Below are 144179 nucleotides of genomic sequence, written 5' to 3'. Positions count from 1 at the left end.
ATGGAAAGAAAAATTTCCATTTATATGTTGAAATAAGGGTTGCATAGTTTTAACTTAAAAATATTTAATTACTGTTCAGTAATATATTAGTACTCAGTTATTCCTATTAAATGATACAAGTATAGAAGACTAGAAAAGCTAAATATATTTCTGTATATTATATGATTTTATAAACAAATACTTTGAAATTAGTCATACAATGCCAGAAATGGAATGGTAAAGAGTCTGGCTCACTTGAGATTTTGCCTTTCAAAAAGTATAACAGGGAGAACCAATTACAAAACGAGAACAGTCACTTGCTTTCTATTATGATAAACGTTCTAGACATCTGGAGGTGAAATCTGTTGCTCATGCTAGAGAGTTGGTTCTTCTTTCCCTGCCCCATTCTGCACATTATCTAACAAAGTTCAATGGTGAATATGACTTTTCTTCCTTGCAAAGAATATGTGAAGTCCTTCTGTGCTGCCTAGACTCTCTGAAGTAAACCTTAGAGTCTAGAAGCATTATAGGTCATGTATTATATTACAAACTTATGTATCTTACTAGTTCTGACAGCAACATCCTCAGATACAGCAGGCATAGTTCTTTTGCTGTTATCTAGTTGTTTTCTGGGTTCCCCCCCCTTTTTAAATTAGACAATTGAAAATTCAAAACAAGGCGATGGAAAGGCATAAGACAATATGCATTGTGACCTGTCTTAGTGCTCCATGAGTAAGAGCCTACAAATGAATGGCCTTTAGGATAGCCACTCCTCACAGAGATAATAGTTTTGAACCTGTCAATTTACCTGTCAATTTTGTACTTATAGGTAGATACAGTTCACCTAGTTTATGATCTCCTAAAGTTTGGGAAGAAATGGGTTTTATAATCCTAAATTGATTTATTATTCTGTCACTAAAACTACAATGAAATCAACGTGTGAAGTCCAAATTCCCCAACCTTCTCCTGTTTTTAGTGCCCTGTCAGGTTATCAGTGGTTACTGCATAAGATTTACAGAACTTCTTAGCCCTGGACCTGGCCAGTGACTGTTTCCTTGGCATTGGTGGTCAACTCTTGAAGGTAGCAAATGTTTTTTGGCTCAAGTGATTTGCCCAAGCCATTTCTCTTTTGTTCATTTCATCTTTTGCAACAAGCTTAGCAACAATGCTAAATCAGGATTTATTAACGTCTTCTTGGACAAGCACCAGCAGGACCATGGAACATGCCATTTAGACACACCTCTCCAGCTTCTCTCTACACCCTGCATGTTGGTTTCATCCACTGTATGTAAAATATGTATATTTTCTAAATAAATACATTTTTCAAAGTTGTGTTAAAATAAGGAAATAACATTCTTAATTTGAGAATTGAGTTAGCTGTTTTATTATACAATTGCAATGTTCTCATTTATATGCAAAATTTTGTCCAAGTTTCATTCAGTACTATGGGAAAAAAGTTATTAAAAATAACTCAGTGGGCTGGGGTTGTGGCTCAGTGCTAGAGCACTTGCCTCACATTTGTGAGGCACTGGGTTTTATTCTCAGCACCACATATAAATAAATGAAGAAAATAAAGGTCCATCTACAACTAAAAAAATATTTTAAAAATTCAGTGGTGGTAACTATGAACATTAAAAAATGGCAATATTATTTTTCAATTATATTGGTTTCATTAAAAGTAAATGATAAATAAGAGACTGGAAATCAGAAGACCTGAGATGTAATCTATTTTTTTTAATTAGTTGTTCAAAACAATACAATGATCTTGACATATCATACATTTGATTCAAATAGGGTATGAATTCTCATTTTTCCACGTGTACAGATTGCAGGATCACATTGGTTATACATCCATGTGTATACATACAGCAATCCTAGTGTCAGTTGTATTCTGCTGCCCTCCCTATCTCCCCTCCCCTCCCATCCCTATTGTCTACCCATACTACTGTGACACTTATCTCTCTCTTTTTTTCCCCTTCCCTTCGCCCTCACACCATCGTATATGTATTTTGTGAACCCATGAGGGTCCCCTTCCATCTTCCGTGCATTTCTCCTTCTCCCTCCCTTTCCCTCCCTCCTCTTTTCCTTATTTCGTGGTAATCTTCTCCTCATGCTCTTCCTTCCTACTCTGTTTTGAGTCACCTCCCTTATATCAGCGAAGACATTCGGCATTTGTTTTTTAGGGATTGGCTAACTTCGCTTACATAATTTGCTCTAGTGCCATCCATTTCCCTGCAAATGCCATGATTTTGTTATTATTTACTGCTGAGTAATATTCCATTGTGTATAAATGCTGTGGTGGATTACATTTATTGATTTCCGTATATTGAACCAGCCTTGCATCCCAGGGATAAATCCTACTTGATCATGGTGCACAATTTTTTTAATATATTTTTGTATCCGATTTGCCAGAATTTTATTGAGGATTTTTGCATCTATGTTCATTAGAGATATTGGTCTGTAGTTTTCTTTCTTTGAAGTGTCTTTATCTGGTTTAGGAATCAGGGTGATGTTGGCCTCTTAGAAAGAATTTAGAAGTACTCCCTCTTTTTCTATTTCGCAAAATAGCTTGAGAAGTATTGGTATTAGTTCTTCTTTAAAGGTATTGTAAAACTCTGCGGTATACCCATCCGGTCCTGGGCTTTTCTTGGTTGGTATTCTTTTGATGGCTTCTTCTATTTCCTCAATTGATATTGGTCTGTTTAAGTTGTGTATATCCTCTTGACTCAATCTGGGCATATCATATGACTTAAGAAATTTATCAATGCCTTCACTATCTTCTATTTTATTGGAATATAAGGTTTCAAAATAATTTCTAATTATCTTCTGTATTTCTGTAGTGTCTGTTGTGATATTGCCTTTTTCATCCTGTATGCTAGTAATTTGAGTTCTCTCTCTTCTTCTCTTTGTTAGCATGGCTAAGGGTCTGTTGATCTTATTTATTTTTTCAAAGAACCAACTTTTAGTTTTGTCAATTTTTTCAATTGTTTCTTTTACTTCAATTTCATTGATTTCAGCTCTGATTTTAATTATTTCTTGCCTTCTACTGCATTTGCTGTTGTTTTGCTCTTCTTTTTAAGGGCTTTGAGATGAAGTGTGAGATCATTTATTTGTTGGTTTTTCCTTTTTTTGAGGAATGAGCTCCAAGCAATGAATTTCCCTCTTAGAACAGCTTTCATTGTGTCCCATAGATTCTGATATGTTGTGTCTGTGTTTTTATTTATCTCAATAAATTTTTTAATTTCCTCCTTGATGTCATCTGTAACCCATTGATCGTTCAGTAACATATTGTTCATTCTCCAAGTGATGTAGGGTTTTTCCCTTCTTCTTTTATTATTGATTTCCGTTTCATTCCATTATGATCAGATAAGATGCATGGTATTATCTCTACTCCTTTGTAATTGCTAAGAGTTGCCCTATGGCATAATATATGGTCTATTTTTGAGAAGGATCCATATGCTGCTGAGAAAAAAGTATATCCACTTGTTGATGGTTGATATATCCTATATATGTCGGTTAAGTCTAGGTTATTAATTGTGTTATTGAGTTCTATAGTTTCTTTATTCAACTTTTGTTTGGAAGATCTGTCCAGTGGTGAGAAAGGTGTATTGAAGTCACCTGTAATTATTGTGTTGTGGTCAATTTGTCCCTTGAACTTGAGGAGGGTTTGTTTTATGAACGTAGCAGCACCATTGTTTGGGGCATATAAATTGATAATTGTTATGTCTTGTTGGTGAATGGTTCCTTTTAACAGTATATAATGTTCATAACCCACTTCTATCTAATGTATGAAATATGATATGTCAAGAGCTTTGTAATGTTGTGAACAACCAATTAAAAAAAACAGTATATGATGTCCTTTTTTATCCCTTTTGATTAATTTTGGCTTGAAGTCGATTTTATTTGATATGAGTATAGCCACCCCTGCTTGCTTCCGAGGCCCATGTGCGTGGTATGATTTTTCCCAGCCTTTCACCCTCAGCCTGTGTGTGTCTTTTCCTATCAGATGAGTCTCCTGAAGGCAGTATATTGTTGGATTTGCTTTTTTAATCCAGGTTGCTAGCCTATGTCGTTTAATTGGTAAGTTTAAGCCATTAACATTTAGGGTTACTATTGATATATGGTTTGTACTTCCAGTCATGTCTGTTTATTCATTTAATTATTTTTAAGATTTGGTTTGTTTTTCCTCTTTGTTTAGTTTTTCATATCCCCCCCCCTTTACTGAGGTACTGCCCACTATTGTTTTTTGTTGTTGTTTTTCATTTCCTCTTCATGTAGTGTTTTGCCCAAAATGCTTTGCAGTGCTGGTTTTCTGGCTGCGAATTCTTTTAACTTTTGTTTATCATGGAAGATTTTTATTTTATTGTCAAACCTGAAGCTTAGTTTTGCTGGATACAAAACTCTTGGTTCGCACCCATTATCTTTTAGTGTTTGGAAAACGTTGTTCCAAGAGATGTAATCTTAAACATTTAGATGATACTTAAGTATTATTTAGGTAATATCTTTTTATCTTGTTTTTCATTAGTTAAAATACAAAAAAAAATGAAGAGGACAGAAAACTAGAATAGGAAATAAGTGCATTCCTACTCTAAAATAAGACACTAAGATTTTGAAAGCATTTTAAAATGGTGTTCACTGTATAAAATGTATAAATACAAGGGTTTATTTAAGACAAATGTTATTGAAGGTAAAGGTAGAGTGAGTGTCATTGTAAGTTTCTTGAATTGCCTTATACTAAATGAATACTCGAAATCTAGTGGAATGAAAATTAAATTTTGCCTAAACTAAATGATTAAAGTTTCCATCCAAATTATTATTGGGGTCATCACTGATTAGCTGTTGGATTTTGCAAGTTAACATCCTGAGTTAATTTCTTCATTCTGTAGAAGGAAGTTTACAATGTTTAAGAATAAATGAAAAATAAAGTTCTGATACATAAGAATCATACAGCTAGTAGAACTCTTATTTAAAATCTCAAAATTTGGGGATTATGAGCTTCTGTTGAAATTCACTCACATTTTACCTCAAGGACATGATCTGCTTGTCCTTACTTTGTCTTTCCCTTCTAGAAAGTATTAAAATGGCAGAGAGTTTGTCTGTTTCATTTATTACTGTATCTTAAGCACTGAGAATACTGCTTAACAAATAGTTGGTGCCAAAATCATTGAATTAATTGGTGAACAACACCATTACCAAGCCTTTAACTGCACTACAATAACTAATCACAACTAATTATTTTTGTAATTTAAAGTGTTTTTAAATATCAGTTGATAATCTGGGTGTTTCATTAACCTTGTAGTCCTCTCACAAAATGGCAGATGGTCCTTTTCTCAGAGTTGCTATTGGCATTTACACCCAACATAGATCTTCCCTGAATCTTTCAAAATGGATTCTTTGCTTATTAGCTATATCCTAACTATATGTTATATTGGGGGACTTGCCTTGTGAATCTCAAAAAATCTTTAAAAAGTAAGGGAATTTTATGAAGTTCTGAGTTCAGATTTCCCTGTGGGTTCTTCTCCACTTCTGATGGGACTACATATTTCTTTTGACTATAAAGATTTCATATTGCATTTGACTCTAAAGATCTGGGTGGTGTTCTTGTGTCCCACAATATAGAAAAATAACAAATTTTCTGAAATGTTTACATATATGGGTCATTGATTTATCTTTCTACCTAAAATGAATGTAGGCAAAGTAAGATGTAGGCTCACAATGTCAAATGTTCACAAAAGGCAGGGAAATATAGTAAATGATGAAAAAGTAGAGGTACCTAGAATCAGATTTAACAATTATAATCATATTCTTTTTAATATTCTGGTTTAAGCATATAATTTAATAAATGTATGATATTGGAGATTAAATTTCCTGATATAAAATTCAAATATCCAATGTATAAGTAGGTGTTTTGATTTTATTTTTCCTCTATAATTCATTATTTTTTTATTTTTCAACCAGAGAAATGTGACATCTTTCTTCTACACCATCTGGGAGCAACATTAATTTTATTTATATAAATAGTGCAAAAGTTTTCCATAGATATGGTTCTTCTAAAACAGATTCTTTGCTCAATATCCTTTTTTGTATATTTGAAATATCAGCCCAACTAATTTATAGAATTTAGATCAATGTTTGTTTTTAAAAGTATACTTCAGTATACTACCCTTTTTTAATAAAAAGGAAAATTGAGCTAAATTTGTTCATTTTCAAGGATTTTGAAATCAAATAACTTAAGAATTTGCTAGACTATTCCCCAAAGGATATGTTTTAAAGTCTTGGTCTTTATGTTGGTGATTTTGGCACATGGTAGAACCTTTAAGAAATTTGGTCCAGTAAAAGGAAGTTAGGGCATTGAGTTCATGCCCTTGAAGGGTCTATTTGGATTCCAGCCCCTTTCTCTCTTTGCTTCCCAGCTACCGTGAGGTGAGCAACCTCCTCCATCACATGCTGTTACAATGATGTACTGTGCTGCCACAGGCTCAAGCTACCATGAAATAAAATCTCTGAAACCATGAGCCTTCATTAAGTTGATATGCTGAGGTATTTTGTTACATTACAGAAAGCTAGCACAGAATTCAGTTCTTAGCTCCATAAGGGTAATCCTCAGTTAAATTTATGAAAAATGACTTGTGTATATTAAAGTAAGCCATATTTTTCCTGGTTGAGTTTCCCAAAGTTATAGTTTAGCTAGAAATTACAGGAGTAAAATGATTGACTCATTTATGTAACTAGTTTAAAAGTATATGAGGTTAACCAAAGTTGCAATCTTTTAAATAATCTTTACTAATGAGATCAGTTGATACTTCCTTTATGTTATATAAACCAGTTTCTTACAATCATCCTCTCCAAAAATCTCATACCACATGGGTTGTGCATACAATTCGAGTAAAGAAATCACTGACAATTGTCTGTGGTTCAAACCATCATAGCACATCTAATTCATAATATAAATTACCACATTCATGACATGCTTTTTTTCAATAAAATGTGACTTATTGAATCATAAGAGTCACATGTCGTATGACTTGTGCAAACTGCCACTGTGAATTTACATTTTGTAAAACAAGTGTAATGTTAGCATTGCCTTACTGAAGTGCCTTCTGCAGTCTACTTTATAGGAACTTCACTTATCACACAAAAATCATTTCCTGATATGTCCATTACTGGCACAGTGTTCAAAAATTATTCAAACAAATCCTTTTGTATCCCACAAATGACTAATACCTAATTGGGTGGTGTTTATATCCTTTATATCTGTACTCTCATTGGCTGAAAAAAAGCTACAAATAATTTAACCAATTCATGCAACTTTGTAATATGAATCCCTTTACCCCAACTTTAACATACTAGGAAATATTGTACATAGTTAAATTTCTATTTGCAAACATTAATTTATGTTCAGGACACAATTTCCACCTTCTTATAAACCCATCATTAGCAAAAGGTTTTCATGCCAAGAAAAAAAAATTCACTTAATGTATTTTACTATCATTTTCTGTGTTTTTGTGGGGAAAAATACTAGCATTCCTGTCCTTATTTTTAGTTTATTAAGATTGTCATTAAAGTAAGTTTGTCATTACATGTGTTTGCTATTCTGGTCAGTATTCTTATCTGTTTCATAATAGTTTCTTAAGTCATGTATATTTAGTACAGTGTGCACTAATAGTTGGGGCACAGTAGTAGTCACATAAGGAATAGTTTCCACTTTCATGACATATTCTTCTCTTGGAACACTTGGCTTTGCCAGTTTTTCATTTTCTCATTTTTTATTAATTTTAAATTTGTTTTAGTTAGTTATACATAACAGAATGTATTTTACACTATGATATACATAGATGGGATATAATTTTTCATTTTTTCTGAGTATACATATTGTAGAATCATATTGGTCAAGGAGTCACCCTATATATAAAGTAATAATGTCTGTTTCATTCTACTATCTTTCCTATCTCCACATTCCCCCCTCCACTCCCTGCACTTCCCTCTACCTAATCTAAGGTAACACTGTTCTTCCATAGTGTCTTCACCTTATTGTGAAGTAGCATTTGCATATTAGAGAAAATATTCAGCCTTTGGTTTTTTGGGATTGGTTTATTTTGCTAAGCATGATATTCTCCAACTCCATCCATTTACTGGCAAATGCCATAATTTCATTCTTCTTTAAAGCTGAGTAATATTCCATTGAGTATATATACCACATTTTCTTTATTCATTCATCTATTTATTCATTCATCTATTCTGTACCTAGGTTGGTTCCATCGTTTAGCTGTTATGAATTGAGCTGCTGTAACCATTGATGTGGCTGCATTACTGTAGTATGCTGATTTTAAGCCCTTTGGGTATAAACTGAGGAGTAGGATAGCTGGGTCAAATGGTAGTTCCATTCCAAGTTTTCTGAGGAATCTCCATACTGTTTTCAATAATGGTTGCACCAATTTGCATTCCCACCAGCAATGTATGAGTGTACCTTTTTCCCCACATCCTTGCCAACATTTATTGTTGCCTGGATTTTTGATGATTGCCATTCTGACAGGCGTGAGATGAAATCTTAGTTTTGATTTGCATTTGTCTATTTGCTAGAGATTTTTAATGCTTTTTCATATATTTATTGATCGATTCTATTTCTTCTGTGAAATACCTGTTCAGTTCCTTAACCCATTTATTGATTTGGTTGTTTGTTTTTTTGGTGTTAAGTTTTTTGAGTTCTTTATATATCCTAGAGATTAATGCTTTATCAGAGGTACATATGGTAAAGATTTTCTCCCAGTCTGTAGACTCTCTCCTCATGTTATTGATTGTTTCCTTTTCTGAGAAGAAGCTTTTTTAATTTGAATCCATCCTATTTATTGATTCTTGATTTTACTTCTTGTGCTTTAGGAGTCTTGTTAATGAAGTCAGATTCTAGGACTACATGGTGAAGATTTGGGCCTATTTTTTCTTCTGTTAGGCTCAGGGTCTCTGTTCTAGTGCCTAAGACATTTATCCATTTTGAGATGATTTTTGTGCAGGGTGAGAGATAGAGGTTTAATTTCATTTTGCTACATATGAATTTCCAGTTTTGCCAGCACCATTTGTTGAGTAAGCTATCTTTTCTCCAGAGAATGTTTTTGGAACTTTTGTCTAGTATGACATAACTATATTTATGTGGGTTTGTCTCTGTGTCCTCTATTCTGTACCATTGGTCTACAGTCTATTTTGGTGCCGATACCATGGCATTTTTGTAACTATAGCTCTGCAGTATAGTTTAAGGTCTAGTATTGTGATGCCTCCTGTTTCACTTTTCTTGCTAAGGATTGCTTTAGCTATTCTGTGTCTCTTATTTTTCCAAATAAATTTAATGATTGCTTTTTCTATTTCTATGAAGTATGTCATTGAGATTTTAATGGAAATTGCATTAAATCTATATAACACTTTTGGTAGTATGGCTGTTTTGACAATATTAATTCTACCTGTCCAGGAGCATGGAAGGTCTTTCCATCTTCTGAGGTTTTCTTTAATTTCTTTCTTTAGTATTCTGTAGTTGTCATGGTGCAGGTCTTTCACCTCTTTTTTTAGATTGATTCCCAGGTGGGTTTTTTTTTTTTTTTTTGAGCCTATTATGAATGTGGTAGTTTTCCTAATTTTTCTTTCAATGGATTCATCGCTGATATATAGGAATGTGTTTGATTTATGGATGTTAATTTTATATCCTACTGCTTTACTGAATTCATTTATTAGTTCTAGACGTTTTCTGGTGGAATTTTTTTGATTTTCTAGATATAGAATCATGCCATCAACAAATAGTGATAATTTGAGTTCTTCTTTACCTATTTGTATCCCTTTAATTTCTTTCTTTTGTCTAATTGCTCAGGCTAGAGTTTCAAGGATGATATTGAACAGAAGTAGTAAAAGAGGACATCCTTGTCTTGTTTCAGTTTTTAAGGGGAATGCTTTCAATTTTTCTCATTTAGAATGATGCTGGCCTTGGGTTTAGTATATATAGCTTTTAAAATGTTGAGGTATATTCCTACTATCCTAGTTTTTCTAGTGTTTTGAACATTAAGGTGTGCTGTATTTTATCAAATACTTTTTCTGCATTGATTGAGATGATCACATGATTCTTGTTTTTAAGTCTATTAATATGATGAATTATGTTTATTGATTTCTGTATGTTGAAACAACCCTGAATCCCTGGGATGAACTCCACTTGATCATGGTGCACTATCTTTTTAATATGTTTTTGTATGCAATTTGCCAGAATTTTTTTGAGAATTTTTGCATCTATGTTCATCAGGGATATTAGTCTGAAGTTTTCTTTCCTTGATGTGTCTTTGTCTGGTTTTAGTATCAGGGTGATATTAGCCTTGTAGAATCAGTTTGGAAGGTTCCTTCCTTTTATATTTCATGGAATACTCTGTGGTCCTGGGCTTTTCTTGGTTAGTAGGCTGTTGACGGTGTTTTCTATTTCATTACTTAAAATTGAGTTGTTTAAATCGTGTATGATTTCCTCAGTTTAGGTAGGTTATATGTCTCTGGAAAATTTTCGATGTCTTTGATATTTTCTATTTTATTGGAATATAAATTTTCAAAATAGTTTCTAATTATCTTCTGTATTTCAGACATGTATGTTGTGATATTTCCTTCTTCATCTTATATTTTAGTAATTTGAATTTTCTCTTGAACATCTATTTTATTTATTTTTGCAAAGAACCCACTTTTTGTTTTGTCAATTTTTCAATCGTTTGTTTTGAGTTCATTGATTTCAGCTCTGATTTTAATTGTTTTCTGTCTTCTACTCCTTTGATGTTAATTTATTCTTATTTTTCTAGGGCTTTGAGATGGAGTGTTAGGTCATTTATCTATCTCTTTACCTTTTTTTTTTTTTTTTTTTTTTAGTAAATGTGCTCAATGCAATTAACTTTCCTCTTTGTCCCAGAGATTTTGATATTTGTATCAGTGTTCTCATTTACCTCTAAGAATTTCTTTATTTCATTTTTTATTTCTTCTACTATCCATTCATCATTCAATAGTCTATTATTTAGTCTCCATTTGTTACCATAGCTTGTATTTTTTATTTTGCTAACAAATAAGAGAGAGGAAGAATACAAACAAAAGAAAAAATTAATGACATAAGAATAATGACATAAGAATACAACAAAAATGCAAAGCACCACTCATTGTCCTCCACACATTGATGCATAAAAAACATACTGTTCCAAATATGGTAGAGATATTAGTAAATTAAAAAATAAATTAAGATAAATCTTGCTGGAAAGTTGAACTATCTTTGTCAGTGTTCAACAGTTTATCGGCCCTGTTTCTGACGTCTCTTGGGATCACCAAACCCAGATCAGCCCCCGCAAACCCAGTCACTATCCCACCAATCTAGTCAGATACCTCAGGCTCACCATGCTGCAGTCCCAAGATCTCAATGCTGCTCCTACTTGCAGGGAGACCACCAGGGATACACTCATGGAAAGGAGCAACCCCGAGATGCAGCAGCAAGACAAGGGCCACCAGCACTCTCAGCAGGAAGACCCTAGGATCCTCTAAACCCCCAGGCACTCCCACACTGTACCTATAGGTCCCGGCTGGAGTCCCTAGACAGAAGCTCTTGCGGTGATAAACCTGCTGGCACCTGGGCTCCAGGCCCTGGCTTCTGTCCCAAAATGGGTGCAACCCGAGCAACCAAAACTGGAGCCTTCCCCCACAGCAGTCTTTAGGCTGTGGTAGCAGCAGTAGTGGTGGTGGTTGTTGGCAGTAGGCAGCGGGGTCAGCAGGAGCAGCAGCTATAATTGCAGCTGTGCGGGCAGCGTCATCAAGCAATTTCTGGGGTGAGCAGCTGTGTCCACCTCAATTGCATCCAAGGCAGTGGTGTTTTCTGTGGCAGCAGCAGGTGTTTGCAGTTGCAGAGGCAGCAGCACCCAGAAGGAATACCTTCAGGCAACCTCAGACTGGCAGCAGTGGAATCAGAGGCAGCAGTGTTGGTGGTAGTGGTGCAGGCAGCAGTTGATTGACAGGAGACTTCCAATTCAGCAGCAGTGATTACAGAGGTAGTGTCAGAAGTAGCATCGGAGGTAGCCAAGGCCTTGCCCAGAAAAGAGACCTCATGGCATGGCAGTGGCGTCTGCTTCATTTTCTCATTTTTTAAACTTTATTTTATTTATTTGTTTGTTTATTTATTTATTTATTTTTATGTGGTGCTGAGGGTTGAACCCAGGGCCTTCATGTATGAGGCAAGGGCTCTACCACTGAGTCATAACCCCAAGCCCCTCATTTTCTCAGTTTTAATGAAGAGAAAAACAGTAGTATGGTGCTATGATAAATGCCAACCCTCAACATTAGGGAGACATTAGATAGTGGTGGCGGTTGTGATAAACCTAAAAATGCTTGCCCAATAGCAGTGGCTTTTGTGAATTAGGATTTAGTTCGTCTGAAAACCAAAAATAGAATAGCTTAAATAAAAACTAAGCAAATTTCTTCTGATAGAGTACAGAAAGGCAGTCTTCTCAGCTGGTATGCTCATTCAAAAATCATCAGGAACCTATGTTCTTTCTATCTTTTGCACCGTCTATTAGTAGTGTCCCTTGTGATGATTGCTCTAGCCATTTATCCACATTCTAGATAGAAAGAAAAGGGAAAAGGAAGGCATAGTCCTTCTCTCTCGTTGGCCAGATCTTCTGGTCACACCTCACACAAAAGGAAGCTCAGTCTTATGCACTCAGCCAAAAAATGGGAGTTCAATTACTGTTCACACAAACACTCCAAATACTTAGGAACAACTAACAGTCTATGCCTGATAACATTTGTATTATCAGGGAATAGTAGGGAAATTTGTAGTTATATCAGAGTAGACAGAAAAGTAGAATATTAGATAAGGACAAAAAGTAATGGAGACAGATGGGAGATTGTAAAAGATCCTAGAGGCCTTTGAAAAGACTGGTTTATTCTCTGAAATGTGATATGCTGTAGGGTTTTGAACAGAATGACATGAGATTCTGGTCACTGTATTGATACAGATGCTATTGTAATAATGAAGGTGAAGTTAAGAAAACTAGTCTATTAAGAAAGAAATCCAAAGTTGCCAGGTCTTATCTAGCAAATATCAAAGACAGATGGAAGGAAGACCTATCCATTTCTTGATTTATGCAAAGTAAAATTTAAATCCTTTATTGAGAGCACAACCTTACCAGTCAAGGCATGCTCACTATTGTAACAGATAAACTAAAAAAATCAGAGGCTTAATGTAATATAAATCTGTCCATAATTCACACAAGATCCTTCTCCAAATGCTAATCTGAGACTAATTTAATACTAATTTAATACCTTCCATCTTGTGGCTCCACCACATTCAGCATACAGGTTTCTTTCAGGTTGATGCAGGGAAAAGAGCTTAAAGGACCTTACTTGGTATTCACTTGATAAACAAACCAGGCCTGCAAGTGCCAAGCAACACTTTGCTCAAATTCCACTGGGCAAACTTCAGTCACAACATTTAAAGTGTAAGAAAGGCTGGGAAGTGGAGTATACCCAGGAGAAAAAGGAAACAGATGTCATGAATAGTTTGCCATCATAAGCTCAAGCTATGAATGGGCATACCCTTCGTTTCTACCCATGGCTGTCACCAAAACAGTCTGGGTCCCCTTTGTTCAATATATCAAGAGCTAATTCCTTTATGGATTAGCAGTTATAAAGAACTGCCTACTTGTATGCCCACTGTTGTTTTCACTTACCTGCGGAAATACTCCTGAAGCCTTCTGAACAGATTTTATTCTTTGACATCAGCCTAGAAGAAAGAAGATGAAACAAGTGAGCTGTAACTGAATGACTAACAAATTTTGCTTTTGGAGATTATAAATCACACCTCCTCTATCCTCATTTCCTAGAGTGTTTTATCTGTACAATTGCTTTATCATTTAGAAATAGATAGGAAACTCATTTTAAATGTATTAAAATGATTATGCAAAATCAAGAACAACAGGTGAATGATAATGCCTTTTAAATTGTATCCATGTTCAGAGTCAGCTCCTGATGATCTGTGCCAAAGAAACAGAAATGTGGCCAACATAAAGCAATTTATAATTTCCTTTCTTTGTTTAGGAATGCAGTCAACTAGCATATATACTCCCATCTCCACTAAGTCTGATTTTCAGAGCAGGCCTCCATTGTCACTTGTGCCAAATGATCTATAAACACTGATTAACTGAATACAGATTACACCCAGAAGACACATCATTAGGAAACTATACCTTGAATTATAACAGTTTAAAATGTGCACTTCAATCTAAGGCTGCTTTTTTTTTTAATACTGAGAACTGACATTAGGATTGCTTTGCCATGGAGCTACATTCTCAGACCTTTTTTATTTATTTTTTTTACTTTGCACTAAGTTGCGTAGGGCCTGTAATCCTGGACTTGAAGTCCAACTGCTTCAGCCTCCTGAATCACCAGGATTACAGGTATGTGCCACTCTACCCAACCAAAGCCTCCATTCTTTCTACAAGTAAAGACAATTTGACTAATTTGATGTTTTTGTTCACAATTATAGTTCACACATATTGTTTAATGAACAATAACCCCTGGTGCCTCTTTCAGCTTACAGTAGCAGTGCTTTGATTCTAAATGTGTCCTTTTTTTCTTTTCCTTTTTTTTATTGGTTGTTCACAACATTACAAACCTCTTGATATATCATATTTCATACATTAGATTGAAGTGGGTTATGAACCCCCAATTTTTTTAAATCAGTATGTTGAAAGCTATTCAGCAATGTGATAACAGTAGGAGGTGGAGCATCTAAGAGGTGATTAGATCATGAGTGCTGGAGAGCTGGCTGCTTTCCACCAGGCAAGGACACAGAAGGTGCTGTCTAAAGACCAGGAATAGAGCTTCACCAGACACCTAATCTGCTGGAAACGGGGCCCTGGACTTCTCAGCCTCCAGAACTATAAGAAATAAATTTCTGTCATTTCTAAGCTGCCCAGTTTATGACATTTTGTTATAGCAGCTCAAACGGACTAAGATAAGTAGTTTTTTGGAAATATCTACAAACCACAAAAATATTAAAAGTATCATATAATATATAGAATCCAATGGACAAATCTAATACCTTTACAAAATTTTATGTGATAGCCTATTAATAAAATTATCCATAAGTTTCTTTTACCCCAAATTGATATCTTTTCTCCACAATGTGATTATTCAAGGGAGTAATCTTCCAAACAGGTTATTTCTTCAATAGCAGGTGTATCTAGAGGAAAAGTGGATATATAATGTTAAAAAAAAAAAAGACGAAACTGATCAAGATTCATTCCTTTGGTTATTTCATAGCCATCCAATATAGGGCTAGACCATTATTGGAATAGCTAAAAATCTGTATTTTTTAACATTTATCCTCAGAGATTTATTAAAATCAGTCAACTTTGGGAAATACTGACCTAATGCAAATGAAACTCTAAGAAGATAGAGTATCTGTTTGCTAGATTATTATGTGAATCTATGAGATACACTGGATATCAATCAGCTATCATTACATAGGATCTTATCATAAGTGGAAAAAAAAGTATATCATAAGTGGAAAAAAAAAGACTTGGAGCAATATACAATGCAGAAAACATAGTATATGGTCATAAATTACAAAACATCATGAGAGCTAAATAATGTTTTAAAGTATAAATATTTGACCATGCATAGTGGTGCATACCTGTAATCCCAGAAGCATGGGAGGCTGATGCAAGAGAATCGTGAATTCAAAGCCAGCCTCAGCAACTTAGTAAGGTCCTTAGCAACTCAGTGAGACCCTTGTCTCTAAATAAAATACAAAATAGGGCTGGGGATGTAGCTCAGAGGCTGAGTGCTCTTGAGTTCAATTCCCAGTAAAAAAAAATAAAATAGATAAATAAATAAATAAATTTAAAAAGTGCAATTATGATCTTCCTCTGATAATATCAAAGCTATAATTATATATTTTAAAAATTCATATGAAGACATTTTTGAGCATTTAAATAAGTTCAGACAAGTACTTCCCACCATTTTTCTAAGTTCCTTTACACCATCTACACACTCATCTACTATGTGTAGGCTACTATCTTAGGGACCCAGGATGCAAAAAAGATGTTAGACAAAATCTCTGACCAGCTGAACTCAGTGGTACACACCTGTAATCCCAGTGACTACAGAGGCTGAGGCAGGAAGATCACAAGTTTGAGGCCAGTCTCAGCAATTAACAAGGTCCTAAGCAATTTAGTAAGATCCTGTCTCAAATAAAAAGGTCTGGGAATGTGGCTCAGTGGTAAAGTAGCCCTGGGTTAAATCCACAGTAACCCCCTCAAAAACCAAACAACAACATAAAAGAAAATTGTCCACAAGGGTTTATAATTTAGTTGGATAGTCAATGATAAATATCAGAACATACAAGTTACATCTAAGATGTCTTCCAAAGTGCAGTTCCCTCAACAACTATATCAGAATTATATTGGATATACACCCACAGGAATAGCATCCTAATTAGAATAAGTTGTACTCTGTATATAACATGCCCAAATATACTCTATTGTCATGTATATCTAAAAAGAACACATTTTTAAAAGGAATTATATTGGATATGTTAAGATATAAATTCCTTGGCTCACTCCAAACCTACCAAGTCAGCGTCTTTGAACATATATTTCTAGGAGCCCTCGTTTTAACATCCCAGTGATTCTGACTAAAGTTTGAGAATCAGTGACAAAAGTAAATCCATAAGAGACAGACATAGAGTAAGAAGTAGCTGGTAAGGACTCAGTCTTCTCTCAAAGAATGGAAACTATTAAAAAGAAATAAAATGGTAATTATTCACATGGTTATCATCATCTCAAGAGAAATCAAACTCAAGACATAACTGCTAAAAAGAGAGTTCAGTAAAGACAAAGGATACACTACATAAAAATTAGAAACATTTTAATATTTGTAATTATAAAATGTAACCTTAAAAATACATATACAATTGATAGCAGTAGAAATAATTATGAGGTTCCTAAGAATAATCTTAATAAAATATGAGAAATATACAGAGAAAATTTAAATTTTATTGAAGAAGACAATTTACATAAATATAGAAGTAATGTGTTTATTATAAAAAAGTGGCAAATTATCCCTAGATGACTTTATTTTATTATTATTATTATTTATTTTTTTGATACTGAGGATGGAACTCAGAGGCAGTTAATCACCAAGCCACATCCCTGGCCCTTTTTTTTTTTTTAGCTGTAGTTGAACACAATACCTTTATTTATTTTTATGTGGTGCTGAGGATCGAACCCAGGGTGCGTACATGCTAGGTGAGTGTTCTGCCGATGAGCCACAACCCCAGCCCATCCCTGGCCCTTTTTATTTTTTATTTTGAGACAGGGTCTTGCTCAGTTGCTGAGGCTGGCCTCAAACTTCTGATCTTCCTGCGTCACTGGGATTACAGGCATGTTTCCAGGCATGCCCAGCTCTTAGATAACTTTAAGGCAATTCAAATCAAAATTCTACCTTAGTTTTATGTAGAAAAAAGGAAATAAAACTGGTTTGTAAAAAAGTTGTATGTAGAAGGCCTTATGCTATATAGCTCAGCGGTACAGCACTTGCTTAGAATGTGCCACATCCTGAGTTTTATCCCCAGGACTGCAACATCAAAAAATCAAAAAGAAAGAAAAAGTAGGTAGAAGCTGGGCATGCTGGTGCACACCTGTGATCTCAGCAACTTGGTAGGCTGAGGTAAAAGGATCACAAGTTCAAAGCCAGTCTCAGCAATTTAGTGAGACCCTGTCTCAAAAAATAAAAGGGGCTGGGGATGTAACTCAGTGTTAAAGAGCCACTGGGTTCAATCCCTAGTAGTAAATTATTTTAATTAAATAAATAAATTAATAAACTGTACATAGAATAGTAAAAGAGAATGGAAACTCAAGACAAGAAAAACAGAGAAAGGGATGAATTCAAGAGGTTAGACACAGAAGCACTTGTGTGGGGATCTTTTTGTTTTTTAGTTGCTTTTTTAACCATAATGGAATTTTTCTTTCTTTTTATTTTCTTTGTTCTTGAAAGAGGAGGGACACCTGAAACTCATCACAGCAAAGGGCCAACTCCCCTATGACCTTCATTGAGGCCTCTCAGAATTTGACAGAAAATAAACAGAGGATAGAAATAGTTTACTGAAATGCAAATACAAATGACTTTTAAGCATACAAGACAGCAACTAATCTCACCATTATGTTTTATTATAATGCATCAATAAAATGTGGAAAAAAGCATATAGGACAGATGTTCAGTCTCATTTACTTTAAGGTGAATGCAAATGGAAGCTACTGAAACATTCTGTATTTATTAAGATGACAAACATTCAAACACTTGATAACACACTTTGTTGGTAAGGCTTTTGGGGGAAAATGACACTTTTGAATATTGTTGGCAGAAGTGTAAATTAATGCAACTCTATATGGAAGGCACTTTTTTGCAATAGCTATCAAAAATCACAAATTTCCTGTGAACAAACAGATATCAGTGTGCAAAGTTATCCATTGTAGCACTGTGTCTAGTTAAGAGTTTGAATACTAGAATCTAATAGCCTGGTTTTCAATCCCAGTTCTAATGCTAGCATTGTGTCCTTGGGTAAATTATAAAATCATCTGTGCCTCAATTCCTTTATCAGCAAAATGGAGGCAAAAATATCATCCACCTCTTTGAGTTGGAGGGAGAATTAAATGAGTTAATCTTTGTAAGCAGTATTTACGAAAGTACCTGGCCCTTCGATGCCTGTTTTAGCTATTGTTTTTAACATCAAAAGACTGTAATGTAAATATTTACCAACAGGGAACTGATTAAATAATATGGCATATTTATACGATATAGACGTAAAAGATTAATAAATATAGTTTTTATGAAAGTACTTCTAAGATATATTTAGTGGGGGAAAAAGCGAGGAATATGGGCAATATGTAAAGCATTATAGTATTTGTTTGGGAGTTTTGTTTGTTTGTTTGTTTCATTTTATTTTATTTGGTACTAGGGTGTGAACCCAGGGGCACTTTATCACTGAGCTACATCCCCAGAACTTTTAGTTTTTGAGTCAGGGTCTCACTAAATTGCTCAGGCTGGCCTCAAACTTGTGATTCTCCTGTCTCAGTCTCAGGGGTTTCTGGGAGTATAGGCATGTGCCATGAGCCATACATATTCTATTTGTATGAAAAAAAGAGAAAGAGAGAGACTAGCAGAATATGTTGTTTTATATATGCATTACAGAAAACTCTGGAAGGATATTGGAAAGGCCTGATAGGACAAAAGACAGAAGGGAGATTTTTCACTATATACATTTTTATATGAAAGGCATGTGCATATATTACCTGTTTAAAAACTATATATACCCCCACTCCCCCACACACACACACACAGAGTAGGGATTTAACCCAGGAGCACTTTACCACTGAACCACATTCCCAGCTCCTCCTCTTTTTAATTTTTATTATTATTTTTAAATTATGAGACTGGGCTGGCCTCAAACTTGGGGTCCTCCTGTCTCAACCTCCAGAGTTTCTAGGATTATAGAGGCCTGTGTCACCATGCCCAGCTAAAAACAATATTTTTAAAACAGTTTAGATGCACTAAAGATCTGTATATCAGAGAATCTACAAAGTCTGAAAACATCAAATGTCAAGGATTTATGGAAATATGGGCTAGTATATATTGTAGTGGAAGTGTAAATCGATATTATTAAGAAAGCAAGGCAGTTAGTGTTTTGGACTAAATGTCAGTCCTCCGCAAATTCATTTAGTTTACTGAAATGCAAATACAAATGACTTTTGGTGGCCTTTTAGAGATAATTAGGCTGAGATTAGGTCAGGAAAGTAAACCTCACTTCCTGTCAAATGAAGAGACATAAGAAGAGGAATAAAGGGCCATGGGAAGACACAGTGAGAAAACAGCTATCTGTAAGCCAAGAAAAGTGTTCTATCCAAAATTTGACCATGGAAGCACCCTAACCTTGGATTTCCAGCACCCAGAACTATAAGAAAATAAATGTGTATTGTTTAAGTCACCTAGTATATGGCATTTTGTTGTAGTATCCAAGCTGAGTCTGGGGCCTTAGTCATAAGCAGTAGAAAATAACTCTGGTTGGTTGTTTTTAAACAGAAAAGGAGCTTAGTGAAAAAAATATTAATATGATTACAGAATCTCCAGAAGGGCTGGGTAACAACCTTGGGAACTTAGGAGAAAATGGACTCTGTGTTGACAAACCAGAGCAAGCTTTAATGCCACTAAACTAGTTTGGGGAGCCATCTCTACCACAGGAAAACACAGCTTTTTTTCTCTCTTTTTTAATTAATTTTTAAAAAAATAAATGACAGTGGAATGCATTACAATTCTTATTACACATATATAGGACAATTTTTCATACCTCTGGTTGTATATAAAGTATGTTGACTCCAATTCGTGTCTTCATACGTGTACTTTGGATAATGATGTTTATCATATTCCACCATCCTTACTAACCCCCTACACCCTCCTTTTCCCTCCCACCCCTCTGCCCTATCTAGAGTTCATCTATTCCTCCCATGCTCCCCCTCCCTACCCCACTATGAACCAGCCTCCTTATATCATAGAAAACATTCAGCATTTGGTTTTTGGGGATTGGCTAATTTCACTTAGCATTATTTTCTCCAATGCCATCATTTACCTGCAAAAGCCATGATTTTATTCTCTTTTATTGCTGAGTAAAATTACATTGTGTATATGTGTATATATGCCACATTTTTTTTTATCCATTCATCTACTGAAGGGCATCTAGGTTGGCTCCAAAGTTTAACTATTGTGAATTGTGCTGCTATAAACATTAAGGTAGCTGTGTCCCTGAAGTATGCTGTTTTTTTTTAAAGAGATAGTGAGAGAGGAGAGAGAGAGAGAGAGAGAGAGAGAGAGAGAATTTTTAATATTTATTTTTTAGTTCTTGGCGGACACAACATCTTTGTTGGTATGTGGTGCTGAGGCTCGAACTCGGGTCGCACGCATGCCAGGCGAGCGCGCTACCGCTTGAGCCACATCCCCAGCCCCTAGTATGCTGTTTTTAAGTCCTTTGGATATAGTCCAAGTAGAGTCATAGCTGGGTCAAATGGTGGTTCCATTCCCAGATTTCCAAGAAATCTCCATACTGCTTTCCATATTGGCTCCAATTTGCAGCCCCGCCAGCAGTATATGAGTGTACCTTCCCCACCCCCCATCCTCTCCAACACTTACTGTTGTTTGTCTTCATAATAGCTGCCATTCTGACTGGAGTGAGATGATATCTTAGAGTAGTTTTGATTTGCATTTCTCTAATTGCTAGAGATGATGAACATTTTTTAATATATTTGTTGATTGATTGTAAATCCTCTTCTGAGAAGTGTCTGTTCAGGTCCCTGGCCCATTTATTGATTGGGTTATTTGGTGGGTTTTTGTTTTGTTTTGTTTTGTTTGTGCTTAGCATTTTGAGTTCTTTATATACCCTGGGGTTTGTGCTCTATCTGATGTGTGAGGGGTAAAAATTTGCCCACAGGATGTAGGCTCTCTGTTCACCTCACAGATTGTTTCTTTTGCTGAGAAGAAACTTTTTAGTTTGAATCCATCTCATTTATTGATTCTTGGTTTTAATTCTTGCGCTATAGGAGTCTTATTAAAGGAAGTTGGGGCTTAATCCCATATGATGACGATTAGGGACTACTTTTCCTCTATTAGACACAATGTCTCTGGTTTAATTCCTAGGCCCTTGACCCACTTTGTGTTGAGTTTTGTGCATGGTGAGAGATAGGGGTTTAATTTCATTTTGTTGCATATGGATTTCCAGTTTTCCCATCATCATTTGTTGAAGATGATATCTTTTCTCCAATGCATGTTTTTGGCACCTTTGCCTAATATAAGATAATTGTAATTTTGTGGATTAGTCTCCATGTCCTCTATTCTGTACCATTGGTCTACCAGTCTGTTTTGGTGCCAATACCATGTTGTTTTTGTTACTATTGTTCTGTAGTATAAAGATCTGGTATAGCAATGCAACCTGCTTCACTCTTCTTGCTAAAGATTGCTTTAGCTATTCTGGGTCTCTTATTTTTCCAGATGAATTTCATGATTGCTTTTTCTATTTATATGAGGAATGCCTTTGGGAATTTGATCAGAATTCCATTAAATCCATACAGTGCTTTTGGTAGTATAGTCATTTTGATAATATTAATTATGCCTATCCAAGAGCAAGGTAGATCTTTCCGTCTTCTAAGGTCTTCTTTAATTTCTTTCTTTAGGGTTCTGTAGTTTTCATTGTATAGATCTTCCACTTCTTTCGTTAAGTTGATTCCCAAGGTTTTTTTTTTTTTCTGAGGTTACTGTAAATGGGGTAGTTTTTCTCATTTCCTTCTCAGAGGATTTGTCACTGATATACAGAAATGCCTTTGATTTATGGGTGTTGGTTTTATATCCTGCTGCTTTGTTGAATTTATTTACTAGTTCTAGAAGTTTTCTGGTGGAGCTTTTTGGGTCTTCCAGGTATAGAATCATGTAATCAGTGAATAGTGCTAATTTAAGTTCTTCTTTTCCTATACATATCCCTTTAATTTAATTGCTCTGGCCAGTGTTTCAAGAACTATGTTGACTAGAAGTGGTGAAAGAGGGCATCCTTGTCTTGTTCCAGTTTTTAGAGGGAATGCCTTTAATTTTTCTCCATTTAGAATGGTATTTGCCTGAGGCTTAGCATAGATAGCCTTTATGATGTTGAGACATGTTCCTGTTATCCCTAGTTTTTCTAGTGTTTTCAATATGTAAAGGTGCTGTATTTTGTCAAATGCTTTTTCTGCATCTATTGAGATGATCATAGGATTCTTTTTTTTAAGAGAGAGAGAGAGAGAGAGAGAGAGAGAGAGAGAGAGAGTTTTTTAATATTTATTTGTTAGTTTTCAGCGGACACAACATCTTTGTTTGTATGTGGTGCTGAGGATTGAACCTGGACCACACGCATGCCAGGCGAATGCGCTACCGCTTGAGCCACATCCCAACCCCGATCATAGGATTCTTAGAGAATTTCTACATCTATGTTCATAAGAAATATTGGTCTAAAATTTTCTTTCTTTGATGTGTCTTTGCCTGGTTTGGGGATCAGGGTGATATTGGCCTCGGAATGAATTTGGAAGTGCTCCCTCTTTTTCTATTTCCTGAAATAAATTGAAGAGTATTAGTATTAGTTCTTCTTTAAAGGTCTTTCTTGTAGAACTCTGTTGTGTATCCATCTGGTCCTGAGCTTTTCTTGGTTGGTAAGCTTCTGATGGCATCTTCTATTTCCTCACCTGATATTGGTCTGTTTAAATTGTATACATCTTCCTGATTCAATCTGGGCAAATCATATGACTTAAGAAATCTTTTGATGTCTTCAATGTCTTCTATTTTATTAGAGTATAAATTTTCAAAATAATTTCTATTTGTCCTCTGTATTTCTATAGTGTCTGTTGTCTGTTGTACCTTTTACATCATGTATTCTGATAATTTGAGTTTTCTCTCTCTTTCTCTTTGTTAGTATAGCTAAGGGTCTATCAATTTTATTTATTTTTTCAAAGAACCAACTTTTTGTTTTGTCAATTTTTTCAATTGTTTTGATTTCATTGATTTCAGCTCTAATTTTAATTATTTCTTGCCTTCTTCTGCTTTTGCTGCTGATTTGTTCTTCTTTTTCTAGAGCTTTGAGATGTAATGTGAGGTCATTTATTAGTTGACTTTTTCTTCTTTTAAGGAATGAAATCCATGCAATGAACTTTCCTCTTAGTACTGCTTTATAGTGTCCCAGAGATTTTGATAGGTTGTGTCTATGTTCTCATTTACCTCTAAGAATCTTTTAATCTCCTCCTTGATGTCTTCTGCAACCCATTTTTATTCAGTAGCATATTTTTTGGTCTCCAGGTGTTAGAGAATTTTTTATTTTTTATTTTGTCATTGATATCCAGTTTCATTCCATTATGGTCTGATAAAATGCATGGTAGTATCTCTACTTTTTTGTATTTGCTAAGAGTTGCTTTATGGCATATTATATGGTCTATTTTAAGAAGGATCCGTGGCAAACACAACTTCTTTATGGCACTAGCTTCAACTTCAGAATCATGGTTGGGGAATGGGAGTGGAGGGCTGTCTACCTGAGTAGAATTCAGCCACAACCATGTTCTTTGGCTTCCAAAATGTTTGGCAAAGAAAATAGCACACATTTGTATCTTCTGTAATGAGAGATGAGTTTTGCCATCCACTGCCTTATAAATAGGAACTTCTTCAAACAGAGTAAGAAGACTCAGATACAGGGCAGCTGAAAAATAATAAATGTCCCTGTAAGAGGACAATCTGTTTTATGATGAGCAATTTTACTTCTAAGTATAAACCCAATAAATTTTTCTATATGTATACAAAAATTTATTACCTATATTCATTGTCTCTAAAAAGATAAAACTGGAAATAACTCCATTTTGTTCATTAGCAGGAAAATGGATAAATGGTTTAGTCATGCAATAGAATATGGGATAGTAATTAAATCAATGAAAAAGAACTATGGGTATCCATAGGAAAAAATCTTTACAAAGATTGAAAACAACGTTGCAAAATACAGTATGCTACTAATTATATAAAAATGCAACCATATGCAAAATTCCAGTGTATATTGAGATAGACTTATGTGTCATGAAAGTATGAAAACATGCATGGAAAATGTAGATGACTTTGAGGGAATGAAAGAGATTAAGGTAGTTTGGAACTTTAGCTGTCATATTTCTTAAAAAAAAAAGCCAAATTTAGAAAACATTAGTAGTTGCACGGTGAACAATATCATTGTTTTAGACCTAACTAAAGACAGCTATTAATGCAAACTCCCTTTTCCCCCAATAAGTGCCTGTAACTCTTAAGTTCCCTCCTGTTACTTATGAGTGAATGTGTTTTTCTAGATTTAAGGCCAAATTCTCTTAACTGTGCACTAAATCCAGCCCCACTCACCTACTCAAGTTGTCCTCTTTTCAACATCATCAGCTTTTCTTTCTCTACCAAATTTTCCCCAAATACAAACATAGTATAAAAGTCACATCTTTAGCTGGGCGTGGTGGCACACACCTGTAATCCCAGCAGCTTGGGAGGCTAAGGCAACGAATTCAAAGCCAGCCTGAGCAAAAGCAAGGTGCTAAGCACTAAGTGAGACCCTGTCTCTAAATAAAATACAAAATAGGTCAGGGGATGTGGCTCAGTGTTTGAATGCCCACAAAGGAGGAGGGTACAAGGAATTTCTTATTTCCTATTTCTTACCATTTCCTATTTTCCCCTTTTTTTAAAAAAAAATTTAGTTATAGATGGACACAATACTTTTATTTTTTAAAAAAAATATGTTGCTGAGGATTGAACCCAGTGCCTCACATGCCAGATGACTGCACTACCACTGAGCCATAACCTCAGCCCCCCTATTTCCCCTTTTTACCATTAGCTCATTCCTTTGCTTCTTTTTACCACAAAATCCTTAGAACTATCTAAACTTCTCTTCTCCAGTTTCTCTCTTCCAATTTATTCTTGAAACTCATTCCACTCAGGTTTTCACTCCATTTCTCCAAAACTACTCAAGGGCAACCAATGAAATTCATATTGTTAAATCAGTTGTCACTTTCTAGTCCTCTGCTTTTGATACATTTGACATAGGTGATCACTTCCTTCACCTTGTAACACTTTGGTCTTTTGTTGTGATAAGAGTCTGGATTATTGTTCATTTTGAATTATTCATTCTATTTACCCTTCTTCTGTGGGCTGAATATATTTCCTACTCCACTGATATTGGACTGGGCTAAGTGACTTACTCTAGTCAATGGAATATAAGCCAACATGATGTGAACAGAGGCCTTCAATATACTCTGGGATGTCCATATATGAATACATGACCAGTGTAATTCCACATTATATACAAACACAAGAATGGGAAGTTATACTCTATGTATTACTCCATTTATGTATAATATGTCAAAATATATACTCTACCATCATGTATAACTAAAAACCATACAAATAAAAATTTTAAAATATATGTTCTGGGCTTTACATTGGCTTTTGTACTTCGGTTATCTATTTACTATTGGATGCTACCTTTTCATTCTGGGCTCCAAAAGGAGCACACATGGAACAGACTGAAATTCAACCTACAACCTAAAGCTGGACCACTCAGTTGAGCACAGCCCAGAACAGCTGAACAAACCCACAGACCTGTGGGCATGAGAACAAATATATGGTGATAGGTGACTGAGCTCTGGTGTTATTTGTTATGCAGCATTATTTCAGCATCACCCACTTAGGCATCCACCTTCTGAGACAAAATCACTCTCCTGATTTTCCTCCAGTTTCACTGATTGTTTCTCCTCATTATTCCTGACCATTTACTGCTAACATACCCCCAGGACCCAACTTTCAAACCTCTTCCTTTTCCTTATTCTTGATCCTCTTAACCACTTTCATGTCTTTAAATATTATCCAGTTGACAACTCCCAAATGTCTATTGCCAGCCTGGGCCTCTTTCTTGAATTTCAGAATGGTATAACCAACTGCCTACTTGACATGCCTACTTGAATATCTAATAGGATTCTCACATTAGATCAGTCTCCTGCAAAATCTCAGCTCCTTTCAACTTTTTTTCTCTTTTAGTAAATGCCAAATTGCTCCTTCCATGTGCCTTAGGCAAATGCCCTGGAGTCATTCTTGATTCCCCACATCACATCCCATCAGATTCCTGAAAAATTCTGTTGATTCTACCTTCATAATATATTTTAAAAATCTGATCCTTTCGTGACTACCAACCTGGTTCATGCAAACTTTATCTCTTATCTGCAATGAACAAGAGGCTCCTACTCATCTCCTTGCTTCTGCTGTTCCTCTCCTCTCCTTACTCATAATCCATTTTCAAAAATGTTGCCAGAAACACTCCTTTTGAAATGTCAGTCTGATGATGTCATTTTTTGGCTTGATTCCTTCATCTTTAACCTTATTTATTTTTACTATCCTCACTCACTATAATTCAGCCACTGGCCTCCTTGCCATTCTGTGAACTTGAATGTCTCAGGCAAGCTCATTTCCATTGATTGCTGGTCCCACTGATTGGAATGTTGTTGCCTAGACTGATACACATGCTTGCCTGTCTCTTCAAAGTCTTGACTCAAAAATCTCCTTTCATTGAGGCCTTTCCTAACCATTTTAACATTGCAACTCCCCACCTCCCATAGTCCCTAAAACCTTTCCTTCTTTATATCTATTTATAGCACTTATTAAAACCTGAACACTACCTATTTTTACTTGGTTATTCATTAATGTCATGAATTGTCATTCACAACTAGAATAAATGTTCAGTCCCTGAGAATAGGGAATGTTTTTGTTTCTTTTGTTGTCTGTTGAATCATCAGATCCTGAAATATAGAAGCACTCAAATATTTTCTGAATGAATCTATTGAACCTTCTGCATGTTTAAAATATCATATAGATAGATGTAGACCACAGGCAAGTGTAATTAAATAATTGTCTTTAATTCCCAAAGGATTCTCCAAATCTACTTAATGATCTATTTGCAATAGGATAGAGAAGTTTATCCAAAAGGAAGGATAAACTTTTTTAAATAGTTTCTTTGGCTTTAGGATTCTCTGAAATTTGAGCTTTCATGATTTTTGGCTTTCCTCTCAATGGCTACTAAGTGAGCCCTAAAAGTTTTAAATAAAACATTAAAACCTTATTCACGAGGAAAATGTGTTTCTGTCCCATTGATTGTTAATCTCCCTACCCACCATCCTAATTGTCCTGAATCTTTTTTAAAAATCCTGATTACATGTTGAGAATTCAAAGGACAACGCGATAGCCCATCTTAGCGAGATGCTTGGATCAGGACAGCCACTCTCAGGTTATTTGGGGGTTTCTGGGTGACTGATCAATTCTAGCTCTTGTTTTTGCCTTTTCAGCAAGCACTTTGTCTAGACTTCTATTTGCCCTTCCCAGCCATTGACAATGATGCCATGATTCCAATCCTAACAACTGTTAACACGTTCATAACCAGACTCAAGATAAAAATAAATATTTTAAAACTTACTTACCAGGCAGGTGAGATTAAAAAATAAATAAATCAAGTGCATATACATGGGTCTGACATTCCCTATCCACTCTGCTTCCCAATCCAACAGGCGGATAAGGAGAAAAGAGTATGTGAGACTGTTTTTGGAAGCAGTTGCTATTACTAAAAAAAAAAAAGCTACTATATACAATCTGCTCTTCATTGCTCTAATACCCTTCTCTACCCTCAAATATTTGCAGAAATTCACTAGTTTCTTAATAATAAGCAGGGGGTAAAGCTGGCCCAAATCAGGTCTGTTTTTTTTTTTTGGGGGGGGGGTAGCGGTGGATCCTTGGTCTGGCTTCCGTTTTAGATGTGAACCAATATTCTGAATTTCAACTAGAGCTCCCCATTTTTCCTCTGCCTCCAGACTCTCCCTCAGGCAAATTTTTCCTCATTTCAGATTTTCCTACAACACATTCCCAGACGAGTCATGCATGACGACAGTTTTCACACCATTTATGTTCAGCTTTGGGATGACCCTAGGTGATGGCATTTGTGCTCAGGAAGAAATGGAATTAGTACAAAGACCAGAATTGATAATCCCAGAGTGGTCAGGAGTTCCTGGTCCGGCCTGGGGAACTAGGGAGTCTGGCGCCGCGTGCCTCGGCGGCGGCTCCCAGGAAAACCAACCGGCTCCTCCTCCCGCCCCTCCGCCCGCACCTGGAGGCGGTGGCGGTGGCGGCGGCAGCCGGAGGGCGGGCGAGGGGCGGCGCTGCGCCGCGTGACGCGGCGGGGTGGGAGCACGGGCAGGTGACACCCGGAGGCCTCCTCCCTCTTATAGCCTAGTCGGCGGCCGGGGCAGCAGAGGCCGCTGTGAGGAGCTCCGCGCTCTAGCCGCCGCCCTCCGTCGCCCTCGCTCCCGGCGCGGTGAGTGCGAGGCTGTGGGAGCAGAGGGCTGGGGCTAAACTTTTCTGAGGCGCGAAGAATAGCTTCGGGAGAAGGAAGGAGCCGTGGGGAAAGGTGCTGGGAGCAGCCGATGGAGGAACTTAGGCACAGCGCACGAGGATTGGGAGCCGGGTTCGGGGCGCTCGGGACGCCCGGCCAGGCCCTCTTTGGGCTTGGGGAGGCTCTTCCGAAGTTCTTTCCTTACAGCCTGGGCTTGCGGAGGCCGAAGGACCTTGGCCAGAGCGCGGTGCCGCCGCGCTCACCTGAGCCTTTCTGGGTAGTCCCCTGTCGTCCAGCATCCCAAAGGGAAGGTCGCGGTCAGGGAGCGCGCGGCGGAGCGGAGCTGGGACGGTGGGTCCCAAGCTGCTAAGCCCTGCTGTGCCGGGAGGGAGGGACCGAGGTGCTCGTGGGTGGGACTGGGAGAGACGAGGATCTTCTCGACCTTGGCGGCCGAGGTCACTTTTCCGGTTTTGGCATCTGGCCTCATCAGCCATCCCCCAAAAATCCCCGCGCCCATTTCTTTCTGCTTCCTTCCCCTCTTGGGCGCTTTTGTGTTCTCGCGGCCATGAACTCTGGGCGCTGCTCTTGGAAAGGGGCGCTGTTTCTTTGGCTCTCGGAGCAGCATCCTGTCCCAGTGGCTGCTGCTGGCCAGGGAGGGAGGATGAGTACAGAGCTGTGGAACAGGTCGTTCGGGAGATGGAAGAAGAAAGCCCGTCTTTTTATCATTGGAGGTGTAGCTGGTTGGGAAATGGGTCTTTCCCTCTTATTAACCAGTCAGCGCTGATTCAAACTTACCAGATGCGGAGAGAGCGCCTTTTGGAGCTCCCTGGGGAATGCGAAACAGGAAAGATCGGGGTTCTGTCCCTATCTAGCTCCCTGTATGGTTGGGCAAACAGATCCCACACCAACTGAGGAATAGTTTTAGCGATCGAGTTCCTCGCTACTGTTGTTTCCCTTCTGGGTGAGAATGCCCCTCGGAAAACATTTTCACTTAACCCTGTGCTTTCAGGTTACCCTTTATCACACCCCTCCCCTTTATTGCTTAATTGCTCTAAAGGAGTCATAGATACTGTGGGTGCTTCCGCCTTACCGCACACTTGCTTATTAATTCCCTTAATTTGTAGCTTCTGCTCCTACATAAATTGTTCTCCCCAAGGTCACCGAGGACTAAATAAAATCCACCCCCACTCCATAGCAGACATTTATCAAGTGCTTGTGTGCCCTGCACTGATCTAAGTAGGAGCGTTAATGCTGTTATCTTCAACTGTCCTGTAAATTACATGATATTGTTCTCATTTTGTTAATGAGGAAATTGAGGGGCAAAGAGTCTACACCTATAAGAGCAGTAGTGACTCCAGCTTTTTTTCCTTCTTGTATGCCTTTGCATTGGCTTAGGTCCCCTCACTCTAGTTCGTTCTCTCTCTCTCTCTCTCTCCTGAGACTTGAATCCAGGGCCTGGAGCTTACTAAGTGTGCACTATTCCACAGAACTACATTCCTAGCCTTCTTAAAATATACATTTCATGAAACTTCACTTTCTGTCACCTCTACTTATTCACAGGATTCGTGTGCTCTGGTGTGTCTTCTTCCGTTTTAGTGCAGTAACTCTTGGTGTGTATTTGGACTTGCCCTGCTTCTCCCCAGAGCTTCTCTAGAGGATGATTTATGTCAGCCCCACCATTATCCTAGTCACCTAGGTGCAAAACTGAGCAGTCCTGTCTCATGTCACCTCCTAATCATGAAATTACATTTATTTAGCTTTATATGGTCACTTCTAGCTTTCAGCAGTCTCAACTTCCATCCCCATTCCATCCTTTCCTCACCAGATTCCCTCTTACCCATCTCGAATACTCATTTATCACTTACTATATACCAGTTTCTACTATGGTCCTCTTCTTTGGTAGGTGCTCCCTTTTCACAAGAAGGTCATAAACAACTAAGGACATTACATCTTCAGATCTTACACTTTGTAGTTACTTGATAAATATTTGTAGAATCTGATACAATATGAATTCAGTTGGCATAGTTGGAGATAATGATGGTAGAAATTAAGCCTGGTTTTATAGGATGATAAGGAGCTAGCATTGGTAGACATGGGGGGAGATTTCAGACAGTGTAAAGGAAGGGGAAAGACACCTATGTGACCAGCATTGCTACAGCTGGCACCCAATTATCCTAACTAAATATTATAATTAGAGGTGCCATGAAGTAGGACCAAATAGCATGGAACCAGGAAGCTTTCCTTAAAAAAACAAAATATAAAACTAAATATGAAACCACAGTATTTTTTAATAAAATACTTTTTATTGAAGAATATAGCACAAGCATAAAAGTGCATAAAACACAAATGAGCAAGTTAACTTGATAGCAGTAAAATGCCCTTTTGTGGAAGAAGATATTATAGTTGGGTGAAGCTGCAGTCAGGTCAAATAGGAATCTTTTCACAAAGCCTGTGTTAGATGATGTAGGCCTGAACTAAGCTCAAGCAGCATTGCCAAGAAAGAATTGGCTATTTGAGGGGAAGTTTGAGGTGGGGAGTAAAAAGACTACACGATGGTGCAAAAATGGTGAGACTGGGGAGACTTCTAACCTGCTGAGCATAATTCTTTTTTTTTAAATTATTATTAGTTTTTTTTTTTTAGAAAGAGAGAGAGAGATAGAATTTTAATATTTATTTATTTTTTAGTTTTCGGTGGACACAACATCTTTGTTTTTTTGTATGTGTTGCTGAAGATCGAACCCGGGCCGGCCGCACGCATGCCAGGCAAGCGCGCTACCACTTGAGCCACATCCCCAGCCCCTGCTGAGCATAATTCTACCACCAGGAATAGTATGCCTTTTTGCTTTTGTCTGTCTCTCTTTTTCCTATCAGTGTTTTTCTACATTATATTCCATATACAATTTTAGTATTCTGTGTTTTCATGTGACAGACAACATTTTTCATCTTCATCTCACATAATTTTTGACTCTTATTATTGCATTATATTCCAGTAATTATAATTTTCTTTAATTAACCAATACTCCATTGTTGGACAGGTAGATTAGCAAGAAATTATAAACAACCTAAATTATGGTAATTCTTATCTTTTAAGATATATCATTTTGTTAATTGGGGGTTGCTTCTTTAAAGTAGTGTTCCAGAAATGGACTTGCTTTGTCAACAAGTGTGGCATATTTTATGGTTCTTAATATACATTGTCAGATTTTTGAAAGTAATTACAAAAAGTAGGTTGGATACATTGTACCTACCTTTCCTCTCTAGGAAATAATTCAGTTCAATATGAATAGTACTTTTTTTGTGTGTTGGTTTCCTAGGGCTGCTGTAACAAAGAACCACAAAAAGGGTGGCTTGAAACAACAGAAATTTATTGCCTTACAGTTCTGGAGGCTCTAAGGCTAAATTCAGAATGTCCTCATTGTTGATTCCTTCCAGGAGCTCTGCGGGAGAATCTGTTCCATGCCTTTCTCAAGCTTCTGGTACAACAGCAGTCCTTGGTTTGTAGAGGCCATTAATCCCTGCCTCTGTCTTCACATGGCTCTGTGAAGACATCTTCTTGTAATTACACTGATTATAGTGGATTCAGGGTTCACCCAATTTCAGTCTGACCTCATCTTAACTAATTGCATCTGCGAAGATTCTATTTCCAATTAATATTGTCACATTCTGAGGACTTCATCATAATTTTTTTGGGGGGGACACAATTCAAGCTGTAATATAATAGCTTGTGGAACGCAGTGGAATGTGCATTAAAGCAAGTCCCTATCCTTAATAATTTTTGGTTAAGTTGAGAATGTAGAACTTTTCCTGACTTAATTGTTTATTCTCCGTGATTTGCCTCTTGGGCAAACATCAGTTTTAGGCTAGGGAAGGCTGATAATTGACCAAATAATTTTAGAACCATTGTAAATGTGATAGAATATAAAACTGAGAAATTACTTGGAATTTTAATAATGCAAATCATATAGTATGTAAAAACATGCGATAAAAATACATTTTTAGAGAGAAATATATGTTCCTGTGATTCATTCATTTTAAAAAATATATTTATTTTGGCTGTAGTTGGATACCTTCATTTTATTTATTTATTTTATGTGGTTCTGAGGATCGAACCCAGCACCCTGCACACTGAGCCGCAACCCCAGCCATGTGATTTATTCATTTTTGACCATTCAAAAGTTGTGGAAAAGTTGAAAACTCATGTAAATTGGGCAGTTTATAAGACTGGTCTTTAAAAAAAAAAAACACAAAACTTTCCATTACTCTCTTTAACAAATTTAGATATATTTAAAGCATATATTTTTACTTTGGCAAGTAAATTATCATTTCTGTAAATGATAGAAGTAGACATAGCATCTTACATATTTCTTGACTATTATTCAAATGAATTAATTTTTATATAATTTACAAGTTTTCCAGCTTAAGACTAATGAGTCATTCTGGAGAAGTAGCCACTCAGGCTATAAACACTCAGTAGCTCAGTTTCTGATCATTTGTAATACAAGACAAAATTTAAGAGTTTCAGAAGTTGCACACTCAAATATTTGAGCGTCAGCTTTGTGTCAAGTACAGAGGCTGGCAGGTCTGTGAATTAGAGGGAGGCAAACAATTACAGGAAAGAGTAATAGACTGTATTATGGTATACACAAACAGGGCACTGGGGAGGCAGAACAGAGGCAGGCAGAACAGGTAGCTTCCCTGAGCTTCAAGGAGGAAGAGTGGGGAGTTGGGTAGCTGAGAAATGAGGTGAGGAACAGGAAATAAATCCAGGCAGAGAATATAGGCATGATCAGAGAATCAGAAATATCTCAATGTGACTACGGAAGAGGGTGTGAGATGGAGTTGCCTAGGCATGCAAGGCCAGGTGTATTGAGAACCTTGTTTGACCTACTAAAGATTTTGGATTTTATCTTTAAGTCTGTGGGGGAAGCATTGGAGACTTGTAAAGGAAGGGACCATTTAAGATGTGTATTTTTACACATCTGGTGTTTGCTGCTTTATCTTTGTGAAACCTCTTTCAATACAGGCTCTATCTCATTTCTCTAACTGATCTGGAAAGGACAGCAACCTTCATTGTTCATTTAGATATCTTGTTTAAGCATGTGAATTTTGGAATAGAAAATAAACTGTCTTTTATGTGTATAGGATGCTTAAGTCTACATTTAAATTTTAAATCTCTTATTGACTATTAGAAGGTAGAAATTTTTGGCATTTTTTAAGGCACCAGTAACAGTTGCAGTGAAGCCCTTTACCTGCATTCTCTCATGAACAGTCTGAAGTCAGCAAGGTTGGCACCACAGTCCTCCTCACCTATCTGGGGATGGAAAGGAGGAAAAATTAGGAAAGGTGCTTGGGCTACACTGGGAGAAGCACACAGCCAGAACTTTAGTCCAGGTCTAATTATGAGGTTTGGGCTCTTCTGACTCTGGATATTAATTCTGTGGGTTGATATAAGAGTGCACATAGGAGGTGCTAGAGCTGTAATCTTGTATGATAGTTTTGTAAGGAAATAAGAGCAATCATAAAAATAAACCTGACTTAGACTTTATAGGATCAGTGGTACTAATGTAAAATCTAGAAAATCTGTCTAATAATCCTTAACCTAAACATAGTCCCTAGTTCTACTTCCTTTCTGTTACAAGTTTCTGTGGTTTATTCTAAGCGCATTTATGATTTGTTTGTTTGTTAGAGTTAAATGACATAATAAGCACAGAACAAAAATAAAGGGTGCCTGCTACTTAAGGGTGACTTATTTTAAGTCTGTCCAGGAGCTTTTCAGCCCCATGTCTTACTTGTCTTTATGGTGCCTTCTCTAGGCAGACTATTGCTGGGTCCAGTGGACCAAAAAGATTAATATCTAGGAAAAAAACCTAAAAAACAAGTGTTGACCTCACATTTTAATCCCTCTGCTGCTTAACAATTAAATAAAGGCACATAAGGATACCTTCATCTTTCATCTTCTAACAGGTGTGAGTTTAACTTGAAAGAAGGAAAGTATAAATGACTTTCTTAGGAATTAAAAGGCCAAGTACTGATTATTCAGAGTGAGTTCCTGAGCAAATGTGGAATGGAATTTAAAAATCCAGTTGTGAGAACCCCTATTTCTTGTTCCAAGAAAAAAAAATGAAATATAACATTAAATATTTAATAAAATATTTAACAATAAATGTAGTACATGTGGCTGGGCATGGTAGTGCATGCCTACATACGAAAGTTTGAAAACAGCCAAAGCAACTTAGCAAAGCCCTAAGCGTAAAGGGCTGGGATATGGCTCAGTAGTAAAGAGCCTCTGGGTTCAATCTCTAATACCCCCCGCCAAAGTAGTACATGTTTAATTGATAGTTCTATAGGTTAAAAAAATAGTTTGATGTTGGCAATTTGCATGTGGTTTGTCCTAATCATAACACAGTCCTATAACCAATTGAGCTGATGATACTATACTATTCATTTTCTCATAAAGCAGAGTGGGTGGTACCCAGGCATTATTAATACTGGCTTCTAGTAGCCTTCACTCTGCCCCAGCTGGGTGATTATTGCAAACCTGTTGGTGCCAGTTGTGCTTGTTATTGTGATAATTTAGATAAGTTGTATAAAGTTATGAAACTTAAGTGCAAGAGGAAAGAGTATTATTGTTTCTGTGAAGGGCAAGTTGAATTTTTTGAAAAGTTGCCATAAATGTGAGTCACAAAAAAGTAGTTGAGAAAACTGTAAAGATCAGAAAGAATATTATAAAAACTTGAAAGATAATATCCTGAACTTGCCTTAAAGTTAGATTTTTGTTTTGTTTTTGTTATTATGTTTTGGTCCACTTAGAAAATTAACACTGGAAATCATAAAAAATAAAGTATTGGTGTGATTTATACCAGAAAAATATTGGCAACAAGCTCTTCCTTGAACATACTTAGAACTACTTTGGAAAACTGGGGAATTAATGCATATTTGTATATTTTAAGGTAAAAAAATGTTTATGGCATGTAAATATTTTTTTTTATTTTTCACTATGAACCTTTTTTTTTGTAGACAACCAACAGAACCAGTCTGCTATTAGTCTGACTGTAGTTGTTTATGGTTTAATATAGTAAGTAGCCAGAACCTTTGCTTCTGGAGTCAGTCTCTGTGTACCTACAGCAATAAAGACAAAGCTAAACTTTGCCACTGAGGATGTAATTCACCTAAGTAAATATAGTTTTTCTTTGTTTAGCACACCATGATCATGGTCCATAATAAACTCTTACTTCTTATTTTAAATTGGGTTTTTGGAATCTATATAACATTTAAATTCATTTTAATAATACAAGCCAATATGTAGAACTTGTAGCTGATTCCTACCTGCCTTAAATAGCTTACATAAAAATTGGAAGCAAAATATGTACTATAGCATTAGCCAGAGTCTATTAAACTTGATAAATTTCGTAGTGCTATTAAGCTGACAAGTTGAATTGGGCAGGGCAGCACTAATTCAACTTTCTAATAATAATTATGAAAGTATAGTCATTCTTTTATAAAGCATTAATAAGTTAATGAATGAAGATTAAATTTACAAGAAAATAAGTACATTTGATTATAATACTATATATTCAGCACTGGCAATATACCAAACATTATGCTAAATTCTACATGTGCCTTATCTCTTTTAGTCTTCACAAAAGCCCTCTGAGAAGGAGGATATTATTCCCTTTTTATAAACAAGGAAACCTGGGGTTCAGCCCTACTAGGGCATGTCTCAGAATTATCCCATTCAAGAGGCTAAGAAGTAATAAGAAGTAAAGTCTTTGCTAGGACATGAGCATATATACAATTTTTAAAAGAAATCCTAAAATGTTTTGAGCTGCAAAGGACCTTAGAGGTCATTTAGGCCAACTTCTTTTACAAGTGAGGACATGGCGGCTCAATAAGGTCAAGTCATTTGGCCAAGGCCACAGGTCTTCTTGGCACCCTCGTCCCAGCTGGATCTGCGGTGCTTTTCTAACATGGGATCTTTTTCTCCTTGTTAGCCTTAATTCTGAATATGACTTTATACCTATGAATTTACACTAAATTATTCCATGGTATTCTTGTCTACAAGCAGCAGCATTTACTACTCCTATAGACTTTACTGTAGAAGGTGGGCAGGCAAAGATTCTGCTTCCCTGGTAGGAAAGGAAGCTAAAACAATGCAGTGTGTGATGTGTCTCGCCCTGAGGCTCACATGTTATCAGACTTAATCCTGAACCAAGGCTGAGATGGTTATAGAGGGAAAAAAAAACAAACGTGTTATTTTAGCAAAAAAAAAAAAAAGGATTAAGCTGTCCAGCCCAAACCATGGGCTTTCTCCTCATCTAACACTCCTCTTTTATTTTTCTCATGTTTGTCCTTAGTTCCGAGTTCATCCCCTTTTGATGACTGCCCAAGTATCTCATGGAGTATCATTTGTGAGATTGGGTAGGGGTAAGGTCAGTAGAGAATTAATGATCCTTGCTTTGCTGTTCACTTCCTAAAAACATTTGTCAACCCCAACCTTTGGTCTTTAGCATTTCATCAGTGGACAGATCAAGGGTGGGTTGCTAGCTATCTCTTTCACAACAGGTAAGTGAGTGTCACTACTCCATCCTTATAGCAACCCTGTATGATGTGTGCTCTCAACTCAGTTTTAGAGACCAAAATCTGAGGCTCCAAGGAATTTAAATTATTTTTTTACATTGTCATCTGAGTGGCAGTGGGCAGACCAGTCAGACAGGTATTCTGACTATAATACATCCTAGTATTTATTACATGTGACCTTAAAGTCTATTTTCTCATCTTTAGAAAAAAAAATGTTGGAAGGTTTATGTGCTTATGAAGTAGAAGACTATAAAGTTTGTATATGATCATCTGTAATTTACATTCCAATTTTTTTTCCAAAAAGACTTGAATGCTCACAATAAATAATATTAAGATCCAATCATAGAAGGGCGGGGGGAACCTAAGTCATGCAGTTGTGATAGATGGAGCACCACATTTTAACTGTTAGTTGGGAGCTCATATTGAAAAGTTCCCCACAGCTCTAATGGTTTGGTTTTTGCTTGCTTCTTTTCCCTTGATATCCAGTAAAAGAAATTTATCAATATGTTTTTATAAAAGGGATCTTGAATTGCTTTTTGAATAACATTTTCAATAACAGTTTTGTCAAGGTACAAAGATATTCTTCAAATGAATATTAATGTTGTTTTGTTTACTTTTTGATGCTGGAGATCAAACCTAGGACCTCATGAATGCTGGGCAAGTGCTACATCACTGAGCCCCAGCACAAAATTGTTTTTTGACCACTGACTTAAGATGATAATGAAGGTAAATTTTGGAAAGAATTACAACAAAATCTCTAACACTATGTTAATAAGGTCTAGGTTCTCCTAATGATGCATAAGAACAACTCTAGCACTATATAGAGCAGAGCCTCTTTAACATAAAGTTGATTTGTAGATGGACTTGAGAAGATACATAAATTCTCTAAACATCAAATTTGTCTATTCATGTAATCTCTGAGATGGTATCCCATGGTACTATAGTCTCAAGGTTTAAATGCCATTGACTTAAGAAATGCATGAAATAATATATGTAAACTGATTAATAAAATTGAACTTACTATGAACACATAAAATAATAAGCTTTAATGTTAATGTTGAAATTGGGCAGATAATGATGACATGAACCAACTGTGTAGACTTTATCCATGTTAAGGGCACAATTAGAACAAACAACTTGAAAAAAGTGTCTCCTGTAGTATGCATGGTAGCTTTGTTTTCTGTTGTTCAGTTTTCTAAGGAAGAAAGGTTTCTGTTTTTTAAGTGTTAAATCAGTATTTACTGGCTATTGTTCAAAACACTGTAGATATAAAAATCCAAAAATTATCTCTATATTTCATGCCCACAACCAAATTAGCAGCCATCATGTCAGCTATGTCTGCAAAATATTTCCTGAATTCATCTACTTCAATAAGCTCCTAATCCCACTGACTTCCTATAATCAATTATCTACCAAGCAACCAAGTGAATTTTTAAAAACCTAAGTCAGATCATGTGACTATTGTGCTTAAAAGCCTCTGATAAGAGTTTCAGTTTTGCAAGCAAAGAGTTCCAGAGATGGATGGTAGTGATGGTCACACAAAAATATGATTATATTTCTACCACTGAACTGGACCCTTAAAAATGATTGATGATTGTAAACTCAAAGTTATGTGACTGTTAGTATAATTTTAAAATTTGAAAACTAGTGATTCTCAAAAAAAAAAGCTTTTTGCACTAGAATAAAACCTAGACTGAGGTCAGAAGACACTGCATGCCCATCTCTCAGAACCATCCTGTCACTCTTCTTATGCTCTTTTTTCTGTTCCTCTGATGCACTGTTTGTTCCCACCTTGGAGACTTGGCCTTTGCTGTTGTCTCCCTGAAGACCACAAGCCCTCCTATCTTCTTCAGTGTCCTCCTCCTTTCTTGTTATGTGGTACCGAGGATCGAACCCAGTGCTTCACAGTGCTAGTCTTGCGCTCTACCACTGAGCCACAAGCCCAGCCCCTCCTCCTCCTTTCTGACCAGCCTCTGCTATGTTAGTCCTCTTCCTTGGTTGCCCCTTCACATCTCTGTCATGTTACATTTTCTTCATAATTTTTTCCACTAGTTCTCTTATTTGTGTGTGTATCTTTGCTTACTAGTGTGTCTTCCTATAAAAATATAAACCCCACAATAACAGGGATCTTGCTATATCCCTAGGGTCAAGAAGGTGCTTGGCACATAGTAGGCTTCAAATATTTGTTGAATAAGCAAACAGAGACCTGGTCCCTTCCCCTAAGGACTTTACAGTTCCTGATACCCAGTGCCTGTAGCCTTGAGCTGTGCCTGTGAGCAAGGACTTTAAAACCCTCTTGGCTGGCCCTCACAAAGAATAGGCAACTAGTTTTGCTCAAAATAAAGTGATGTAGTGAGGAGGAGGAAAGAATGATGTTCAGGGCAAAGAGTCAAAACACATTTATTGTTTCCTCCCATGTAAGGATGGGGAGAAACTTTTCCTTTCTTCTCTCTCCCTACCTATCCATAAGAAATACAAGAGAAAACTAATCTATAGCTATATATCAGTTGCTGGGCATGAACCCTTCCTAAATCATGCATCAGATGAATATAGTGTAAGATATCATGTATCACATTCCCAGAAACACCTGATTCCTCTGGACCATCTGCTCTTAGAGAACCCATTATGAGTACTCAGTAGTATGAGTCAATAGAGCTGCCTTGCCAAAATGAGACTAGAATCTTACCAGTCTTTCCATCACTCCAGAATCATCTTCCCCAGCCTGCCTTTCCCCAGTGACAGTTGAAACTCACCCTTTATATCCTGTTGCTACCCCACAGATAGTTTTTGTGGACATCTGGGCTTTTGTGTTCATGTTTTCATTAATATTTTTTATAGTTCATAGAAATAGAAGAATTTATAGACTGAGGTTTACTATGCTTGACATGAAAAAAAAATCATACTTCCAGGTACTGATTATTTTCTGGCTATAATAGATGCTAATTTTTAAAATATAGAAAATGTAACAAAAAATTCTAAAAATTTATAAGAGAGAGCATGTTGCCCACAATCCTACCAACTAGAATTAATAGTTCCATACATATTGGAAAATTGCTGTGTAGTGTTGTGTAGGCATTTTTGAAAAGGATGTTGAATTTCTTTCTTTCTTTCTTTCTTTCTTTCTTTCTTTCTTTCTTTCTTTCTTTCTGTGCTGGGGATTGAAACCAAGGCCTCATGCATGCAAGGCAAGACTCTACTGACTAAACTGTATCCCCAGTGCTCTTGTGTCTCACTATGGCTACCCTGACTAGTCTCAAACTCATGGGTGCTCAAATGATCCTCCCCACCTTAGCTCCCCCTCCCTGATGCATCTGGGATTATTGGCATTGTCACCACGCTCACTGGCCCCTCAAGTTTTTCTTGAGAATTAAAATTGATAAATAATTTAGATGAAGTTTAAGAACCATCTCCTAGTATGTTTTGGGGTTTTTTTTCCTAGAAAAACAAAACAAAACAAAAATCCTTTATAACAAAGTATTTTCAACATGGAAATTTTATGTTTTTTTTAAAAAACATTTTAAAATGTTGGAAATGTCTAAGCATTTGGGAAATTACAATGGTATAATGAACTGGATGTATCTACCACCCAGATCATGGCTAACCTTGTTTTATCTGTAATTATTTCAGTATAGCTCTAAAAGATAAGGACTTTAAAAAAATACAATGTCATCCTCACACCTAAGAAGTTAAAATAATCCCCAAATTTCGTCAATATTCAATCAACATGAACATTTAAAGAATAAACATTGTTCAGGTTATGAATAAAAGGGCAATAGTGTAAAATTATTGGCTAATGAGATGATATGCAGTCTACTTTAAAAATTAATAGGATGAATAATCACAGAGAAAAGAGAAACAGTAGGAGAAATTTACTTAGATAAATTTACTTAGATAAATATGAATGTGTTATTAGGTAATGTGTCAGTTTATATTTTATTAACTTTGGTATTTCTTTATTCTCAATGTTTATATTTAAAATGCAGCATCAACCTACTTCTGCATTACTTTTTAAAAACCTTTTATATTTTGGGGATTGGTACAGGGAAGAAGTGTGAACTGGGTACATAAAAGTCAGTAGTTTATGACGTTCTCTTAAGGTCCCATACTATGATATATTTAATACATTTTTTTAAAGCTACAAATACCTCTCCTGAAATAGAGTGAAAATGAAATAATATTAGGCATATGTTTTCTTAAATTAATAAAGCAGAGCTAGTCTATTTGTTCTTAGGGTTTCAACAATATAATTTTTTGATCTTAAAGGTAGTGTTAAATTTTAAAGGAAAAATGCAAAATCCTCAAAGTCTCTGAATAATTTATTCCTATTACAATTCATGTAGGGTATAACAGGGAGAATTCAGGGAATGGCAAGAAACTTTACTCAGCTAGAAGACCTGTTTATCAGGAATATGAAGGGCACAGGTAAGGGGTAAAAGGAGTCAAGTTAATGTAGCCTATGATCAGGAAATCCAGTTTGGTTCAAGACTCCATTACAGAAGGCTGGATAGTTCTGAAAAGAGCAAGAACTTGGTCAGAGGTGCTTTGAGCAGGGTGATTCAGATTGCTAGCTTGTCACACTGTTAGTGGAAGGAAACTAGAGGTATAAATGGGGGAAGTTGCCCCCTTGGTGCAGCACAGAGCCTAGAAAGGGGTGTGCCTGTGGATCGAATGGAATGGGATGGTGGAGGATGGATGTGATTGAAAGTCAGGAGCCAACGTTTGGAGCTGGGAACATGGGAGGATTGTGGGTTAAAATAGGTCTCAACAAAACTTGGTCAGAGGAGTGTTTTGGTTGAGATTATAGACATCCCTTTGTTTCTATTCCTTGTGAATCATTGCCGCTCAAGTGATCAAATTACATGCTCATGTGTAGAATTTGAGACTTAACCACAGTGGCCACTTCTGGGCAATTCTTTTATGATGAAGCCTTTAAAGGTCTAGAAATTGTTGAGATATTTCAAACACCATATCGCTGAGACTTGCAATAGTGTACAGGGCAGAATAAATATTTCATAAATATTTCATATTTCTTGCTTGCCCATTTGCACTTCCCACAATAACCCTGGGAGAAAATCTGCCGCAGTCTGGCTGGGCATAATTCAGGAGCCACTTGTCAAAAGAAACGAACTTTATTTTTAGAACTACACACGCCAAACAAAACAGCTCCTCAGGAAAAAACCCTCAGAGCCCAACTGCCACCACTGGCTTCCCACAAGCCTCTTACTGCAACACCAGCCTCCCACCTCCCACAATTCTCCTGCTCTTGAAGCCGATTGGCTGGGTTGCGTGGGCGGAGCCAAAGAAGTCCCCCAATGAGCAGCTCCGTGGTCTGAAAGGGTAGGGAAACAGCCCAATGAGCATCAGTGCAGAGGAGGCAATCAGCTAGATGTTGCTGGGGCCGCTGTGAGCCAATCATCAGCCGGCAGCTGGAAGTTTGCTGGGGCCCCTTTGGCTGTGGCTCTCAACAAAAATCCATAGCATATGAGTATCTTCTGTAAAATCATCTAAAAGAGAATGTCTTTCTGTATTTACCTAGAAAGACATTTGCAAATATTTGCCATGATCACTTTTAAAGGGCAATCATTATTTTAATCTTATGTTAACTGCAGGTTCTCTTTGTTAATGTTGAGCTTTTGTCTGAAGGGGTCATGGTTGGAGAGGCCTATACTGAGGAAGGTTAAACTAAACTACATCTTATGCAGATAAATTGTGGAGGGAAATGTGTGTTCCTAAGTTGTTGCTTCTGGCAAGATAAAAAGTGATGGGATTTGAGTGAAGTTGTCAGGATTTGCTGATAGATTTGATGTCAGGGTGAGAGAAGGAGGCTCTCTCCAATCCTCAAAGGAATTACATGTCTGAGCAAACTGGCCAGAATCCCCTATCTCCATTGCCATTCAGATCCAACTCTTCCTTTTCACTTCCATGGAAAAAATGAAATAAAACTCTGCTTTCTTGAATAAAACTCTCACTCTTGGGCTTTGCTCCCTCTGCCGTTCTTAACCCTCTGTCATTCTCTGCTTCCTGCCCACATGTGTTGTGGACATCTCTCCATCCCCATGCCTGCTAGTGCTCTGGGAGACTTCAGAATCCTTTAAGACGCCACTTTGTGAGCAGCCTTAAATACAGTTCCTTAAATAAAGTCTTATATGATCTGACTTTCACAACCTCTGTGGCACTGTACCCATCTGCTTTGGTGGCCTATCTCTAGGCCTTATTACCTGAAAGTGTGCCAAGAATGTATAATGAGCCCTAACGTCCCATCTTTAAGCCACAGCCACTAGCTTCAGCTTTTATACCCCGCCCCTCTCCACTTTCTCAGTGATCTTTGCTTTCCCTTGAACTTTTTATCTTTATTAGTCTCACTTCCATGCCTATCTGGCAAAGCTATGACTCCAAATTAATCCTATAGTCATCCTTTGCATGTATACCCGGAAGCGGAACTGTTTGTGGAAAACTGGGTAAAGAGGTGAATCGATTAATTCACGGTTTCTAGTCTTCATAAACCTTGACCAACATTATTTAATTAGCTCACTCAGTGACTCTCAACCTTGGCTGCACAATAGAATCCTCTAGGCACTTAAAACAAAAAAATCCCACTGCCCAGGCCAATTAGATCTGAAATTATGAGGATAGGACTCAATCTTCAGTCTTTCTTCATGATCTTCACTGACTCTAATATGCAACCAGGATTGAGAACCACTATTTGAAAGTTGTCTTTGAGGAATTTTTATTTTCCGTTTCTCTCAGAAGCTATCTTTTCTTTCACTACTCTCTAAAAATCACCTATCTAACTCCAGTTTATAACCTCAGCAATTGATCTCACCTTCTTCTTGGCTAGAAAAATGGAAGCTTTTGTTGGTGAATCCCCTTTAATTTTTTTGTCTCCAACTAATTATCTATGCATTTAATTTAGGCCCAGATTGTGCCAGACTTTGTGCTACGCATTAGGCATAGAATGGTGCACAGGACAAATACAGTCCATGCCCTCCTGGCTCTTGCAGTGAGCTCAATGCCCTCCTGGCTGCCCACAGCCAGGTCAATTAGGTAATTACACCACAGGTGAGTGCTGCTAAAGGTTGCAGGAAGGGCCACAGTTCAGACTTGGGGAAGAAATCCTACTCCCTTAACAAATCTATCACACTCTTTTTTCTCTTTTAACTTCTTGGAGGAGGAGGGGTCATCCCTGCCCCAGTGGAGAAAGAGGTCACCTTGCTTTCCATCCTCTCCCATATTTTCCTGACTTTCATTGGTTGTTCTTCCTTGTTTCTCTGTATTGGTTCTTTCCTTCACCATAAAAACAGTTGAAGTGTTGCCACCTTGACAATGATAAAGATAATTTTGAGCATCCTTCCTCACTTCTGGCCTTCATAACTAGGAGTCTTGCAATAGGCCTATTAGGGCCTTCTGTTACTCATTTGCCTTTTTATTTTTACTTCTACCTCATCACTAAGCCTTAGTTTTCCCTTCTGAAAGCCAGGGGCTTCCTGGATGGATTAGTTCAGTGGAGACCATTCATCCCTGTCACACTGGGCCTTCTGATGCATTTGTCTTCATTGCTTCAAAATTTCCCCACTTCTGTTATTGTAATTCCATACATATTCCATTTTTTTGTATCTTTTTGACTCTCTTTTTCATCTTTGTGAGATTCTTCCCTCAGCTTACCCCTTACATTATAGGATTCTCCAAGGTTCTCCTTAGACCACTGTTTTTCTCATTCATCCATTATTGTGGTTTTCATCACCCTCTAGATGTGAAAGTTTCTAAAAGCTTTATCTTCAGCCTTTCTGTTCCTCCAGTGTCTCTTGGGACATCTCCACCTGAATGTCCCATAGGTTTGTCACAACAGGATTTACTAATCACCTTCTCCTTAAACCTCTTTGTCTTCCTGTATTCCTTATCTCATCTGGTGGCACCACCATGCACATAGTCACTCAGACCAAACCAGAAACTTCAGTCTTGCTCTGCTGTTCTTACCTAATCAATCACCAAGCTCTTTGCATTGCCTCATAGAGGTTTCTCCACTTTGTGTCTACCACCACTACATGTCACCAAACTATCTGTACACTTGTTGAAGCCTCAGTCTTTCCCATTAGAAAAGGGAAAAGCTTTTTAAATTGTATATGCATACAATAAAATTCTAGTTGATCTCCCTGCTCTTAGGCTCCCCACCCCCTGTCATATTCATCCTTCACATAGCTGATTTGCCTACAGTTAAGGCTTGCAGAATAATGCCAACTTGGGAGTGACAGTGTGGTAGGACTCTGGTGAACTGTCTGGTTGAGTTCCTTTACAAACTGAGCTTCTGCATAGCATTTCACCTTTGAAAAGCTTCACATTGCTTGTGCAACATCTTTTCACACTGCTCATTTGTATCTCCAGTGACTTTGCCCCAAAGCACCCACTTCCTACCATTCACCAAGAAGTAGTTCATATCTCATTGATTCCACAAAGACTTCTTAATATTCACATCTTTATTAATTTTCTCAGTGCTATTTATTGAATATCTGTGTTGGCCCAGGCAGCAAACAACATTCCCAAAAGGCATAAGATGTAAGCCCCACCTGAGATTATTAGAGTTGTGTTTCTCAATCTGTCCGTGATTGGTGGATTGATTGTGTTTGCTCTGTTATGGATGAATAATTGAGCCTTATGCTCAGATGAGAATGAACAGGTTGCCTGAATGGCTCAGCTGAAAGGCAAACCAAAAGTCTGTTAGAGGAGGGTAAAATCTTAGAAAGTAAGATATGATTAACAGGCAGGTGGACAAGGCTTTTTGGTCATGAGGAAAAGTGAAGTATAGATAGAGAGGGAAAGTGGAGTCTGCTGGAACCACAAAGACAGATGACAGTGGGAACAGAGTGGAGGAGGATTGCAAAAAGGCAAGAGATGAGGCCATAGAGTCAGACGGGGTTGAGGTCATTCAGTTGGCTAATACTTTGAGAATGAGATGCATTTCAGATTCTTCCAAAGTACTGAGACTAGAAGATACCCAGGAATGTTTTTTTCCCTGAAAGAGCTTAAAAGGATGCTAATGGTAATCAAGGAGTTAGACTTTACTGTAGGCGATTTTCAAAAAATTTTGAGGAAGAGCATAGCATGGTCACCTTGATCCTTGGAAAGATGGCCCTGGTGGCATTGTGGAAAAATGGAAGACTGGAAAGTTAGTTGAGAGGTCATTACCGTACCAGGTGAGTGATGATAAGGGTCAGGAAGTAGTAATCAGTGGTTGGGAAAGGAAGTAAGGACGAAGGAAATAAAAAGGTACTTTTAGGAGAAATTCTATTAAGGTGGCATAAACCATATGGTCTTGAGGGTCAGTGGAGCTTAGGGATTTGTGAATTGTGATAGGGTTCAGTTAGTTGGGAGAGATCATAATAGAAGAGGAAGGGTTAGGAGATGTGAGAAGTCAGAGTCTGAAGATGTCACACCATTTAGGGGCCTCCTCTCTGAATTCCTGTAGTACTTGTGCTAATCTCTATCATACACTTACTTGTTCAATGGATTTATGTGCTTGTGAACTTCTCCTCTTCCTTCTTTTACTTCTCTCTCTCTCTCTCTCTCTGTGTGTGTGTGTGTGTGTGTGTGTGTGTGCTATGTGTATGTGTACATGCGTGCATGCATGTATGTGTGTATACCTAGGGATTGAACCCACGGGTGCTGTTACCACCAAACTACATCCTTATCCCTTTTTATTTTTTATTTTGATAAGGGTATAATTTGCCCAGCCTGGGCTCGAACTTGCAATCCCCCTGCCTCAGCCTCACAAGTAGCTGGTATTATAGGTGTGCACTACCATGCTTATGAGCTTCTTGAGAATGTGTGCCTGTTTTTCCACCCAAACACTTTTCACAGGCCTAGAATGTGCAATAGGCTCAACAAATTGTTCTTAAACTAAACAGAAAGATAGTGTGCTAGTTTTCTCTTGCACCACAAACTTAGTTAATTAAAACAACACAGACTTATTAACTATGGGTTAGAAGTCCAGGTTGGAATGGTTGGTTTCTCTACCATTTCAAAAGGCCAAAATCAAGGTATTGGCTGATTGGGCTTTTACTAGGAGGTTCTGGGAGGAAAACATTTCCAAACTCACTTAGGTCGTGAGCAGAATTAAGCTCCTGGTGGTTACATTGCTAGGGTTCTTGTTTTCCTTTTTGTCCTTAGTTTTTCGGGACTTTGAAAGTGGGCCCCTAGTATGATGCATTGAATCCTCATGCTTTAAAACTATCTCCTTTTTCCAACCAAAGACAATTCTCTGCTTCTAAGAACTCGTGATTGCACGGTGTCCACCAGTATAATCTCTGTTTTAAGGTCTATAACCTTAAATACATCAATAGAGTCTATTTTGCTGTGTAACAGTCACAGGCTCAAGGGATTTGGTCACGGACATATTTACAGTGGACATTATTTTGTCTACCACAATAGTAATTATGTACCCAGTCATGCAGGGATTATGACCATGGTTCTTAAACACATATACATTCTAGTGTCTCTCATTTGTGCAGGGAAATACAAAGAGATAAGGTTTACCTAGTGTCAGAAAGAAATGGGAACAGAAAAATGTCACAAACCCTTCAGCTTCCCCTCTTTCTTATGATCATCAGTACAGTTAGCCATCCCCTTTGTGTATCTATCCCTCTAAACCATCCATTCAACTAGTCATTCATTCATTCATGAACATTTGAGTACCAATTTTAAGTCTATGCAAGATTGAGAAATGAAGATGAAAATATGCTGCAAGAATGAATAACATCTCATTTCTCTCAGCTTATTTTCAATGTATTGAGGTCTACATCAAATTTTCTTAAATCCATGCTGTCTGTTGATGAGTTTGGCTTGTGTTGGTGATTTTTTCTTCTCTGCTTAGGGAATAATCTTTTTGGTATACTGTAGCTTTAAGCTCTGACCCAAGTGCTCAGTAAAGATATGTAATTTTGGTAATTACTGCCTAGCTCACTTCCTTCTGTGTGTATTTGGAGATCATTAATAAATAAATATTATTGTCTTAATTTTTAACTTTATTCAAATAAGTAAACAATTTATCAATTGCTTATTATTCTTTCCACAGCTATTCTGTGCACATACAAGGAAGCAGTTGTCTTGTATCTGGCATTAATTATATATATTTAGAGAATATTCCATAGCAAAATAGATGCTTTGCTACTCTATTCCTGTTTATAACTCCATTCCTTTTTATAACTCCACTCCTTTTTATGGCATGTCATTCCATGGTATGAATATACCAGTGTATTTACAAGTCTCATATTGGTGGACATTTGGATAGTTTTTACTTCCTGTGCTATTAAAATACTGTCATAGTAGAAAGTATCTTGTGCACATACTTCACACAAGTATAAATATACATATAGAATGTCTGTGCTGTAGTAGACACTGCCAAATCCTTCCCACAGAGCTTGTACCATCCACATTCCCACCAGCAGTTTGTGAGAGTGGCTTTCCCTCAACTCGGCCAACAAAGTTTATCATCAAACTTGATGCAGTTGACCAATCTGATATGTTAAAATGGCATTTCAATTTAAATTTGCACTTATCATATTAATAAATAATATTGGGCATCCTTTTGTGTGCAATATTGTTTAGAGTCATTGGTATCTATTTTTCTATAAACTATTCATTATCTTTTGTCCCTTTTTCTATTGAGTTGGGTTTTTTTCTTTTTGATTTGTTGTTAGTCTTTATATATTAGAAAAAGTAGTTTTGAGAATATTAAAGAAATATGGTTTTCTTTCAGTTTGACAATCTTTTTATTTTTAGTTTTTAATTGTACATGGATTTAATACCTTTATTTAATTTATTTATATGTGGTATTGAGATTGAGCCCAGTGCCTCCCTCATGCTAGGCAAGCACTCTACCACTGAGCCATAACCCCAGCCCTCAGTTTGGTAATCTTTTGACTTTCTTAAGTTCGTTTTTTCTCAGCACTGATGATCAAACCCAGGCCCTCACACATGCTAGGCAAATGCTCTACCACTGAGCTACATCCCCAGTGCTTTACTTAAGCTTTTCATATACACATTTAATATTAGATGGTTATATTTAGTTAATTTTTACATTTATGCCTTCTATGTTTTGTGTTATGGTTGGAAAGGCCTTCCTCATTCCAATATTATGAAAGAATTATGTAATGTTTCACCAACTATTTTAACTTTTTATTTTTGAAGTAAATATAGATTCACAGGCAGTTACAATGTTAATACAGAGAGATCCTGTACCCTTCACTCAGTTTTCTCCAAACATCAGGTACTTTCATAATTTCGTTTTATACTTTTAAATTATTGATCCACCTGAAATTTACTTTGTATGAGATAATGGATTCCAACTTATTTTTTTCAATTGGTTACTTATTGTCCTAACATTACTTATTAAATAATCCATATTTTCCTCAGCCATTTTAAGTGCACATGTATAAATCACATACTAAATTCCTATACATGCTGGTTAGTTTCTTAAATATTTAAGCTATCACAGTTGAGATAGAACATGCCATGTCATTGCTAATGTTTCTTTTTCCAAGAGACTCATGTGCAAATGGCCAGTGTTAGCCTCATTTCAAAATCCTGTTATGATATGGTGTAATTTGGCATATTTTTCTAGAATTGACTTTGTGGTATTATAGGTTGTGTTGAGATACAAGTGAATAAATGTTCCTTGCCCTCCAGAAGTTAGCTTAGCTTATTGATCCCATTTTATTAAGGTAAGCCTTTGAACTATGCACTGCTTAAGATTAATCATGCAATTAATTCTCATGAGGAATGTATATTATCCCCATTTGTAGTTAGAAAATTGAGACTCAGAAAAATGAAGGTTTCTCAGATCTTAGATCCTAGAGCAAGTTGGCAGAGTTCAGACTCGGGTTCTGGTCTTGTAACTTGTTTTTATCCCTTATCATTCCAGAACATGCCTCAGATCTGCCCAAGATGTCTTTTCACTCCATTGAACTGAGACAATAACTACCATAACTTTTGGTCTATTGCATAACTCCCCTGTTCCATCTCTACTTTAGCAAACCTAAAGGATCACACTATTTTCATTTAATTTAATTTTAAAATAAGCCTTATTGTGTAGATTTGAGATTTACAACATAATGTCTATTTTAAGTTCTTATCAAAGGAAGGGCTAAGCAAAGACAGTTGACTTCTACAGTGTTTTTCAGACGTCACTCTGAATAATGCAAAAGAAAAAATAAACTACTCATCTGCTTATTTAGTTGTCTGAATTTAAGGGGTAGATTTAGATCCTTCTTAAATTCTTTCCCAGCTGTTTGATTTTAGATCTGATTTTTATCTTGTTAGTATTTTCAATAATTTTATTTTTCCCTATAGAAGTGAGGGAACAAAAGCATTTAAAGAATGACAAGTATTTTCATGTGGGTTAGAGGAAAAACATGCTAGAAATTCATGAATCCAATCAAAAATTGTATTTGTTAGTGGAAGTCATGTAGGTTGATTATTGTATAATGTAACACTAGTCTTGGATTCAGTTCATCAGCTGAATTACATCAGCTTCCTGGCCTATCTTTAGAGGCCACCACTTAAAATTCCATAGGTGCTTTGTATTTGAGTCTATCAATTCACATACTCATAGTTTCCTATTACTATAGTGTAATCTATGTGATGTTTTTCATGGGATGGGAATTTTAGGATTTATAAATGTGGGGGAGGAGGAGAGAGCCTTCAGTTCTGCATTTTATGCTTACTAGTCAGAATTGCCCTGTAGCAGGATAAGATCTTCCAGAAGATTTTGCTTGCTTCTCTTAGAGAATATATCTTGTATGGGGTCTGTGTGGACAGCCCTTAAACTGGACAGTTTGGATACTTAAAGACATAAGTTGTTTAGTACGTTTCCTGGGAAGGAGTATGTTCTTAGGATCTGGTGAGTTAATGTAAGACCAGTCACACTCAAGAAACTGATCCATAAACTTGAATTCCAAGTCATTCATTCAAAATTGTCATATGTGTAAACAAAGCCATGATCAAGCAAAGGTGGGTCATTCTTCTCAGGAGATTCAGGTCTAGATGAGAAGGTTGCTTGATAAAATTAAAGCAGAGTGTTTGACCTGTTTTTCTCTTGAGATGATTCTCTTAAAAAAAACAAAAAACTTCACTCACAATACCTTCTAAGGCAGTGCTGATAAACCCTGGTGAGTACCTTACCAGCTATGTTTTGAAGACTTTGAGTTCATATTTACAGTTTTACAGTTCATATTCAGTTTTATATCACCTTCCCTAATTCCCACAGGACTGTCAGAACCTACTAAAGCCTATGTACCACATAATTATTTTTTAATGCATTACTTTTTTTTTTTCAGAGCTGGGGATCAAACCCAGGGCCTTATGCATGCTAGGCAAGTGCTATAACACTGAATTCCATTCCCAGTCCCATAATTTTTAAATTATTTATTGTTCATATGAAGGGTAGCACCTCATCATTATGAGCAGGTTGGCTGGCTTTCATTCCCAGTTCATAGGATGTATAGACCTGTCCCATAAAGACCTTTCACTCTGTGTTAACTTTCAGTCTGTGAATGTGGTGATTGACTTCTAGATTTTGTCCTTGAATTCAGAGATTCGTCTACTTGGGAACCTGAAATTTCCATTCCCTAGTCTGCTTTTTTTTAAAAAAAAAAAAAAAAGCAAAAAACAATATGTCTTTAGTTGTTGATAGACCTTTATTTTATTCACTTATTTATGTATGGTGCTGAGAATTGAACCCAGTGCCTCACACATACTAGGCAAGCATTCTGCCACTGAGCCACAACCTAGCCCCCTGAGTCCGCTTTTATTTTTTCCTGTGACTTTCTACATGGTAGACTAGCACTATTAGTAATAATGTGAATCACAAGCCATTTCAGGCTTAAAGGTTCGTGTGATTATCATTAAATAATCAGAGGCTGCTCAGCTAGATTATATTAACCTCTTTTATTGCCCAAGTTCACTGGGGTATGGCTGGGTTGTCATCCTAGTGCTTCCTTATCCTCTGAGTGGTCTGCTCAGACCTGAGAAGACTTTCTTGGCTTCTACCCCTTTTGGCCCCATTTTGTTGCTAAAGCATCCTGAACTTATGGTTATTGTAGAGCATGCACTGTGTATTCTGTTTACTTGGCTGTGAGCTCCAAGAAAGCAAACACTCTGTCTAGTTCACTTTTTAAAAACAGCTGTAATTGAGATACAATTCATGTACCATACAACTAACCCATTTAAAGCGTACAGTTCAGTAAGCTTTAGTACGTTCAAGGAGTTGTACAAACATCACCTCAATCAATTTTAGAAGATTTTTATCTCCCCAAGAAAAAATTCAATACCCACTAGCAGTCTTCTCACTCCACTCCCACCCCCAGCTCTCCACGCCTCGGCAACCTCCAGTCTTCTTTCTGTCTCTCTGGATTTGCCTGTTCTTAACATTTTGTATATGTGGTCTTTCATGACTCACTTTTTACTAAGCATAATATTTCAAAGTCTGTCTATGTGAAATTATCTCATGAATCCATACTTCATTCTTTTTTATTGCTGACTAATATTTCACTCTATGGATATCACATATTTATTGGCTCATTATTTGTGGGCATTTGGATTGTTTCCACTTTTTGACTTTTGTGAATAATGCTGCTATGACCATTCACATCCAAGTTTTTGTGTGGACTTGTGTTTTCAGTTTTCTTGGATATATCTAGGAGAATTGCTGGGTTAAATGTTAATTCTGTTTGATCCTGTGAGGAACTACCAAACTGTTTTCCACACTGGATATGATCATTTTTAAATCCTATCAGACATGTGTGAATATTCCAACTTTTCTGTGTCCTTGTCAATGCTTGTTATCATCTGTCTCTTTAATTTTAGCCGCCCTGGTCTGTAGTGGTTGTCTGGCTCACTTTAGAATCTCCATCACAGGGCCTACCATGGTATTAATAAGTGTTGATTGATTGGCCAAGCCTGTTTCCCTTCTTGTTATTCATGTCACCCTCCGCAATGGGAAGCTGCATGCTGTGGTGGAGGAAGGTGAACTCAAGTTCTGTTGAACTTTCAGCACCTGCTCAGTAACTTAATAGCTGTGTGATCTGGAGCAAGTTACCTCACTTCTCTGAGCTGCAGTTTCTTTATCTGTAAAATTAAGATAATGATATGTGTTTTATCTGGTTGCTCAGAGGATTGAGTGTAATAATGTGAATGGAGCATCTAGCACAGTGCCCAACCCAGGGCCTTCATTAACTGAGTGCTATTGTTATTCTCTTGGAAAACTTGGGCAGCAACTCTACTCCCTTGCCTCAGGAAATAGGGGCAGCAGTTGATTTTGGGAGAGGTTGCAAGGTCAGCTCCCTTTCCTTCTTTAGGAAAGCTCCCTGCAAATCTCCTCACGGAATCTGTTACCACCTCTTCCATTTTTGAGCAATATTCCAATGTGGCTGTTGAGGCTGAGGGGGAGACCTGTCATCTGTGGTTCTACGGCTGCTTTCTGATTTCTCCTTAAGCTTTGACTGACCTCTTTCATAGATTTGGTCATTTCTAGTAACTCATTATTAAAATTTTACTCTTTTCCTAACCACCAACTTAAAAAACTTTAATCAAGACAACGTTTTAATTGCATAAATCCCCAGTAATGAGGATTCTAGGTTGACACAGGTGGATTTGGGCTATGGAGAAACATCTTTCTGACTTGACAGAAAACTTATTTAGCTGAGCTCTTTCCTGTCGTCTGTCGTCTTGCCTTTGAACTTCTTGGATAATTTATGAAAGCAGAGGAACTGCTTTCATCTGTGGCACACAGTGGCAACGTTCCCATGGCAGGAAGTGTTTGTTCTTACAAATCTTATACATAGCGGTCACAAGGGAGGCCTTAATATCTTGCTTTACTTATTTGTGCATTTTTGTAATTTCATGATTGTTTCAGTGTTTTTACCTGAGAGCTAAGCAGCTTGGAGAAAAGGCTGAGACATACTTGCCCTGGGACCCTCATTACTCAGCCCTGATCTACCTGCCTGTCTGGTTGTAGCTGCCGCTTCTCCTTTTTACAAATTGTCAGATACTGTAACAGAATCTATAGCCTGGAGTCCCCCAAAGCCCTATTTCTGTTGATAGCAAAAATGTGATGGGAACAAAACCATTGGTGGCATTTGAGGTTGGAAGGGAGAACAAGCAGAAGGTGAGAAATAGCTTACTGAAGGAGGGAAAGAATTTAGAGAGTGATGGGAAGTAAATTGAATGTGGAGAGTGGAGTCAGATAACAGAGGCAAGAACTCAGGACTTGATGAGATTTCTAATAGGGGGCTATTGTTGGTTCTTGAGACGGGAGAAAAGATGATCAAAGTAGTATTTTATGATTATTTTTTTCTTATTATGAGATTAGCCCTAAGCGTGAATTTAAGGGATATATATATATATATATATATATATATAATCAATTTGATTTATATCAAATCAAAGGTCAACATATCTCATGTAAGCTTGATTTAGGTTATAATCCTACATTTTGTTTGGAATCACAAATTGATTTATATATTATTATATTATTATATATACATAATCAAGGCCAAGTGACTGTAGCATAGGTATGGAGTGTGGTCATGGCTGTTGGTTGTGAGGATGGAGGGGAAAGCTTCCGTCTAAGCATGAGCACTCAGGCTGGAGATGGAAGAGTACAGTCAAAGATGATTCCAGTGCTTTGGATCAAAAAAAAAAAAAAAAGTGAAGGCATTAAGACCTGTAGAAATGGCAGTGAAAGAGGCCCACTGGTTAAAGACAGAAGTTGGGCAAGATGAGCTCCTTTAGGGATTAGTACAGTTTCCTGTGACCATGGAATGTCCAAGTTATGATATTTATTGACAGTTGAAAATACTGGACTCCAGCATGAGTAAAAGGTTGAGGCTTAGAGTGTAGATTGGGGGTCATTACTGTAGTATTAGAAATGAGTAGATAAAGAGGGAAAAAAGTCCCGAGATTCCAAGGAGACCCTCCCTGCCAGTGCAAGAATTAAAAAAAAAAGCAGCAGCCAACAGCCCAGGAAGGACTGAAGGATGGAAGGGCATGAGGCCACTCAGAAGAGTGCTATGTTCTGAAAGCCAAGGCCAGAGACTGAGCAAGGAAGTAGAGGTCAGCAATGTGGGGCTGCAGGAAAATCAGGGTAGATAAGAACTCAGGAGAGAAGCCTTTGGGCCTAGAAAGAAGGAGGTCCCTAACCTTTGCATAGAGCTCCAGTGAGAGAGATACCTTTAATCAAGCAAGATGGTTATCTGAGGACATTGACACCTTCCATGGCATCCCTTAGAGATGCTGTGGTCTAGAGTCCTCTCTGTGCTGAATCCCAAATACCAAATGTGCCTAAGAACAATCCCTCGCCCTTATTTCATTACCATCTGCCTATTCTTTCTTTATTTTTTTTTCTAATTAAGTTTAGCAGCTTATCTGATCTGATTTGGAGAGGAGCTTGTCACTATGGTCACTGATTGAATGTTTTCTTATTCCAACATACATTTTCTGATGAAAATTAAATACATATTGAACAGTAAGTTTGGTTCTCTATTATCAAATGTATCAGCAAGGATCCCTGTATTACTTTGTATATTTTTCTTTCCCCTCAAGATTTTATTATTTATATATTTCTCTCTCTTTTTTTCTTTTTCTAGGACTTGTTATACATTAAGATTAAGACAAGATAAATAGAAAATTATTCTTAGTAGAAAATAGAGCAGTGCTGGTTTTCTAGTAAAGGTAGTATAGCTGTCATGACTTGGGGAAGGGATTTCAGAGGGTTCCTGAAAGAATTTGCATTGGTATAACCTGAAAACCATCTAAGAGTTCTATAAGTGATGTTAGATGAGAAATAGAAGGTCAACATACCTTATGTAAGCTTGATTTAGGGTTATAATCCTACATTTTATTTGGAATCACAAATTCTACACTTCAGATGACAAATTTGAAGAAATCCAATAAATATTGCTCTTGTCGTCTGTGGGATAAAAGTGAGAGTAAAGGTAAAACCTTTTGTAGTTTAAATGGTGTGACTTAGTGGTCAGACTGCATTTTTATATAATGATTGACTATCTGAGATAAGAAACTCTAAAAGAAAAAAGTTCTAGATAACAAAAGATTAGTGTTTTTATCCTTTAACTATGTGGATATCAGACATTTGGAAATTTGTTGGGTGATAGTATCTCCTCTGGTAAGCTATTCTGAAAATATGCTATTAGGCTTTAATTACTCTGGAGAGTCTGTAATTTATGCCAAAAATTTTTAATAGCATTTAGTTCACTTTAAATTTTTTTAGACGTAGCTGGGCACAATAGTGCATACCTGTCATCCCAGCTACTCTAGAGGCCATGGCAGGAAGGAACACAAGTTCAAGGCCAGCGTAGGCAACTTAGCTAGTCCTGTCTCAAAATTTAAAACATTAAAAAGGGCTGGAGACATAGATCAGTGGTGGAATGCCCCTCAGTTCAATCCCCAGTACCACAAAGTAAATAAACTAAACTAAACTAAATAAAACACTTTAAGATATAATCTGGATTTATGTTTGGCCTAATTAGTAATATACAGTAAACAAAGGATGAAAGAACATGCACTTAAACTAATTATGAATTATCATGAAATTTTCACAGAATTTACATTAGCAATAACGAGGAGCATATTTCTGCACAATTCTGTTTGTAACAATATAAAATTTCAGTATCTTTTTGCATTTTTGCAAGTAAATCTCAACATGGAAGCCAGTACCAATTTGGCTGATGAGTTGCCTGAACTGATCAAGATAGCTCTGTCCCTCTGGTGTTATTCCAAGTTTTCTGATGCCTCGATTGAATTTTTCTGCTCTATCAAAAGGATACTAGAGAGATAATTTTAAGACTACCTTTAGACCCCTAAACCAGAAAATGCCTACTAAATCAATCACGGCAAAAACTTTCCTGTCTAATTTTGTATCTCATCATGCCTTCAAAAATATACCAGTCAAGTCTAATGACATAAAAGTTGTGTAAAAAAAAAAAAAACTACTAACATTCAGTTTTGTTTTTTTTTTTTTCTTTTTGGTATTAAAGGTATGCCACTAAATAAATTTTACATCACAAATTACTAGTGTCCTGACACCTCAAAACTCTTATCAGATTGAAAAAGAACCTTATTCATCCTAGAAACATTTGTTTCTAGATGTGTCAAGTTTCTGTGGGCTAAATAGGTATCTGATATTTATGAACATTCTTTTCCAATGAAAACACATCAGGTGGCTTAAAATTCCTAGGTGCCATCAATAATCAAACAACTTTTTAAAGTTAGAGACATATGTGTTAGGATGCTACCCTTAGCACCATTTATAAAAATGAAAAATGAGGGGGAAAAGATTCATCAATATAAAATTAAGTAAGTTATTATCTCTATACTACCAACTATTAAAAATAATTAGATCTATAGGTACTGATATTTTATGAGTATACTGCAGAAGAATGTGTATAACATCACTCCATTTTTGCTATAAAAAAGAAAGATGTGGGGCTGGGGATGTGGCTCAAGCGGTAGCGCACTCGCCTGGCATGCGTGAGGCCTGAGTTCGATCCTCAGCACCACATACAAACAAAGATGTTGTGTCCGCCGAGAACTAAAAAATAAATATTAAAAAAATTCTCTCTCTCTCTCTCTCTCTCTCTCTCTCTCTCTCTCTCTCTAAAAAAAAAGAAAGATGTATAAATGTGTGTAATTATATGTGTCTACTGTGAAGATATTGTGAAGGGTATAACACAGCACTGCTAACAGCCACTGTCTCCAGAAAATGGAATTGAGAGGAAGAAAATGAGGGAGGATAGTATATATACTTTACATGGCTTAAATGTTTCAAAATTATGTTTTTATATTATTTTAAAATTTTATAAAAGTAAACCTGGCTACATTGATTATTTTATTTTTCCTTATGCTTAAGCACACAGAGAATGCAAAGATTAGGAAATTATAAGGGAAAAGACAAAGGAACTTGGAGGTCAGATGTAGATAACATGTGAAAAATTAATAAAGAAAGAAAAACCCCACAGAGATCTAAATAATGTATTGTAGCATAAACATTAGCCATGTACGGCACACAGCTGAATCAAAGTACCTAACAGCAAATATGTAGCGTACCTTATGGTCATTTTGGTCCTTGATTTCCCTGAAAAACCGAATATCTTTAATCAATCTGGACTTGATATGTTCATCATACATAAACTGACTAAATATATAGAACTTCTTTTTCAAAAATTGGTAAGTGAAATTAACCTATAAAATTAAAATTAAAAAAAAGTTAAATTAAAAAATTAATTTTAGGTCAATATTACCAAATAACAATGATCTAAAAAGTACTATTTTAAAATTCAACTTATTTTGGACCTGAAATATTTAAATAATGAAGCTTTTTATTGCCTAAGTTTATAGAACTTTCTACAGGCTTCTCATATTTTTACTAAAAAAAGGAGAAAAAAGTGTACAATATTCTCATGACAGGATTAAAAGCAGTAATGGGAAACACAAAACCAGACAGAAGCCCCTAGCTTTTAGGTCATACACCAGTAAGAAGTTCCTATGTTGATCCATCATTAAGATTACTTATTACTAATATGCACAGCTAGAATGAAACTGAAGTGAGAAACATGATGCTCCTTGAAGATTCCTCAAGGACGATATTAAACATTTAATTATCTGTAAGCATTTTTAATGCCTTTTATACACAAAGCAATATGCTATTCTCATGCTAGATGCAGTCCTTGTCCTCATGAGGTTATATTCTAGCAGGAGTGACAGATGTTTTAAACAAGTTCTGTTTAATAAGTTGTTATATTTCAACTGCAATAATTTCTAAAAATGAGAAGTATGAGTGCTTTGAGAATGAATAACAAAAGGCCTGAAGTAGATTCAGAATCTTCTGACAAAGTGAAAGTTGAGCTGGGATTGAACTAAAATAATATAACATTAATTCTAACCTACAAAATGGAAGCCCCATACTCATTTCCATTCCCATGACTCTCAGATACAACAAATGGTTTGGACAAATTTAAGCCCTTTTTACTGAATCTTCATTTACCCAGTTATAGAAATGGGTCCTTCCTCTAAACTTACATTGTGGCTTAAACTTTGTACTCTCCCTGCTCTGTGTCTGTTTCTTTGCTTTTTATCTCCTTTGTGGTCTTTTCTTTGTCCTTCTACTCTTCATAGTAACTCTGCCACTCTGATTCTCACTTTCCTCTGCTCACTTTATCATCACACATCAGTAACCTACATTCATTAGTAAGATTAACTGATTTTCAATATTCCTCTACTAGGAAATGTCTGTTTTTCTCACCCTAGTGCCAGAGGCACATAAAATACACTGGTAATACTTGTTACATGAATGAGTCTGTGGTAGATGATAGAAGGTAAGGAAGAGTTTATCCTCAAAAGTTCATTTATCATGAAAGGTTTCAGACATGATTTCTACATGGATGATTCCTTATTTTAAATTTAAAACTCTGACTACACAGATCTCATTTCTATACTGGTAACCATTAAAATAGAGCCTCAATCACACTCATCGGCTCTAAAACTTCAAAGCATTCCCTACTATATACTAAAATGATCCCAACTTAACTTTCCAATCTTCTTCCTATTCCCTCACTCCAAAGATATTTAATATTTTACTACTTAAGCATTCACAATTTTTTCCTCTTCAGGAGAAATTATGCTAAAAGTGAGGTAAATTCAAAGATCTCTTTCTTCAGAAAGGGAAAAACAGCACGCACATTTAAAAGATTTCCTCAAGTGAATGAATGTCCATTTCTAAGAGTAAAATATTTTTAGTAAATTCATAATTATATGGATATTAAATAATTAGTAGCCCCTCCACGTAAAGGATATAAATGACCTTAAACTACTATCAGTGATTAACTTTTTAATTAACTTCCAGAGAATATCAGAATCAACATACATATGGACGTCCTCAAAACTACAGTGCTATTTATAATGATGATGCTGTGATGTCTGTTAAGGAGCCTTTTATAAGCAAAACTCCCATCACATCGAATACAATTTAGTGCCAAATATTTTTAATTATACTACCAGAAAAAAAATGGAAATTCAGCTATAATATCAACAAGTAGTAATGCGTATTTGCCAGAATATTCTATAAGAAAATTATCTTCCAACCTATTAAATTAAGCAGGGGTCTAAGTACCTACCAACCCACCCCAGTCCCCCACTAAAAGTGCACTTACTGTGGTATTCATGATTCCTGTGCCATGTGTACGAATTGAATTAGCAATATGCCAAATATTAATAGTATTCAAATGTTTGTTATTGCTTGTTCGTTCAATAAAAATCTACAATGAAACAAATTTAATCAGTTATCCAAAGAAAATTTTAGAATTGGTTTCATTAATTTAACTGGGAAGCCATTCAAGAAGATAGTACAACCAAGTCGCATCAAAGCAATAAACAAGATCTCTAAACATTCATTTTGTTTTGAATATTTTACTAATTTTTGGCCTTGAGAATCAATTCCTTGTGCCTTGTCTTCCACTTAAATAACCACTCACATTTAAAAAAAAATTCTTAAACCTACTTACCTGATTGTTGAGATTATAGAGGTATCGAGACACAAATATATGAATGTTTCTCATGATTTCCAAAACATCAAGGCCCTACAACATAATCCACATAAGTTCTATAATTATAAATTTAAATAATCAAAATTATATCAATACAGTGACACTGATTATATTAAGCTTCCCAATATTTTGAAACTATTTTAAGAAACTACATAAAAAGTATGACCAAAGGTATAAGAGCCTTCTGACATATATAATCAGAACTACCTCTTTGAGAAAGCCTTGTTGATTATGATTTTACCTCTTCTAGGTGAACAGAAGTTCAAATAATCAAAGATGATGACCCACCATCATTTCCCCACCATCCTTGAAAATACCTATTTGTCTTTCCAAGGATATTACTCACATTTTTTTATATAAACTAATGAACAGATTCTAAATGGTATTCACAGGATATACTATGTTTGTAAAATGCATACTATGTTTCAGCTACTATGCAAAGTTCTTTTACAAAGGATTATTCTAAATTCCACAGGTGAAGAAAATGAAGCTAAGGAAGTTCTTTAGGGTCACAAGTCACGAAGAGCCAGAACCCTGGGATTTAAGAAAGCCTAACTCCAAATTAGACACCTTTTAATGCACAAGTTCTCTACTGAGATTCCTTCATTCTTCAGACACAGTATTACTCTATACACCCAATGGTATACCATCTACATTTTTCTCTGCTTTTCTAATTATGGCTTAAAGTAGCATTACAATACCTCTAGTTTCAGTTATAGTTTTTTATTGTGTTCTAATCTAAAAATTTGTTCACACCTTTTTACTCTACACCAAATGCTGCTTTGCACTCATTTTAAGAGCAAATACATTCGTAATTCTATAAAATTAACCACTTTCCTAAGACACTAATGCCTAAGTTTAAAATCCTTAAATATGACCCTGAGTAAACTATTTGCAATTCTGAAGACACCTAGTATGTTTGTGAAATTTATATACATCACCAACACTCAACAAATCTGGGTGCACCCAGGAAGCCGCTAGTAAATTCTTTCATAAAGTCAAATAGTGGCATCTAATTTCTCACTCTTCTCACGTATGAGGTTTTATACAGAAAATATTTTCTTTGAAAAAAAACACACACACGTAGTAAAAAGTAAGAAGAAAAGACTTCCTAAAGAAATATTGTTATATTACAGTCAGATTATGTTAGGAGTACATTATACACACCTGTTCCAAAGTCTGACTAGGAAGATGTGCCTCTGTCATAACCAATCCATAACGTTGAGTAGCTAAATTTCTCATTTCACTGTACGTGGCCCAATCATGAAGGGCTACTGTTGTGAGATTGTAGAAAGTCTTGTCTAGGTAGTGAGTTACATAAGCTACCAGAAAAAACAAATTCCAAACAATTTTTGAATCATAAAAACAGCAGAAAAGGAACTAGAAAGGAAAAAAAAAAACAATACTTGTCTTTGAATATTATATTTCTTCCTTTAAGATAAGGTACTAGGAAATAACCACAAAGGAGTTACAGAATAAATTAGCACATACCAAAAATAATTCCCTCAAGGTGTTATTTCTTCTTTCATAGTTTATTAAAGAGATATAGGATATGAATTAAGAAGGAAAAAAACTCACCTCGAATGTCAATGAATCGATTGAAAAACCTAATTGGATTTAGCGAGAAAAAAAGAGCCAGGTCTTTCATGCCAACTTTGAAAGGGTTTCGGTCATCCAGCTTTAAATGAGTATGCACAGAAAGTCTCAGATCCTTCTCTATTTCTTTGCACAACTTGTCCAACAAATGCTGTTCAGAGATGAATTGATAGTTTAATTTTTCAAAATGATATCCCAATTGTATTGTTTCTCTATATGACTATGTTTTGAGAGTTTATAATCAGTGCATTGAAGAAAAAAATTATCAAAATAGTTTTGTTTAGGATTCTAAATACATCATGATAATTTTTTTTAATTGGAAAATGGAAAATTATTTTGCTCATTTTATACCAATAATTTTAGAGGGAGAGGGCCAGGGAGAAATTATCTAATTGTCAAACCTTTATTTTCATTAATATTTTAAATTTAGCTAACAAGAAAACTAAAAAAGCAATAGCTTCACAATAAGGAACATGAATATGTAATATAAGCATAAAATTTATGGGAACAGCAACAAAGGAGGAAAAACCCCACAAATATGCAAGTGAGAAAAGAAAAGAAATCTTTCTGATCTACCACAGAGTTCTAAATACTGGACATGTATTTCATTTTCTAAATAAAAATATTTATGGGTTGGGGATATAGATCAGTAGGAGACACCTGCCTGCCTAGTATATGCAAGGCCCTGGGTTTGAAGGAAGAAAAAAAGAAAGGAAAGTAGGAAAGGAGGGAGGGAGAAAAAGATGAGGAAGGAAGACATGGAGAGGAAGGAAGGAAAAAAGGGAGGGAGGGAAAAAGAGAGAATATTTTTAATTCAAAAAATTACATAAAATTTTCCTAATTTCATCAAACCCACATAGGTTTACACTGTAAAGTTGACTCATTTTTAGTTCTTCCCTCCAAATAAAACATCACTAGATGGAAATTTGATTTTAAAGGTATCAGTGTTTATTATAAACACTAAAACAGGAAACACGATATATTGCAGTCAAATTGTTATGCAAATCTTTTAAATAATTCTCTCCTCTAAGATACTCTTCATATGAAATTCAATAAAATATTAATAGTAAAATTGCCTTAACTGTACTATCAGCAGCATTCAACATTCAAACACATTTTATGTATACATTCTTCTAATTAATACAAATTTAAATTCGAACACACTGTTTGCTAAATTAAAAATTTCCAAATTCCTAGTCTGATTTCTAAAATGATTATGAATTACAGACTATTTAGCATAATAGTGATATTATAACTAAAAATAGTTCCTTTGCTCTATACAATGATTTATAAAGAGTAATTTTTGACTCAATGGAAGTCTGTTTCAATTCAAAATTTTTTTTCAAACACTGCATTCCAAAACATTATTTAATCCTTTTCAATCTCAAATATGGTCTTACCTCATTTAAAATTTCCATAATTTCCTTGTCATAGCAATCCAGGAGAATCTCATAGGACTCTAAATGCCTTGCATGCATCATAGCCGGCACACAGTCTCATAAAGCACTGAACATGTACTAACAGAACCAAAAAATCTCATTAATATATTATAAAACAAATATTTTACTATGGCATAAAGTGAAAGCATTTCTATTTCTGGTGCTGAACACGTCAATTTTATTCTTCCTAAATATTAACACATACACAGGCACATACACACACCCAATTCCCTGCTCTTTTACAGATTTTACAATGAAAGTACAAATAAAAACTTGAATTCTCATGTCCTTACTTTCACTCTATTATTAGTGAAAAGAAATTTTTTTTCAAATGAGAGGGGGGAAAAAAAACTGATGTCTGGTTCTCATGTGGTCCTGTATAATTTGATGACATTACAAACTAAATTTTCAATTCAGAAATCCCAGGGAAATATCAAAGAAGCAGAAAAAAATTATTTTTTTATACATTAGCAGAAAGAATACTTTAAATTTTTTCTACATTAACAGTAATACTGAGTGACAAAAAGAAGAGGAAAAAACAGAAGAAAAATGCAGTATTAGCAGTAAAATATATAAGGAAAAAAAATCTAAACATCCACCTGTCTATATATAGTCTTATGAAGTGGAATTACAGAATATTTTCATTTACTATGTTACTTATTTCTGGAACGCTTGGATTTTAAAACTGAATACTATCAAGATACTGGCCAAATTTTGTTACGCTGTGTGCATGTACAAATATGAAACAACATATCCCATAATTACATACATCTATAATGCACCAATAAGAAAATGTGGAAGAAAAAAAACTCTGAATACTATGGAATTATTTTTGTAAATAAGAATAAAATGTATTTTAAATATCTAGTTATATCCAAAATCTTTTCAATCTACTCAAAAAATAAGTTCCAAATTCATACCTTCTTACAAATATCCAACAAAGACTTATAAAACTTTTTATCAACAGTTCGAAAAATTCGAAAGTGCAGTACAAAGAGTCCACAAATTCCAACATACTTGTCTCTCTGGTCAATTTCAGAAGGTTCTCCTTATAAAATAATAACACAAGAGAAAAATACACTTAAATTATGTTTATAAGGCAATGCAAACTTTGCAAACAAAAACCCCAAAATGTGATCTATATTACCAAGTTTGGCTTCTACATTTGCAAAAATTGAGCGAATACTATGTGCAAATTCTTCAGCAAAAGTGCTATTCTTTGACACAGATACTCCACCGTTGAGAGAATCAAACTGTTGTTCTATACAGGCCTATACAGGAGATATTTAAAGAGAAATTGAGGCTCTTAATCATAAAGAATCAAACATTTAAAATATATGATAAACACCTATAGTTATCATTTTAATATTATTAAAACTGAAACACAGATTCTTACTTTAGTACCTAAGTCCTCTTGACTGAAAAATGTGTATATACTTATACATCTGACTACAATTATGTGAAAGTAATAAAACTAAACCCCAAATATCTAATTCTGGATAAACAGATATCCAAAATGATGCTTAAGAGGTGTACAGAAGATATTTCTGATGACACACTGGGAAGCATGTTTTTATTTTACTTTGCACTCTCAAGGGTAGAACCTGTATTTTTTTCTGTTTACATTTGCTTTCCTAGCACTTTATTATAGTATGTGTGGAAATATCCCCTGGCAAAAGAATAAATATCAAAAATAGTTACCTTCTGAATCTAATGAACAGTTAAATTATAAAAACAAAAGCTGGGATTACTCTATTTAAATTGTGATCATGAGCAATATAAATTAAAAGTTACCCCGAAGCACATGTAAAACAGAATATAATCCAATCTCTTGGGGACACTACCTAAGTCAGACCTCTCCAATAGAACTTCCTGTGATGATGGAAACATTCTGATTATGTGCTATCTGATTAACAGTTTGCCAAGAATTACATGTGACTATTAGGTAATGGTAATACCTAAATGTAGCTATTATGACTAAGAAAGTGATTTTTAGGGCTAATGAGATAGCTCATACTAGGCCTTGGTTTGATCCCCAGCACCAGAAAAAAAATAGGAAGTAATTAATGTATGCAGAATTTAAACATCTGTAGAAGGTACTAAATGAACTGTGCAGACTCAACATTATATTCCTTGAGCCTAGGATGAATTCATCAGACTTTTTTTTAATGGTTTTTTAGTTATACATGGACACAATATCTTTATTTTGTTTATTTATTTTTATGTGGTGCTGAGGATCGAACCCAGGGTCTCTCATGTGTGAGGCGAACACTCTACCACTGAGCCACAACCCCAAGCCCTCATCAGACTTTTTTAAGGTAGTTTTACAAACCTAAATCTAGAGGTATTTAACAACAAACAATATGTATTTAACAATAAAAAATATTTAACACAAACACTTAAATCTTAGTCCTTAATTTTCTCCTTTTACATACTTTAAAAGAAAACCCTCACCCCTAGTACAATCAATACACTTTTTTGTTTACTACTAGATACCAAAATAGTTATCAATTAATACACTAACAATGATTTTAAGTCAAAGCACTTTTTAAAGAAAAACAAACTCAACAGTATTCAAAAAATTCTTAGCTGAGTTAACTAATACAAGCTCATTGGTTATAGCCTGATACAGCTCTACTCACCTGAAATATCAGGCCATCAAGTAACTGCCCTTCTAGTTTTAACAAGAACTTTTCAAATGGCTTTAGTTTTTCTTCCTGAATTCCAAATTTGGAAGGGTTGTGATGTACAGACTTCAGTAACCTTGTAGAAAAGCAGGAAAAAGATCTTAAATCTACTTAAATGAATTATTAAAAACTCAAAACTTTTTCCTCATTCTTATTTGGCGCTATACATTTGAAAATTTGAGCAGAATAATCCTCATACATGAAATTTTCTTTTGCTTCTTTATATCATCTTAAATTCAGATGCCTGGAGCTCTGTATATACCAGATATTTAGTGAATATTTATACATTGAATAAAACATAAAATAAAGTTTTAGAGCATGTAATAAAATGAAGCCAATTCAGAGGAAAAAAACATCACTTGAATAGAGTCCAAAGAAAAAAATAAATCAGAGTCCTAAGGCAGGTAAAGTAACATTTGACTCTTCTTAAGAATGAGGATGCTTGCCAGGTACACCTTAAATCCCACTGGCTCAGGAGGCTAAAGCAGGAGAATTGCAAGTTCGAAGCCAGCCTCAGCAACTTAGTGAGGACTTGAGCAACTGAGAAGACCCTGCCTCAAAATAAAAAAAAAAAAATTTTAAAAGGGCTGGGGATGTGACTCAGTGCTAAGTGCCCCTGGATTCAATCCCTGATACAAAAACAAAATGAATGAATATGCTTTATATAGGTTTATCATGCCCTCAGACAAATCCATCTGAAATTAAGCAACAGTACTATCTTCATAAATGTAAGAGAATAAAGTTATTTTAATTGATGTACCTTTTGTACATAGTCCAGTGGTCTTTCAGTGTGATATGATTATCAATAATTTCATCCAGAGTGATTAAAACTGTCAGCAGTTCTCCCAAGTGCTCATACATAGTCTGTCAAAAAACCTTTAATGATTATCATTTAGTCACTAGTTAGAAATTAAGCCTTATATAGATTTTTAAAGTAAAATATTTGGGCTAATTACTGAATTAGTTTAAGCAGGGGGGTAACATCAGTTTATTAAACTACAGGTTTGATCCTCAAATGAGACTATCAGTCTTAAATAGAGAACCCTTTGCCCAATATTTCTTCCTTAATTATGACATTTTGCAGATTTATTGATTTATTTCACTGATCAAAGAGACTATGAAGAATGTGTACTGGGCCACAACCAGGAAAACTAAAAATAACAGTGATAGTAAGTAATGCCTCATCAACTACACAAGTGAAAAGAGAATATGAAAAAAAAATCCTATAAGAATCTTGGTATGATTGTTACACTTCCTAATCACACATACTCCAAAGTAAAACACAGTAAAAATGAGCTTTACTGGTCAAGTTAAATTACCTGAAAATGAACTCCAGTTGTCTCTATAATTTGGGGGGCAATCCTATAATAAAATAACACCCAAGTTAAAAAAAATTGCTTTTTTTAAAGAAACAGTTCATTCTTATTTTAAAGAATATACACATTAGCAGAAGCTCTTAGAATTTTAATATGCACTCATCTTAAGGCTTCAGTCATTAAAATTTAAGAGATCTAAGAAATTACTACCATGTTCCTCTCTCCTAAGAAGGGAACTGACGTATGCATTCAGACTGCTATCCCTGTGTACTCACAGGAAGGGACATGACAACACGTGGCCCATGAATAATCCTAGCGATTTAAACCTAAAAGATATATCCTGGATAATGACAGAAATAACAAAACTAAAACTATTAGAATTCTTCAATTATCAGCTAGGCTCTTTGTATCCTAACCGAAGTGGTATTTTGGAACTAGGCCTCTCTTTGGTCAGATTGATTTCTTGTTCTTATTCCTACTGAAAAACATACTTCTAAGATTATACTAAAGTCAAAAGCCACAGAAAATTCATTTCACTTCCTTCCTAAACATCCAATTTACTCAACAATAAATAATTTATGATAGTATTTATATGTTAAAATACATATAGATATTTCAAAGAACACATTTTTTAAAATAAAGAGAAAATTCAAATCAATTTCATCCTTCAGGGTCGAGGTGGGGCTGGGAGAGACGGGGAGCTATACTCTCACTCTCCCCTGACACAGGGATAACTTCACTGATAAGCCAGAACAAAAAAGTACCTGATAAGAAATGCTTGAGAATGAGAGTAAAAACATTCTACCCATTTATGAAGAGTTAAGGTACATTTAGAACAATGAATTAATGAATTAGAGTTAAGGTATACTTAGAACACATTTAGAACAATGAATCAACTGATGACCAAAGTAACAGTGCCAAAGTTGCCATGGAATCTTAATAAATAACTTCTATGGGCCTCATATATCTCTTCTTATCATTAAGAGTGCTAGTCAAGGGGCTGGGGTTGTGGCTCAGTGGTAGAACGCTTGTCTAGCACATGTGAGGCACTAGGTTTGATCCTCAGCACCATATAAAAATAGATAAATAAAAGTATTATGTCCATCTACAACTAAAAATTAAAAAAATTAAAAAGAGCCCTAGTCAAACATCTAAACAAAATTACTGTAGGGATATAATTAAATAGTAAATGTGAGAAAATGTTTAAGTATAAAGAATTAATCAAATGGTAGATATTATTGTGTGGTAGTAAGAATAGCAAACGCTCTAGGAAAACTTGATCACGTTTCTCAATTTAGGATAGTGGTCCCTAAATTTGTAAGATTATAGGACTACAAAATTTTTTCAGTATAGATTCCTTAACTCCACTCCTCAGGACCCCTGATTTTAAGAAAAAAAGTCTCATGAATCAGGAAACTACTAATGTAGATAAGAAAGGAGTGAAGAGAGAATATAGTGCAAGAATAAATTCCACATTAGTTTTTTTCTATATGGTCAAATTTCTTCTAAGTTTTTTTTTTTTTCTGGTTGACATTCTCATTCAGACAAATAATGGGGTCATGCACTATGGTAGAGATTGTGCTTATTAACTTATGTAATGTACCCATAAGTAGCACTTAAAACATCGTAAGCATTCAAAGAATGCTGAATAAATAAGTGAATAAAAAACTATTTCAGATGTTTAGTTTTTTAAAAGACATTTCCTGTATCTCTAATATAAAAGCAAAAACATATGTAAAATCCATTACTTGTTACTGATATAGAGGGCGGCCAACTGATGGACTACATTCATCACCACTTCATAGCATCTCGTAACAAAACAAGACAGTTCCTGAAATGATAAGTTGAGTATGTTTTACAAAATTGCCTTTAAATGTCATCTTTTTAAACTAATTTTTATGGTAAAGAATCTTTGAAAAATAATCACTTTCTAGTAAAATATCCAATTACCCACAAGTCAAATAACTTCAGCATTCCTCAAGCAATCAATTAACTCACTTCCTGCATCCCAGGCCATTCCTAGTTCTGTTCCCACTGCACTTCATTCATACTTCTATTTTAAGTCTAATTGTTCTAGCTATTCATATAACATCGAAGTGGGATTCACTCCGTCTTTGAATATCTATTGCGTAGCATGGTAGCTAACACTGAATTATTGCTCAGCATGAATGAAGGAGCTCAAAGGCTGCCAGTTTTGGAAAATAGGAAGATGAGAGAAGGGGTCTAGAAATCACTTCAAATATTAAGTACCTTTATAATCTATAAGTGGGCTTGGCACACAATAAGTGAAGTATCAATTACTCCAGGGTTGTGCTTGTCATTAAACAATAAATTCACATCTGTTGTATCTCAGACCTCGACTTTTAAACCCATAGAAAGTGTGTATCTAAAATATTTAAAATCTGATTAAATTTAAAACTATTTTAAATTTTAAGCTCTATGAGGGCAGCAATTTTTGTTGGTTTTATGTACTGTTGTATCCTCAGCACTAAGAGTAGGTGTATAGACATCACAAAGTGTATTTACACAAATCAATACAGCTATAACACCACTAAGCAATATAATCTTATGGGAATACTGTTGTAAATTCAGTCCTCTGTTGACCGAAACAGTTACATGGCACATGACTGTATGTGCAATTATATTAAAATGCATTTTTTCCTTAAAAAATGCATGATGACACAAAATATTTTAAAGAATTATAAAATGATAAATCAAGAAAATGCCAACTAGAACAGAGTTGAGGCAGCCATATTACTATCAAACAAAACAGATTTTATGAGTATTACTATAGCTAATCACTACACAGGTTGAACATCCTTTATCTGAAATGCTTGGAACCAGATTTGTGCTTTGGCTGGAATACCTGAGAATATTTGCATATACATAATGAGATATCCAGGGGATGGGAACCAAGTCTAAATATGAAATTCATTTGTTTCATATACCCCTTATACACATAGCCTGCAGGCAACTGGATACAGTATTTTTATTAATCTGGGTTATGATATTTTCTACTTGTGATTGTCACATCAGTGCTCAAATGGTTTCAGATTTTGGAGCTGAATGTTTTAGTATTTTGGGATAGGAGATTCTCAACCTGTATATGTAACATATATTTACACAAATATGTATATAATGTTTTTTAGTTGTCAATGGATCTTTATTTTATTTATTCATATGTGGTGCTGAGAATTGAACCCAGTGCCTCCCACATGCTAGGTAAGCGCTCTACCACTGAGCCACAACCCCAGCCCCCACAATTATATATTATATAATTATTATCATAGCTTAAGAGTCACCTCATAGCAATAAAAGATTAAATTTATCAGGAATCATTAAAAATTCTAAATTTGTATACACAGGATAAAATATCTGCAAATTAAGAAATGCAAATTTGATAAAACTAAGGGGAGAAACTGACACATTTACTGAAACCCTATAAACTATATTTTTTAGACACTTTCCTATCCAGAAGACCTCCTGTTAGATTCTGCCAATAAGAGATTAGGAGGCAGGAAGAGGACATGCTTTCAATTTTTTGCTATTTTTATCAAGATACCTATGTAAGAGCACCTCACCCCAACAATGGAAGCTTGCACCAGTATCCAGTTTCTTTCAGCACTTCAAATATAACCTCAAACCACCCTCTCAAGGTACCATCACAGGCAGGGCCAAATCCTCAGGGATATGAACACCAATTCCACATGGTTATTTCAAGCTCCTAGATTCTGGAAAACCCAACTTTTTCCTTCTGTTCCCTTGATGTTGAGGTCATATCTACTTCCTTTGGATTACCTATTTTGTTCTTTCAGTCCTCTAATTCCTGTGTAACCAATTCTTTATATTAAATACCCTCTTTTAAAAATATTATTGTGTATATCTAAGGTATGCAACATAATTAGTTTTTTGTCAAATGCAGCTAAAATCTACTCATTTAAAACAATTCCATATAAAATTTTATTGCTTATTGCCCCCATGTGGTAAATTAAGATTTCTAGACTTCTTGCTACACTATTTGCCATTTTGTAACCTCTGATCTAGATCTTTTGAAGGACCTTCTGTGATTTGTTTTCTAGATAAGACCTTGAATAACACATACCATCATCAACAAAGTGCTCTCAATTAGGTCAAGTAGACACCCCAGAAAGAAATTATAAGGATTCGAACCATATATTTGCATGCACAATTTGATAAAACATATCAAGTCTTATATCCAACAATCAGAAGGGAGGTGGAACTATGGATATTTTTTCTTTAGTCCTGATTTTTGTTTTTGTCACTTTGTGCATTATTGTATGCTCTCCCGCTGGGGCAGCAAGGGAATAGAGATTATTTCATGCTTTTGATTAAATCAAGCCAAAAGATATGGAATCACTAAAACTCTTCAGAGATACAAAGCATATCTAAATTGAAATATTCTATTAGAAGCATCAAGCACCGCTGCTTTTAACAATCTCATCAATGCTCATTCAACAGCTTAAGCTTCACCATTTACAACTTTCCCACATGTAATTTATCTTCTTCCACAAGGTACAAAGTTGAAGTGACTATAAAAAGCATGATAAATCATCCTTTAAAAAATTATGCAAAGAAACTGATTTTGATACCTTATTCCTCTAAGAGTGCTTGGAAATTTTTCAGAAGTCTATCTCTTAAACTACAATCCAATGCTTATTAAGTGTCTCACAGAGCACACATATCCTTAGCATGTAAAGTTTTCAGAACTTTCTAAATTGGGATTTATTCAAACTTTTAAAAGAAAAAGCTCATTAAAAAGCAAAAATCACTTACCTGTAAGAATGAAATAAATCTCCCCATTTGAATTTGGCAATCACCTTCCACCATGCTGGAATCTGTAGCTTTAAAGGACAACATGAATAATTACATTTCAATTTTTTCGTCTGAATTCAACACCAAAACACACTTATTTTTTTAATTAGGACATCTTCTAATCCACATAGTATTTATTATATTTTTTCTTGTCTTTTTCTTCATTATTTTAATCTGCATAACATTAAAGAATTTTTACTGAAGAGAAAAATTCGACATTAGTCATACAATTAAAAGTAACCATCTGCTTCACTATTAAATGAATTCAAGAAAAATCCTCATCTAATTATGGTACTTTTGGGGGTTAGTTTGGTTTGGTATCTGGGATTAAACCAAAGGGTGCTACACCACAAGCTACATCCCCATTGCCTTTTCAGTTTTGAGGCAGGGTCTTGCTAAGTGGCTGAGGCTGGCCCCAAACTTGTGATCCTCCTGTCTCAGCCTCTGGTGGTGTAACAGGCATGCATTACCATGCTTTGTAACTTACAGAAATACCACAAATAAGTTTTAGAGAATTCTCTTGTTTAACCAACCAAATAAACCAACAAAAACCTGGAATTTTTTTTTCTCACACTAATACATGACATAATCATGTTCTGTCAACTTTCTGTTCATTTCAATCTCATTACCACAATACCATTTTGAAACTTTAAAACATACCTCCTTCTCCATAAAACAAGAGCCCATTGTAAAACTTAGTTTCAGCCTGTTTAAAAAATAATAAAATAATTTTAAACACTGTTTTGTTTTCAAATTTCTAGGCTCTCTTATTTATACTTAACAACAGAGGACTACAACATCATTTGCAACTTTTTTTAATTTCAAAAGCTACTTACAAGTAAATTCAATTTTTCTTAAGATTAACAAATATGTTACTGATACTCAAAGCTCTATCCTGATTTCTTTAGCCTTGACTCATCTGACCACCCTCATTGTTCCACACTGTTCCACTAGTTAATAGATAGTAACCACAGTATCAAAGAGTGAGAGGGAAAAAAAAGATGACACTTAAACCAACTTTTATCAGAGTGTAAATGGCTCTTGGGTAAGAAAACACAAAACCAAATAGATACTAAGGATTCAAAGGTTTTTTTTAAAGAAATCAGTTATATCTAGCTAGCCACTACATATGGCAGGTAACACCAACTTGGGAGGTATCCAGACCTGGATTCAAACTGTTAAGATGCAAGACATTAGACAAGTGACACCCTCTTTAAGCCTCAGTTTCTTCTATTCCTCACCTACCTCCCTGAGTTAGGGAGGACTAACCATATTAGCATGGTGTTTGGCACACAAGAAGTACGCAATGGTGTTATAACTATTAGTATCTTACTATTAGTATTATTACTGTTATTTCAAATAATTCATTTAATATTCAATATTCATAGAACACCACACATATACAAGCACTTTTTTGCTCTAAATGACCTGGTTTTAAAGTTTTAGATATAAAAATAATTACCTCATATTTTAATTTCTTGATTTCACAACAAAGTGCAGCATAAACAGTGATGACTTTGTTTAAAACCTAGTTTCATGAGAGAAAAGAAAATAGAAAAAGTAAATTTTAAAAAATAACAAAAGCATTTTTTTAAAATACATTTTTAGGTTTAGGACTTTGTACCTTGTTTTCAGTCTTTATGAGTTCCAAAAGGGAAGACTGTTCATAAGGCAAAAGCTATAGAAACAAAGAAAAAGAACATTTCTTTTTAATCTGGAAAAAAAAAATCACTGAAATTTTAAATACATGAATTGAGACTATCTATACTCTGTTTAAACTTGTGTTAGACCCTGTACTCAGCACTAAAACCCAACCAACTTGTTTGTTCAAAACAATCTCAACAGAGGAAGTAAAAAAAAATAATAAGCTCAAGAAGGAAAAATAAACAAGCTCAAGAAGAAATGACCCAACATAACACCACTATGCTGAAAGACTGTAGTTGTGCTCTGGGACATAAGGTGGTTGATTATAAATGCAGTGCAATAAAATGCTAAGTAATGAGATAATACTAATCAATAAATTCTATTAATTATGAACATGGGAAAGGACAACTATCATTTTGGAACTCATTATGCAGGCATACATTCAGTAAAATATGGTCTGAGATGTAGCTTAGTGGTAGAGCACTTGCCTAGCATGTGTGAGGGCCTGTGTTCAATCTCCAGTACCAAAGAGGGGAAAAAACAATTTACAATTTAGTAAGATGTTAATATGATACCTAAAAGGGAGAAGTAAGTTATCATAAAGAACAGAACAAAGAAGAAAAGAGAAAATATCATCTTTTCTTGTATAAATCAAAGACCCCAAATCACTTAAAAATGCAGTCTTGGGTTCACTTATCTTCTAAGACCAGCTCACAATCTACCTCTTTCACAAAGCCTTCCTATAATCATCATCTACAAGTGATGACTTTTAAGTTTCAGATCTTTCTTTTGGTAATAATAATAACAATTAAATATTTATGTAGGTAAATAACCTTATTATTATGTTGGAATTTGTTTTCAGAGATTTTGCCTGATTTTGTGATTCCCCGAAAGTACTACTACTCTTGTGGAGTTAGAAACATGAAACAATTGCCCAATAATGGAATTAAGAAGATTCCAAAGAAAGCAACAGGGAGCAGGAAGGTTTTGTATAATGATAAAATTTAAGAGATTAGAATGCTTCTGTGGGGGAACATAAAAGCTAAGAGATTATTTCACCCTTTTATAAAATCTGAGAGTTGAGAGAAACACCAATGTTTATGATCACAACTATGAGGCTCTTAAAGCTCAAGAATAAGTCTTTAAAAAACAAGAAGTTTTACTGAAAAAAATATAGAAACTCATTACCTTCAGAGATAATATAGGTTGACAATGGCAATTTCCTAGTGAAATTCCTATAATTTATATACAATGATTCTGATAGATGTGTCAAACAAACAAAAAAAAACAGACAGCAACAAATTTAGCTTAAAGATTTTTTAAAGGAAAACTATGCTTATCCAGTCAGCAAGACAGAAAAGTTTAGCGTAATTTCATTTTACAAATACATAAAGCATTAGTAAGGCAATTTAGAGTAGCAGATAAGGAATGTGCTCTGGAACTAAACTGCCTTTTATTGATTTGTCACTTAAATTCACTTTTTGAGTGTGTTGCTTAACTTTTCCATTCCTTTATTTTTCATTTGCAAACAGAGATGATACAGCATTGTTGTGGGATTTTAAAAGTCAATACCTCTCTTACAACACAAGAATAAAAAGTCCAATTTTAAAATGGGCTAGGGCCAGGTACAGAGGCGAGCACCTGAAGTCCCAGCTACTTGGATGGGAGGCAGAGATAGGAGAATCCCCTGAGCCCAAGAGTTTGAGGCCAGCATGGGCAACAATGGAAGACCCTGCCACCTCCTCCCACCCCTGACAAAAAAAAGGAAGAGCAGAGGATCTGCACAAACATTTCTCTAAAGAGAATTTCTCCATTTGTATAAATGGCCAAGAGCACAGGAAAAGATGCTCAACATCATTAGCCATAGGAGAAATAGCCATATGAAATTCAAATCAAAACCACAATAAGATATAATTTCATACCCACTAATATGGCTATAATAATTTTTTTAAGAACATAATATCAGGGGCTGGGGATGTGGCTCAAGCGGTAGCGCGCTCACCTGGCATGTGTGCGGCCCGGGTTCGATCCTCAGCACCACATACAAAGATGTTGTGTCCGCTGAGAACTAAAAAAAATAAATATTAAAAATTCTCTCTCTCTCTCTCTCTCTCTCTCTCTCTCTCTCTCTCCCTCCCTCCCTCCCTCCTCTCTCACTCTCTCTTTAAGAAAAAAAAAAAAAAGAACATAATATCAAGTGTTGACAATGATATGGAGAGAAACTGGAACCCTCATACATTGATGGTAGGAATGTAAAATGGTGTGGCCACATTGGGAAAAAGTCTTACAGATCCTTAGAAAATTAAACAGCATATGACACAGCAATTCCACTGAGGCTTACACTTCAAGAGATATGAAAACATGTCTACAAAAAACTTGTACACGAATGCTCACAGCGGCAACTGTGAGCACAACTCTATTCCAAAAAGGAAAACCCCAACTATTTAGCAATTGATGAATGCATAAATACACTGTATTTGCATTTCATACAAAGGAATATTATTCAGCAATAAAAAGAAAGTAAGACATGCTCATGAGCCTTATATGGATGAGCCTTAAAAACATTACGGTAAGTAAAAGAAGTTGGACACAAAGGGCTACATATTGTATGTCTCCAATTATGAAATGTTCAAAAGGGACAAATCCATAGAGAGATAAAGTAAACTGATTGGTGGTAGCCTAGAGTCAGTGGATATTGGTGTAGCACAATATGGAAGCAGGGGTGACTAAAAGGTGCAAGATTTTAGGGGTGATAAAAATGTTCTAAAACTGACAGTGGTGATGGCTGCACAATTCTGTAAATAAACATAAAAAAAAGATCACTGAATTGTACAATTTAAGGGGGTTAATTTTATGATATGCAAATTACATCTCAAGAAAGCTGTCATTAACAAAAAGGCAATGTGTGACTTAGGACAGACACAGTATATAAATGCTCAACAAATATTAATTATTATTTAAGTGGAAATAGACCAGTTTCAAAGACAGAACAAGAGAGTAATCTCAAAATGTAACAGAGTAAGAGTAACACATTAAACAATCACTCCCACTTCAATATCTCCAATATAACACAAAGAAACTTTTTGAAAATGATGAAAATATTCTTATATCTTGATTGGGATACAAGTTATGGGCATACATGTTGGCAAAATTCACTGAACAGTATCCTTAAAAATCAGTACTTTTCAGTGTATGAAAATAACCTCCATAAGAACAAACAAGCCAAGCTTAAATAGTCTATCCAGCACTCTTATTATTTTTTTAGTGATGAAAAACAATGACCAAGTCAAAAAGCTGGAGCTTGTACCACTCTGACACTAACATCTTCAAGAATCATTCTTTCAAAAAACAAATTTTAAAAACATCTACCTAGCTTAGAGAAAAGAAAGTTAACAATTTTCTGTAATTTCTTTTTACTCTTAAAGATTGAAAATAAAATATATTTTCTACTTTAAAATTGAAGTTTAATATATTCTAGGTCCTGAAAATATATACATAAGTAAAATAATCAAACCAAACCATACCTTTAACGCTATAGGATCAAGATTGAAATCCCAAACATCTCCAATTGAATCATCCAGCACATCCTCGATTCTTCTCAATTGAGATGTATATTCCTCCAGAAATTTTCCATAATTCTTAAGTTGGACTTCAGCATGAATTTCTAAATTTAAATTTTAAAACAGTATGTTAGAGCCACAAGTAATGAATTACAGAACACATACTTCAAATAACCTCAGAAATCACAGCAAAGCATTGTTAATTATTACTTTGGAATGTCTGGACTTCTTGAAAATAAAGTTCCAAAGTTAAACAGTAATTCAGCCTTCAACTTTTTCCAAATGCATAAAACAATTTTAAAAGCAGTGACCCATTTACCCAGGACTTCTAACCAATCTGAATAATGCCTCTGACAACTCAATGTCTTGATTCTATGTTTTAGTGAGAAACAACTCTACTGAAAAATATAAACATTCACAACCTGGCCTGAAGCAGGTGCAAAAATCTACATTGAGCTGGGGATATGGCTCTAGGGCTTGCCTAGAATGTGCAAGGACCTGGGCTCAATCCCCAGCACTACAAAAATAAACAAGCTGCTGGCTGCGCTTGTAACTTAAGCCGGGCACAGCACACCTGCAAATCCAGCAACTCAGGAGGCTGAGGCAGAAGGATCATAAGTTCAAAGCCAATCTCAACAACTTAGCAAGACCTTGGTTTCAAAATAAAACATAGAAAGGACTGAGTATGTGGCTCAAGGGTTAAGCACCCCTGGATTCAATCCCCAGTGCCCCCCCCAAAAAAAATCTGTATTGTTAAAGAAGCAACATTTTTAGATGATAATTTAAGAATATTTTTCTCATAATGCCTAAAACTTTACCATGTTTTATAATTTGTTAAATTATTTAACTATAAAAACAAGTTGGAAAAGTAAAGTCAGAACAAAATACTGTGCTGCTATTTACAGAATTAACACAATTCATGACTTTAAGCTTAAAGTCACTGGAATAAACCATATTTTAAAAATGCCAGATCATCAAAATTAATGAAAGTAATTACTTCATCCTATACATAAGAATTATTTATTCACAAAGGCAGCAAATTCAAGTTTCTTTTATTGATGTGTATAACTATTCAATCTTTGTCTTCTAAAAAAAGAAAATTTTTCTTTTCAAATTAGCAATATGGGGCTGGGGTTGTAGCTCAGTGGTACAGTGCTTACTTAGCATATGTGAGGCACTGAGTTTGATCCTCAGTACTACATAAAAATAAATAAATAAAATAAAGGTATTATGTTCACCTACAACTAAAATTTTTTTTTTAAACTTTTAACTTAGCAATCTGAAGCAACTCTAAGATAAAGTATATTCTGACTCATGCTGTATTAAAGATCTACCTTCCTATTTTTCCTTAGTGTTTGCAACTCATGATCTGAATCAGAAGAACCAATTTAGCTCAATAAAGTTTCTATCTCATTACAGCATTAATCTAGGTAGTTTTGGAAAACATTTAGTCTAGATATAATTCATAGTCCAAAAATCAATAAAAACCAGTCTTCTCTTTCCTACAGCTAACATAAAAACTACGTAAGTGTTCAGGACCCCAAATTGACATTCTATTCTGTTACATGGGAAAGGATCAAGCTACATTTGACCAGCAAATGAATTCTCAAAGACAATACTAGAAAAACACACCAATAAATTGCTCCCTTAGTTTGAGAATTCACAAGGTAGAAGGGAACAGAAAACCCTAATAACATTGAGGTTCCTTGCCAATAATGAACAGTTGAAAAATTAGTAAAAGTTAAAGTACATGACTTGACATAAGAATCACATGATTATTCAGAATTCTAAACACCTGTATAACAGTCATCTTTTCCAATAGTTACCCTTCCTTGCCTTATCTTTGTACCCTTAACAGCAACTGGAGTGTAGAAAATGTCTGTTGAATGAATCAGATTATTCTACTTCAAGTTGGAATCATTTCAAAACCAAATAACATATCTTCATTCATTATTTTTTAATATCCTTTATTTTATTTTTATGTGGTGCTGAGGATTAAACCCAGTACTTCACGTGTGCCAGGCGAGCACTCTATCACTGAGCCACAACCCCATCCCATTTATTTATTTTTTAGTTTTAATTGGACAATATCTTTATTTTTATGTGGTGCTGAGGATCCAACCCAGGGCCTTACATGTGCTAGGCCAGTGCTCTACTGCTGAGCCACAACCCCCAGCCTCATTATTGTTTTGAAGATACTAACATAGGAAACCTTTGCCTACAAAACACCATACATGACAACCCGCTTCTCACAATAAGCACCAAAGATCTGCAACAAAAAATGATTCAAGATTTTTGTCAATAGCTCCAAGATTACTTTTATGTTGCATAAGCGTTAATATCTTAAAGAATGTTTTGTAAAAAAATTCAAACAATGCTGGATGTAGTTTACCCATCTTTGAGAAATGAATAATCTTAAATTCATAGATGTTAAGTTTCTCTTTATAAAATCAGACAGCAAGATCTCCTTCTATTTTTGGTTGTTTGGTACTGGAGATTGAACCCAGAGGCACTTTAGCACTGAGCGATAACACCAGCCCTTTTTATTTTCTGAGACAGGGTCTAAGTTGCTTAGGACCTCACTAAGTAGCTAAGGCTGGCCTCAAACTTGCAATCCTCCTGCCTCAGCCTCTAGAGTTGCTGGGACTGCTTGTGTATGCTCTCACACCCAGCTCTGCTTTCGTTTTTAACTAACGGATCAAGTGGAGCAAAATAAATACCAACATATTCAGCCTGAATCATTCTCAGAAGCCAAATATTTCTGCCATATGCATGCCTGTAATCTCACCTACTGGAGAAGGGGAGGCACGAGGATGCAAGTTCTAGGCAAGACAGGGCAACTCAGTGAGCCCCATCTCCCCCCCCAAAAAAAAAGAAAAGAAAGAAAAAAGGGCCAAGGTTATAATTCAGTAGCAGAGTGGTTGCCCACCACATGGGAGACTCAGGGTTCAATACCCAGGACTTAAAAAAAAATAAAATAAAATAAACAAATGAACAAATACATACATAAAAATTTTAAATGGGCTAGGGACATAGCTCATAGGTAGAGCACCCCCATAGCATGTGTGAGGCCCTGGGTTCAATCATCAGTTACACACACACACACAATTTCCAAACATATAAATAATCAGCAATGACACTAATGACAATAAGAATGTTAAAATAGTTACCATAAATATACTGCATACACTCAACAAAGCAAACAAAGCACAATGAGGAAAGCAATAAAAGATAAAAGGACTCAAATTGAACGTGTGGAGAAGGAAACTATAATATCTGATTCAGGATTAACAGATTAGACAATAACGAAGATTAGTGAACTTGAATGTACAGCAACAGAAATTATCCAAAATAAAACAAAAAGTAAGACTAAAAAAAATAAAAGGTATTAAACAACAAAGGGGCAACTTCAATTGGCAAAAATGTGTATTTCTCGAGGAAAGGCAAGAGAGGAAGAGGGGCAGAGAAAAACATTGGAAGGAAAAAGTGAAAATTTCCCCCAAAATGATAAAAACCATAACCCCACGGATCCAATAAGGCCAATGAATCTCCACACTCCAGAATCACAAGAAAAACCATAGCGCACATCATCAAGTGGATGAAAACCAATGGTAAGGAAAATCTTAAAAGCAGCCAGAGAAGTCGGGCACAGTGACACATGCTGGTAATCCCAGCAACTTGGGAGGCTGAGGCAGGACAATTTCAAGTTCAAGGTCAACCTCAGCAATTTAGGGAGACCCTAAGCAACTCAAGGAGACCTTGTCTCAAAATAAAACATAAAAAGGGCTAGGATGTGACTCAGTGGTAGAGTACACCTGGGTTCAATCCCCAGTATTGCCAAAAAAATTTTTTTAAATTCTTTTTTAAAGCATAAAAACAATAAAACAAAGGCTAGCAAAGTCATCACTAGCACACCTCCACTATAAAAAATGGTGTTTTATCAATAAGGTAGTATATTTTAAATGGACTGAAGATTTTAACCAATAGTTCACCAAAAACATTTAAACAGTAACACATGAAAAGATGCTTGCTGAGTGTGGTGGTACACATCTGTAATCCCAGATATTCAAAAGGCTGAGGCAGGAGGACTGCAATTCAAGGCCAGTCTCAGTAACGTGGCAAGATCCTGTCTCAAAATTAAAAAAAAAACCAAAAAACCCACAAACCAATACCATTACACACACAATAGAATAGACTACACTCAATGTTGGTGAGGATATGCAGCAACTAACTAAACCCTCTTACCTTGCTTTCAGGAATGCAAAATGATAGATGAATTTAAGCAAACAATTGGACAATTTCACTTCTAAGTATGCACCTTCCCAAAATGAAAACCTACGTCTACACAAAATTTGAACAAAAAGCTACCATATAGTCATTTTAGCTACTATAGATTCAGTGCACGGAATGGTTCAGTTTTTGGAGTATTCATGATTTCTTAATTTATAGATGCAATAACCTCCTGCATCATTTACATTGTTTTAATTAAATATTTGACATCTGAATTAACAGACATTTACTATTATATAGGAGCCATTTGAAAAGTGAGTGCTGAACAAACTTATAAATGTGCAGTATAATAATATAGAATAATTAATAAACAGAACTGGCTTGGTTATGTCATACTATAAGCAACATTTACCATTTAAGTACCTGTGTCCAATTGAGGGATGTCATGGGGCTTTCTTAAAAAAATAACATGGAGATTAACCATAATTTTTTTTAATTTTTTTTGCAGCACCAGCAATTTCTCCCATGGTAGACAAGCATCCTACCGTTAAGCTAACCACTGCTGTTGTTTTTTTAAAAAAATTTAAACAGGGTTTTGCTAATATATCCAAGGTGGGCTCTAACTTGCAATCCTCCTGCCTTGGCCTCCCAGGTATCAGGCATGTGACATGGTACCAGTAACAATTAGTTTTTGTTGGTTTCTTTTTTGAGTGTAGGTCTTCCTATGCTGCCCAGGTTGGTTTCCTGGACTCAAGTGATCCCTGGGCCTCAGCCTCCAAGTGCCAGGATTGTGGGAGCAGATCAGCGCACCCCACTAACAACAATAATTGTTTTTGGCTTCCAAAAATTCATACCTCAAGTAGCTTTACAGGAAAGTCAGCTTAAGGCAGGGGAATGATACAAGAAATTCTATCCTTGTATACTGATTTTACAATAGGACTTATTCTACTGGACTTTGTGGCTTGATGTCTGCCTTATGAAGACAGAGACAGCCCCATCAAATAACATCTTCATTAGACAAACTTTGGCATTCTTAGCACAAGACAGGGAATGAGGTACTTACACGGGCTCCTCTCTATCCGAACTGTCTGAAGAGTGGAGGCCTTTCTGGAGTTAGGCTTGGAATTGATGAGTAACCTGTCCCATATACCTGAAAACACATAGAAACTGATTAACTATAGTATAATAAAAATAACAGGGACTGAGGTTTAGGGGTATAGCTCAGTGAAAGAGTGCTTGCCTAGCATATTCAAGGCCCTGGGTTCAATCTCTTGCACTGTAAAAAAGAGGCACTCGGAGTTTCAGTACATTTTGACTGTGTGTGTATATCCTTTCTTAAGCCTGTCTCCTTCATCACTATTATTACACCTATGAGTAATAAATGCACATTGAACTCCATTTTTCTAGGTCAGAAATGCATCAGTGCACAAATGCGAGCCTGCAACGATAGAGGAAGCAGCACCAGTATAATATTAGTTGAGTAAAGCCAGAAATTGTTTCTAAGTCTGTAAAATCAGTCAACTTGGAGCATTTGTTTCTTCATTTGTAAAATATGCTTATCTGGTTACTTCTTCAGAGATGACCAAGCTAGGCAAAGCAGCTCTTCAGGGAAATTTTGTTTCCCGTTCCACCTTTTGAGCTTTCTCACCCACTATTCCTCCAGTCAACCTAACTTTCTAGCCCATGAGAGCTCTGAGAACAGAACTTTTAAAACTCAAGGCTTTGACACTATTTCTTTTTCTCTATTTTTTTGTTCTTTTCTTTTTCTTGTGATACCGGGGACTGAACCCAGGGGTGCTCTACCACTGAGCTACATCCCCAATCCTTTTTATTTTGAGACAGGATCTTGCTAATTTGCTCAGGCTGACCCTGAACTTGCAATCTTCCTGCCTCAGCCTCCCCAGCTACTGGATTTACCCACCATTTCTAATACCTGGAAAATCTATTAACTCTCTGGTACAAAAATCCTGTTAATCCTCAAAGCAGAGTTAAAGAAATGCCCACTGAATATTTACTACTTAAGGACTAGTCATTGGATTAGAGTTAAAAGCAGAGCTGCACCCAGACTACTTGAAATCACATCACAGGTTTGCTACTTTCCAGCCACAATCCCTTCAGATGTACTCTTTAATGATCTGTTTTTTTTATCTGTATGCCCACCATGCCTCAACTTGCTCACCTATAAAACGGAGAAAACAAGAGAACCTTCTGCTCAGTTTCGTGCAGTATTAAATTTGTTCAGTACTAAACTCTGAGGCATAGCAATCACTACACGAGCTTTGGCTATCACTGTCATTACAGCTCCTTCTCATGCTCTGGATTCTCATCTTTTCTCCAAGCTAGAAGAAAATCTTTTCTTCTACCTACTAAGAACAGTCGCAGGCCCTTTTATGCATTCTCCTCCTGCTCACAGAAATTCTACTAGTGCTACCACCTCTATTCTTGAAACGTGAACGCCGAGGTTTGGAGAGGGTAAATAAGTCTCCTAGAAGTCCCACTGTGGAACAGGATTCGAAGCCATCCTTTAATTCTGTTAGTGTCTGAAATTCTGCGCACGTCTCCCTCCAAGAGCATGGCGCTGGGGGAGCTCTGTGCGCGCAGGAGGAGGAGCGCAGTGTTCAGCTGAATGATCACCATCTTCCCGACCAGCAAGTGCATGGACCCAGACCGCCATACCCGACGCCCTCGCTCCGATTTGCGCCCCAGCTTGGCGGCACCCGAGGAGCCCCGCTACCGCGCTCCGCAACGTGGACGCCCACCGTCTAGCGGAACAGAACCGCCCGCGCCAGCCCCAGCCCCGCCGCGGCCTCGCACGGTCCCTGGGGCTCCTCCGCCGCACGTGCACGCCCCACGCCGCCGCCACCGGCCCCTCACCTCCTCGGCCATCGCTCCCCGCTGTCAGCAGCTCGCTGGACACGGAGGCCCCCGAGCAGTTCCGGGTGGACGACGAACAACTTGAGCTGGGGCTGGCGCTAAGCTCACCGTGGACCTCCATGCTTTCCCAGCCGGCCTGCAGGAAAGAGCCCGGATGCAGGAAAGAGACACAGCCCAGAGGGCGGAGCCACGGCTGCGATTGGATTAAACCAAGTTGTGGGCGGGGATAGGGTGGGGCGAGGGGCGGCCAGGGGAGCGTGACACCTAGCACAAGGAGGAGGTTCCCTCTTTGGGGAAAGCAAGGTTGATGCTGACTGAGGTACTGTCGTCGTCATTAGAGCTGTCAACGCTCTATTTATTTAAACAGATTCGAACATTAAGAGCATAGCATGAAGCTGCCCTCCTCTGCACTTTTTTTCTTAAATTTGTTTTTAAAATTGTGGAAAACACGTAGCAAAATTTACCATTTTAAGCATTGTAAGTGTATTGTTCAGTGCACTACTGTTCAGTAGCGTGCACATTATTGACGTTGCTGTACAAGGGATCTCTAGTACATTTTCTTTTTTTTTTTAACGTTGTATACAAAGTATATTCACATCAATTTGTGTCTTCATACATGTACTTTGGATAATAATGTCCATCACATTCCACCATCATTTCTAACCCCATATCCCCTCCCTTTCCCTCCCACCCCTCTGCCCTATCTAGAGTTCATATATTCCTCCCATACACCTCTCCCTCCCCCACTATGAAGCAGCCTCCTTATATCAAACAGTCAGCATTTGGTTTTTTGGGATTGGCTAACTTCACTTAGCATTATCTTCTCTAACTCCATCCATTTACCTGCAAATGCCATGATTTTATTCTCTTTTATTGCTGAGTAATATTCCAGTGTGTATATGCCACATTTTTTTATCCATTCATCTATTGAAGGGCATCTAGATTGATTCCACAGTTTAGCTATTGTGAATTGTGTTGCTATAAACATTGATGTGGCTGTGTCCCTGTAGTATGCTGTTTTTAAATCCTTTGGGTATAGACCAAGGAGGGTGATTAGCTGGGTCAAATGGTGGTTCCATTCCCAATTTTCCAAGAAATTTCCATACTGCTTATTAAACCCCTATCTCTCACCATGCACAAAACTCAATTCAAAATGGACCAGAGACCCTGCATATAATAGAAGAAAAAATAGGCCCTAATCTCCATCATGTGGGATTAGGCCCCAACTTCCTTTGGCACAAGAATTAACATCAGGAATCAATAAATGGTATGGACTCAAACTAAAAAGTTTCTTCTCAGCAAAAGAAACAACCTGTGAGGTGAATAGAGAGCCTACATTTTGGGAGAAAATCTTTACTCCTCACACATTAGATAGAGCACTAATCTCTAAGGTTTATAAAGAACTCAAAAGCTGAATACCAAAAAAATAAATAAATAAATAATAACCAAATCAATAAGTGGGCCAAGGACCTGAACAGACATTTCTCAGAAGATGATATACAGTCAATCAACAAATATATGAAAAAATGTTCATCATTGCTAGCAATTAGAGAAATGCAAATCAAAACTACTCTAAGATTTCATCTCACTCCAATCAGAATGGCAGCTATTATGAAGACAAACAACAATAAGTGTTGGCGAAGATGTGGGGGGGGGAAAGGTACACTCATACACTGCTGGTGGGACTGCAAATTGGTACAGCCAATATGGAAAGCAGTATGGAGATTTCTAGTACATTTTCAATTTGCAAAATTGGAACTGTGGCCAGGTTCGGTGGCACACATCTATAATCAGAGTTACTCGGGAGGCTAGCCAAAAGGATCTCAAAGTTCCAGGCCAGCCTTAGCAACTTAGAAAGATCCTGTCTCAAAATAAAAAGTAAAAATATCTAGGGCCGAAGGGTAGCTCAGTGATAGAGATACCCCTGAGTCCCATCTCTAAGTAGCAGAAAAGACCCTACAGCTCTGGGTGGTAGAATGGCAGCTTAGTATCCAGGAGGCCCTGGATTCCATCCTCAGCACCAAAAAGTACATAAAAAATATCTCTATACCTATTGAAGAATGTCACTCCATTGTCTCCTCTCCCAGTGGCTGGGAAACAACATTCTGCTGTTTTTATGAGTTTGATTACTTCATATAAACAGAATCATATAGTATTTGTTCTGTTTTGGTTTGGTGTGTGTGTGTGTGTGTGTGTGTGTGTGTGTGTGTGTGTGTGACTAGTTTATTTCACTTAAAATAATGCCCTGAAGGTTTTTCCATGTTGTAGAATAGGACAGGATTCCCTCTTTTTGAAAGCTGAATTATATGCCATTTCTTTGCCCATTCCTCCCTCAATAAACATTTGAGTTCCTCCAGCCTCTTGGATATTATGAACAATGCTGAAATGGACAAGGGTGTGCAAATATCCCTTCAAGATCCTACTTTTCAGTTCTTCTGGATATCTACCCAGAGGTGAGACTAGTGGATAATACGGTAATTCTACTGTTAGCTTTCTGAGGAACTTCCACACTGTGTTCTTGACACCATCCTACATTCCCACCAATGGTGTGCAAGGTATGAACAGAAGACCGTGCCCTGTTCTGAGTCACTCCATGATGTATAGAACAGCCGTTTTCAGACTGTGCCTAATCTTGGGCCACTCTATTTTTTAAAGCAGTGGTGTGCTGGGAGTTACTCCATTTTAAGTCCTGAGGTGGAATGATTCTGCACCTTGTTTGTACCAGTAAACAACCACCATCTGCCTTGCATAACCCAAGGCCCAAACTGGTGAATGAATAAACCATGCTAACAAAAATGGCCACCTGTGAACTTATAGAATTAATCAGAAGGTCAGGATTATTTAGCTTTTTATGTTGCAGCATAGGAGTTCTTTATATATTCTAAATATTAGCCCTTTATAAGATATAGTCATTGCGAGTATTTTCTACCATTCTGTAGGTTGCTCTTTTTCTCTGCTGATTATTATTTTGTTGTTGCTGTTGCTTGTGGGGGTTGGAACTGGGAATTGAACCCAAAGGAGCTTAATCACTGAACCACATCCCTAGCCATTTTTATTTTTTATTTTGAGACAGGGTCTCCCTCAGTTGCTCATGTTAGCTGCGGAGCAGGCTGAACCAATATTAGCTGCAGGACACTCAACCTGGACACTCGACCCACCTCTGTCTGGTTTGCCTCAAGTCTGAACACTCAACCCCACTCAAGTCTAAACTCAGCCCCCACCTGTCTGATGCAACGGAAACCCATATCCAACCCCCTGCCTGGTCTGCCTGAAGACAGAAGATGACACCCTTAGCAACTACTGGGTGACCCAATCACTATACACCAACAAGACAGCTTGCAGACCAGTGACTCCATTAGATTTGGGCTATAAAAACTCTCCTCTCTCTCTCTCTCTCTCTCTCTCTCTCTCTCTCTCTCTCTCTTTCTTCTCTCTGCTTCCACTCTCTTGCGCTCTTCCCCCCCCCACACTTTCTTCTCCCCCCCCCTCTCTCTCCTCCTCCTCCTCCTCCTCCTCTTTCTCACCGCTGCAATAAAGATCTCTTGTTCACTCCGAGTGTTGTGGTCACTTTCCTTTCAGCTCAGGACCTCACTAAGTTGCTGAGGCTGTCTTTGAATTTGTGATCCTCTTGCCTCGGACTCTCAAGTATCTGGTATTTCAGGTGTGCACCACCATGCCTTGCTCTGTTGATTGCTTTTTGAGGTTTTTTTTATTAGCCACTTGTAGTATTCCCAAACCCCTCTATTATGAGGTTCAGAGCAGAAGTAGAAATCTTGGACCAACCTTTCTGCATATTTCTGACAGAACATGAGCGCTTCAATAAGTCAGAGCTGGGTTAAATCCTGTCTCAGATCACTCATGTAATAGCTGTGACTTTGGGCACATCATTCTTTGAGACTTCATTTCCTCCTCTGCAAAAGCAGGATAATAATACTTCATATAATTTTCCTAAGGATTCAAAAAGTAGAGGCGTAAAACATATGTAACAACACTACTATCTGCATTATTGTTATTATGGTAATTATAATTTAGCACACATATAGTAACCAAGTTATAAAACACAGGGAACAAAGAATTATGGGAGAAATGATAGTAGGCACTGAGGAGGAAACACTAAATAATGCATTTTAAATTTTTATTTTATTGTCTTCCTACTTCCTAGTTAAAGATCCTTCTGAGAAAGTATAGTATTTTTTTTCTTGGTATTCTCATCACTGTAGCTTGGAATAAGTTTGATAAATGAATGAACAATGAGAAAGAAGATGAACACATGAATAATTTTTAGAAATATTTTTAGTTGTAGGTGGACACAATACCTTTATTTTATTTATTTTTATGTGGTGCTGGGGATCAAACACAGTGCCTCACATGTGCTAGGCAACCGTTCTAACACTGAGCCACAACCCCAGCCCACACATGAATACTTTTATTAGAAGTGTTTCATTGGGCTGGGATGCGGCTCACTCGGTAGCGCGCTGGCCTGGCATGTGCGGGGTGCTGGGTTCGATCCTCAGCACCACATAAAAATAAAATAAAGATGTTGTGTTCACCAAAAACTAAAAAATAAATATTAAAAAAATTCTCTCTCTCTCTCTCTCTCTCTCTCTCTCTCTCTCTCTCTTAAAAAAAGTATTTCATTGATTGACTGATCACCTCCCTAAACCAGGATTTGATCTACTTTTTTAAACCTACTTCCTAGTTAGAGATCCTTCTGAGAAAGTATAGTATCTTTGTATTCTCATCACTGTAGCTTGGAATAGACAGTTAATGATTGATCCAAGTTTGATGAATGAATGAACAATGAGAAAGAAGATGAACATATGAACTCTCTCTGTGCTTTTAAAAAGCAAAACAAAACAAAACCTGGATTCAGGTCTTTACAAATGTCCTCAGATCTCTTATGTGAATTATTGACTAAACTCTGAAGCACCCTCTGGAGTTACAACACTATAAACCTCATGAGATGAGGCTGGGGTTGTAGCTCAGTGGTAAAGCGCTTGCCTAGCACATGTGAGGCCCTGGGTTTGATCCTCAGCCCCACATAAAGATAAATAAATAAAATAAAGGTATTGTATCCATCTACAACTACAAAAAATTATTTAAAAAAAAACTCATGAGACATTGCTGGTTTGTAAGAATAACTTAGGAATTAAGAGATTCAGATCTTGCCAAGAATAGAAGACAAGCTGATAGATTTAGTCTCCCTCCTAAAAAATGATATTATTAGCCAGAAAAGCCATTTTATAAAATATGAAGATAAATATAAAGCATAGTTTTCTTACTTTTTAATCTCTTTAAGAGGTAAATGGATGCTTAAAGCACAAAATATGTGAGATTTAAAACAAATATAGAAGCAAACTTTATGAAAATATAGCACAGAAGATGTAGGTGGTCCATGAAAATATACTATTTTAAGGATCTTGTTATTGATGTGAAGTGTTTTATTAGTGTTTAAAAGTAGGCAGTGATAAGTTAAAACTTTATAAATACTAGAGCAAATATAAGAAAATTTAAAAGTAAATATCTACTCGGCTAATGGCAAAGATGAAATGGAGCCATAAAATATATTGAATGAATCTAAAAGAAATCAGTATAAAAGATAAAGAGTAATGAGGAACAGATGGGACAAACAGATAATAAATAATCACCATAGGAGATGTAAACTATCCCCATATCAGTAATTGCATTAGATTGTTATGGGCCAGGCTATATGGACAAGGACCAAACACACAGACTCCATTTGCCCTCAGACTCATGCAAGAAATGCTCCTCCCATGGGAACACCCCGCCTCTGTGCCCATCAACAGTTGCTTAGCTTAGCATGTTGGACAACACAAAATGGCAATTCTTATACAATATAAAAATGTTCTCTTTTCAGTTCCCATTTTTCTTGGACAATGTACCCTGTCAGAGATTGATTGTGTAGATGTTAGTAACCATTCTTTAACTTGTACTCAACTAGGGACGTTTTGGCCCACTCTCTGTGTATGATTTTAGATCTCATGACGTTTGTTTATGGTTTTGAATCAGAGCAACAGCCACTTATGATTAATATGGTTTGGGAACATAAAAGGTGTACTCAAACCCTGGGAGGAGGTCAAAGAGTGTGGACTTGCAGCCTGCCCCTAGGCCCACCAGCTGGTGGATCCCAACCAGCTGGTGAATAAAGGTTCTTTCTCCTGCTTTAAGATTGACTGAGTGATTTATTACAATCTTGCCTTAAGGAGATGTAAATTGGTGTCTTCCTCCCTTTGGGCTGCTACACTAACATGCTACCGACTGGGTAGCTTTTAAACGACAGAAATTTATTTCTCATAGTTCTGGAGGCTAGAAGTTCCAGATCAGGCTGCTGGGAGATTCAGTGTCTGATGAGGGCTTCAGAGAGAATTAGAAGTTGCTTTTGAACTTGCAATCCTCCTGCCTCAGCCTCTGAGTCACTGGGATCACAGGTGTGCACCACCTGACTCTTCACTTGGGCCTGCAGATGCCCAGTGTGTAACTCAAAGCAGGATGAAGCTTGGCATCTCTGCCTTCATTTTGTACCTGTCTTCTTTATTACCTTAAACTTTGGCTCTGCAATCACCTTGCTACCTTTTGCCAAAAATCAACTGCCCATAAAGGGAAAGGTTTCTTTCTGGACCCTATATTCTGCTCATCTGTTTGTCCTTATGCCAATATCATTCTTTCTTGATTACTGCCATTTTATATGAAGCTCTAAAATCCGAGCATTTTAAATACTTTATTTTTTTCAAAGGTGTTTTGGCTATTCTAGTCAATTTGCATTTCAATATAAATTTTAGACTCTCTTTCATTTCAACAAAATCACCTGTTGGAATACTGATAAGGGTTGCATTGAATTTATAGATCAATTTGGACAGAACTGCCACCATAGTGAGCCCAATCCAGCCTGTGCCTGTTTCTGTAAATAAAGTTTTATTGGAATCTGGTACACCTATTCATTAGTGTATTATCTATTGCTGTTTTCATGCTAAAACAACAGAGTAGTTACAACAGAGCACATGATCAGTGAAACCTAAAATATTCACTACCTTGTCCTTCCCCAAGTCAACTACTGATCTTAACCATGTTGTTTTGCAATTAATGAACACAGTATATCTCCTTTTATTTAAATTTCCTACAACTTCTGTCAGCAATGTTTTGCATCTTTCAGTATACAGATCCTGAACCATGTTAAATTTATTCCTAAGTATTTTATTCATGTTAAGAGTGACTATTGCCAATGCAACTGATCTTTTTATTTCCTTCTTTTTTGGGTACCAGGAATTGAACTCAGGGGCACTCAACCACAGAGCCACATCCCCAGCCCTATTTTGTACTTTAGAGACAGGGTCTCACTGAATTGCTAAGCACCTCGCTGTTGCTGAGGCTGGCTTTAAACTCGAGATCCTCCAGGCCTCAGCCTCCCAAACCACTGGGATTATGGGGTGCACGTTCTTCTTTTTCTTTATGACATTGTCTTGAACTTCTCCAACTTCTGGACTCAAGTGATCCTTCCACCTCAGCCTCCCAGTGCTGTGATCATAAGTGAACACCCAACTTTGTATACTGATCTTATATCAAGCAATTTTGTAAAACTTGCTTATTAATTCTAATTATCTTATTGCTTTCTGCCTTTATTTTTACTCTCTCCCTCTTTCTGTTTTTGTCCTCCCTAGCTTCCTAAGTTGGTGTTTAGGTCCATGCTTTTAGACTCATTTTCTTTTCTCATGTGAGAATTATAAGTTGCACACTTATCTCCAAACTCTGCCTTACCTATACTCCACAGATTTTGAGAAATTGCATTCTCATTATTTTTTGTTCACAATATTTTCTAAGTGGTTTCGTATTTGAACCACAGATCATTTATAAATATTCTGTGTAATTTAGAAATATTAGGAGATAGATATTCCTAGATATCTTAGTGTTATTGATTTATAATATATTTGAGGTCAAAGATTATAGTCTATGTGATTTCAATCCTAGTAAATTTATTTAGATTTAGTTAACACCCCAGTTTATGGTCTCTCCTGGGAACATACCATGTGCCTCTTGAAGAGTGCATATTCAGGAGAAGTTAAAGCAGCATTCTATAAATATTAAGCAATGTTCTTCAGACCAGATCTTTTATGTCTCTACTTGTCTTGCTGTTGTTATTTTAGCCTAGTTCTATTAATTGACAAGAGGACCATTTTAATAATATCTTATCCTGACTGTAGAATTGCATATTTCTTCATTTCTGTCAATGTGTGCTAATACATACATACATATGTTAAATATAAAATGACCTTTTTTATTATTATAAATGTGCCTGTCTTAAAGTCTTTTTATTTTTTAATCTGGAATTAGCAGTTACTCGTGCCTTTTTATGCTTATTATTTGTTCAGTACATCTTTTTTCATCCATTTTCAAACTATCTGTTTCTATTCAAAACACATCTCTTATACACAGAACACATCTGGATCTTCTATTTTTCTTTAATTCATTCTGACAATTTCTGCCTTTTAATTGGAGTGCGTGACTCACCAATATTAAAATATGTATTGTTATAGCTGGACTTTAGTCAAGCATTTAATTATTTTGTTTGTTCCCTGTTTTTATTGCTGTTTCTTCTTTCTTGCCTTCTTCTGGATTAAATATTTTTTAGAATTCCAGTTTAATTTTTTAAATATATTTCTTTGCATTTTATTAAAGCAATAGCTCCAGGTTACTGGTTTTCAAACAGGGGTGATTTTTGCCCCAAGGGAACATTTGTCCATGTCTGGAATCAACTAGGGAGTGGGAGGGAGAATGCTACTGGCAAATGGTAGTACCCGTGCCTGGGATGCTGCTAAACATACTCTGAGGCACAGGGAAGCTGCCTGCAACAAGAATTTAAGAGCCCAAACGTCAACACTGCCAAGGTTGACTAATCCTGTTCTCAGGATGACATTATACATCTTAAAGATATCTTAAATATCTTTAACATTTATCTTTAATTAAATATTATAACTTACATCTTTAATTTAAATATGATAACACTTCTATTTATTTATATTTACCTTATATATTTATACTTATAAATAAAATTATATTTACTTAAATATTAGCCTACATTATATAAAATGTAAAACACTTGCCAACTCTTTTTTTTTTTTTTTAAAGAGAGTGAGAGGGGCTGGGGATGTGGCTCAAGCGGTAGCGCGCTCGCCTTGCATGCGTGCGGCCCGGGTTCGATCCTCAGCACCACATACCAACAAAGATGTTGTGTCTGCTGAGAACTAAAAAATAAATATTAAAAATTCTCTCCCCCCCTCTCTCTCTCTCCTCTCTCACTCTCTCTTTAAAAAAAAAAGAGAGAGAGAGTGAGAGACAGAGAGAATTTTTTAATCTTTATTTTTTAGTTTTCGGCGGGCACAACATCTTTGTTGGTATGTGGTGCTGAGGATCGAACCCGGGCCGCACGCATGCCAGGCGAGCGCGCTACCACTTGAGCCACATCCCCAGCCCCTACTTGCCAACTCTTTAGGTGTATGTATCCACTCAGCCATTCCAGACTAAATTCTGACGCTATTGCTTCCAGGTGTAGTCTATCTACACACATGAACAGTACAAAGGCAGTGTTTTAATTTTTGCTTTTGTCTTCTTTTTATTTTAAGCTTACTTTTTCTTACCTTAGTAGTTTCTACAGCTGTTTTAAAATCCTTGTGTAATAATTTGAACTTCTGAGTCATCCTGGGGTCAGTAATTATTGGTCATTTTTTCTCAGGGGGAGTGGGTGACATTATCCTGGTTCAACTTTGGATTGTATCCTAGACATCTGAGGTACACTGAGGAAACATACATGCTCCACATAGGCATCGTATGCTATGCCTTTGGAGAATGTTGAAGTTTTGTTTTAGCAGGCAAATAATTTGGTAAGACTTATCTGCAAACTCTAGCACTGTGATGCAAGGCAGCTCAGCTCTGTGGCCAAACTGCCCCCAAGTCAGCCAGAGACTGGAGGCAGTATGCAGGATCAAGGATCCCCTTCTATGGCCAATTCTGTCCAGAATTCGGCACTCCTCTCCTGCATCTCTGGCTGCCCTAGGCTCCCTCCCCTGGCTTTTCCCACCAGAGAGAAAGAGGGCTTTCTACTAGAATGTTAGCTGCTTCACATCAATAATGCCACAACCATGCTACCCTCAGGACAAAGCCCGCCCACACATGCAAACACAGGAAACTCATTGTGCCATTCACTTCCTCTAAATATTGACTCCCTTTAAAATATGCTGGTTTTTGTTTACTAACCAGGTAGTTTTAGGTAGATGATTCCACTGTCATTGATATCTACAGAAGGGCTTGTGAGATAGGAGCTACTCAACCAGAACCAGAAGCAAAACCTAATCATCGCCTTGTGCATACAAAATTTCTAAAGTGCTAGCAGAAGGAATACAGATAAGCTATATGTGTATTTCAGCAAAGAATCTGAAATAATCTTTCTGGATAATTCTTGAATAACAGCATGCTAGAAGTGGAAGAATTCTTGAGATCATTTTGCTCAACACTTTTTCATTCTGCCAACAAGGAAATAAGCTCCTAGCAAGTTAAGCCATCAATAATGTATCTGGGATACAACACAAAGTATCTTTACAGCTATGTTTTTATTCTTTCTTTTCAATACCACATCTTTGGGACTAATGGAACTTAAAAAAAAAATCCCTGCATGAGAATATAAAATCCCTTTCCTTTCTCACTTGGCTGCTATAGATACCTTTGCTCTTTAAATTCCATGGTTCCTTATCCCTTTGTCTTGGGCCCCTCAATGCTCACTTATAGAGGGTATCATAAAAGTATGAGGAAGAAGAAAGAAGTAAACTAGCCAGAACAGGGGGGAAAAGAACCTAATTTTAGCTACCTGGTCTGACTAACCCATATTAATAAAAGTTAACCCATAGAAACAAATGTGCTAGATGGTTCTTTAGTACTATCTGAAGCACCCAGCGGATTCAATGGGTTCAATACAATTGTGACGATGGCTCAGAACCTTATTACTAGACATGAAGTTGTTTCTAAGGAGGCACGTCCAACAATTAACTCACAATATGCCAGGACTACTTTTATGCACATATTAATGTTTTATCAATGTCATTTTCAAAATTTAAAAAGTAATATTTAGAATACATTAATCTTCTGGAAGAAAAGGTTTTTCAGCTGCAGCAGTGAACAAATCATACAAATCTCTGAATGTCAGAGACTTCGATATGAACAACTAATAGAAACATCTTTTAGGCACAGGTAAGACAACTTCACTTGATCTCTCTTCAAAGGAAAGTGATCATTCTCACAAATGAGACAAAATGCTGCATTGTTTCTAATTACCCATAAATACCAAACATTAACTCACAGCTGAAGAGTAGAGTTCAAACTCTTGCTCAGGAAGGAAGGAATGCCAGCCATCTTCGATCACCTCAAACATGGGCCGGTAGAAGAAAGGATACATCAGAATGACAGAGTCCAAGGTAGACAATGCCTAGTGACAGAAAGAAAAAATAAATATGCCATAACTTCAGCATATTCTAACTGAAGAAATGGGAGCAAGCACATGCCTCGCCTAATTATAATACACACCCATTACAGCTCTCTAACTTTTTATTTATAGACATAGTGATAGTCTTACTGAGCCAATTTCCATGTTTCAAGCATCTAATAAAGCACCTGATATACAACATTCATCCAATACGTATTATTGAATGAAAAAAAAAAAAGAAAAACTTTGCACACAATGGCACAATTTTCTAGGAGAAAATGAAACTACTCTTCATACAATTTAATAAAGTTTAATAAAAAGGCCCAAGAACTTCTAGGGATCAGAGAACAAAGAGTTTCTGTTATTCAGTGAGGTCTTAGCTAAAATCCAGTTACTTGCTATTTAAACATATGTAAATTATTTATTTGTTTGTTTTGTGTGTAAATTATTTATAATGAGTGCCTTATAGTAAGTGCAAACAAAAACGATAAAGCTCAGTGGCCAAAACTCGGTCAAGAGACAGACCACTGGACTCAGGTTCCAAATCTAGCTGTGCAGTAGCAGGTAAGAAGTGGGCAAGTCCATTTATCTCTACACCTCAATTGCTCAACTGTAACAAAGGAGAAATAACAATACCCAGGGGCCCTGTAAGGTTACCAGCAGCATTAAGAGAGATCACATATGCAACAAGCATACATGCAATGCTCCTGGCACATAAGGAAACAAAATGTAATTTTAGCTATCATATGTGCCTTGTGTGAGGAAATTCAACCAATATTCATTTCCTCCATCTTAGAACCAATATGCCAATTGGTGAGGTATTTTCATATCTTTATGCTACAGTGACCTGGTCTCAAGTTGGGGTAATAACTCTATGGTCCCCAAATGAGACTACATTCATCTGCAGTACTTGAATTTTGGGAAATAAACCAGGAAAACCTGAGCAGATGGAGGGACAGACAGATGGAACATCATTCCTCGCCTGGCAGATACATCTTTTTGACAGGGGGTTACAGAAAAAAGCAATACTATGGCTGGGAAAGAAGGGCACCTAATCAATTAGCATAGTTCAAAGGGCAGTAAACTCACTTGGGGGAGGTTATGACAAGTCTCAGAACCCCACAGCTCTCAGAAAGAAGTTACCTCCCTCTAGGTCACAGTAGGGTCTGGCTCACAAAAGGATATGCCCATGATTTCCAATACTACACTGGATATGTAGTTCAGCAGTTTAACAAAAACCATCCCTGTCCAAAGTTATTTATAAACTTTGTCCAAAGTTATTTGTCTTTGGATGCTAACTGCATCAATAGAAGCACAAAAGCACATGCCCACATCTGTCCTAGGTCAGAGCTGCTTTAGTCAGTTCAACTGTTTTTTTTTTCTTTTCAGTGCTGAGGAAAAAATCCTGGGCCTTGCACATGGCAGCTGCTATTTTAAATGTAAATCAACAACCACTCTGTAGGCAATAAGCATTCACATTTCTACTTGTGATTATGTTTTATGTCACTAGAGATAAGTCTTCTCCTTTACACAAATTAATGCTAAAAGAACTGAAAATATTTCAATTCTAAAAGGCAGCTGAAACTCGGCAGGAAAAAAGCTTCATCATGCTTCTTTCTACAATTTAGAAAACTGAGTACTTGCCAGTTATTCTTCCAATGGAAGTCTATCTGTGGCAGCAGAATATTTTGGGGTAAGCAGACTCTTCTTGATTGTAAAGAACAGGTAGAGGAAGCCTATGCTATTGAGGGAGTAACTTATTACCCCTAAATTAAGATGTATGCAGCATGGAGGATCGGGGTTGGATGCCAGACAAAGGCTGGTGGCCAGGTCTACTACATGTATTTGCTATGCTATGAAAACATTCAATAGAGCACTCATTTTCAGAGGTCAAATTAGAAAGATAGCTTATTATTTATGACTTTTCAACCCTAAGAGTTTCTACACAATGAGTCAATTTCTAAAGAGTTCTGGGTAATATATACAACCATTTAGGCAACTGATTGGTGTCAGCTGCTATCAAAGCTAAGTGAATGCAATCAATAAGTGGGCAACAAGCTCTGCCCCTTTCTTCACCACTGGCAGCATCTCTAACACCCACCAGCTGGCCATCTCACAGCTCACTAGTCAGAGAGAGAAGAACAAACATGTGGATAGGTCAGTAAAAATCCAACCTCACATTTTCAAACACACCCCCCAGCCCCCACACACACATTCATATTCTCTCCCCACCACCACCACCCCCCCTCCTTTCCCCACCTTCTCTCTCCCTCTCTCTCAACTGAAGAGAGCCAGTGGCATTCCTCTGCCCAAATAGTGGAACATTATTTCAACTTAATGCTCTGGAAGTTACAATGCTTTCTCACTCATGTTGAAGAATCTGACCAAACCAGTGTCATGTTACTTTCAAATGACAACTGTGTAAAACAGTTCACTTCATCTTCTCATTTCCTTAAATAGTTAAAGTTTAGCAAATGCACAAAAAAGGTTACATGCCATTCACTCAGAATGGTTGCTTCTCTATTTCTCTAATCTTATATCAAAAACAAGCAATGTATCCTACTACTTATAGATTTTTAAGAATTTCTCCCTTTTCTTCCTCTATAATTATCAAGAAAACAATATAAACCCAGAGCTAATTAATAAAATTTAGTGGCAATGATTTAGCCTAAAGTAACTTAAAACTTGAGTGCATACCCAATTTGGTTAGGATGAGGTGAAAATAATATAAGCTCTTCAACTGAAATTTAAATTATTCAAGTAAAATTTCTATTACTTGTGATCTGAACCAATGTTCAATATTGTTTAAGTAAATACAAAGCAAACACATCCTGTTGTAAGCAAACTGATGAAAATGAATGTAAACAGAAAAGTAAATGGAAATTCATTTACTAAAAAACAAGACTACAACCACAGGTGATAGTGACTTGCTTTAGTCGTGAGGATCTGTTGCAGTGATGTGGACTTATTATACACAACTGAATGGTACCTGTAGACATGTTTAAGATAGTAAATATTATATGGATATTTTTCCCACAAATTCTTACCATTAAACTTCACTCAGTAAATGACAGAAGACACTCAAATGGTAGCTATATTCACACATATTATACTAAGCACTCCACAAAAATCAACTAATAACATTCTTACAACCTTAAAAGGTAGGAAATATTATTCTCCTTTTACAAAAAAGTAAAAAACTAGTTGTCAGAGAGATTAAAAACTTTGCCCATGGTCATAAGCTACCAAGCAATAAAGTCAAGAATCAAACTGTATTATAACAAGAATCATATTACATTATTAATATTTCTATCCAAAGGTATAGGGTTGCATCTATTACAAAAGATATACTAATATATTAAGAAAAAAAATCTTTGTGTAGTTACTTTCCTGCAAGAGAAAAAAGGAAACACTCATTAATGGTTCTCAATGTTTGAGGAAGCCCTCAGAAGGCAGGGGAATGGTGTGAGTCAATGGGGGCTTCTACATCCCCCAATACATACTCACTGTAATGTGACCCAAATCAATTCTAGCTGTTATTTATTTTATTGGCTCAAAATTCCACATATGATGCTATTTGAAAAAAAAAAAACCCTTTGGAGCATCAAAAAAAAAGTTGATCAACTGTCTTTGATTCAGAGAAAAATATTAAAATTTAAATAATAAACATGAAATGTCAAACAAGACTGTAAAGTTTCTCCCAAGAACCCCTTTACTAAATTCTCTAAATTTTCCCCATTAACTACATACTCGTATATACTCAAGTAAAACAATATCTATTATTTGACCACTATGGAAATTCTATAAAGTCCCTGGAATGCAATTCCACAGAAATCTAAGCAGTTCATGGAATAAGGGTTACTCATATAAAATGATTAACATTAAAAACTGCTATATGTCAAAACAGTCCCATGACACTCAAGTAAACAATGAGTCAGGATAAGGCTTTTCCTGTCAGTTTTCAGTATCTGAATCACAAAACATGATAAAACAGCTGAATTCAGTCAGAATGTAACTTCTTTCTTTCTACCAGATTTTGCTTCCAAAATACTTACCTCAATGGAACTGGCTATATTTAAACATTCCTCCATTCCAGGAATATCCAACTGAATAATTCGAAAATCTTTACATTTTATGATGATAGTACCCAGAGATCCCACAAATCTGTAAGAAATTACAAATCATATTTAGGAATACATACATTCCTAATTTTAAATATATGATTATTTCTTTGGAAAAAAATGCAGTTGCAATCAACAACTTTATCTAACTTCCCTCCCCACTTAGTTAGTCTAATTAAGAATCAAGTTTGCATCACTAAAATGTTAGCCATAAAGTATTTAAAACACATGTACCTAATTTTTTTTCAAATTTGTAAAATAATTCACATTAGGTTAAGTCATTTAATGAATATTACTTGGAATCTTACTCCAAAGCATAGGAAAAAAGATCTGTAATTAACATGTTAAGCATCTGTAGAGAAATGTTCTGCAGCATAGGAAAATTGTTATTTCAGATTGTATCTACTTCTAAGATTAGAGAAGCTCATTAAATATCTCTTTTCAATATTTAAAACTATGCACTTGTAAGAGAGAAGACCCAAATAAACAAAATTAGAGATGAAAAAGAAGATATCACTACAGACACTTCTGTAATTCAGAGGATCATTAAGAACTATTTTGAGGACAGGGGTTGTATGTAGCCCAGTGGCAGAGCGCTTGCCTAGCATGTTGTGAGGCACTAGTGGATCCTTAGCACCACATAAAAATAAACAAATAAATAAAAGCATTCTGTCCATCTACAACTACAAAAACATTTTTTAAAAATGTTTTGGGGGGCTGGGGTTGTGGCTTAGCGGTAGAGTGCACGCCTAGCACAAGCAAGGCCCTGGGTTCAATCCTCAGCACCACATAAAAATAAATAAAATAAAGGTATTGCGTCCAACTACAACTAAAATATAAATATTTTTTAAAAGAACAATTTTGAAAATCTATACTCCAATAAACTGGAAAATCTAGAAGATACTGACAAACAATTAGATATATATGACCTGCACATATATTGAATCAGGGAGATATAGAAAATCTAAACAGGCCAATATCAAGTAATGAAATTGAAACAGCAATTAAAAGTCTTCCAACAAAGAAAAGTCTAGAAACATGGATTCTCAGCTGAGTTCTACCAGGTCTTTAAAGAAGAACACCACACTTTCTCAAATTACTCCATGAAATTGAAAGGGAGAGAACACTTCCAAATATATTCTATGAAGCCAATATAACTCTGATGCCAAAACCAGTAAAAGACACATCAAGGAAAGAAAACCCAGATGAATCTATATTCCTAATGAACTCAGATACAGAAATCCTTAGCAAAATATTAGCCAACAGTATTCAGAAACACACCAAGAAGATAATACACCGTGAACAAGTGGGTTTCATCCCAGGGATGCAAGGTTGGTTCAACACACACAGATCAATAAATGTAATTCACCACCTAAATAGAATTGAGGACAATAATCATATGATCACCTCAACAGATACAGAAAAAGCCTTTGCTAAAATCCAGCACTCATTCATGTTAAAAATGCTAGACACACTAGGGTGAAATAGAACTTACTTCAACATTATAAAAGCTATGTATGACAAATCCAAAGTCAAAATCATACTGAATGGAGAAAAACTGAAAGAACTGCCTTGAAAATCAGGACCAAGACAACTACTATTCAACATAATTCTCAAAACTCTAACCAGAGCAATCAGACAAGAGAAAGAGATTAAAAGGTTACAAATGACATGATCCTTTATGGAAAAGACTCAAAAAAACTCCACTATAAGACATCTAGAGCTGATAAATGAATTCAGCAAAGTAGCAGGATATAAGATCAACACTCATAAATAAACAGGCTTCCTATACTCCAACAACAATTATGCAAAAAAAAAAAGAAATCAGGAAAGCCCTCCCTTTAAACCTCAAAAAAATAACAAAATAAAATACTTAGGAATTAATCTAATCAAGGAGGTAAAAGATCTATACAATGAAAATAATAGACACTAAAGAAAGAAATTTAAGAAGAACTTAAAAGATAAAGAGAACTCCCATGCTCTTGGATAGGCAGAATTAATATTGTCAAAATGGCCCATACTACCAAAAGCAATATATGGATTCAATGCAATCCTCATGAAACACCTCTGACATTCTTCACAGAACTAGAAAAAAAAAGAAAGTCCTTAAATTCATTTAAAAGAATAAGAGACTCAAGAATAGCCAAAGCAATTCTAAGAGATAAGAGTAAGGCAGGAGACATGAAGACACCTGATCTCAAGTTATACTACAGAGCTATGGTAACAAAAACAGCCTGGTATTGGCATCCAAATAGACATGAAAACCAATGGAATGGAAGACAGAGACAAACCCACATACATGGCAGCCATCTGACACTTAACAAAGGAACCAAAAATACACACTGAAGAGCCTTTTTAACAAATGGTTTGGGAAAACTGGATAGTTATATGTGGAAAAATGAAATTAGACCCCATCTCTCACTAGCACAAAACTCAAATCAAAAGATCAAAAACTGAGGAATTAGATCAAGAAATTTGCAACTGCTGGAAGAAAACACAGAGTCAACACTTCATCATATAGATGCAGGCACCAGCTTCCTCAACAAGACCCCTAGAGCCCAAGATATAAAACTGTAAATCAATAAGTAGGATGTCATCATATTAAAAAGCTGTATTTGTATTATTTATAGAAATAAATTCTAAAAAGTAAAAAATAAAGAAGCAATTCCTCAAAAGACACAAACTACCAAGGAACATTCAAGAAGAAATAGTCTGGGCTGGGGATGTGGCTCAAGCGGTAGCGCGCTCACCTGGCATGCGTGCGGCCCGGGTTCTATCCTCAGCACCACATACCAACAAAGATGTTGTGCCCGCCGAGAACTAAAAAATATTAAAAATTCTCTCTCTCTCTCTCTCTGAAAAAAAAAGAAGAAGAAATAGTCTGACTAGTTCTGAATCTATTAAAGAAATTGAAATTTCCTTAAAATCCTCCCACAAAGAAAACTCCAGCCCCAGATGGCTTCACTGATGAATTCAACAAGACGTTTAATGGAAAAACACTACCAATTCAAAACAAACTCTTCCAGCAAATTGAAGAGAAGGGAATTACTTCTTAAGTTATTCCACAAGACCAGTATTATCCTAATACAAAAAACAGACAGACATTACAAGAAAAGAAAGCTACAAACCAATATCCATCATGAACATAAATGCAAAATTTCTAACCAAAACACTGGTAAATCAAATCCTACAACATACAAAAAGGACAAAAAATCATGACTAATTGGGGTTTATCCCAGGAATGCAATGTTAGTTGAACATTTGAAATCAAGTTATCCATCACACGGACAAACTAAAAAGAGAAAAACCTCATATCTTCTATCTCAACAGATACAGAGAAAGGCGTGACAAAATCTCACATCTGTTCTTGCTTAAAATCAAAACAAACAACAACAACAACAAAAACTTTCAACAAAATAGAAACAGAAGGTAGAAACAACTTTCTCAGCTTGTTAAGAGCAATTACATTAAAAAAAAATCTAAGCCTAATAGCCCACTTAATGGTGAAACAATGATTTCTTTCTGCAGTAAGATCAGGAATAACACTGAAAGATTCACTCCAACTTCATCTATCCAACATTGTACTGAAAATTATAGCCGGTGCAGGAAGGCCAGAAGAACAAATAAAAGATACCCATGTTAAAAAAGAAGACAATTGTATTCACAGATGATATGACTGTGTATGTAGAAAATCAAATGGGGGCTGAGATTGTGGCTCAGAGGTAGAGTGCTTGGCTACCATGTATGAGGCACTGGGTTCAATTCTCAGCACCACATATAAATAAATAAAAAATAAAGTCCATTGACAACTAAAAATATATATTTTTAAAACAAATCCACATTTCTTGCAAAACATTAGTATTAAATGGATTGAAGGTGGAGCTTAGTGGTAGAGCACTTGTGTAGCATGCACAAGTTTAATTCCCATCACCATAAAATGAATTTCACAGAAATCCTCTCATTGAAAAACATGTTCAATGAAAGTACAAAAAAATGGTTCACTACTCACAGTTCCCAAGAGGAGGGGGCACAACATGCCACACCACATAAGGCCACACAGTGTGCTCTAGGTCGGTCAGAAAGAAGGAACAAGGAGAAAGCATGGGGCCAGGGTCTTCACAGTGGTTTCCACAGGAAGGAATGTGTAAGGCAGTGGACAAGCTTAGCAAATTTAGGATTGGACAGTATGACTAATTTTGGTGGGCTCTAGGATATAGGGATGGGCCTTCCTCGTGTGGTATGCGGCCCTATCATTACTGACGCCAGGGGGATAGTGGTCCTGACTCACAGGGGAATGAATATACCTGGATGTGGTTGGTTTGCCCATCAAAGGCATCGAGCAGGCAAGTTGTTTGCTATCTCTAGGAATAAGCTAATCCTGGGAGGGGCAGTCAATTCCCACATTTACAAGGCCCTAAGATGTTGAAGTATCATGAAATATACAAAATAAGAAGCATGACTAATGCAAATGAACAAATGGAAATTGAAATTAAAAAATAACAGCACTAGGGTCTGGGGCTATGGCTCAGTAGTAGAGTGCTTGCCTGGCACACGTGAGGCACTGGTTCGATCCTCAGCACCACATAAAAAAATAAAAGTATTGTGTCCACCTACAACTAAAAAAATACATAAAAGTTAATCAATAAAAAAATAACAGCACTAGAAGTAATATTAAAATATAAAATATACAGAAGAAAAGCTGACCAAAGAATTTAAAGACCTAAGTGAAAACCACAAACTTGGCTGAAAAAATATTAAAAGATTTAAAAAAGTAAATGGAAAAATATATTTTGTTCATAGGTTGCCAGACTCAAGATTTTAAGAAGTCAATTCTACCCAAATTAATCTACTGATTTAACATATTCTAATGCAAATCATTGCAGGCCTTTATGTAGAAATTTAAAAGCTGATTCTAAAAACTAAATGAAAATGCAAATAACATCACACAGCCAACCAACTTTGAATAAGAACAAATGTGTAAAACTTTGAGCTGGTTGGTTAATACTACATAGTTTTAAGACTTAATAGAAACCGACAGTAGCTTATAGTGTGATAATGGCATGAAGAGAAACAAATGGATCAATGAAACAGAAAAGTGAGTCCAGAAATAAACCCAGTTTTAAATGGACAAAGATGCAAAGACAATTTACTGAAGAAACAGCAGAGTTTCAACAAATTATGCTGGAATGATAAAATGTCCACTAAAACAAAAATGGATTCCATACCATGAACTATACACAAAAAGTAACACAAAATGGAATCTTACACCTAAATGTACTACCTAAAACTATAAAAGTGCTAGAAGAAAACATGGAAGAAAAATCTTAGTGACCTTGGGTTTACCAAGACACAAAAATCTCAATCTATGCAAGAATAAACCCATAAACTAGACTTCTACAAAACCTGAAATGACTATTCTTTGAAAGACATGTTACACATTTACATAGTGTTCCTCTCTCCCTCCCTCTCCCCCTCCCCCTCCCCCTCCCCCCCTCTCTGACTTAATAAGAAAGCAAACAAGCCAATTACAAATTGGTAAAACATCTGAGCAGACCCTTAGTGAAAAAGGCCCTGGATAGCAATAAATACATGAAAATCAGTTCCATGACATTAATCATAAGAAAGATGCAAACTTAAATCACACTCAGATTCACACTTATCAGAAGAGCTAAAATTTAAAAGACAAACCATATCAAGTGGTGGTGAGGATGTGAAGGACCAGAACTCCCATACTGGGCTGGAAGCACTTGGCAGTTTTTTAAAAAGTTAAACATACACCTCTGATCCAACCATTCCACTATGAAGTAAATCCCCCTCCATAATCAACTTTATGTTCATACAAAGACTTGCATAAAAATGTTCACTTTCCCTTTACTCAATAGTCCCAAAATAGAAACAACTCATCTCCATCAGTAGGTTAACAAATTGTGAACTACAACACAATAGAATACTAGTTAGCAACTACTGTTAGTAAAGAGTACTGTATGATTTATGACTAATACAAATTTCTATAAAAAGGAAATTAACCTGTGGATACCTGAGAAAGGGAGGAAAAAAGGGATTACAAAATGACACCATTTGGTGATGGTTTCCAAAACATGGACACACAGCAAAACAACAAATTTTACAATTTAATTATGTACGCTTTATTGTATATCAACAATACCTCAATAAAGCTGTTTTCAAAATCCCTCTCATTCTGCTTGCACTGGAAATAAAATACACACAATAATCAAATTCTGTTTAAAAAAAATAGCACTTAAAAGAGACATACATGACTATCCTTTTATAAATTTCCACATCATCTATTTTTATCAGACCAACTCCTTTTTAAAACTTACTGTTAGTCTGATTGTCTTTATCTAATGTTACAAAGTACAATGGATGGCTGCAGGAGTTAAAAATAATTGTTACTTTTGTAAACAAAAATGCTATGGAGCAGAGCCCCACTGGAGGCTGAAATGGGAAGATCACAAGTTCAAGGCCAGTTTCAGAAATTTAGGGAGGCCCTAAGCAACTTAGCAAGAACCTTTCTCAAAATAAGAAATAGAAAGGGCTACAGATGCAGCTCAATTGCAAACACCCCTGGGTTAAATCCCCAGGACCACAAAAAAAAAAAAAAAGCTATGAACAATTATTCTTTAGTCATTCATCTAATGTTTCTACCAGTTACTGCTGAAGACTACTGCGTCAAGAAATTTTTTTTAAAGTATAAGAGTTCCCCAAAATTCCCTCAATTCACATCAATTGTTAAATTCTATCCTATTTTATTATTTTCTCCTATTGTTCTATTCATGCCCTGTATATATGCCTATCATAGCACTTTAAATACTTCATTACACTTACTAGTTTATTCTTACCTTATAAGAATTAAACATATAAAATAATTCTTTAAGGTAAAAGTCATGTTTGAATAATTTTTCTATAGCCTCTGCCCCATTGCATTTTTGTTTACAAAAGTAACAATTATTTTTAACTCCTGTAGCCATCCATTGTACTTTGTAACATTAGATAAAGCCACTGGTAAAAAGTACGAAAAAGTTTGTGGTCTAGTTAACAATAAAACACCAGGGTCAATATCCTACTTTTGATATTATACTACATTTATATAAGACGGCCCCATTGGGGGAAGCTGGGCCAAAAACTAACAGACCTGTGTACACTATTTTTGCAACTTCCCTGTGAGCCTGCACTTATTTTAAATAAAATTTTATCTGTCTTTTGTTTTGGTGCTGGGGATCAAATCTAGAACCTTATGCATGCTAAGCAAATGCTCTACCACAGTTATGTCACCAGCCTAAAGTAAAGTTTCTTCAAATCCTATGAAAATGGCAAAATCTCAAAAAGTACATGGTCTATTAGATAGGTTCACACAGTTGCCAACCTTTTTATAAAGAAGAGGAAGCTAAGCACAGTGTCTTACATCTGTAATTCCAGCTACTTGGGAGACAGAGGCAGAAGGATGACCCTAGTGCAGGAATTCCAAATCAATCTGAGCAATACAACAAGACCACAACTCAGAAGAAGAAAAGGAGGAAGGAATAGGAGGAGGAGGAGGAGGAATAGGAGGAAGAGGGGGAGGAGAGAAAGGGGGAAGGAAAAAGAAGAGGAGCAACTAGCACTACTGGATTTTAAGTCATCATAAATCCATAGAAGTAAAAAGAGTATGGTAATGAAAAGATAAACAAGCCAACAGATTAGGGGAGAGCGAGCTCAGAAACAGACATACAATATAAGAACTTCATATATGACTGGTGTTAGAAGACAATGTTAAGAACACTGGCTTGCTTAATGGAGAAAAAGTCTTGAGTTCCTATCACATTTGAAATAAAGGCAGAATTCAAATGAAATACAGACCTACAAGTGATGGGCAAAACTAAGAGCCATTATAAAAAAAAAATGTGAAGAACACCGTGGTAACTTTGAGACAGTGAAGGAGTTCTTAAGACTCATGAAGCACACACCATAAAATAAAAAAATTATGAATTTGCATTAAAATTAAGAACTTTGGTTCAACAAAGGACAGACCAGAAAAGTTAACAGTTGAGTGACAAACTAGGAACAGCTGTCTGCAATGACTAACTGGATAATCAATACCCACAGAGCATACAAGGAACCCCTACAAACTGTCATTTTGAGAGCAAAGTAGCAATGAGATATGTACCCACTTTATGGTCAATTCCATACTAAGCACAATCTCAGAAAAACTCTTGCACGAGAAAAGGATGGGACATGATATTCATCAGGGTTGTGACATCAAGGAGCTGGAAGTTATGGAAAAGGTCTGAAAAGTAAAATGTCTCAGATACTTTGGAATTCAGTGTTAACATCAGAAACGGTGAAGTAGATATACATATAGCAGTATGAAGAGATCCTGAAAAAGGATACTGAGTTAAAACATTAAGAAACAGAACAAGATCTCTGGTATAATGAGGATTAAGTAAACTACACACCCATGCAAAACAGTGCTAGCTACCTTACAGAACACCTAATATGGCTGCCTACAGGAATTGTGCAGGATGGGAGAAATGGGGGTGAAAATAGGGAGGGAGAATAAAATAAAAAACAAAACCTTTACTGAGTCAATCATGAATATGATGAGTCATCAATCCAATAGGATTATCTCAATTTTCTGCATCAGAGATCCATAAAAGGGAAAGGCCAGCAATGTACATCAAAGTATTCTAGAGACTTACAAAGCATTATTCAAATGTAAGTTGCTACCTGATATCAGAGGGCTTATCTTCTTTTTAAGTGACAAAACTGAGGTTCAGAGAAGTGAAGTATCTTGCCCAAGGACACCTACCTAATATGAGGTAAAACCAAAGGAATCATTCTTAATGACTTTCTCTTTCTCACTCCATTTACAGTTCATCAGCAGGGCATGCAGTGCAACCTTCAAAACACACCCCAAATCTAACTACCTATTCTAAGTCACCATCATCTTTTATCTCAACTACTCAGTCGTCTCCTAACTGGATCTGCTGCTTCCACCTTTGCTCCTCAATAATGCATTTTCTGAGTCAGGGCCTCATTAATTTGCCAAGATTGGCCTTGAACTTGCAATCCTCCTGCCTCAGATCCCACATTGCTGAGATGACAAGCTATTACAGGCACATGCCACCATGCCAGCTATTGATATATATAATATCTGTTGATTTATGTAATAGTCCATCTCCTCCACTAGAACATAAGCTCCTGTCAGTATCAGTCACCATGGCACCTGCAGAACCCAGATAATGCTCAGCATGTAAAAGATACACAAAAGTAAATATTTCTTGAGAATAACAATTAAACTCTGACCTGGCCATGATCATGCTCTTTCTACTACAGGGAAAGGATCAATATGTCTACAGTTTGTCATTTTCCCATAACAGATTAAAAAGTCCAGCTTTACATACTTCTTCTTTATCACCTGATAAAGCTCAATAAATGCTACTACGGGAAAATAAATGAGTGAAAAGTAACCATAAATAGAAGTCAATCAGAAAAGAGAGTTGATGATCATGGAGACACTACTAATATGATCATTCAGTGGTCAATCTGACTTCTTATGTGCCTACAGGCAAAGCCATGGTTACAAGTTTTGAAGGAAATAATCAGATGTGAGCCCTGGCTTCAAAAAGCTAATATGTATCTAACTATCAAAATGCAAATATGAATATATGCCTATGAAAAAAGAGATAATTAAGAGATATTGGATTTCAAGGTGAGGGGAACTGCTTTCAATTATGGAATTAACAGAACCTGTGAAGGAGATGGCAGTCAAACTGGTTAAACTGAAACAGATGAAAGCCTATGAACTTCTGAAAGACAAGAACTACAATTCTATTCATCCTGGTGTCTTTAATACCTCACAAAACATTAGGAACCTAAAGGCATTTGATAAATGTCTAACAAACTTGGGGAGGGGCAAAGTATTCTTCCAAAGGAAAAGGTAATAAAATACAGAGACAAGAGAATGCAGGATTTATATGAGCCACAAAAAGTCCTGAGGACTGGCTACAAAAAGGGGTCATGAAAGAAAATGCAAACAAGGTTCATGAAAAAGAACAGACAAAACAAAACAAAAAAAGTGTAAGGAAAGTGGGGTAGGCCTAGAACATGAACTACAGAAAAAGTTGTTGTCATTCATGTATTCAGTGTAAATTGTGTGCCTTCTCCTCGCAGAATACACAGGAACATCAGGAAGATGGGAAATTTAAGTGTAGATGGAAGTATAACTTTGATTTTCAACAATGCTTTGCAAAGAAAAAAAGTAGTGCAAAAGAGAGAGAGAGAGAGAGAGAGAGAGAGAGAGATAGATTGATTAATTAGTTCATACTTTTCCTTAATAGCCAACCTTGCTCTTTACAAAGACTGAACCACCTAGTAAATCCATAGGAGACATTATAATCTCCCATTATTAAAATGATGACCCAGAAGAAATAAAATATAAACTGAACATTTTAAGGGGGAAATAAAAGAGTTTGTGGCATGTAGTTACTCAATACTTCATATTCAGTTCTTTAAATTTTCCTCAAGAGTGGTGAAGACTGGGGCTGGGGTGGAGGCTCCGTGGCAGAGCGCCTGCCTAGCATGTGTGAGGCACTGGGTTCGATTCTCAGCACCACATATAAATAAATAAAATAAGGGTCCATTGGCAACTAAAAAATATTTTTTAAAAAGTGAAGACTTTAATCTAAATCCTATCCAATCACAATTTCATGAACTGACAGTCGACAACGATCCAAGGAATGTGATGGGGCAAGGAGAAAGAAATTTAAAACACTGAAAATCCATCCAAATGATGTTATGTACCAAAAATGATCATCAGGATGACAGCAACCACGTGATCTCTGGAGACCTTCACCAGGTCCAACAGAAACCAGGTCTCACTGGATGGGGCTTTCGGAACCTAGGCCACTGAGGCTCGCTGGGCAGGCGGGCCGGCTGGCGGGGCGGCCGGTGCCAGGAAAGCCCCGCCGCGTTTCCTCGGGCGCCCACCGCAGGACCCCGGCTCCGCAGGGACGGGGCGTGAGGGCCACTCACCGCTTGTCGATGGCGTCCATGTTTGAATGGAGGAGCCACAGCTCCTCCGTGTTGTCCTGCCGCGAGGACAGGATGAGGTGGTGGCCCGTCAGACACAGGGTCCCCTCGACCGCCGGATAGAAGGGCCGGTGCAGCACCACGTTGTCCACCCGCGGGTTCTTAATCAGCTCCGCAAACTCCATGTTGCCCCAGCGGACGGAGCCGGGCGCCCGCCGAGCCCAGGGCCTGGAGGCGGCTGCCCCGCCGCAGGGATGGAGAGAAGGACCGGCGTAGGGCTGGCCGGCGGGGCGGGGTCCGGGGCGAGGAGGCCGCGCCCCGCCCCAGGAGCGGTGGGCGCGGCGAGGCCTGCGGGCTCCGCGCTGGCCGCGGAAAGCCCGGGCCGCAGCCAGGCCAGGCCCTCCCGCACTTCTCCGTCACCCAGGCGCGGGGCACGGCCGCAAGGAGCGCTGCCGCCACCCAGCCACCCAACTTAGCCGCCGCCGGGGCTGAGGACAGAAAGAGAAGGCCGCTTTGGGACCAGCTTCCTAGCGAGTGCCGCTAGGGACTCCTGGCGGAAGCAGCTACTCGTAGCGGGAGCCTACGGCAACTCCGGGTGGAAGTAGCGGTGGTCAGAACTCGGAAGACTTAGGGGTGAGAACCGGAAAAATGGTCCCCACCTAGGTCCGGTAGAAACGCCTCCGGAAACACAGCCAGACCTGAAGATTTGCGTTCCTACGCGGGAAAAGGTTTTCTTTGCCTTCCTGCCTTCCCGTCACGTTCCTCGTCCTCTGTGTGCGTTCCTTATGAGAAGAGGCCTGGGAAGATGGGCCTACGACTAGAGAGGTTCTGTCCCGCTTCCCTCCACGTGCACAGTACCACCTCAAGGGCTCCTCGGAGCGTTGGGCTGCCGAAGACTGTGACGAAGCCCGTGCATTCGCCGTGAGGGTGTCTAGTGAACGGTCCGGCACCGCCGGGACCGCGGAGAAGCAGCCGCCGCAGCCCCCAAGCTCCGCGCACGGTGGTGACCGCGAACAAGAAGAGGCATAGAGATAGCTGTGAGAGAGACCTAGGTGTGGGTGCAGACACTCCCTCGCACCCTAGGAGGAGGCTCGAGCCACTTGCCTGAGGCCACCTGGTCATTCTGCGCGGAGCCCCGACTCCCATCTAGAGCTACGAAATGCAAGGCATTGGTCACCACCCATGGCCTCTCCGCTAGGTGCAATCGAGCTGAACTGCAGCTGGACACCTAAATCATGCCAGCGAATTAAATTATATAATTTATCCTCGCTTGTTCCTCCCCCCTTTAAACCGACATTGTTATTCTAAAATGGAAAGTATATTTTGAGTCCTGGTCTGCTTTTACTCTATAGCCTTTGAAGCCTCACCATGTAGTCCTAGGAACAGTGAGTTGGCCAAAGTCTCAAAGAGTATTCAAAGATAACATGACCTCATCTGCTTACCCAACACCTGTCCCTGCTCTAGTCCTTCCTAAAATGTTCTCAAAGCTAAGCACTGTATAACACAGTTATTCTTGAGTGTCCAATTTAAATTATTTCTCTAAGAAAAGAACCAACAGAGAAGGGGTGGTGAGGGAAATTATTTAGGAAGCTATTAAAACTTGAATTTTTTTATCGTCTTATTTGGTCCTTCATAACAATTACCAGTTGTGAAAGGGAGAATTTCTGTCAGAAGAAAGAATCAGGGAGCCAGGATTGGTGATGCGAGCTGCTAGAGAGACTGAATCAGGAAGATTGCAAATTTGAGGCCATTCTCAGCAACTTAGTGAGACCCTGTCTCAAAATAAAGAAGGGCTGGGAATGTGGCTCAGAGGTTAGGCGCCCCTGGGTTCAATCACCGATATAATAAATAAATAAATAATTAAAATCAGGGAAAGTTTTACAGAAAGAGTATCATTTGGAAATAAGAACTTGAAGGATGAGTAAAATTGACTCTTTTGAATATGGGCTTTTAGTTTTCCTGAACATAGCTTATGAAAATAGCATGATGCCTTTAAGTTAAAAAAATGTTTCAATATTCTATAAAGCCGTAACTCTTTTGTCCATGAGAGAGAATTGTCAATATCTGCTGAGCTGTTACATTAAAACACCAGAAGCTATTAGAAAATCACACCTACAGTCAGTTGAAGCTCAAAACATGGAAAGCCTTTGAGTGCTGAGGTTAATAGAGGATGAGCAGAGAATGGAGGGCACTTTACCATGTCAACAGCAGATGGCAGTGGACTCAACTGTAATGGAATAGGTCGCATTCTATCAAAATAACACAACCAAACTGTGGTCAAATACTTATCCAAGCTGCCTGGGCCCGAGGGTCTTGGAAGATTCTGATAACCCAAAAAATAATATGTCACTTATATTTCACATAAAGAAGTTAATGCCTTATAATCATCACCATTCTGTGAGATATAATGGTATCGATATATAATCATCAAAAAGTAATTTTATCAAATAATCAACTAACATTTATTAAGTGCCCGTTAGGGTTACTGCAGGGAATGGAAACAATAGATATGACACGAACCTTGTCTTTGAGGAGTTATAGGTAATTTGGAAAGACTAAACTCCCAAGAGATAGGGAACAAAAGAAGTGCAAGCACTTGAAGTGCCAATTTACTCTCCTGGCTTTGTGTTTTCCTGCCAGGTCTTGCATAGTTTGTAGAAACTGAGGCCATTTGAAGGTAGTTTAAAGAAAGGTTGACAATTCCCAAGAGTCACAGAAGTCTGAGGTGGGGAAGACACTGCCTGGGTGTTCCATTGATGAGCAGCCGTCTTCCGCCTGCTTTGCCGTGTATTGATGGGGGCAGTTGTAACACACCTGACAAACTCAGGCCAGGTCTTTCTTGTACCCACTCCTACACCTCACAAGAAATTTGGTCACCAAGTGGTTGATTCTGTCTTCTAATATGCCTTGAATTCTTCCCATTCTCTCCAAGTCCAAGGCCACTAGCTTAGTTCAGGCCACCACCATTTCTCACCTCCAAAACCAAGCAGTGAGACAGAACACAAGGGCACTGCTTCTCTAGTCCAAGGCCCAGGCCCTTGCTGACCCACCCGTTTAAATTAGACTTAATTTGCACAGATTCTGCCTGTTAAGATCCTGAACTGTGGGTATTGGGAGAAGATAGCCTTTCTTAACTAAGCAACGCAGGGCTAAAGTGTCATTACCCTCAGCAAAAAGAGGAAAGTTGTAGGGACAAAGATAGGATCCGTGGGTCTGTGTTCAGATACTGCACTTTCACAGCTGCACTCCAATGTCTGGCTCTTGCATTTCAACCACTGAATCACTTCATTTTGTGACACTAAGCAAAAGAATGGTGTCCTGACACCTCAGAAGGAAGTGGCAAAGTGGAAGGAAGAGGAACTGTTGGCGCCACTACATAAAAACACCCCAAATGTAGTTGCTTAAAGCAACATCCTAAACTGGCAGAGAGAACTGGAATGGGAGAGGATAGGAACTGGCCAGACATCTCTGTTTCTCCAGTCCGTCTCGCTCCTCTGGGCCTCTCCCTGTGGTCTCATTGGAAGCTGTTTGACATTCCTGCTGATGTGGCAGCCTCAGGACAGTTAGGATGCGTTCATGGCAGAAGAAGGTGTCAAAAGAGTATTCCCCAGAGCAAAGTGGAAGCTGTATTACCTTTCACGACCTAGACTGGGATGTCACATGATGTCCCTTCCACTGTCTTCCATTGATATAAACAGTCTTAAAACCTCACTCAATTTCAAGAGGACATCTCTCAGAGGAACAGTGTCTAAGAAGTTGTACTGCAGGCCCATCCAGAGGGGAAACAAGCAGGTGAGAGTACAGCTTCCCTGCACACCCTGGGAAGAGGAGCAGGCAGAATGCCGGGAAGTCAGCACACTGTTTCAGCAAAGTGTTTTCTGCTCATGGCCATAATGAAGTAAGAACATGCAATTACGTATAATTGGATATAATTAAAATAAAGAGACACGTCTAAAATAAAGGCCTAATTAAGAAGTAGGAAAATTAACTAGGTGGGAATGTCAACAATGCTAATTCAGTGATTACTGTTGGGGTTTATTGTTCTGCCATTGTACCTAAATCAGGATCAGCGTCCAATGAAGAGGTAGAGCGACCCCAGTCTTCTCTCAGCTCTCAGTCACGCCTCCCTAGCTTCACACGTCTTCTTTCCCACACCATTTAAGTGAAGCTCTGATATAATTCTGAATGTGACATGTGTGTTTTCCCTCTCCCCTTAAGACTGCCATACCCCTTGCAACTAACCCTCCCTTACTTCCCCTTTGGCTTTTTTCCACTGTCCTTGACTCCCCCCACCCCTTTTCCTGACATGACCACTTTGAGAGGACGGATCTACAAGCACCACCCACAGGTGACTAAGTTATCACAGGAGACAAGACTAAGTTATCCCAGTGGAGGTACCTGGTGGCCCTCACTGCAGTCCAGCGCAGTGAAGCATAGGCCTTCTGAGCTCCTGAAGTGACACAATGAGGGGGGCACTTCCCCTGGGCGGGGCTCAATCCCAGACCCTGAACTCAGATCTGAGCACGAGGGCATCATACATACCCATAGAGCGGGGTACTCTCAAGCAGTGGCCTTGGACTCCACTAAGTGTTCAATGTCATGGACAACAAAAACGACATTTAAAAAGGCAGGGAGCGCTGGGCATGTGGGGTACACCTGGAGTCCTAGCACTGGGAAGGTGAGAGAATCACTGGAGCCCAGGAGTTCGAGGCCAGCTCAGGCAACTTAAGGGGACTATATTTCAAAAAACAACCCCCCCCCAAAAAAAATGGCAAAAACAAGGCATGAAACCTGACAACACTTTTGAGCTGAAAGAAATGCTACAGGAGACATTTGGGAGGGGTATGAACAGGGACTGCATACCAGGCGATTTCCTTGGGTCAGTGCTGATTTCCTTACATAGGGTAATGATAACATGATTATGTAGGAAAATGTCCTTTTTCTCCTGAGTTACCTGTTGAGATATTTGAAGAGGAACTGTCACCACATCTGCGGCTTACTTCTAATTGTTTCTGAAAAAATATGTATACCTGTATTTACTATGTACGTGTGTGAGGTATGTACGTATGTGTACACACACATGCATTATATACTCGGTGAAAGAACAAAATAACCGATTATTGACAATTGATGATCCACATAAAGGGTTTAAAATGTTTATTGTGCTATTCTTTCAACTTAGTACAACTATTTTTAAGTTAAAAATCTAGAAATCGAAAATCAAAAAAACCTCACACTAAATTTTGACACACTGCAATGTAATGAACATTAGTGAAAGCTCTTCCCATGGAGTTGTGGGTTAGCATCTCACATGGTCTGGAGTGACCTGGACCCGCAATTCCATTTCATAGGGTCCTGACAGGGAAACCACCTACCCTTTTGAGGATGGTCAGATTCCGAGAAATCACCAAAAGACTTGGCAACAATAACTCCTGCTATCAACTTTGTATTTTGTTCTTCAGGGGTTACCTGCAGAAGTTCAACTACAAATTGGTCAATCATACACTCATAATTTAAAATCTCGGTGATGTTACCTTGTACCCTGAGCTCTTCTGCATCTGAAGTGTTTAGATCCTAATCATTCTGACCACAAGTTCCCTCTCCTCACCCTCGTCCTCGCTGCCTCTGTCCTGCTCAGGGAAGCTTCAAGTCTCCACCCTCCTTATTCTACGCCCCCCTCCCCTGCCCAGGTCCCGTCCACTGGCCAGTCATCCCATTGCACTCTCTCTAGCGCTCTCCTCTCGTCACCTGTACAAGGATGAGGACAGGGCTGTCAAGTCAACTTGAGCTCGTTGACTGGCACTTAATAAGCATCTTATAAATACATCTGTGTGCAATTGAATTTTCCAATCTAAGTTTCAAAGATGTGAAATTACTTAGCTAAAATCACATGACTAGTTAGTGGCTGGTCAGGAAATAAAATCCGTTGTTGTTTTTTCTTTCACATCATTGCTTTTTCTACCTCTAATTCTTCTTTCCCCCGTTACTTATTCAGTCTGGGTTTTTTGTTGTTTGTTTTGGGATTGATGACATAGATTCTTTGCTTAGCCAAATTTTAGCGTTTTTTGTTTGTTTGTTTGTTTTTTGTTTTGTTTTTGGTACCTTGGATTGAACCCAGGGGTGCTTAACCACTAAGCCACATCCCCAGCCCTGTTTTTTCATGATGATGATTATGATTATTTAGAGACAGGGTCTCCCTAAGTTGCTTAGGGCCTCACTAAGTTGCTGAGCCTAGCTTTGGTCTTGTGATCCTCCTGCTTCAGCCTCCCAAGCTGCTGGGATTACAGGGGTGCAGCACAACACCCAGCTTTGCTATTTCTTTTTTTTTTTTAATGGTGCTGGGGACTGAACCCAGGGCCCTGCAGTGTTTGGCAAGTGCTCTACCACTGAGCTACAAATTGTAGTCAGTCTTGGCCAAATCCTAGTCAGGCTCCTGAACCCTCTAGGAGGCCCATCAGTGCACTCCCTTGTAAAACCCCACTGTGGTAAAGAGCCCTCCTAAGTCAGCTCATCCAGAATCCCTCACCTGCTATCTATACCTGATCACTTTAAATACTCATCCTAATCATCCATCATCTGCCAGGTGATGCCTGACAACCCTGGCCTGTCAATCAAGAATCTTGCCGGTGGGTTCAGGCAGAATCCTTACTGCACCTAAAGTTTCCTCTTAGTAATTTCTCATCAACTGACATCCCCTGTCCTCCTTGGCTGTAAATTCTTCCTGCCTGTGCTACATTTGGATAAACCCATCTCTTATCCCCTCTGCAAGGAGTCTCTTTACCTACCACAGTGGTCTTCATAATGTCTGCCTAACCATGCTTAGAATATTTTTTTCTTGTAAGAGTGGATGAGGAACAGGGAGCGAGTGAAGAATCAGCTTGACTATGAATACCAACTAATTGACTGACACATGTGCCCCAGGGGTTGGCCTCTGGTCTGCTTCCACAACTTCTCATCCCAGGGGAGAAGAGGTGTGCTCAATTAAACCTCAAGAAAAGAGTAGTTCTTGCTCTGCTTGGTTCCTGCTGCCTACAGATAAAGTTGGTTCCTCCACAGGAAAGTCCTTTCACTTGATTCACTTTCATGCTTTCTCCTCAGTTTGGAAGTGACTTGGGGGGTGGGTGTGAGTGTGTACTCTTTAACAAGCAATGACAATCTGACTCTGATCACTTCAAATTAGAGTACCTCCTAGCCTAAGACTTAAGCAGACACTCTGTCTTCAACGGCGACCAAGATAAACTTGAATCTGTACAGAGGTGACAGCCATAGGAGAGCGGCTGGGGGGCTCAGGAGAGTAGGGAAGTGGACATGACAAGGGCCTGGTAGTGCCACACAATCAGTCCTCTCTGTCGGATAGCAGGGAATTGTCAAAGTTGGGCTCAAGTCTTCCACAGAGGTTGGGAAATCGTAGGCGAATCCTAGGATCTCATGTTGCCTTTGCCTCCATTTTGAACGTAGGTTGGACTTCCCCTGCAGAAGCAGCTCAGTCACTGTGATGCAGTTTCCAGTTCTATACCCATCTCCTGCCAGGGCCTCAGTGTGGTGGGTCCCAATGTCTGCCACAGACAGCTTCCTCCTGGTGACCACCTCCCTGAGGGAAGCTGCACCCAGCCTACTCAACGCACACCCGCACAGACTGCGCCATCTGCCTCAGTACCCCTCTAGGTCACATCACAGCCTCCTAGAACTCCTGCCTGCTTACTTGAAACCCACCAGCTACAATTCCCCACAGGAGCCCTGTTTGGACAACTTCCTAGACCCAATACAGGTGTTGGCCTCTGAGTCCCTCTTTCTCTTTCTCCACTTGTTCCCTGACCTTCATGGTCACATGCTTGCAAACCTGTGTGTGTGTGTGTGTGTGTGTGTGTGTGTGTGTGTATGTGTGTGTTGTGTCCTCTTGGTATGCCTTACACCCTGAGCCAGGGGCCTATAAGGAATAAAATCTCTTTCTTGTGTCTCTCGTAATTATGGGAAGAGTGCTCTCCATCTCAGAGATGTCAAGTTACAACAGACACAGGCCCTGTCCTTCCTCATGATCGTATTTCTAAGGAATGGCTCTCAAGTCATGGAGAAAGACACTCTGAGTTATAGGACTACATATACATCCCATGGAGGCAGAGGAAGAATTCACTATAGCAAGTCCATTTAATAAATACACTAAGAAAAGGAGACCAGGAGCCCATGTCAGGCATTGGCTAGAACAGACAGACAGTAAGTTTATTTAGCAGCCTTCAACTATGTTAGTGTCTTTCAAATCTCCTAATGTGAGTGTGTCTGAAAGGCAGGGGGCTGGCCCTACAGATTGCTTTCAATGCCTGCTCACAAACTGCTTTTTCTTCCTAACTGTCTAATTCCCTTGTGGTTACTATGGCAGTGATAGCAGATTACCGTCTGTAGGCAATAGTTCCTGAACTGTAGGGTGTGAAACATTTGCATTAGAATTACTTTTTTTAATTTTTTTTTTAAAGAGAGAGAGAGAGAATTTTAATATTTATTTATTTTTTTTTTAGCTTTCGATGGACACAACATCTTTGTTTGTATGTGGTGCTGAGGATCGAACCCGGGCCGCACGCATGCCAGGCAAGCGCGCTACCGCTGAGCCACATCCCCAGCCCTCATCAGAATTTCTTGAGGAAGCATGGGGACATTCAGATTCCCAGGCCCTGTCCCCAACCTGCTAAGTCAAGACCTCCAGGAACTAAGCTTGTTCCATAGGTTCCCCAATTGACTCCGAAGCTTCAGGTGCATTCAGACCTTAACACAGTGAGTGCCTGACAGATAGTGCCTGAGGTGGCCTGTGCTAACAGTGCTGCAGACTTTACTGCGGGCCCAGGCTCCTGCCACACTGTAGAGTTTTCCTACGGCTGTTGTAACTACATATTACAAACTCCTAGCCTAAAATGAGATTCATTTATTCTCTACAATGAAACCAAAGAAAAGATGAATAAAAATAAATAATTGAATAAAAATTTGACTAAAAATCCAACTCAGATATAACAGAGAAGACTCAAAATATTGAAATCAGAAATAAGAGGGATCATCACTACTGACTTTACAGAAATAAAAAGAACCATAAAAGAGTATTCTGAACAATTATGCCAATAAATAGATGAAAAGGACAGATTCCTAGAAGACATAAACTACTGAAAATGACTCAAGACCAAATATGTAATATGATAGAATTACAACAAGAGATTAAATTGGTAATAAAAAAAAAACTTCCCACAAAAGAAAAATTCAGGTCCAGATAAGATTCTCTTCAATTCTACCAAACATTTACAAAAGGAATCAATGCTAATTCTTCACAACTCTTACAAAAATTAGGAGAGAAGGAGGGCTGGGGATATAGCTCAGTTGGTACAGTGCTTGCCTGGCATGCACAAGGCCCTTGGTTCAATCTCCAGCACCACAAAAAAAAAAAAAAAAAGATTTGGGGCTGGGGTTGTGGCTCAAGTGGTAGAGTGCTCACTTGGCACCTGTGAGGCACTGGGTTCAATCCTTAGCACCACATAAAAATAAAATAAAGATATTGAATCCACCTAAAACAAAAAAAATATTAAAAAAACAGGAGAGAATGTTTCCCAACTCATTCTATACCAATATTACTCTAAGACCAAAGACAGTCAAAGATATTGCAAGAAAAGAAAACCACAGAGTGATATCTCTTGTGACCACAGACACAAAAATCCTCAAACAGACTTGGCATGGGAGCATGAGTTTATAATCCTAGTTACCTGGGAGGTGGAGGCAGGAGATTTGCAAGTTCAAGGCCAGCCTCAGCTACTTAGCAAGACCCTGACTCAAAAAGGGCTGGGGCTGTAGCTCATTGGCAGAGCACTTGCCTAGCAGAGAGGCCCTGAGTTCAATCCCCAGCACCCCCCACCAACACACACACACACATCCTGCACAAAATAATAGTAAGACAGATCTAGCAACATATGAAACAAATCACATGCTATAACAAAGTGTTAGGATTTATCCCAGGAGTGCAAGTTGGCTTAACGCCTGGAAATCAGTTATTGTAATAATCATATCAACAAAAATCAGAGCAGCATGATGATTTTAGTAGATTCAGATAAAGCACGTGACAAAACTAAACAAACTATAGAAGGGAACTTCCTCAACCTGATAGAAGGCATCTGTGAAAAACTCAAAGCACATGTGCTTAATGATGAGGGACTGGACAGTTTCCTAAGAACAGAAATGAGGTAAGAACCACTTGTCCAACAACAACCACCCCCCACACACACAAACATAAACACAAATCAAAGAACACAACAACAAAAACAAAAGAATCACATGTCCACTCATATCACTTCTATTCAACGTTGGACTGGTTCCAGTAGAACAATTAGATGATAAAATAAAATGCAGTCATATTAGAAAGTGTGAAATCATCTCTATTCACACAAAACACATCATTGTGTATAAAAAGTCCTAAGGAGAGCTGGGGATTTAGCTCAGTTGGTAGAGTGCTTGCCTTGCATGTACAAGGCCCTGGGTTCAATCCTCAGCACCACAAAAACAAACAAAAAAGTCCTAAGGAACTCACTAAAACTTGACTAGACTTAATAAACAAGCTCAAAATGTTATAAAATTTATACAGAATTTCAAGGGACGCAAAATATCAAAAACAATGTTAAAAAAGAACCTAGTTGGACAACTCACAATTTCCCAATTTGAAAACTTACGACAAAACAATAGTGATCCAGACAGCGAAGGTAGAAAAATAGATCAGCTGAGAATTGAGATCCCAGAAGCAAACTCTTGCATTAGTGGACAATTGATTTTCAGCCCGAGTGCCAAGACCATTCAGTGGAGAGGAACAGTCTTTCAACAAACAGTACCAGGCCAATTAGACAGCCAGAGTGAACTAATGAAGTTGGACCCCTTTCTCCAACTTCATTTGGAGTTAATTTACAAAAATTAACTCCAAATCAATCTAAGGCCAGAGATAAAGTATAAACTTATTAGGAGAAAACCTAGAGACAAATCTCCATGATCTTGAATTTACTGTTGATTCTTTGATATGACACCCAAATCAAGAGCAATAAACACAATAATAATTTAAACTAAAATTTAAACCTTTTGAGTTTCAAGGAACAGTGTCAAGAAAGTGAAAAGACAATCTACAGAATGGGAAAAATATTTGCAAATTATGTATCTGATGAGGGACTTGTATCTACAATATATAAAGAATGTCTACTCTAAAATAAAAAGACAAATAACTCAATTTTTAAAATGTACAAAGAATCTGAATAAATATTTCTCCAAAGAAGATACTGATACAGTCAATAAGTACATGAAGACATTGTTTGTCACTAAGAAAATGTAGACAAAACCCATAATTACTAGAATTGCTATAATCAGAAAGTCAGATAACAAAACTTGGTGAAAATGTGGAGAAATCAGAACCTTCATATAATTCTGGTGGGAATACAAAATGGTGCGTTCACTTTGGGAAACAGGTTGTCCATTCCTCACACACAGAAGCACCATTTGGCAGGTACACCCACTTCTAGGCATAAACCCAAGAGAAATGAAAATGTGTCTGCACAGAAACTTGCACATAAATATTTATAGCAGCTTTATTTACAATAGACAAAAGATGGAAACCCGAAGGTCCACTAACTGATGAATGGACAAAAAAAAATGTGGTATATCCATTCACAGAAATTTAATTTGGCCACACATTTAATTTGGAAAGACGTACTGATATGTGCTCCAACATGGATGAAGTTTGGAAACATCATGTTAAGCCAAAGAAGCCAGTGTCAAAATACCATATATCATGTGATCCATTTATGTGAAAAGTTGAGAACAGGCAAATCTATGGGACAGAGGCGTTTGTGGTTGCTTACAGCTGGGTGTCTTGGGGTCAGGGGAGGATAGCTAAAGTTGACTGTGATGGTGGTTGCACCACTCTTTGAATGTACTTTAAAATACTGAGCTATGCACCTCAAGTCAATGAGTTGTATGGTATATGAACAACAGCTCAACAAAGCTATCACCAAGAGGAGGAGGAGGAGGAGGAGGAGGAAGCAGCAGCAGCAACAGCAGCTACTAAGAGCAAACAGATTAACACAAGGCAACACGTAACCTGTGGGAAGCCACATTTAGGAGAATGTGACCTAAACCAGCTTTGCCATCAGTTAGGACTTCAGGGATGCCAATGTGACCTCCATCAGCCACAGTGGGCACTGGACACCTCTACTGTGTGCAGAGGGAATGAGGAACTGAACTTTCAAATCTGGTCACGTTACAGGTTGTTCTGGTTCCAAGAAACAAAATTTTCACCAAAGAAACTCCTGATTTTTATATATCTGTGCATAATGGGAAAGATTCTTGAAACTAGCTAGAAAAATGGAAATAGTTAACTCAAACTTGCCGTGGCCTTCACAGGGATAACTTGAAGCAGTGAGTGATACATTTATTTTTGTATAGTTGTAGATGGACACATGCCTTTATTTTGTCTATTTATTTTTTTAATGCAGTGCTGAGGATCAAACCCAGTGCCTCACACATGCGAGGCAAGTGCTCTGCCACTGAGCTACAGCCCCCAACCCATTGGGTGATGCATTTTTAAGAGGCTCTTGAATCTGAGAATGTGAAAACGCCCAAGTCCAATGGTGGCCCCAAGCCACACAGGGAGCTTCTGGTCCACTACAGCCACACGACAACTCCTACCATGCTGCCAGATGGAACTCCCTCAGCCCGGGTCAGTCACTGCAGGCAATCATACTCTGGCCCATGAACTTTCTCCCATGGCTCTTGAGCAGGTGGGTCTCTGGAAACCTCCTTCCCCATGTCAAGTCCACCTTTGGTAAAAGAACACCTGCTACAAAAACACTGGTTCAGAGCAGAGTAGAGTGCTGTTTTTAAACTAATTGAGAATCTTTCAACTTAAAAAAAAAAGTTTGTATTAATTTGAGAGACCTCTACCACCACCAGCCAACCCACACGATACCAGATGTGCGGACGATGATATCACTGGTTCAGCTAAAGGCACAGTGCAGGGATGCCAGCAAGAGCAGACAGGCATCCCGTGTCCTGAGGGAACTGGGGAACAGAGCTCAAGGTCTCTCAAGTTCAACACAGCTCCTATTCTGATGGCATTTAGAAGTTCAAAGAACGTTAATGAATAACACAAAGAATCTCAAAGATTCTCAAAACACAATGTTTTCAGTGTTTGTCCCTTTAGGAAGAAAACTTTCTGGTCAAGAGAAATAAAGTGTGAAGTTTGTTTGAATGCACCAAGCTGCAAATTATATATGTGACCACCTGAATGCAAATTTTACTTTGCTAATTTGTAGTATTGGGGATTGAACCTGATTGATAATTTAAAATAGCAAGGAAATCAGTCTTCTGATGATTGAGACTTCCAAAAACTTCCTTCCTGGTGAAGAAGATTTTCAAATTAGAAGACTTTCAAAAGTTTTATTTAGTTATCAAAGCTCATCAAAAACCTTATACTTTTCAAAAAAATGTGAACGTACTTAACATCTATGACTGTAACCATCTAAAACTGATTAAGATGGTAGTGAAGCCAGATTTAAAGTTAGGTAGTCAGTGTAGTTAGGTAAATTGGGTCTAATATTGAGTGAAATCTAAAATGGAGACCATGCTGAGAATGACGCAGGGAAACTCAGGACAACTCATGGAATGTAATGAAGTCCGAAAAGGCCCTAGGCCAAAGTCCACCTCAAAGAAACAGCCCCCAACAGATTTGGAGATAGCCCATCCCAGAGAAGTGATAAGCCCATCCCAAAAGTCCTTCCTGCCCGTTTGGCCCACCTGTGTCCTAACCCTTCCCACCTACATTCCATCACCAAAACTACAAAAAGGGGAAGCAAGGACTCGACACTGGCCAACAGCGGTAACAGTAGTAAGTAAAAAGGTACATAATACCTTAGCAAAGCAGAACATCAAGAAGAATCCAAACCACGTATAAACAGCCAAGTTATTCATAGAAGAGTAACAAATACTGCTTTTTTTCTAATATGAAATTATTTCTCTCTAAAAAGTTTTTCAATCCGAGAAAAGAAAATGTAACTTTAATTATAGAAATTTCTGTTGAATCAGAAGCACCAAAGAATTCCAAAGAATCATCAGTGGATCAACAATTAGTCACATAATGGCTTTGCCAAAACATTTCTGTATCAAATGTTTAAGTAAAATATAAAGGGCTTTATAGTAAAAATAAGTACATGAGAATTATATTTAAAAAATCCACATTTTAAGTTCATGTAATACTCCTAATGAATTCTTAATTTGGGTTAAAAATGTAACAATATGTGGCTGGGGTTGTGGCTCAGGGGTAGAACATTTACCTAGCACATGTGAGGCCCTGGGTTTGATCCTCAGCACCACATAAAAATAAATAAAATAAAAATAAAGGTATTCTGTTCAACTACAACTAAAAATAAATAATAATAAAAAAAAGATAAATATATATCTATCCCATTATTGTTGAGTTGTAGTTATTTCTGTATCCTGGATATAATTTACAAATATTTTCTCCCATTCTGTTGGTTGCCTTTTTTTTTGGGGGGGGGGACCAGGGATTGAATTCAGGGGCACTCGGCCACTGAGCCACATCCCCATCCCTATTTTGTATTTCATTTAGAGACAGGGTCTCACTGAGTTGCTTAGTGCCTTGCAGTTGCTGAGGGTGGCTTTGAACTTGTGATCCTCCTGCCTCAGCCTGTCTATCGGCTGGGATTACAGGTGTGCACCGCTGAGCCCAGCATGTTGATTGCCTTTTTTTTCTGTTGAGTGTGTACTTTGATACACGAAGTTGTACAGTCTTCATTTGGTCCAGTTCTATTTGTTTCCTTTGTTGACTGGCGTTTGGTGGGATAATCAAGAAACGGTTGCCAACCCATGTTATGAAGACATCATTTTCCCCTGTGTGTTTCAAAGAGTTTTATATGCTTAGGTCTTATGGTGAGGGCTTCGATCCATTCAGAGTCGACTTTTGTATAGTGATAAGAGTCCAACCTCATTCTTCCACTAGTGGACATCACGTTTTCCCACCACCATTTGCTGAAAGACTGCCCTTCCCCACAGAGTGGTCCTGACATGCCTGTCAACATCACCTGACCACACACCCGAGTGTTCGTTCCCGGGATCTGCCATCTATTCCATCAGTCTCCTTGTCTGTCTTTGTGCCAGATCCACACTGTTTTTCGATGCTGTGGCTTTGTAGTTAAGTTTTGAAATTAGGAAACATAAAGTCTCCAACTTTGTCTTCTTTTTCAAGATTGTTTTGACTATTTTGGGGCCTCTTGAGATTCCCTATAAAGTTCAGGATGGATTTTTCTATTTCTAAAAAAGGAGGAGGAGAAGAAGGAAACTTTGTTGAGATTTTCATAGATATTCCATTGAATCTTCCAATTGCCCTGGGTAGCAGTCATACCTTAGCAACCCTAAGTCTTCTAGTTGTTGAAAAGAGGGTGTCTTTCTACTTGTTTGTATCTTCCTGAATTTCCTTCAGTGCGGTTTTATAGTCTTCACTGCACACATCCTTACCTCCTTGCTAAGTTTACTCCTATGTTATTCTTCCCAATACTGTTATAAATGGACCTTTTAAATTTCCTCATTTGATGTCTCATTGTTAGTGAACAGAAATGCAATTGATTGTGGGTGTTGATTTTGTATCCTGCAACTTAACTTTGCTGCATTTATTAGTTCCAACAGGTTTCTTTTTGTTATTGTTGAATCTTTAGGATTTTCTACATTTAAGATCACACAATCTGGTCAGGTACCATGGCACATGCCTGTACATTCCAGCAACTTGGGAGGCTGAGACAGGAGGATCACAAGTTCGAAGCCAGTCTCAGCAATTTCCAAGACCCTGTCTCAAAACAAGAAAGAAAGGGGCTGGGGTGTATGGGCTGGGGTTGTGGAGAAGAGCCCTGAGGGGACAGGGCAGGGGGTGCCATGCTCGCCCAGGTGAGGGATAATGGGGTTTGGAGGAAGGTACTGGTCGTGACCAGGGCAGTGGTGGGATTTATCTGGGTAAAACTCCCAGGAATGCAGAGGAGTCAATGCATTTCCAAGTTCTGTCTGTGCCCGACGGTTGGCAACCTGCAGGGATTGACTGGGAAAAGGCCTCTCGTTCAGTTCCCTCAGGGGAGCTGCTGCTGCCAGGTGCACACGGTAGCCCCAAGCTACAGAGGGCCCCAAGCTACATCTCCAGGGGGCCCAGCCTGCTGCCTCCCAGCCCAAGTTCAGAGACGACGTCCCTCGTTGCAGGTGAGCTAGAACCCAGGGATGCACCCAGGGCTGAGGGGGAGGACCTGGAGGAGAGCAGAAGATGGGACCTGGGGATGGGGTTATTGCTCTAGTCTATGAGGCTGTGCAGGAAGCCAGGCTTATTCAGGGGTGAGAGGGGTCTGAATGCGGAACCCCCTCTGCCTTTACAAAGATGTAGCTGCAGAGTGCTTCACCTTCCCAGGCCTCGGTCCTTCAGGCCTGCAGACACCTCACAGTACCACTGCGGTCCCCAGCACAGGAGTGGTCAAGTACGTGGCTCCTGGAGCCAGACCACCGGGCTCTGAACCACAGCCCCGCCTGCCACCAGCTGCAACCAAGTCTCACTGTCCTCATCTGCAGAAGGGGGTGCTGACAATAACAGAATCTGCCTTCCACTTAAGACTAGGGGAGGAGGGCAGGAAAGGTGATGGAATGAGATGGACACCATTACCTTAGGTACATGTATGATTGCACATATGGTGTGATGCTACATCGTGTACCAACACAGAAATGTAAAATTGTGCTGCAATTGTGTACCATGAATCAAAATGCATTCTGCTATCATATATACCTAGTTAAAATTAATTAATTAATTTTTTAAAGACTAGGGGCTGGGGGGTGCAGCTCAGTGGTGGAGTGCTTGCCTGGCATGCAAGGGCGGGGGTGGGGGGAGGAAGGAAGACTTGGAGAGAAGGGGAAGTAGTAAGTGGTGGGTATGGAGTTCTGGTTTTATGAGGGTAAAAAGAGTTCTGGAAATGGGTGTGATGGTCACAGGACAATGTGAGGATACTTAACCCCACAGAATTGTTCATTTAAAATGTTTAAGATGGTAGGTCTTGTGTGATCTTTGTGTCTTTTACCACAATTAAAACTATCTTTTTGAAAACATTTCAAAATAGACAATTTAAAGGAAGATGTTTCAATATTAATACTACCTAAATCTAGTAGTGTCACCTGTGAATTAACTTGCCTATAAAAGTATAATATCACATTTTTGTAATATCATATTTTACTGTTTAAAATTTTAAGCACAACAGCTTAGTATTTTATCACATAGAATGACAAAAGCAAAATAAGGCTTTGGATTCACGTTCACTGGGTTCTCGGGATTTATTTTGAATCCACCACTCAAACACAACAGGTGGAGTCAATTTGCTCCAGGTGCCAACTCCAAGCTCTGAGTTTACACTGGAATGAAAATGTACATGACACTCCACGTGATAGTAATTTTTGTACAACAAGTTTCCTGAATTAACTTTCAGGTAGAATACAATTTCTTATGTAACCAACTGAAGCTTACATATATCTTAAAATGCAATTGTTGGGGCTGGGGATGTGGCTCAAGTGATAGCGCGCTCGCCTAGCATGCGTGGGGCACTGGGTTCAATGCTCAGCACCATATAAAGATAAAATAAAGATGTTGTGTCCGCTGAGAACTAAAAAAAAAAAAAAAAAAAAAAAGAAAAAAAGAAAATGCAATTGTAAAATGCAGAAATTACTCAGAACTGTGAACAACATGGCACTTTTTAAGGAGCAGTGTTTCACCACTGACATTATTCAGAATGGCTCACACTGGTGATATCCAACTGACTTTAGCCATTTGTATGATTGTGTTTAAATTCTCCACAAATCATGCATCTGGCTGCCTGCTCCAAGGAAGGCCGGCCCGCGGTTCCATCCTCTCCATGACTGTACATTTGAAGCAATGGGCAATTCCACAAAGATGGCTCTCTAAGCACTTGTAAGAATTGGTTTAATTTAAATGAACAGTCTTGAAGTTGAGCATTTTAATTTTAGCTACAGGACTTCTCAGGTATGAAGGGCCCAAAATTGGAAAGTCGGTTACTTCCTTTGTATTAGATATCAATGCTTATGATTTTGAGAGCATGTTTCATAAAGAGTGTTTGGGGCAGGGGGAGGTGTCCTAGTGTCAATGTCCCAGCGCATGAAGCCAGCAATACAGGGAGAAAGGAAAATACTGCAGCCAAGTTCCAGTCTGGTGTTTGGCGCCCTCTGGTGGAAAGTTTGAAAATATACAAAACAGTGGATAAGTCAGCAATTGCTTACACAGTTCCCTAAGTATGAATTCATCTAAGCCCTTTGTGTACGTGACCTCATCTTTACAACTGCCTATAAATTAGTCATATGAGTACAGATTTACTCATTACTAAAATTGTTTCAGATAGCTCAAGTGAATTAACCACAGCTACTCAGCTAGCAAGTGTCAGAGCCAGAATTCAAATTAAGTTTTGCCCAAGCTCCAAGCTCCAGAGCCCAAACTCTTGGAGAGCCCCAGGGCACTCTATCAACCCATCAGAGCCTGGGGGCTTAAGAGCCTGGGGACTTAACTGCCTCAAACTACCTCCCAGCACTGTAATGGTTTGCACAATGATGACAGTAAGGTCTAAAAACAGGGGTTCTTTTATGTTCACTTAAAAATTGTGATTTGCTCTCAAAAGAATTACCAGTGTGGCCTGGTTGGTCATATTTTCTTCTTGTGCTTATGCTTCTTTTGCACTTTAACTTTTTCTGGTATTCTGAGGATCATCCAGTGTAGTGGCCCATCAATGTGGGCATCCTGAAACTCTTAGGAGGGAGTTTGGGTTGTCATGGTGATAAGAGGGCACCCATGATGGTTAATGCAATGAGTACTGATGTTCTACAGTGCCCAGGACAGGTCACACAAGAGGCAACTGACCTAGGACCCAAGAAACTTTATGGCATCCTGCCAGTCCCTATAACACAAACACATGCTATAACTTGGGTGGGATTTCAAGACCAGAGAGGTAGCTTCTGTGGTATGTCATTGCCTCCAGGTCCCATGTCATGACGGGGACTTGTTTTGAATACACTGATAAATAAGGCCTGGATTATTTACAAGAATATCTTACTGCCTTATTTTCCTCCACAGTCGATAATGTATGTTGGTATCTTATCCAGCCTCAAATTCAGGGATTTTCCTCCCTCTCCTACCTTATGCAAATCAGTCAGCTCTGTTAATAAACACTAAATAAATACTATTACCCCCAGTCCAGCTGTTCCTCTGCTTTCTTAATCTCTGTCCAGCTAGAGAATAGCTCCTGATTTTCTGTTGTTTTTTTTTTTAAATCCAAGACTATTCATTAGAAGTAGTTCCAAGAAACCATTTCCTTACAGCCTGCTGTGAAGTTGTGTTTTAAAACATAGTTTATTACTAGAAAATTTGAGGTTGCAGTGAGGTCAGCAGATCAGGAGGTGGATGCCATTAAAAGATATTTCATTCTCACAGTTTTCAGAGGAAGGGGCACACCATGATGTGGGGGTCACACAAGGAGGCAATGGAGTTGGGGCTGTAGTCTATAGGAAGAAATGGGAACGTCAGGTGGGCAAGCTCAGGATCAGCTCTGGGGCATAGGAGTTCTCCCCAGTTGTCTGGTCCCTGGCCCTGGGGTGATTAGGGCAAGTGTCTAGTGACAGCAGTGGAAGAGCCCAATCACCAAGGGCTTGGGGTATGGCTGGTTTGCATTTGAAAAGCATGCTGGGCTCCTGGCCAAGCGTGTGTGCTATTTCCTGAACTGACTGACCCTGCAAAGGGCCGCCCCTGCAGGGTCAGGAGGCCCAGAGGCCAAAGCATCAGAATTCAGAAAAGACAAAGCGTAGATAATGGACTTCCTAAGTGTTTACATATTGAACTGCAGGTTATTTTATTAATGGACTTCCTAAGTGTTTACATATTGAACTGCAGGTTATTTTATTAATGGACTTCCTAAGTATTTACATATTGAACTGCAGGTTATTTTATTAATGGACTTCCTAAGTGTTTACATATTGAACTGCAGGTTATTTTATTACCATCTATTTTTCCTTCAATTTCCCCTTTAAGCTGTAGATAGGGCGTAGAGGAGTCTTTTTTCTTTTACCTTTATTTGCATTATTTTATGCTGAAATTATTCCTGTGACCTAAGTTTTTGTTTCTTTAGTTTCTTCTGTGCAAACTTCTCTTCTGGTTTAGGAACAATTTGTTCCTTTTCAGTGAGGATCATCTCCATGTGGCAGGGGGAATCCTGGATGGGTTAATCTGACCACAATGAACACTTGTCGACCAGCCAGGTAGTACTTTGTTTTTAAATTCTGTAGTTTCCTTGGCTGGTGCACTGCGAGTACCTCTGGGTTAACTGAGAAGGGAGTGGGAAAGCGAATGTGGCACGTGGTTGGTTTTCCACAGCCTTCTGGACTGAAGTGAAGGCTTGCTTTGTCTTGTTTTGTGCTGGGGATTCAGCCCAGGGCTTTGGGTGCCTGCTCAGCACATGCTGTACCACTGAGCCACACCTCCAGCCCCTTGATACTGTCTTTATTTCACATTGTATTAAGTATGACTTTTTATTCCAATGCTTTAACATCTGGGGCCATCCTGCCCTGCCCAGAGCTGGCCAATTCCTCCATCTAGCTAACCACTTTCTTCCCAGGCAAGCATGCTTTCCAAATGCAGACTAACTGACTCAGAGCCTATACTCCCACCACCCACTGCTCCCACCCCTGGGCCATAGCCACCTGCACTGAACCTGGGTAGGTACCTAGGGTCAGGTACTAACAACTAGGAACATCCTTATACCCGAGAGCCGCTGGAGTTACACAACCAGCCAAGCCCACAGCTGCTCACCCAGCCCCACTAGATGTACTGCCTGGGTGTCTGCATGGCAAACAGCCCCAGAACAGAGCAACCGTGTTTCCCTCCACAGCAAAGGGCAAGTGTGTCTGCTGTTTGATATGGTCCGGTGACATTTTCTTCAGGAGCAAAGTTCAGACAAATTTACTTCTTATTATAAAAGACTTGGCCCTCCAAATGCAAGCTTCCTCACCAGGAAATCTACCCACTGTGTCTGGCAGTACCTGGCCTTGTCTCATTGCCCTGCAAGACCTAAGACTAGGGAGAAAGCTCAAATTCTGATACTTGGCTATTTCTATAGTTGTAAGTAATGGAGCCGTTTGTCTCTGACCCTGGAGTCTTGTATCTTCAGCCAGCATCCATAAAAGTGTGTCGGGCTAACATGTTAGCTTGCCAGTAGGGTAAAATTCTGTCCCCTCTCCAACCCTTGACATTCCTAAACCACACCGGTCTCTGGGTCTGCAGGGAAAGGGGCCAGCTCCTGGCTTGCTCCTCCTCTGCCTCTGGTCAGTGAGGATAGACTCCCTGAGGTACTGCTGTGTGTGCACCTCTGGAGGGACAGGCATCAGGAGGAGTCAGAGCCCAGCCGCTGTGTAGAGGGAAAGCTGTTGACAGAGGAGCCACAGGGGCCCAACGTTAGCACAGCCAGGGGAGAAAGGGAACTTCCTTTGGGAAAGCCCCTGCATCGGTCTGCTCAGGCCACCCTGACAAAATGCCATGGAGGGGTTTAAACCACAGAAGTTACTCTCCCACACTCTGGAGGTGGAATTCCAAGATCAAGGTGGCAGCAGATTCCGTTCCTTGTGAGGGCTGTCTCCCTGGCTTGCAGATAGCCACGTCCTTGCCTGGTCCTCATGTGGCCTTTCCCTTCCTTGTGCATGGTCAAGCTCTTGGGTCCCTTCTACCTCTCATAAGAACACCAGCCCTATCAGATTAGAGCATCACCCTGACTCAACCCTAACTACTCCCTAAGGATCCTGTGTCCAAATACAGTCACGTGGGGGCTAGGGTCTCAACACATGAATTTGGGGAGGGACATAATTCAGTCTCTGGCAGTCCCCAGGACACCATGAGGTGATTCAACTACATTCACACTCGTCTTACAAACATGATCCAATACCTTCTACCATCCCACCTGGGGGAGTAAAGCGAGAGTCAGGCCCCAGGAAGACAAATGGAGAGAAGCCCTGGAAAATATAGAAGCCCTTTGACTTCGGTGGGTTTCCCATGATTTTCTCTGTGTTTTAGTTTTTTTTTTTTTTTTTGACTTGTGAAGTCACCATCTCATGTCACAGTGTCTTCCTACACATAGCTGCTGCTTACTGTGCCTTGGAGAGAGGGTGGGAAAGAACTGGGTACACAAGCTCCACCTGCATCATGGTGTGGAGACACAGACCTGTGCTCATTTATTTCACGTCTTTAAATCTTTCTTTTCAGCCAATCTGGGAGAAGACTCAGAGCCCCCTGAGCTGATCCCTCACATCTGAGGTAGCACTGGGCCACAGCTCCTGAGCTTGCTCTAAGGACATCCTCTGTTTCTTCTGGGCTTTCTGGCCAGGTCTGCCCACTTGACCCACCCCCCATCTCCTGCCATTCCCTGCCCCTGTTCTCTCCTGCAAAACCCTCTGCCCCCCTCACTTGGCTAATACCACCAAGACTTACCTGGAGCGCCAACTTTTCTAAACTTGAAACTCTGGTAAATTGAAAATAGGGAATTTGTCCCTGGCATGCTCAGTGACATCCTCTTTCTAGGGGTCTCTGCTTCCTAACAAGACAGACCTGATGGTTTTCAAGGCACTTAATCATTCAAGTAAGGAACAAATCCCAGGATTCACAACCTCATTAGTTGGAATAGATCATGCTTCTCTTTGGTTCTGTAGCACCCGATGTTTACTTTGGGGTAGCATTACTTAGTGTTTGTTATGTGCCAAGGTGGGCTAAGAATTTAACATGGTCATTCTCATCATATCTCCATAAAGTCATTCTACTATTGCAGACATGGAAACTGCGGTTTAGAGAGGTTGCAGAACCTGCTAGACACCCAGCTGGAGAGAGCATTGGGGTCTAATTGAGTCCCACTGACTCCAGCACCCTGTCTCTCCATCATGGGCCCTGCGTCTCATTCTGCAAAAGTCCCCCGGGACCTTGTCAGCAGGACTGCAGGGCTAGGTAGAGATGGAGCCTGAGAGACACCAGGTAACTGACCAACACCTACGAGAGGGAGCCTGGAAAGAAGGGAATCCAGGATGCAGGATTACCACAAGGGACCACAGGGCTTGTGAAACAGAGAGTGCAAGAAGCCCCACCAGAATCCCTGGTGAGTGGGATCCTTCTTGTTCAGAGGTGACAAAGTCCCCACACCCTGAGAAAAGATGTCAGCAAAGCAAATGCATAAAGCTCTTGCTGCAAACCTGGGATCTTTTCTCCGTGACGGTAGAGGGCAACTGGTGCATACGTGCTTTCCCACATACAGGCAGGACTGTTGGTGCCTCAAAGGGACATCTGTTCAATGCTCTTAAGCACCTTCCAGACAGGAAGCTTTAGATGTGCTTCTTAGATAAGTAGATTTTCTCTCTCTCTCTCTCTCTCTCTCTCTCTCTCTCTCTCTCTCATTGCAAATCACTGAGTGACACTAGCTCAGATGGTTCCTGGGCCTGCAGTCTCCTGGCAGCGTCACACTGAAAGCTCCTTCCTAAGGGAAACAGTCTGCTGGGACCTTTTGGACAACACGGTTACATGGGCGCACTTATTCACATGTTTTCAAATCTTTCTTTTCAGTTGGAAATGTTTCTTCATCTGAGATAACGGGTAGACATGTGAGCTGCTCACGCTTCCTGGGTGACACCAGCACCTGTGCGTGTTTCCTCCTGCTTCTTGTGCTCCTCACCCCCACCCCGCTCACTTTTTCACTTTTGCATCTTTTTCTGGTCCTCAGGAGGAAAATGTAAAAAGGAAACATGGCCTGCATAATCCATCTCTTGCTCACCACCCTCCTCTCCGTGTTTCCACAGGAGATGGTGGGCAGTCCCGGCTCCCGTACTTCTACTTGCTTCTCCGCCAGTAGGCGCACCCCACTGCTGCCTGCACCCTCTCCCCTTCCCCACGGCTTGGCTGTCTGCCCTTAGCCTCTCCCAACAGGTCCACTGCAATTCCTTCACCTTCTCCAAGGGACCTGTGGCCTTCAGGTTGCTCTAGAATCCATTGTCCACACTGCCACCAGAGGTACCCCTCAACAGCTGCACACTGGGTTAGACCAGCCTCCCACCTCATCCTTCCATGACTCCCTCTTACCTGCCGGACACACCCACCCTCCATGCCATGGCGCTCATCTCTCACCCTTCAGCTCCTCTGCAGTACTCCACTTGGCCTCAAGTCTTTCCCCAGATGGACATGGCTCCTCTGTCTTCCCCAAACGCCTTTTCCTCTCTGTCTACCTGGCACACTGCTAGTCACTCCTCAGAACATGACTCTAGTATTACCTATTCTTGGAAATACCTCAGGCTGCCTGTCTGAGGCTGTTCACCAAAACTGCCGCATGCCCCTGGGTGTCTCTGAGGTTGGACGCTCCTTGTATGTTTGTTTTGTGGGGCTCGGATGGACCCAGGGCCTTGCACATGCACGGCAGGTGCTCTGCCACTGAGCCACACCACAGCCCACTCCCTGCTTTCTGCCAGTGGAATTGTGTAGTGTGTGTTCATTTGTGTCGGGCTGCTTTTCACCCGACATTGTGCACGTGAGAGTTACCCTTGCTGTGCTGTGTGGCTGGACTCATCCACACTTATGGTTATATAGTAGTCCTTAAAGTGAAACCACCATTTCTTCTTGTGCCAGTGTTTGACAGCTGTGAAGAGTGCAGTCACAGACTTCCTTACAAATGTCTTTGGGTGAAGATGTGTACATTTTAAGGGAAAGCGTGTGCCCAGGAATGGAAATGCTGGGCCATAGACCCTGCAAGTGCTCAGCTATGGAGACTGTGGAAGGGTTCTTCAAAGTGGTTGTAGCAATGCACCAATCAACAGCGCACTGAGTTCCCCGTCTTCTTGGTATTTTCTGTCCTTTCATTGTCACGTTCTGGCTGATAGAGGTTGGTCTCATTCAGCGTTTACTTGCATTTCCCTGATGACACCATTTCATATGCTTGTTGCCCATTTGACTGTCTTCTCCTGGAGGAGGCTGTACGTGTCTTTTGACCATCTTTCCGTTGCACACCTTTTCACATAAAAGGAGTTATATCTTCTGGAGAAAAGATTTTGTTAGTTATACGTATCACAAATTGCTTCTCCCATTCTATGGGTCATCTTTGATTCCTTTAGTTCTTTTTTTGTTTGTTGGTTGGTTGGTACTGAAGATTTAACCTAGAGGCACTTAACCACTGAGCCACATCCCCTTCCCTTTTTATTTATTTTTTTTTATTTTGAGACAGAGTCTATTTAAGTTGCTTAGGGGCCTCACTGAGTTGCTGAGGCTGGTCTCCACTTCCAATCCACCTGTCTCAGCTGCCTGAGTTGCTGGTATCACAGACCTTTGCCACCACACCTAGCTGATTCTTTTAATCCTTAATTTTAACGTATTGTATCTAAAATACTTATATTTAGTATTTCCAAAATCGATCGTTTTCCCCTTTAAGTCTACTGCCTTTTATACACATCTTTTAAAACCTCTTTGTCTGCTTCAAGGTAGTGAAAATGTCCTGTCGTTTTCTTCCTCTCTGATCTGTATTATTTGACTCACCATGTTTAGATACACAATCTGTCTGAAGTGGTGGTTTAGTTTGGTGTGAAGTAGGATCATGGATTTTTTCCCATATGGAGATCAATTGCTCCAACACCATCCACTGCAAGAACCCCCTGCCCCACAGCATTTCAGCACCCCCTTTACTGTATTGTATTTGTTGACCATGTATGTGTGAGCCTGCTTCTGGAATCTGTTGGTCCCATTGGTCTGCTTGTCCGTGCACCAGTTCCACACTGACCTCACTGTTACAGATTTCAACAAGTCTTAATACTGGCAACGTAAATCCTCCAACTTGTCTTGAAACTCCCCCCCCAAATCAGGAACAAGGTGAGGCCACTCATGACCATCGCTTCCACTCATATTGTCCTGGTGGCCCCAGGCCACCTAGAAGGGAAGAAGGAAATGCATGAGGAGTGGAGAGAAAGAAAACAACCAGTGTTCACAATGCGATTGCATGATAAATATTTTTAGCAAGGCTGCCAGGCCGAGTCAATATATAAACATCCATTGCATTACTACATACCAACAATAGCAGAAAACAAAAATTTCTAAATGCTACCATTTACATTTAAATCCCTCAACATGCAAGCTTCGACCTGGAACACTACAAAATTTTTTCAAGAAATTATAGAAGACACCTAAAAATGGAAAATCACCCACATTAATGGGGAGAGATTCTATGTTCTTGGATAGAAAGATATAACTTTTACGGGCTGGGGTGTAGCTCAGTGGTAGACCACTTGCCTAGCATGCATGAGGCCCTGGGTTCCATCCCAGCACTGCATAAAAAGAGAAAAAAAGAAAGAAAAGAAAAGAGAGATGTAACATTACTTGTAGTTCAATCTGAATCCCAACAAAGTGTGTGTGTGGGTGTGCGCGTCTGTGTGTACGTGCACGTATGCATGCATCAGAACACATAAAGCTCTCCAAACAGTGGGTGAAAAATGAGAGCACATCCCTCCCCACAAAAGAAGAAAAAAATAACACAAAAGAGCTGCTTGTGAGAGCATTCTGTAAGAAGGAAAGACTCGGCACCACATCAGGAGGTAGAATGTGCAGGGGTTCTCCAGGAACTGAGTAACTTGAAGTAGGTGGAGCTTAGGTTGAGTGAGGGTGGTGGCTTGAGAGAGGAGGTAGGAAATGTAGATTGACAGCCCAAGGTCAAGGCTCTGAATGCCATGGAAAATGCAAATTCCAGTATGGGCTTTATTTCTAGTTCTTCAGGTGGCCCGTACAGTGTTTTAAAGCAACACAACAACATGGGTGCAGATGTTTTCATAATCCTCATGTTCAGGAGGAAGCAGTATTATTATTACCCCTATTTCACAGACAGGGAATCTTAGGCAAAGGGAGGTCAAGTAACTTGCCCAGCCCAAAGATAACTCCTTGAAGTGGAGACATAAAAATGAGACCTCAGCTAGTATGACTATAGAGTCTATGAATGCTTTTTGTTGCTAAGGTACACTGCATCTCAGCACTAAAGCTTCATTAGAGCCAGGTGTGGTGGCGTACATCTGTAATCCCAGCAGCTCAGGAGACTGAAGCATGAGGATAGCAAGTTTGAGTCCAGTGTCAGTATCTTAGAAAGACCCTCAGCAACTTAGCAAGATCCTGTCTCAAAACAAAAAAATTAAAAGGATGGGGGCTGTAGCCTGGTGGTAAAGGGTTCAATCCCCAGTACCCCCCTGCCAAAAAAAAAACCCTCACTAGGAAGTTATCTTTGACACCATTGTGTGGGCTGGTCTGAGGCTATGATGGGAGAATGTGGACAGAGAGACTAGTCAGGAGGCAACTGGTGGCAGATTTCTGAAGTACAATAATGGCAACAGGAGTGCAGAGACATGGACTCAACCAACATCACTGACCAAGATGGCAAACTTGGTCATCCACCAGCTGGGCATGGCTGAGAGCGGAGGAGGGAGAATCAATGGATAAGCCCTGAATAAAGGCTGTAGCTGTTTCCTCACACCGTCCTTTGCTGGGGACAGGACACTTACATAGCATCATGGGTGCAGAAGCCCTGGCTGAGGACTGGAAAGACCCTGATTTCATGTTGCAAAGATGCAAACCCCTGGAGATCCAGGTGCACTGTTCCCTGAGGGTCTCCAAGTTGTTTCCAACCATGGCTGCAGCCTCTCTGTTCTCTGCTGTGCAGCCTCCATTTCTTCTCATTTTCTTTCTCCCTTATTCGTGCACAACTGTTCTGTGATTCTTGGTGGGGGGATGGGGCTAGGCAAGGCTAATCCACACCCTTAGGATTTCATTCTCTAGCACCAAGAGATTCATCCAAGGCGGTTCATCTCTAAGAGGAACACGGGTGCCAGGTGTGATATCTTCACATCTGTCGCTCCATCACAGATCTAAAGGTCTTTCCTGACGTCACATGTTCAGCTACAGAGGCTCCACGGTCCTGCGGAGCCTCCCTTTGACATCTTTGGCTATGGTCTGCGGTATTCATGGGTTGACTCTATTTTGAAAACATTGATGTGGTGCTCTTAGTCATTTGCATGGGTGGACCATCCCTTGGGGAGCTAGTTGGGTCCTATGCTTCCCTCCTAAGAGTCCTTTCTGCTGGCTCTGGAGTGAGGCTGAGCTCTCTCCCTTTTGACACCTTTAAATGCTCAGCCCCTGTTGCAGATGGTTTGAAGAAGGTGGTTGTCACACCAGGCTGAGGCAGTGCTGGAGTGGGTGGTGGGAACGCTGTTCTAATCTCCACCTCCAGTGCAGCATGCCCATTTCCAGCCCCCGAGTCACCTGGCCCTGTTACACACCTGACCTGATGTGGTGGTTCATTTTCCCAGGAGCCCTGGGAAACGGGTGCCGTCATTATCTCGGGCTCACAGGGGAGGACACTGGCTCAGGATGACTGGCTTCTCCAGCTTTCCCAACCAGCACCCAGCCTGTGGTTGACTCACTCCTGCCTTTATGCACCCCATCTGCTGGGCACTATTCTAGGTGCCAGGAGGCGGCAGAGCCAGGACGGGAGCTCAGAACTTTGAGCCCATGCTCAATGACATCATGTCTCCCTAAAACACTGTGGAGATGGGGCTCTGTGGGATGGGGCAGAGGATGTGGGACGGGAGGGGGACCCATTCTGAGTGTTCAGGGCCACATCAGGACTTGCCGCCCTCCTGGAAGGAACTCTGGCTGTGCTCCGGAGAACCTAGCACACCTGCTCGGCGAGTGCTCAGTCGGCCACTGAGGCCCTTCTCCCTCCTGCCAGGATTACCTCTGCTGGTCTCCATGCCCACCTTGGGCTCCCACCCTGGCATCCATTCTTATTCTCCTCTGCTCTCCACTCACCCTGCTAAGAGCCATAGCCAAGTAGTATGATGCATGGCATTTTTGGTTGAAATGTGACGCCAGCAAGCCATTGAGATGATATGATTATGTTAAGATCTGCATTCATATGGATATTAGACCCCCCCCCCCCCCCCCCCCCCCGCTGTCCACCTCGGCCTGCTACAGGACTACTGGAGAGTTCCCATTGGTTGGGGAAGTGCGTTAGGAGGGAATTCCGGAGGAGGGACTTCCTGTTGGAGGATCCGGGAGAACGCCCGCGTGTGTTGGTCGGCATATTCCCGGGAGCATACGGGGCATTGGCGGCATTTTCAAAAATAAAGTTTGTTCCTGCTTGAGTGGCTCGTGATTTTGTGCCTAGCCAGACTGTGGCACACCCAGCAGAGAAAACATCCCTCTCCCTGCTCAGCCAGCACCCACTGCACTCCTGCAGGCACCCGTCACCATTGACCTGCCATATCCTCTTTGCCATTGCTCCCCCAGTAGACTTTGAGCTCCCCAAGGACAGGGACGGGCTTGTTAGAGTCCAGAACAATCTTGCAGTGGCGATTCATACATGCGCCTGGATGCTCTCCTTTCTGCCTCATGACTCTCCCTGGGTGCCCTGGAAAATGCATGCTTGGGTTTGGAGGTTGCTTCGTGGCTCCAGGCGTTGATGACTCACATGGCCCTAACCACACTTCTGAAAAAGCAGCCTCCAGCCATTCTTGTCCCAGTCTCATCAAGACAGTCACCTCTGAGCACCTGCCTCAGTATTCACTCCTGTCCATCCCAGGGGATGCCACAGCAGAGGTCCCAGAGTGTGTCCCTCAGCTTCTTAGACAGGTGGCAACATTTCCAAGAGCAAGTGTCTCAGCCTAGTGAGCCCTTTTCATCAGTCCAGGTGAACCTGTTATCCCTCTTGTCCTTTGAGAATGAAAATCTCAGCCAAAGGGGCAGGATAAGTGTGCGTGTGCGCGCACGTACATGAGTGCATATGTGCAAAGAAAGTGAGCACCATATATGTAAAGAAAGCCAACACTTTTTCCTGAGCATTTTAAGCAGCACAATAGCAGCAGGCACTCTTTTAAACTCTTGGATAATTTTATCTTAATTATATGGTGTGCAGAGGCACTAATAAGTTTACAAATCTGCCAGCAATACTAAACACTTGTGTCTTAGAAAATGCTACCCTTTTCCCCGCTTATTGTAGGACTGGGAACTTGGGTAATTGTGAACAATTAAGAGGGAGTGACCCAACAGGGACTGAGGACGCCTCCAGAGACACCAGCAGAAGCAGCCAATCTGCTGGGTGGGCGAGGGGCCCCTGAAGGCTGGAGAGCCCCAAACTAGCAGCATTGATCCATCATGGCTGGATGAGTCCAGAGACCCAAGAAGTTTCTCTTTCCTGCCTCAGCTGGCTGCTAGTGAAGGGTTCGAGGGTCTCAGGAGATAGCCACTGTGCAGCAGGCAGGAGCTTCTGCTGTCAATGCCGGGTACCATGGTGGAGTGGAACTGGCGTGGGCCTGGGATCCGACAGTTTGCACAGCTTGCAGCTTGGCTCTGCCACTCAACAGCTAAGTGCCATTGTGCAAGTTACCATGGGTGTCCCTTGGCTCTTTGTTGCAGAATGTGGGAATCCCTGTCTCATGGGAGTTGTGTTAGCACACATGAAACCTCCTCGGGTGTCTCCAACACAGTAGGTCTAGAATTCATACCCATGGCCTTCCCTGTCTCTTTTCTTTGCTTTTCAATTATTTCTAATAAAATCATTTGTGATTGGTATATTTCCTGGCTTATAGGTGAGATTTGATTAATACCTGCTCAGGGAAGGAACAGAAAAACAAACGCTATTTCCTTGAGCACAGAGAGGCTAAATAACTTGGCCGAAGTACAGAGCAGGTAAGTGGGAGGCTGGCTTTCCCAATAGGAAGGCCGGGAAGTCTAAATGCAGCACACCGAAGTCAACCTGATGGAACTGATGACAGTGTGGGGCTGGGCTCTATCCTCTGATCTTTGTCCTGAAGTTGCAATAATTTGCCAGAACATTTGCTTTAAAGAGGAAAAAAGAACACCCCAAAAGCTGAGGGAGTGTGAATGTCTGACTACAGCCTTCATTGGATAAAATAGGAGCTTTGCTTCTGTGATATGTGTGTTTAGGCAGATTAAATTTGATTTAGATTCATGTTTGATTACAAACCCCAGGATAAAAGGAAAATAAATATGTTCATGCAGACTAGGGATTCCCAAAGGGAGGAGAAGAAAAAAAATCATCCGTTAATACCCTGGTGGTTGCTGTCCCTAGGAGAGTCCCATGTGGTCCCACCAGGGCATCCTGTGCCGAGACCCTCATGGGGGACTCCAGAACCCCCTGGGATATCCATCTATTCAGCCATGGCACCCAGCGCACTCCTGCTCTGCTGGAATTTTCTGGCCTCTTCAATCCTGCCTTCCCTCACCCAGCAGCCTGCCTGCCTATGCTCAGCTCCCCCTGGGCCTGGCTGCCCCAGGCCTCCTCCGCCCCTTCTTAACCTGCTGGGAAATACTAATCAATCCTCAAAGCCCAATTGAAACATGTAAATCCCCTCTAAGTCCCTTCCCAGCTCCTTGGCAGGAGATGATTGTTTCCCCTGCAGTCCCAAAGCCCTAGGTAGTTTTCTTCTTCCATTCACCAAAAACTGCCTTTCATTAAAATGACATTTATTTGTGAATGTGTCTGACTTCCCCTCTGCATCCCAAACACCCTCTGGGTCTCTCAGCTTCATCACTCTGAACACTAAGTAAGTGTTCAGAGAATGCTAATTATTGGAAACCCATTGAAATGTCCCAAATCAAGCTCCGATGAAGCAGGTCTGGTACAGTCCTGCAGTGGGGTCTCATGCGCTTTGGGGCCGCTCCCCTTTACATCTCCACTCCCCTGGCAAGGCCACTGCTGCTTGCTGGACATTCTACCTGCTCTCACGGATTTCCCTGTCCCTGTGCAATGAGTGACAGGGGCCACATGAGTGCCGTAGCCAGGGAACCTAAGCACCAGCCATTCTGCTGAGACAACGAAAGGGCCCTCACAAAGCTACACTTTCTTCTTTTGCTGTGATGACTTGGCTGACCAAGGGGTGCAGGTGGTGTGTCCACAGAGGGCTGCATCTCCGTCGATGGAGTGTTTGAATGACCGCATGCAGCAGAGGCATGACGGACACGTAGTCAAAGGGAGAACCAAACCCTCCTGTGTTAAGGCACTGGGGTTCTGGTGAGTGACACACGGGACAGGGATATTAGTACCCTTCATCTGCTGCTGCGACAAT

General features: G+C 38.4%; 2 protein-coding genes across 2 annotated transcripts; both read right to left on the bottom strand.

Annotated features, from left to right (window-relative positions):
* Positions 1-59811: 59811 nt before the first annotated feature.
* On the bottom strand, positions 59812-80620 carry LOC308640402 (WASH complex subunit 4-like; the record flags this gene model as incomplete). Its single annotated transcript, XM_081312328.1, has 18 exons — positions 59812-59850; positions 60757-60861; positions 61108-61182; positions 62317-62471; positions 62728-62896; positions 64146-64240; positions 65113-65232; positions 65332-65455; positions 66827-66947; positions 67632-67735; positions 68191-68233; positions 69936-70018; positions 72982-73049; positions 73681-73726; positions 74483-74548; positions 74645-74698; positions 78189-78328; positions 80617-80620. 18 exons carry the CDS (start codon positions 80618-80620, stop codon positions 59812-59814), a joined length of 1611 nt encoding a protein of 536 aa, XP_081168454.1.
* A 16061-nt stretch (positions 80621-96681) lies between these two features.
* On the bottom strand, positions 96682-113375 carry LOC308640401 (myotubularin-related protein 9-like; the record flags this gene model as incomplete). The annotated part of the gene is made up of 4 exons (XM_081312327.1): positions 111966-113375; positions 107101-107142; positions 100869-100977; positions 96682-96816 (listed from the first exon to the last, which is right to left on the bottom strand). Exons 1-4 carry the CDS (start codon positions 112145-112147, stop codon positions 96682-96684), a joined length of 468 nt encoding a protein of 155 aa, XP_081168453.1. The 5' UTR covers positions 112148-113375.
* Positions 113376-144179: the final 30804 nt, after the last annotated feature.

Source organism: Spermophilus citellus (genome assembly GCF_964194105.1).
Source record: "Spermophilus citellus genome assembly, contig: SCAFFOLD_161, whole genome shotgun sequence".
Classification (NCBI taxonomy): domain Eukaryota; kingdom Metazoa; phylum Chordata; class Mammalia; order Rodentia; family Sciuridae; genus Spermophilus; species Spermophilus citellus.
The sequence above is the reverse complement of the archived record's forward strand: the minus strand, read 5'-3'. Positions and strand labels throughout refer to the sequence as shown.